Here is a 108,065-nt window from a genome sequence, read left to right as displayed (position 1 = left end):
AACAATGAACACAGGTACAGTGGAACTGGCTTCAAGATCCAGAGTTGAGTTTGAGGGGCCTGTAGTATCCCAACCTACTCGAGTATAGCTTACACAAGTGCGAATTTCTTATAGCCTAATTTTTGAGACATCAATGTACAGAAACACGTTTAGACGTCACTGCAGAACACGGGCCATATGCATATGAACACATACTCTGCTGTGGACCAAGAAATCAATGTAACAGTAGAACAAATATCACAATATCGGAATATAACTTCAAATAAAATAAATCAATGTAGGCTACAGCAGAACACACATATGAGGATATAAAGGCCTCCATATGTTATAATATGAAGCACATTCACCTTAACTTCACAGTACAGAATTGTGTTCCTGTCTTAGTTTTCTAAACCTCCACAATGACTTCCCCCATGTCAAGTCCATTTAACTCCTGACAGTCAATTTATTGTGGCTGTGACATTTATCCTCTTTGTAAGTCTGTTCGAAAGACTTCATTTTGAGTGTTGACTATAAGCTGGATGTACTCTTTAGCTTTGTCTACAATGCTTGCTGCCACTAAATGCACCTTGGTTAGGGCATGCTCAATTTCTTGCTCAAAGCCATGAGAAGGTCTGTGACTGTGACGTTTAGCCTCTTGTAAGGCTGTCAGGAAGACTGTATGTTTTTCTCTCTGTCAGGTCTAATCAACTTCCTGCTCTGCAGTTTCACTTCCTCTGTTTAGCTCCCCAGCGACCGGACGAACATGACCGTTACCATGGAGACACCGTGAACTTAATTGATCAGGGAATATGAGAATATATTAATAGAATGTGCTTTTCAGGGTTTCAGAGAGAGAAGCACCAATGATACTTTCATTCTGGTTTTGATTGATTAAAGTAACACCTCTAACCTAAACAACACTTGATTATAGACTACTGTCCTTATTTGTCTCTCTCTCTGTGTTATCTATCTCTCAGATAGGTTGGGCACCAGTGTCAATGATAGAATGATGTGTATGACAATGCAGATGTTGGTTGACTGGTTGATATATCTGGCCTCCCGCCTATAGCCTCTTCCTCTCCACCCCCGCTCTCTATCTTCTCCTATTGTCCCATGCAATCTATACTCTTATTTATGCTTTGGGCGAGTGCACTGCAGTTCTCCCTCGAGTTCGTGACCCCGACTATGAATACCACTGCTGTAGATAATAGAAGACAGAGAGAGAGAGGAGGAAGAGGAGGGGTCGTTGGGGTGTTTTCCAGTAAAGAATACTTTCACGTTCAACGGTCTTCTGAAAAACAGAAGTGCAAGCGCATTTCTTCTTCAACTCGTCTGACAGAATAGCGGAATACTTCCCCGAGGGACGTTCGTTGATAGTTAGATGGAAAATGGAGATTGTAATTGGTCTACTTCTTTCATCATTGTCTCTGTATTGTGACTTCATCGGTAAGTTAGACTTCGGTCTAATTCCACAACTCTGTGACAAGTGCGGAATTAAGTTGAGTTTGATAGTTTAGGTATTTTTCTGTTTTGTTACCTTAAATATATTTTAGTACTGTGCATTTGACTTCAAGTATTTTAGATAACTAATGACTGACAGTGAATGGTTGAATTCTTCCCACCCTTGTTCAATGACGTACTAAATTCCATGCGTGTGTACGTGTGAGTGGTGCGCGGGTCAGGTGTTTGTTCACCCGCACCCGCCCGCAATAGCTAATAACCCGGCCACAGCAACCCGACTATATGTGATAAAGTGAGAGTCTGAGGGCCGCAACCAACCCTAACCCGCAAATATAGAAAATATACTATAGGCTACAGTCAAAGACGCGGAACGATGTTTGACAGGGGGAGTAGGATTTTTTAAAACCTGATTTAGATATACATTATAATTTCCGACATTTTGGTAGGCTATTTGTTAGTCAACTAATCTATAATTACATTAATGTAGCTTCTCTTTTGTCATTATATGTTGACCTAGAATACTAAATAAACCCTTGATCAACATAATGTAATAGATCGATAGAATGAACGCTTCAATCTAGTTGACAACTGTAAAGTTCTCTGTCTTCTTTCGTAGAGCGAAGACGTTTAGAGACCGGCGAGAAAATACAATAACGCAACTGTCACGGGTGTCATAGGGTAAAGACCAAGACGCAGCGGGAAAATATATACTCATCTTCTTTTTATTTGGTGAAGAAGGAAACACAATAAACGTATACAAAAACGAACTGGACAGTCTTGTCAGGCACACAGCTAAACAAGCACAATCTCCCACAAAAACCCATGAAAAACAAGCTCCTAATTATAGGACCATCAATCAGAGGCAACAATAACCAGCTGCCTCCAAATGAAGGTCCAACCCCAATTAACTACACATAGAAATACAAAAGACTAGATAGAACATAGAAAATATACTAACATAGAACAGACTAACAAACCCCGAACCACATAAACCAAACACCCCTCTACCTAAATACATAGCCCAAACCCCATGAAACAAACACGTCCTGCCACGTCCTGACCAAACTATAATAACAAATAACCCCTTTACTGGTCAGGACGTGACAGCAACAAAAAAAAAACGGGAAAGATTTTGTCTACATTTGGTGTATCATTTTACTGCAAGAAATGTTTAGTTCTGCAAGAGTTAATAGTAAGGCTAAGTGAGAAGTTATAGACCTACCTACAGATTTCCGTTTCCATGTAACCCATCTAAACAGTAGGCTACAGTTCCTTAACATGCCATAGCCCTATTTGAAGTCCCGTCTTGTGACTGTCGAATTTATACAGCGTCTCCTAATCATCAATCTCTTTTACCACTTTACCACTTCTTTTCCAAACATTACTTTTCTGGCCCTCCCTTCTCTTTATTTTCATCTTGCAGATACATGAACGTTAGACAATAATATCGTCCTGTTTTGTATGAAAAGCAATAAAGTTTTAACTTGACCTTGGTCTTCCAGATGCTGAGTGCCTGGTGATCAGTCCTGCCAGGCTGGTGGTGAAGTATGGAGACCCAGCCTCCTCTAACTGCAGCTCAGATACCCCTGTAGAGATGGGCTGGGAAGCCACCCAGGGAGGGACGGGTCTAACAGACAAGGAGGTGAAGTTCCTACGCTGGAGGGTGGACAGGTAAGACAGACAAACACAGCTGAGACTTTTTAAACACATTTTTAGTTTGAATTTACTGTTCAATGGCCTTTAATAAGGATCCGCCCCTTTTTTTCAATTTACACCTAAAATGACCCAAATCTAACTGCCTGTAGCTCAGGACCTGAAGCAGGGATATGCATATTCTTGATATTATTTGAAAAGGAAACACTTTGAAGTTTGTTGAAATGTGAAAGTAATGTAGGAGAATATAACACAATAGATTATCACAAAAGATAATAGAAAGAAAAAAAACAACCATTCTTTTGTATTATTTTTGTACCCTCATTGTTGAAATGGAAGAGAAAGATCATAATGTAATATTCTAGCCCAGGTGCAATTTTGATTTTGGCCACTAGATTGCAGCAGTGTATGTGCAACGTTTTAGACTGATCCAATGAACAATTGTATTTCTGTTCAAAATGTATCAAGACTACCCAAATGTGCCTAATTTGTTTATTAATAACTTTCATGTTCAAAATTGGGCACTCTCCTCAAACAATAGCATGGTATTCTTTCACTGTAATAGCTACTGTAAATTGGACAGTGCAGTTAGATTAACAAGAATTTAAGCTTTCTGCCAATATCAGATATGTCTGTGTCCTGGGAAACGTTCTTGTTACTTACAACCTCATGCTAATCACACTAGCCTACGTTAGCTCAACCGTCCCGTGGACGGGACACCGATCCCGAAGAAGTCAATGGATGGTTTTACTGTTATTTAGCATCAATGGCCTTTAATGAATGGTTTTACTGTTATTTAGCATCAATGGCCTTTAATGAATGGTTTTATTGTTATTTAGCATCAATGGCCTTTAATGAATGGTTTTATTGTTATTTAGCATCAATGGCCTTTAATGAATGGTTTTATTGTTATTTAGCATCAATGGCCTTTAATGGATGGTTTTACTGTTATTTAGCATCAATGGCCTTTAATGAATGGTTTTACTGTTATTTAGCATCAATGGCCTTTAATGAATGGTTTTATTGTTATTTTAGATATTTATTAATCTCTTGTATTGCCTTCTGTTTTTTATTTTCATTGATTTATTTTAAATGCACTTTAAATATTTAATTTGATTTAACAGTGTGACTGACTGGAATATCAAACCTATATGCTACACAGAAGGAGGCCAGTGTCAGAAACAGCTGAACATCACAGTTTATAGTGAGTGACGTCTCTCTCTTATCTTCTCTGGTGTTTCTGAATGTATTCTTAGTATGGCTCTGCACTGTTAAATCACTGTGTGTTTCCATTCCTCCACAGAGCTTCCAGACAGTGTTTCCATCAGCTATAGGAAGTACCCTGATCCGATGGTTGAGAAGCATCAGTACCAGCTACAGTGTCTTGTCCAGAACATCGCTCCTATTGAGAGACTCAGGGTGACCTTCTACAAAGTCAATACCACTGGTGAACAGACAGAATTAGACACACAACAGAAATCCAAGGACAACATCAAGACACCAGAGAATGGGATCTATACTCTGGACTTCACCCCTAGTAGAGATGATGACAGGGCCCAGTTGTGGTGTTCAGCCATGTTGGATCTGGGACCAGAGGGACCCCAACCTCCTCCTGTAATGGAATCAGACCGCCTCAACATCAACGTGCTCTGTGAGTCCATCTGGTTCTGTCTCCACACATTTAGTACAACCGTTAGTTAGATACCAGACAAGTCATGACGTTCACTGATGTTGTTTTCACTTCATATTCTCTCATTAATCAACTTCTTTATCATCTCTTACTCTATCTCCTATGAATCTTTCTCCCTCATTCTCGCTCTCTCTCTCGTTCTCTCTCCCTCCCCCTCTCAACCTCTCATTCTCTTTCTCACTCTCATTCCCTCTCCCTTCCTCTCCTTCTCTCTCCATCTCTCTCTCTCTATCTCTCTCTCTCTCTCCCGCCCTCTCCCTCCTCTCCCCCCTCTCTTCTAGACAAGCCTCTGATCAATATGAATCCTGGACGTTTCTCCATGAACATCACAGAGGGCGAAACCCTATCACTGGCATGTAGTGCAAAGGGTAACCCCGCCCCCTCCTACGATTGGTTGCGCCCCCAATCCGCCCCTGCCCCCAACACCACAGAAGGTAGATCTGTAGTGACCATCACCAACATGGCCAAGTCTCACTCTGGAGAGTACACCTGCATTGCCAGAAATCCCCTGGGACACAGTACCTGGACTGTTAACGTGAAGGTCACAGGTGAGATGGATGGATGGATGGATGATTGGTTGGATGTTTGGTTGGCAGGTAGGTTGACAGATTCGTCCGTCGGTCTCAGTCGGGGTTGGTTCAGGGTCATTCGGGGGTCGTTCAGGGTCATTCAGGGGTAGTTCAGGGTCGTTTGGGGGTCGTTGGGCGAGAAGATCAATTTTTTTTTAAATTCAACAATAGAATTCACACCTCGTATAATGAAAACCTCTCCCCTGTGTGACCATGCTCTCCTCGTCATGAAAACCTCCCCTGTGTGACCATGCTCTCCTCGTCATGAAAACCCCCCCTGTGTGACCTTGCTCTCCTCGTACAATGGAAACATCTCCCCTGTGTGACCGTGCTCTCCTCGTCATGAAAACCTCTCCCGTGTGACCTTGCTCTCCTCGTACAATGGAAACATCTCCCCTATGTGACCGCGCTCTCCTTGTATCATTAAAAATTGTCCCCTGTGTGACTGTGCTCTCCTCGTCATGAAAAGTTCATCTCTGGAATTGAAGAGGAGCATCCCAACATGGAAACACTAACGCCGAATAAAAGCCCCATAGCTCCAATGTGATATCAACTTTCATGTAATCATTGGTGTTACTCAATACAAGCGTTGTGATTTTGACATTTCAGGTGTGTTTATGTTATTTGAAACCCGACACAGCTCATTACTATACGATGTGTCTATTCTATAGTTGAATTGTGAATAATTCTCCCCCCCACATACTGCTAACATAGAGCAGGGCTCTCCAACCCTGTTCCTGGAGAGCTACCGTCCTGTAGGTTTATACTCCAACCCTGTTCCTGGAGAGCTACCGTCCTGTAGGTTTATACTCCAACCCTGTTCCTGGAGAGATACCGTCCTGTAGGTTTTATCTCCAACCCTGTTCCTGGAGAGATACCGTCCTGTAGGTTTTATCTCCAACCCTGTTCCTGGAGAGCTACCGTCCTGCAGGTTTTATATCCAACCCTGTTCCTGGAGAGCTACCATCCTGTAGGTTTTATCTCCAACCCTGTTCCTTGAAAGCTACCATCCTGTAGGTTTTATCTCCAACTCTGTTGCTGGAGAGCTACCATCTAGCCTCTGAAAGGGCAGCATTAACACTGATGTAGTCTCTGAAAGGGCAGCATTAACACTGATGTAGTCTCTGATAGGGCAGCATTAACACTGATGTAGCCTCAAAGGGCAACACTAACACTGATGTAGCCTCTGATAGGGCAGCACTAACACTGATGTAGTCTCTGAAAGGGCAGCATTAACACTGATGTAGTCTCTGAAAGGGCAGTACTAAACACTGATGTAGCCTCTGAAAGGGCAGCACTAAACACTGATGTAGTCTCTGAAAGGGCAGCATTAGCACTGATGTAGTCTCTGAAAGGGCAGTACTAAACACTGATGTAGCCTCTGAAGGATGCAATGCTCATTTCCTCTCTCTATTCCTTTAAACTTTGGGGTGGTTGTCTTGGTAATGGTAGGTAATGTGCAAAAATACTTCAGAGTAAAACAAATCTAATCTGAGTGTCCATGTATATGGAGGATGGGAATTGTATCATTACTGAGATCCACATATGAATGTGGTATAAATCAAAACTCTAAAGGTAGGACTCGTGTCGTTTTTTTTATGTTTACACATTGGGGGAAAATATCAGATATATATCAGACCTGCCAAATTATTGGCATAAGATCAGAATTGGGCTGCCTGTGTAAACGCAGCCTAAACGTATGTTTCCCTCCTCAGGAGCTTCCTGTCAGGCTGCTGGAAGTGCCATGGTGGCTGTGCTGCTCCTCCAGTTGATTCATTGGCTGTAAGACCACTTCCTGAACCCACTGATTGGCTGAATACATGTGATAATTTTTTTACAACTTTGAGTGGGGGCTGTCTGTCCACTTTCTTCTAACTATTGATTCATTATTTTATTGATTGATTGATCGATAACCATGCCTACAATACTTTGATAATATTACCTTGTAACTTTATGATTTTGCCTTATATATTTTGCCTTTATTTGTACTATTTTGTACTATTTTCTACATTGTAGATAGTGTGCACAGCTCTCATCAAGACAAAGGGTGGCTACTTTGAAGAATCTAAAATATATTTTCATTTGTTTAACACTTTTTTGGTTACTACATGATTCCATATGTGTTATTTCATAGTTTTAATGTCTTCACTATTATTCTACAATGTAGAAAATAGTAAAAATAAAGAAATACCCTTGAATAGTAGGTGTGTCGAAACTTTCGATTGATACTGTATATGTGTGTGTATGTGTGTGTGTATATATATATATATATATATATATATATATATATATATATATATATATATACATGGATTTAATTCATTTTACAAATTGTATTGCCTGCATTTTATTTCACTATCTCTGACCATTTGTGATCTTAGTCAGCTATGACACATAATACTTAATTTCACATTTCCTTATTAAGTTATGGTGTCAGATAAAATACAATGAACTAGACTTTGTTAATATACAAATGGCGTTGGTCCAGGTGAGGATTTTTTCTGCACTAGTGTGTCAATAGCAGGACATCTTTGACTCTAGATTACACCGACTTAACGTACTTTACATTGTTTGCGAGATCAGACATGATATCATTCTAATCCGAGTGTTCATTTTAGGCAGTTGTTTTCATTTCAGCGCATCTAATTTGTAAACATTTAAACTGTATTAAATTATAACTTTTCTCTGTTTGTCCCGTCTCTGTCTGTCCCGTCTCTGTCTGTCCCGTCTCTGTCTGTCCCGTCTCTGTCTGTCCCGTCTCTGTCTGTCCCGTCTCTGTCTGTCCCGTCTCTGTTTGTCCCGTCTCTGTTTGTCCCGTCTCTGTTTGTCACGTCTCTGTTTGTCCCGTCTCTGTGTGTCCCGTCTCTGTTTGTCACGTCTCTGTTTGTCACGTCTCTGTTTGTCCCGTCTCTGTTTGTCACGTCTCTGTGTCAAGCATGTAAAACCTGTCAATGTTTTAGCATGCAACTATTAAAACAAAGTAGGCCAACTAACTGTTTTCAAGTGGTGTGTCATATTCGTTGTCAATCTATGATAAGCAGGCCGCTGTTTGAAGAGTTTCCATTCCACTTTTTTGGCGTCATCCTTTACAATAAAATGCTGTCACACTGCACCCTTTTTCGACATTTTGAATCGTATCATCAACTATGTACTGGTAGGTAAGTCTTAGGCTACAATTATGCTCATTTGTGTGTTCCGTCCGCAAAATAAATGAGGGAGATTCACAGTTAAAAGGGGATGCTTGGCATTATATGTTAACTGTAGTAAACCATACAATTCGGAAAACACATTTGTTATGAAATAATATTTTTATTAGTGTTGCGATGTTATTGTATATAAAGCATTATAAACTGGGTGGTTCAAGCCCTGATTGCTGATTGGCTGACAGCCGTGGTATATCAGACCGTATACCACAGGTATGACAAAACATTTATTTTTACTGTGCTAATTATGTTGGTAACCAGTTTATAATAGTAATAAAGCACCTCAGGGTTTGTGATATATGGCCAATACACCACGGCTACGGGCTGTGTTCTATTTCCTTCTTTTATTTATTTAAATGTTTTAAAAAACATTTTACTTCAGTTTATTTTAGTAAATATTTTCTTAGCACTTATTTTTCTTAAAAAGGCATTGTTGGTTAAGGGCTTGTAAGTAAGCATTTCACTGTAAGTCTATATACCTGTTGTATTCGGCGCATGTGACAAATAACATTTGATTTTATCCAGGCACTCTGCGTTGGGTCATGCTTAAGAACAGCCCTTAGCAGTGGTATATTGTCCATATACCACACACCCTCGTGCCTTATTGCTTAATCATAAAATGTGTGTTTTGCATCACTTAACACCTGGTGTTAAATATAAGCGACATGAATTTTGAGTGGCTATGCTTCGCCAAAAGTGTATATTTTTCTTAGAAAATTTAACCAGGTATCTCTGGACATCTAATGAGCATTTTGCATGCATTGAATTTCAAAACACCTTTTTGACCACGTACGAGGCTGTTTCGGAGAAGCAGAACTGCCTTGTTGACAACCTGCAAAGGCGTTCAATTTAGACGGACGATTTCTGGTCTGGTAATTACAAAGATCGGCCACTAAATGGTGGCAAAACTGTTTATTTCTAGTATCTCGTCTAAGAGAACGGTGTTTTTTAATGTTTTGATCGGCTACAGGCACGTTACCAGGTGTTTAAAGATACTAACGTCCGGCGTTAAAGGGTTTTAATTACTTGCATTTGATTTCACTATCTCAGAGCATTCTTGATCTTAGTCAGCTAACACTTATAATAATACATTTCCTTATTATCTTATGGAGTCAGATACAATGAACTAGACTTTGTCAATATGTAAATGACAGTCTAATTATGGGTCCAGGTGAGTTTTTGTCCCGCACCACATTCATGAACACATTCCCTGGTAAACACCGTTGACTTTTTATTCTCTTTATTGGATCTGAATAACTAATGTATCCTACTAAGGGATTTCGTACTTCTGCCTTCTATTTAGGGGGGCAGGTAGCCTAGTGGTTAAAGCGTCGGACCAGTAATTGAAATGTTCCTATTTCGAATACTCGAGTCGACAAGATGAAAAATCGACGTGTCCTTGAGCAAGGCACTTAACACTAATTGCTCCAGGATTGCCTGTTGATAATGGCAGACCCTGGTCATGACCTCACTCTCAGAGGGTGTGTCAGGGAGAGTTGGGATATGCAATTTTCAACACGACAAATATAAGCTTTTTTTTTTTTAAATCTATGTAAAAACGTTTTTTTTTTTTTTAAATAATGTAGTTTACCCTATTGTCCTGTAGTTGGTGATATTGTGTCACATTCACAATGCAGTTAGTGGAGTTTAGTGTGTTATTAGCCCATAGTGCTCTGGTGGAAGGTATGGCACTATAGAGAGAAAAGGAGCCAGTCAAGAGGATTTGGACACAGCCAAGGGTGGTCAGTACCAAAGCCAAGGGTGCTCAGTACTAAAGCCAAGGGTGCTCAGTACCAAAGCCAAGGGTGCTCAGTACCAAAGCCAAGGGTGGTCAGTACCAAAGCCAAGGGTGCTCAGTACCAAAGCCAAGGGTGCTCAGTACTAAAGCCAAGGGTGCTCAGTACTAAAGCCAAGGGTGCTCATTAAAACGGCCAAGGGTGCTCAGTAAAACGGCCAAGGGTAGTCAGTAACTCTCCCCTCCTCTGAGTTATCACTTTATTTAACTAGGCAAGTCAGTTAAGAACATATTCTTAGTTACAATGACGGCCTACCGGGGAACAGTGAGTTAACTGCCTTGTTCAGGGGCAGAACGACAGATTTTTACCTTGTCCGCTCGAGGATTCGATCCAGCAACCTTTCGGTTACTGGCCCAACGTTAACCCCCAATGTAATTATTAATCACCAGAGGGCCATAAACAAGGGTGCTCAGTAAATGTAAAAAAAATTAATACAAATTATATATATATATATATATATATATATATATATATATATATATATATATATATATATATATAAAAATATTTGCCATGTGCAACCTTACAGTGAAATTCTTACTTACAGGCTCTAACCAACAGTGCAAAAAAGGTGTTAGTTGAACAATAGGTAGGAAAAGAAATAAAACAACAGTAAAAAGACAGGCTATATACAGTAGAGAGGCTATAACTGTAGCAAGGCTACATACAGGCACCGGTTAGTCAGGCTGATTGAGGTAGTATGTACATGTAGATATGGTTAAAGTGACTATGCATATATGATGAACAGAGAGTAACAGTAGCGTAAAAGAGGGGTTGGCAGGTGGTGGGTGGGACACAAAACAGATACCCCGGTTAGCCAATGTGCGGGGGCACTGGTTTGTCGGGCCAATTGAGGTAGTATGTACATGAATGTATAGTTAAAGTGACTATGCATATATGATAAACAGAGAGTAGCAGCAGCGTAAAAGAGGGGTTGGGGGGGGGGCACACAATGCAAATCGTCCGGGTAGCCATTTGATTACCTGTTCAGGAGTCTTATGGCTTGGGGGTAAAAACTGTTGAGAAGCCTTTTTGTCCTAGACTTGGCACTCCAGTACTGCTTGCCATGCGGTAGTAGAGAGAGCAGTCTATGACTGGGGTGGCTGGGGTCCTTGACAATTTTTAGGGCCTTCCTCTGACACCGCCTGGTGTAGAGGTCCTGGCAGGCAGCTTAGCCCCAGTGATGTACTGGACCGTACGCACTACCCTCTGTAGTGCCTTGCAGTCGGAGGCCGAGCTATTGCCATACCAGGCAGTGATGCAACCAGTCAGGATGCTCTCGATGGTGCTGCTGTAGAACCTTTTGAGGATCTGAGGACCCATGCCAAATCTTTTTAGTTTCCTGAGGGGGAATAGGCTTTGTTGTTCCCTCTTCACGACTGTCTTGGTGTGTTTGGACCATTCTAGTTTGTTGGTGATGTGGACACCAAGGAACCTGAAGCTCTCAACCTGCTCCACTACAGCCCCGTCGATGAGAATGGGGGCGTGCTCGGTCCTCCTTTTCCTGTAGTCCACAATCATCTCCTTAGTCTTGGTTATGTTGAGGGAGAGGTTGTTGTCCTGGCACCACCTGGTCAGGTCTCTGACCTCCTCCCTATAGGCTGTCTCGTCTTTGTCGGTGATCAGGCCTACCACTGTTGTGTCGTCTGCAAACTTAATGATGGTGTTGGAGTCGTGCCTGGCCATGCAGTCGTGGATGAACAGGGAGTACGGGGGGGACGGTGCACGCACCCCTGGGTGGCTCCAGTGTTGAGGATCAGCATGGCAGACGTGTTGCTACCTACCCTCACCACCTGGGCGCGGCCCGTCAGGAAGACCAGAATCCAGTTGCAGAGGGAGGTGTTTAGTCCCAGGGTCCTTAGCTTAGTGATGAGCTTTGAGGGCACTATGGTGTTGAACGCTGAGCTGTAGTCAATGAACAGCATTCTCACATAGGTGTACCTTTTGTCCAGGTGGGAAAGGGCAGTGTGGAGTGCAATAGAGATTGCATCATCTGTGGATCTGTTTGGGCTGTATGCAAATTGGAGTGGGTCTAGGGTTTCTGGTATAATGGTGTTGATGTGAGCCATTACCAGCCTTTCAAAGCACTTCATGGCTGCGGACGTGAGTGCTACGGGTCTATAGTCATTTAGGCAGGTTGCCTTTGTGTTCTTGGGCACAGGGACTATGGTGGTCTGCTTGAAACATGTTGGTATTACAGATTCAATCAGGGACATTGTCAGTGAAGAAAAAATGTCAGTGAAGACACCTACCAGTTGGTCAGCACATGCCCGGAGCACACATCCTGGTAATCCATCTGGCCCCGCAGCCTTGTGTATGTTGACCTGTTTAAAGATCTTACTCACGTCGGCTAGGGAGAGCATGATCACACAGTCGTTTGGAACAGCTGATGCTCTCATGCATGCCTCGGTGTTGCTTGCCTCGAAGTGAGCATAGAAGTAATTTAGCTCGTCTGGTAGGCTCGTGTCACTGGGCAGCTCGCGTCTGTGCTTCCCTTTGTAGTCTGTAATAGTTTGTAAGCCCTGCCACATAAGACAAGCATCGGAGCTGGTGTAGTACGATTCAATCTTAGCCCTGTATTGACGCTTTGCCTGTTTGATGGTTCGTCGCAGGGCATAGCAGGATTTCTTATAAGCTTCCGGGTTAGAGTCCTGCACCTTGAAAGCGGCGGCTCTACCCTTTAGCTCAGTGTGAATGTTGCCTGTAATCCATGGCTTCTGGTTGGGGTATGTATGTACCTACAGTGACTGTGGGGACGGCATCCTCAATGCACTTATTGATAAAGCTAGTGACTGATGTGGTGTATTCCTCAATGCCATCGGAAGAATCCCGGGACATGTTCCAGTCCGTGATAGCAAAACAGTCCTGTAGTTTAGCATTTTTATTTCACCTTTATTTAACCAGGTAGGCAAGTTGAGAACAAGTTCTCATTTACAATTGCGACCTGGCCAAGATAAAGCAAAGCAGTTCGATACATACAACAACACAGAGTTACACATGGAGTAAAACAAACATACAGTCAAACATACAGCATCTGCTTCATCTGACCACTTTTTTACAGACCGAGTCACTGGTGCTTCTTACTTAAATTTTTGCTTGTAAGCAGGGATCAGGAGGATAGAGTTGTGGTCGGATTTACCAAATGGAGGGCGAGGGAGAGCTTTGTACGTGTCTCTCTGTGTGGAGTACAGGTGATCTAGAATTTTTTTACATATATCACAAACCCCGGAGGTGCCTTATTGCTATTATAAACTAGTTACCAACGTAATTAGAGAAATAAATATAAATGTTTTGTTATACACTGGTATATGGTCTGATATACTACGGCTGTCAACCAATCAGCATTCAGGGCTCGAACCACCCTGATTATTATATGTCAGCTGACATAATGGGTGTGTTTCGTAAATTGTTTCCAGTGTTGCCTCAGACTGCGTTCTGGGCAGTTCTTAAAATTCAGAGCAGATTGTAATTTCATCAATTCTGAGAGTTTCGCTCTCAGAGTGCACACTGGCAGAGGAGTAGGGTTGATCCGAGCATTCTGACCTCACAACCGCGGTCAAGTACACAAGCTAACTGGCTAACGTTGGCTAGCTACTTCCAGACACAAATGAGGGAACACCTCACTGCCCATTTTACTCGCCTTAGCAGAGCTGGTTAGGCTGTTTTCATGTTATCTAAAGCGTTAGTGACTGTAACTGTGCTGCTAACAACAATTTAATTACGCTTTTTTTTGCCGAGGTTTACTGACACCGGTCATATTCAACCGGTGTTGAGCGTTAGTAAATTCATCAGTTATTTTGCGCTCTGGCACACTCAGATGAGAGCTCAGAAATCGGAGTTTGTGGTAAGGTCAAAATAACAATTAGTGGGCTCGTTTTTTTAATGATCAGACAGTGAAACTAAAATTGATGTGTAGCTAGCTGTTGAGGATTTTATTTATTTCCCAATTAATTTGGTGATCAAGCTGAATCTGTGTTTCCCAAGTCGTTGCTCATGCCGCGTTCAAAACACCTGGGGGCTCGCAACTGGGAACTCGGAAATCTCCAACTTCTGTATTAAAAACAACTGGGAACTCGGAAGAAAAAAAACGAGCTCAGGCTGGGAAAAATCGATTTGAAAGGTCATCCAACTCGGAATTCTAACTCGGGAACTCTGGCCTCTTTCAGATCGTATTTTCCCAGTTGTTTTGAACGCTGCATAACTGCTCAAACCAGCGGAATCGAAAATGTGCTTTGTCAGTAGCTGTGACGTAGGGTTCCGCCAGGACTTGATGGACAGTCGGAAGAGCGAATGAAATGGTAGGAGGGACAACACAGCTTCAAGTGGTTTCAGATTTCACATCCTGCTTCACAGAGGCAGAGAAGAGGTACTTGTGTCCGTGCGAATCAGGGCTACCGCTCAATGCAAGCCGTTTAGATGTACCGCATGTTCAGAGTAATAAAAACATGTTAGTCAAGCTCAGATGCAAGCTTGGGTGCATTGTCCAATCTATTAGGTGCATAATCCTAACAGGGTGGAAATTTGGAGCCAAAATGAGACACTTGAACTGGATTTTAACTTCTCTATCAAACATATTTTAACATTAAAACATTTGGTTAATTTTGCATAACCGGGTGGAAGTTTGTGAGTAACAACATGGAAAATAGATCAAACAGTGTTTATATGTATGTGGCGTTGCACCGTTGTTTTCCCACCACAGAAATGATGACACTTCCTGAATGTGGTGTCATTGTAAGAAGGGGTTGTTTTCTTAAATAGAGAATAACAACAAACTAACAGAGTGGGAAGTGATATCAGGGACACGGAAAATGTTAAAATAAATAATAAATACAATAATCATGAAAATAAAACGTCATTGATGAGAGAAAATTTAACGAGAAATATAAAATGAAGAGAGACTTTAAATATATTATTATTTTAAGGCTTATATTTCTCGTGGAAGTTGATGAATAACACCCGGCGATATAAAACTCCTACATCCACAAAAACATATTTTTTAAATGCATATCATTTCCCTTTCAAGATCCATATTTTTGCGTTTAAGATAATGGACACCTGACCTTGTATTTAAAGCCTTTTGAAATACACATTTTATACTAAATAAAATGTGATATTTCCTGGGCACAGAGAACGCACCGCATCTCATCAACGACATGACTAGCTGGTAGCTCAGCTGTTAAGAGCGTTGGGACAGTAACGGAAAGGTGGTTGGTTCGAATTCCTGAGCCGACAAGGTGAAAAATATCTACTGTTCTACCCTTGAGCTAGGCATTTTGTCCCCCAACAGCACCTACTCCCCGGGCGCCGATGAAATGAAATGGATAAAGGCAGCCCCTGATTCAGAGGAAAAACACATTTCGGTTGAATGGGTATCCACTTACTGCCTTTCCCCAAAGGTACGTAATGACCTGACTAGACCACGAAGGAACAATTGTCCAGACAGAGGATGGAGTTAACGAAATGGACGGTTTATTAACACAACTTAACACAGGCTACTGTTTGGCCGTAGCCCACGCCAAATAAATGAAAGGTACACTACAAACCAACCGTGACCTTCACTTGTGAAGCCCAGACGTAAGAGAGAGAACAATGGCTAAAACCCGGTCTTAAGGTCTTAACTTCCAATGCTCCATCCCCCTGCCCAACCCCCTCCACGCCACTCCGCCAACCACCAGGCTGCCCGGTATCTGAACATTCCAGGCATTCCCGTGATTGGCAGATAGCAGGTTGATTGGCATGACCCCGCGAACACTGGTAAGTAAGACACAACCCACTAATAGCCTAACACATAACCCACAACTGTCTGTGCGGGTCGCTACAGTATGTAATGGCTACTCAGGCTGACCACTAGAAACACGGCTACTATGGTAAACCTTGCTTGATCAGCAGAGTAAACTTTCTCCAGCTAGCAGCTTTGTGTTAGCTTGTTTGAACGAATGACCATTGCGGTAGCTGGTTGGTGATGGGACTGTTGTAAGCAATCAGCATGTATCTGATTCTGACAGCCGGTGACGTTGTAACAGTCGGCCGACGTGATGACGTCGCAGCTAGAAACAGTCAGCTGTGCTGCAGAACTCACCGCGCTTATCACGACAGAACAGAAACTGCCTTATCATGAAAACGTATTCGTGCTGTTAGCTAGAATTTCACTAGACTAGCTACAACTGGCGTTGTTTGCATCCCTTTCGTTTCATATATGGATTGATTTAAGACCAGTTCAGCCAGTATGCAGCAAACAGATACTGACTAGGTTGCTCATTTTCGTGCACATTTCGATTTTCATAAATACTGAGTGTTTTGCGAGTTATCACACAGATCAGTGCAGACGTGAGACAATGGGGTTTACAGAGGGAGTTCTGTTTCTGTTAGAAAGAAAAAAACAGAATCCCGTTGTAACCCCCAAACCTAAACACACTAATAAAGCCTACTGTCATGTCCTTATTTGGAACCAGAACTCCTCCCCGACCCCTCCCTCCATCCTTTCCCCATCATCCTCTCACTGCCCCTAGAGAAGGAGAAGAGGGAGTGATAGAACACTGTGTGTGAGAGAGAGAGAGATAAGAGGAGAAGGAAGGGTCGTTAATGGTTTTCCAGTAAATAATACTTCCACTTTCAACGGTCACCGGAGAAGAAACAGCGTCTGCCGCTCGCCTAACAGAATACAGTGTCCTTCACTGAGGGACTCTCAGGAATTATTACAGGGAATGGAGATTGTAATACTTGTTTCATTATTGTCTCTGTATTGTGACAAAACCGGTAAATTATACTTCTGGTCTAGTACAATGTTGTGATACATGTGCTTGGTAAATTAGACTTCTGGTCTAGTACAATGTTGTGATACAGGTGCTTGGTAAATTAGACTTCTGGTCTAGTACAATGTTGTGATACAGGTGCTTGGTAAATTAGACTTCTGTTCTAGTACAACGTTGTGATACAGGTGCTTGGTAAATTAGACTTCTGTTCTAGTACAATGTTGTGATACAGGTGCTTGGTAAATTAGACTTCTGGTCTAGTACAATGTTGTGATACAGGTGCTTGGTAAATTAGACTTCTGGTCTAGTACAACGTTGTGATACAGGTGCTTGGTAAATTAGACTTCTGGTCTAGTACAATGTTGTGATACAGGTGCTTGGTAAATTAGACTTCTGGTCTAGTACAATGTTGTGATACAGGTGCTTGGTAAATTAGACTTCTGTTCTAGTACAACGTTGTGATACAGGTGCTTGGTAAATTAGACTTCTGGTCTAGTACAATGTTGTGATACAGGTGCTTGGTAAATTAGACTTCTGGTCTAGTACAATGTTGTGATACAGGTGCTTGGTAAATTAGACTTCTGGTCTAGTACAATGTTGTGATACAGGTGCTTGGTAAATTAGACTTCTGGTCTAGTACAATGTTGTGATACAGGTGCTTGGTAAATTAGACTTCTGTTCTAGTACAATGTTGTGATAAATGTGCCTAAGTATTTTTTTTCTGTTTCGATCTAATATTTTAGTACTTTATGTATTTACTATTTTAAATGAAAAAATTGGAAAGCCTGTGTGTTACGTGGTACAGAGTGAAATAGAATATAATTTGGAGTCAAAAGGTTCTGAGTTGATCTGGCCTCTACGCCCTTCTCCCTCCTTTCAAATTCTGTAGGAATGCATCTTCCTTCCTTCCTTCCTTCCTTCCTTCCTTCCTTCCTTCCTTCCTTCCTTCCTTCCTTCCTTCCTTCCTTCCTTCCTTCCTAGAGTTAAACTAGTCACTCATTTGACATGGTATAATTGGTGAATACTAGGGAGGGGTTGCTTCAACAGGTTCTGTCTGTGTGTGTGTGTGTGTGTGTGTGTGTGTGTGTGTGTGTGTGTGTATGTTCTTCCTCCTTGTGTGTGTGGATATTTCTGGGTTATGGAGTGTAACATGTAGTTGATTAACATTCAGATAGATAAACATTAGACAATAATATTGTCCTGTTTGGTTTGAACAATAAAATCAACAATAACAGAACAATAAAGTTTTAACTTGACCTTGGTCTTCCAGATGCTGAGTGCCTGGTGATCAGTCCTGCCAGGCTGGTGGTGAAGTATGGAGACCCAGCCTCCTCTAATTGCAGCTCAGATACCCCTGTACAAATGGGCTGGGAAGCCACCCAGGGAGGGACGGATCTAACAGACAAGGAGGTGAAGTCCCTAAACTGGAGGGTGGACAGGTAAGAGGGGCAGACACAGCTGAGACTTTTAAAACCCACCTTTTTAGCCTTTAAAGTGGCAAACAGTGGCAGCTGGCTACTTTGTTGATGTTTGAACTTAAACTGTGATATTGCCTTTATTTGCTATTTTAAATGCAATTTAAATAAAGTTGGTTATTGTTTCAACTAAGGATTGCTGCTTTAAATAAAATGTAATGTGATTTGACAGTGTGACTGACTGGAATATCAAACCAACATGCTACACAGAAGGAGGCCAGTGTCTGAAACAGCTGAACATCACAGTTTATAGTGAGTGACGTCTCTCTCTTATCTTCTCTGGAGTTTCTGAATGTATTCTTAGTATGGCTCTGCACTGTTAAATCACTTTGTGTGTGTGTGTGTTTCCATTCCTCCACAGAGCTTCCAGACAGTGTGTCCATGACAGGCCCCTCAGGTCCGATGGTTGAGGGGAAAGAGTACGAGTTTAAGTGTCTCATCCAGAAGGTCGCTCCAGTTAACAGTCTCAATGTGTTCTTCTACAAAGCCTCTGCCATCGGTAGAAAGACAAAGACATTGTTATATGCACCAGATGTACCAAGGCAGACCACCAAGAAACCTATTAGTGGGGAATATCCCCTGCTGTGGTCCCCCAGTAGAGGTGATGATGGGGCCCAGCTCTGGTGTTCAGCCCTGTTAGGACTGGGAGAACTGGGACCCCAACCTCCTCCTGAAGTGGTATCAGAGCCCTTCAACCTCGCCGTGCACTGTGAGTCCATCTGTTTCTCTGTGACTCGACTGGTGATGTCTGTCTGCACTGTTCTCCTTTACTCTCGGTCTCTGCTCTCTTGGTCTTTCTGCTCTCTCTGCTCTCTCGGTCTCTCCCTGCTCTCTCTGTGTGTGTGTGTGTGTGTGTGTGTGTGTGTGTGTGTGTGTGTGTGTGTGTGTGTGTGTGTGTGTGTGTGTGTGTGTGTGTGTGTGTGTGAGAAAAGACTGGGGGTGAGAGGCCAGAGTGGGCTGGTGTGAAATATTGGGGGGAGGAAAACAGAACGATTGGACGGAGGGGAGAGAGGGCAGAGGGAGGGAGAGAGGGCAGAGGGAGGGAGAGAGGGCAGAGGGAGGGAGAGAGGGCAGAGGGAGGGAGAGAGGGCAGAGGGAGGGAGAGAGGGCAGGGGGATGGAGAGAGGGCAGAGGGAGGGAGGGAGAGAGGGCAGGGGGAGGGTGAGAGGGCAGGGGGAGGGAGAGAGGGCAGGGGGAGGGATAGACATCTGAGAATCTGACTGAACACTACTTGAATGTAACATTACCAGAGACATTATAAACTCCTGGAAGGATGCATCCCAAATGGCACCCTATTCCCTACATAGTGCACTACTTTACCCTGAGATACATCCCTAATGGCACCCTATTCCCCATATGGTCAAACGTAGTGCACTATATAGGGCAGGGGTAGGCAACCCAGTAACACTTTATCCATCTGTAGATGCTCTACAGACTATCTACTAACCCTAACCCTCACCTTAACCCTCACCTTAACCCTTATCTTGACCCTAAACTTAACCCTAAACATAACCTTAACCGTAAATGTAGTAAGCTTCTGCTTATCAATGGATAGTTTGTTGATATTATGACCAACTGGATTATCCAAATAAAGTGTAACTGGCAACCCTGGTTCTGGAGGGCCACAGGCACTTCATGTTTTTGATTTAAACCCACCTGGAAGACCAGGTGTGTTGAATTTAGGCTGAACTGAGCTGATCAATTTAATGTTGTCTGTACGTATACTAAATAATATACAGTGCATTCGGAAAGTATTCAGACGCCTTCACTTTTTCAACATTTTGTTACTTAACAGACTTATTCTAAAATGGATTAAATCATTTTTTCCCCCTCATCAATCTCAACACAATACCCCATAATGACAAAGCAAAACAGGTTTTGGTATTCTTTTGCAAAAACATTTCTAATAAAAAACTGATCACATTTTCATAAGTATTCAGACCCTTTACTCAGGACTTTGTTAAAGCACCTTTGGCAGTGATTACAGCCTCGAGTCTTCTTTGGTATGACGGTACAAACTTGGCTCACGTGTATTTGGGGAGTTTCTCCCATTCTTCTCTGCAGATCCTGTCAAGTTCTATCAGGTTGGATGGGGAGCGTAGCTGCACAGCTATTTTCAGATCTCTCCAGAGATGTTTAATCTGGTTCAAGCCCGGGCTGTGGCTGGGCCATTCAAGGATATTCAGAAACTTTTTCCAAATCCACTCCTGCGTTGTCTTGGCCTTGTGCTTAGTGTCGTAGTCCTGTTGGAAGGCGAACCTTTGCCCCAGTCTGAGGTCCTGAGCGTCCTGGAGCAGGCTTTCATCAAGGATCTCTCTGTACTTTGCTCCGTTCATCTTTACCTCGATCCTGACTAGACTCCCAGTTCCTGCTGCTGAAAAACATTCCTGCCACCACCATACTTCACCTTAGGGATGGTGCAAGGTTTCCTCCAGACGTGACGCTTGGCATTCAGGCCAAAGAGTTCAATCTTGGTTTCTTCAGATCAGAGAATCTTTTTTCTCATGGTCTGAGATTCATTTGGGTGCCGTTTGGCAAACACCAAGTGGGATGTCATGTGACTTTTACTGAGGAGTAAAAGTCCATCTGGCACTACCATAAAGGCCTGATTGGTGGAGCGCTGCAGAGATGGTTGACCTTTGGACAGAGGAACTCTGGAGCTCTGTCAGAGTGACCATCAGCTTCTTGGTCACCTCCCTGACCAATGCCCTTCTTCTCCGATTGGAACAGCTCTAGGTTGAGTCTTGGTGGTTCCAATCTTCTTCCATTTAAGAATGATGGGAGGCCACTGTGTTCTTGGGGACCTTCAATGCTGCAGAAATGTTTTGGTACCCTTCCCCAGATCTGTGCCTCGACACAATCACGTCTCGGAGATCTATGGACAATTCGTTCGACCTCAGCTTGGTTTTTGCTCTGACATTCACTATCAACTGTGGGACCTTATGTAGAAAGGTGTGTGCCTTTCCAAATCATGTCCAATCAATTGAATTTACCACAGGTGGACTCCAATCAAGTTGCAGAAACATCTGAAGGATGATCAATGGAAACAGGATGCACCTGAGCTCAATTTTGAGTCTCTTAGCAAAGGGTCTGAATGCTTTAAAAAAAAAAAATTGCAAGCATTTCTAAAAGCCAGTTTTCGCTTTGTCATTATGGGGTATTGTGTGTAGATTGATGAGGATTTAAAAAAAATGTAATCCATTTTAGAATAAGCCTGTAACATAACAAAATGTGGAAATGTGAAGGGGTCTGAATATTTTCCGAATGCACTGTATCAAACATGCCAAATATTGGCAAAAGATCATAATTGTGCTGCCTGTGTAATCACAGCCTAAACATCTGTTTCCCTCCTCAGCATGTTCCTGTCAGGCTGCTGGAAGTGCCATGGTGGCGGTGTTTCTCCTCCAGCTCATTCATTGGCTGTAAGACCACTTCCTGAACCCACTGATTGGCTGAATACATGTGATTATTTTCCAACCCCCTCCCACTGTGGCTGTCTGTCCACTTTCTGCTAACTATTGATTTATAATTGTCAGGCATATGTAGAGAGTCAGGAAGCAGGTGCAGAAGGACAGTTTGATAACGATGATGCTAGTTAAATGAACAAAACAGGGGATGAGTACTGAACATGAAAACAAACCTCTACTGCCTGATGACTGAAGCTACTGAGGGCTACATGAAGGGAAGGTAGTCAAGATGATGATGAAGTCCAGGTGTGGGTAATGATGGGGAGCGGGTGTGGGTAATGATGGGGAGAAGGTGTGGGTAATGGTGGTGAGCAGGTGTGGGTAATGATGGGGAGATGGTGTAATGATGGTTGACAGGGCTGATGGTTATTAGACCGGCAATGTCGAGTGCTGGAGAGAGGCAGCGAGTTGGCGACCTGACCATATCCACATAGAAATGTGAGTTATAGATATGTCATTCTCATTGAAAGCAAGTCTAAGAAGCGGTAGATCTGTTCTACATGCGGTATTTCTATGCTCCCCTTTCTTAAGTTTCGTTTTTTTGCTGAGTGATTTCTGCATAGTGCAGCTTTGATTGATTACCATGACAACAATACTTTGATCGTATTACCTTGTACCTTTATAATTTTGCCTTATACATATAATGGAGTTCATTCATTTGACAACGTTATTACTTGCATTTGATTTCACGATCTCAGACCATTCTTGATGCCCATTCATTACTTCATTCTACATTTCCTTATTATCTTATGGAGTCAGATCAAATACAATTTACAATTTACTTTGTTCATATACAAATTACAATGTCTGATTATGGTGAGGACTTTTTGTTTAGTTTTTTGTCTCTTTTTTATTATCTGAGTATTGTATCAGTTTGAATAAATAACAACGTTTTTAATACTTTGCAAATATTTTGATTTTAAACGATGACTCATACTGTATATAAAAAAATACATACACAAATACTGTATATGTGTATAAACACCTACTGTCACGCCTGCTCCCGCTCTCCCTCTCTGCTCGAGGCTCCAGACTGCCTTCATCATGCACACCTGTCGCCATCATTACGCGCACCTGCGCTTCATCACCGGTCACCATCACGCGCAGCAGCGCATCATTGGACTCACCTGGACACCTTTCATTTCTGACTTCCGACTTCAGTCGGACAACTGGGAACTATGAAAGAAACGCGCTCATCCCATCTCGGAATCAACGGCATCGTTCTCCGACCTGAATATTACTGATGTCATGATTTGACCTCGTTCCCCCCCACTTCCCAGTTTACCGGATTAACAGACACAATCCTTCGTCTATACATTTCTGTGATGTGTTTTTGTTAAAAGCAGGGTTCGAATTGAGGGGGTATGTGAGGATATAGGCCTTGTTATAGAGATGTCCAAAAAGCATATGCTACCACTTGTTTGCTTAGCTATAGGAAAAGCAACGGTCCAGATTTTATAAGCGATCTATCTCCACGATTATTTCCGCAGTCTACTAGCCTATCGAAGGTCTTGCGCATCCTAAACATCACAGGAAATGTGGTTGGTTTATTAAATGCTCTGCAATGTAGAGCTATGCCTAATGCAAAATAATAAAAAGTTAGAATAGGTATGGATCTATGCATCAACCAAACAGTTTAACAGATAAAAACATGTATTATTCAGCAGAATCCCATTGAATCAGGCTATGCATTTCAGTGCAGTTGCGTTGTCACTCACTAAACGGAACCGAAAACACCCCAGCCTGTTTTGATCACAGACCATGATGAAGCCTGAACATTTAAGCTGCTTGTCATTGATTTAGCCCACAATTGCCAACAGATTTGATACACATGAATTGACAAACAAAAGCCTGACTAGGATCCCGATTTTCCCCCCACGTCATATGTTTTTACCAATTAGGCTAAATGTATTCCTATTCATTTGCATAGGCTAACCATTGCGATTGATGTTATTTACCATCTTCTGCTTTTTATGAATAAAACAGGCAGTGTAAACAATATAATTTCAATGCCCTCCACACACACATTGCTACTTACCTTACAGACCAGGAAGTGATCTAATTTCCACTCCATTCATATGCAAATACATTTGATTCATACACTGGCTTGTCTGGCTGTCATGTTTTCATTTTAAACAGGCATTCCCTTAATCTACACAGTATTTTAGTCCTCAATTATGATAAAAAAAAATCATAGCTCATTAGTACACCCTTGTGGTTGAATATATATATATATATATATATATATATATATATATAGTCTTATGATGCAATGAATAATGTTGAACTAACAAATACCATCAAGGGATAGTTACAATTTACAATAACGAACACCTTATGAAACAGCTGTGAAAACAATCTAGCAATATTTTAGACTTAAATACATAACCATTGATATTTATTTGGTACATGTGTGTCAATTTACTTTCATATTGTTTGTACACTCACATGGCAGTCAGACTGAAATACAAAATTCTGGTGTGTGGAATAGAGAAGAGGTGGGTATTGTGTGGATGGGAGGTTCTGCCTGTCACTTGTTTTTCAGCAGGTAGTGGATTCGAAGAGGGAAACTGCAAAGTCCAGGCGCTGCTGCCCTCTTTGTTCTGAGTGTTTGCAGTGCTGGTGTTTTTAGCTAATCTGTGCAGCTCACATGATGTGCCCAGTATGATAGTTGTCCTGCTCTTAGTTAGCAGATAATGACAACTTGACAATAACAGTAGCTGATGTAATGAAAAGTTGGAGGGTGGTTGGTAAAGGAGGACGTCAGATGGATCTGGGTGTTGAGCAGAACCCCTAGGTCCTGGAGAACAGGAGCAGAGTAAAGGGAACAGGGTAGGAGACAGACGTAAACAAGAAAACAATCTCGAGGTGAAATAAAGGCACACCTATTTAGACGAGGTGCTGGCTATAAAGGAGAGCCGCACACTCTAGGAGCTCAGATGCAAAAATATTTATGTCCAACGTTTCGACAGACAAGCTGTCTTCATCGGGGTATAATGACAAACACTGTGGGGTGACTCGTTTACAGTGGGGCAAAAAAGTATTTAGTCAGCCACCAATTGTGCAAGTTCTCCCACTTAAAAAGATGAGAGGCCTGTAATTTTCATCATAGGTACACTTCAACTATGACAGACAAAATGCGAAAACAAATCCTGAAAATCACATTGTAGGATTTTTAATGAATTTATTTGCAAATTATGGTTCAAAATAAGTATTTGGTCAATAACAAAAGTTTATCTCAATACTTTGTTATATACCCTTTGTTGGCAATGACACAGGTCAAACGTTTTCTGTAAGTCTTCGCAAGGTTTTCACACACCGTTGCTGGTATTTTGGCCCATTCCTCCATGCAGATCTCCTCTAGAGCAGTGATGTTTTGGGGCTGTCGCTGGGCAACACGGACTTTCAACTCCCTCCAAAGATTTTCTATGGGGTTGAGATCTGGAGACTGGCTAGGCCACTCCAGGACCTTGAAATGCTTCTTACGAAGCCACTCCTTCGTTGCCCGGTCGGTGTTTGGGATCATTGTCATGCTGAAAGACCCAGCCATGTTTCATCTTCAATGCCCTTGCTGATGGAAGGAGGTTTTCACTCAAAATCTCACGATACATGGCCCCATTCATTCTTTCCTTTACACGGCTCAGTCGTCCTGGTCCCTTTGCAGAAAAACAGCCCAAAAGCATGATGTTTCCACCCCCATGCTTCACAGTAGGTATGGTGTTCTTTGGATGCAACTCAGCATTCTTTGTCCTCCAAACACGACAAGTTGAGTTTTTACCAAAAAGTTATTTTTGGTTTCATCTGACCATATGACATTCTCCCAATCCTCTTCTGGATCATCCAAATGCTCTCTAGAAAACTTCAGACGGGCCTGGACATGTACTGGCTTTAGCAGGGGGACACGTCTGGCACTGCAGGATTTGAGTCCCTGGCGGCATAGTGTGTTACTGATGGTAGGCTTTGCTACTTTGGTCCCAGCTCTCTGCAGGTCATTCACTAGGTCCCCCCGTGTGGTTCTGGGATTTTTGCTCACCGTTCTTGTGATCATTTTGACCCCACGGGGTGAGATCTTGCGTGGAGCCCCAGATCGAGGGAGATTATCAGTGGTCTTGTATGTCTTCCATTTCCTAATAATTGCTCCCACAGTTGATTTCTTCAAACCAAGCTGCTTACCTATTGCAGATTCAGTATTACCAGCCTGGTGCAGGTCTACAATTTTGTTTCTGGTGTTCTTTGACAGCTCTTTGATCTTGGCTATAGTGGAGTTTGGAGTGTGACTGTTTGAGGTTGTGGACAGGTGTCTTTTATACTGATAACAAGTTCAAACAGGTGCCATTAATACAGGTAATGAGTGGAGGACAGAGGATCTCTTAAAGAAGTTGTTACAGGTCTGTGAGAGCCAGAAATCTTGCTTGTTTGTAGGTGACCAAATACTTATTTCCCACCATAATTTGCAAATAAATTCATAAAAAATCCTACAATGTGATTTTCTGGATTTTTTTTCTCAATTTGTCTGTCATAGTTGACGTGTACATATGATGAAAATTACAGGCCTCTCTCATCTTTTTAAGTGGGAGAACTTGCACAATTGGTGGCTGACTAAATACTTTTTTGCCCCACTGTATATAGTGTCAAAAGACACACACACAGGTGCTGTAATCATGGCCGGGTTTTGCCTGATATCATTGGTTAATTCTCAAATATTAAAATAGCATACAAAAAACATAAATGATAGCATATATATATATATATATATATATATATATATATATATATATATATATATATATAGATATACACACACACACACACACACGCTGTCATCAAGGCAAAGGGTGGCTACTTTGAAGAATCTAGAATATATTTTGATTTGTTTCATGCTTTTTAGTTATTTTGGTTAAGTTTGGTTTTGATGTCTTCACTATTATTCTACAATGTAGAATTATTATTATTTTTTAAATAAAGAAAAACCCTTGAATGAGTAGGCGTGTCCAAACTTTTGACTGGTACTGTATATATTCCATGCAACAAAACATATTTTCGGAAATACTTTTCAGAGCAATAAATGCAATAGATTTGGTTTTATCTGAGTACATTTAGCATGATGAAAATACATATCCATATTATGTTTTGTATGAGAGGTGATTGATATGTTATTAAAATATATGATCATGTGTTCACATTTATATATGGGTTTTAAATATATTATAATATATTTTAACATATGTCACGTTCGTTTATATGTATAAGCCCAGCTATGACTATTCCATATGGGTGCTCTGTACCAATGCCAAGGGTAGTCAGTACCAAGGCCAAGGGTAGTCAGTACCAAGGCCAAGGGTAGTAAATACCAAGGCCAAGGGTAGTAAGTGCCAAGGCCAAGGGTAGTAAATACCAAGGCCAAGGGTAGTAAGTGCCAAGGCCAAGGGTAGTCAGTACCAAGGGTAGTCAGTACCAAGGCCAAGGGAAGTAAGTGCCAAGGCCAAAGGTAGTCAGTACCAAGCGTAGTCAGTACCAAGGCCAAGGGTAGTAAATACCAAGGCCAAGGGTAGTAAGGGCCAAGGCCAAGGGTAGTAAATACCAAGGGTTTTCGGTACCAAGGCCAAGGGTAGTCAGTACCAAGGGTTTTCAGTACCAAGGCCAAGGGTAGTCAGTACCAAGGCCAAGGGTAGTCTGTACCAAGGGTAGTCAGTACCATGGCTAATGGTAGTCTGTACCAAGCGTAGTCAGTACCAAAGCCAATGGTAGTCAGTACCAAGGGTAGTCAGTACCAAGGCCAATGGTAGTCTGTACCAAGGGTAGTCAGTACCAAGGCCAAGGGTGTTCTCATCCCAAATGGCACACTATTCCCTACATACTACTTTTAACCAGAGCTTTAACTTTTTTTGTTTCATGCCTCACCCTGCCTCTCCACTCCCAGAAGCAGTAGTCCTGCTGTTTCTGATGGATAGAAACTTGATGTGTGTGTGTTTGTATTTCCCTTCTGATAAGAAACTCTCTCTTCCTCTGAGTAAACACGTACCACTCAGAGAAGGCGGGTGCTGGATGAGTGAAAAAGAAGGAAGGGGTAGTGAGTGAGGTTGGAGGGAGAGAGGGCGGAGGGAGAGAGGGAGGGAGAGAGGGCGGAGGGAGAGAGGGAGGTAGAGAGGGAGGTAGAGAGAGGATGGAGGGAGAGAGGATGGAGGGAGAGGATGGAGGGAGAGAGGATGGAGGGAGAGAGGATGGAGGGAGAGAGGATGGAGGGAGAGAGGGAGGGAGAGAGGATGGAGGGAGAGAGAGCAGAGGGAGAGAGGATGGAGGGAGAGAGGGCGGAGGGAGATAGGGAGGGAGAGGGCAGAGGGATGGAGATAGAGAGGGATGGAGATAGAGAAGGCAGAGGGAGAGAAGGCAGAGGGAGGGAGGGAGATAGAGAGGGCAGAGGGAGGGAGAGAGGGCAGAGGGAGGGAGAGGTACATCTGAGAATCTGACTGAACACTACTTGAATGCAACATTAACAGAGACATTATAAACTCCTGGAAGATGAGTCCCAAACAGCACCCTATTCCCTATGTGGTGCAAGGCCACTGGTCAAACGTAGTGAACTATATAGGGAATAGGGTGCCATTTGGGACAAGTATTGAAGGAGGAGGAGGAGGGCTGACATTACAGAGAGGTAGTTCAGGAATGTTGTGTGTGTTCGTGTGATTTGATTTGACAGTGTGACAGAATGGAATATCAAACCAACATGCTACACAGAGGGAGGCCAGTGTCAGAAACAGCTGAACATCACAGTTTATAGTGAGGGACGTCTCTCGTCTTCACTGGTGTTTCTTTATCATTTTGTCTCTCCTTTTTTCTCCCCAATTTTGTGATATCTAATTGGTAGTTACAGTCTGTCCCATCGCTGTAACTCCCGTACTGACTCGGGAGAGGCGAAGGTTGAGAGCCGTGCGTCCTCCGAAACACGACCCTGCCAAGCCGCACTGCTTCTTGACACAATGCCCACTTAACCCGGAAGCCAGCCGCACCAACGTGTCGGAGGAAACACCGTGCACCTGACTGTGTTAGCGTGCACTGGGCCCGGCCCACCACAGGAGTTGCTAGTGCATGATGGGACAAGAACATCCCTGCCAGCCAAACCCTCCCCTAACCTGGACGACGCTGAGCCAATTGTGCGCCGCACCATGGGTCTCCCAGTCGCGGCCGGCTGCGACAGAGCCTGGACTCGAACCCAGGATCTTTAGTGGCACTGCTAGCACTGCAATGCAGTGCCTTAGACCACTGTGCCACTCGGGAGGCCCCTTCACTGGTGTTTCTGAATGTACAGTATACTGCAGTATGACTCTGCACTGTTTAATCACTGTGTGTGTGTTTCCATTCCTCCACAGAGCTTCCAGACAGTGTGTCCATCAGCTATTGGCTGCAGCCTCCACCCTCTGGTCTAATGGATGAGGGGGATCAGGACCAGCTACAGTGTGTCCATCAGCTATTGGCTGCAGCCTCCACCCTCTGGTCTAATGGATGAGGGGGATCAGGACCAGCTACAGTGTGTCCATCAGCTATTGGCTGCAGCCTCCACCCTCTGGTCTAATGGATGAGGGGGATCAGGACCAGCTACAGTGTGTCCATCAGCTATTGGCTGCAGCCTCCACCCTCTGGTCTAATGGATGAGGGGGATCAGGACCAGCTACAGTGTGTCCATCAGCTATTGGCTGCAGCCTCCACCCTCTGGTCTAATGGATGAGGGGGATCAGGACCAGCTACAGTGTGTCCATCAGCTATTGGCTGCAGCCTCCACTCTCTGGTCTAATGGATGAGGGGGATCAGGACCAGCTACAGTGTGTCCATCAGCTATTGGCTGCAGCCTCCACTCTCTGGTCTAATGGATGAGGGGGATCAGGACCAGCTACAGTGTGTCCATCAGCTATTGGCTGCAGCCTCCACCCTCTGGTCTAATGGATGAGGGGGATCAGGACCAGCTACAGTGTGTCCATCAGCTATTGGCTGCAGCCTCCACCCTCTGGTCTAATGGATGAGGGGGATCAGGACCAGCTACAGTGTGTCCATCAGCTATTGGCTGCAGCCTCCACCCTCTGGTCTAATGGATGAGGGGGATCAGGACCAGCTACAGTGTGTCCATCAGCTATTGGCTGCAGCCTCCACCCTCTGGTCTAATGGATGAGGGGGATCATGACCAGCTACAGTGTGGTGAACATGGTACTGCTCCCATTGACAGCCTCACTGTGACCTTCTACAGGCTCCATGAGTGTTGAACAGACAACTATTCACACAACAGCCATTTTATTTGGGGGGGTGACAGCTTTTTCTGAGGACTTCTTCCCTAGTTGTGGTGAGGATTTGATTGTGACTGACAGGAAGATCAAACCTTCGTGCTTCGCAGAGGGAGGCCAGTGTCAGAAACAGCTGGACATTACAGTTTATAGTGATGTCAGCTGTTTCTGGAAGACTTCTTCCTTAGTAGTGCTGATGATGAGCCCAGTTCTGGTGTTCAAACTCAATTAAAAAAAGCTATTATGCATCGAAACCACTTCACACTCAAACGTTACAACGTTTGGTTTATGACAAATCAAAGATAATATTTGGTTATGATCAGTTTATTGGCTACTTCCCTAAGTCAAATTCAGCATTTAATTCCTATTGGAATCCAGCCAGAGTGAGGATTTAATTCCTATTGGAATCCAGCCAGAGTGGGGATTTAAATCCTATTGGAATCCAGCCAGAGTGGGGATTTAAATCCTATTGGAATCCAGCCAGAGTGGGGATTTAAATCCTATTGGAATTCAGCCAGAGTGGGGATTTAAATCCTATTGGAATCCAGCCAGAGTGAGGATTTAAATCCTATTGGAATCCAGCCAGAGTGGGGATTTAAATCCTATTGGAATCCAGCCAGAGTGAGGATTTAATTCCTATTAGAATCCAGCCAGAGTGAGGATTTAAATCCTATTGGAATCCAGCCAGAGTGGGGATTTAAATCCTATTGGAATCCAGCCAGAGTGAGGATTTAATTCCTATTAGAATCCAGCCAGAGTGGGGGTCTACAATACTTCTACACTGTTCGAGTATTGGTACAAAGCAAAAAAAACGCTCTGGTCCTGCCTGTTACCAACATGCTCCTCTTAAGAATAAAGCAACACAGTTTATAAAGTTACCATCATGCTTCATCTATTGTATAGTTCCAGTTCCATGGGGTATAACAGTCTGACATCAAACATTAATAACAAGCCAGGTCGTATAGCTTCCTCAAAACACATGTTATCCACTGCTTCCATCCACCACCAACCACAGCTGAATCTACTTTTCCAGCTTGCTTTATTTCAACGGATGGCCTCATTTCATTGTTTAGTGGTTGATGAGCACCCTGGGACGTTATATCCCTACATTTCCTTCATACAGCTGAGTTTGAATGTAACTATGTAACTATGGCAGCACCCAAGGGCGCAGAAGTCACCTGTTTTTGTTTGCTAACTGATATGATATAATGTTTGGAGGTGTGACTTGTTGGAGGCGTGGCCTTAAAATCGCTCTGTGTGGACACCAGTGGGAGGAAGTGTCATGCCAGATCGTCTGGTATGTTGAGCATGTTGACAATAAAGATTAAACGCTGCCAGTTCTGTAGTCTTAATGAGACTGACATAAAATCATGTGATACCAAATAGATTGTTAGGGTTCTATTTTCAAGACAGTGAGCATTTCATCACGATATTGTGACACGAATGAATGGCAGAATTAGATGTACTTACTCTCTATGCTTTATCTCTCTTGCTCTTTATCTCTCTTACTCTGTATCTCTCTTACAATAGCTTACAGGGAGGATATCCGGGGAGGCTTGAGGTACCGGAACGCATGAGAAAAAAAGTGTAAATCATACCGTAGCAGCTCAGCAGAGTAAACACCCAAGCAGCATACTATATATGGTGGTGAAACGGACAGCGCTCTTCAAGGTGCTCATTCCTTCAAACCATTATAGACGTCACTGCTGAACGCCCGTCATACGCATAGCCAATACCAGGGGTAGTCAACTCTGACCCCACGAGGTCCGGAGCCTGCTGGTTTTCTGTTCTATCTAATTATTGATTGCACACACCAGGTGTAAAACAGTCCCTGATTAGAGGGAAACAATGAAAACAAGTACAGTGGAACTGGCTTCAAGATCCAGAGTTGAGTTTGAGGGGCCTGTAGTATCCCAACCTACTCGAGTATAGCTTACACAAGTCCGAATTTCTTATAGCCTAATTTTTGAGACATCAATGTACAGAAACACGTTTAGACGTCACTGCAGAACACGGGCCATATGCATATGAACACATACTCTGCTGTGGACCAAGAAATCAATGTAACAGTAGAACAAATATCACAATAACAGAATATAACTTCAAATAAAATACATCAATGTAACACACATTCTGCTGTGGGGCTTTACAACACATCAATGTAACAGTAGAACAAATATCACAATCTAACTTCAAATGAAATACATCAATGTAGGCTACAGCAGAACACACATATGAGGATATATAGGCCTCCATATGTTATAATATGAAGCACATTCACCTTAACTTCACAGTACAGAATTGTGTTCCTGTCTTAGTTTTCTAAACCTCCACAATGACTTCCCCCATGTCAAGTCCATTTAACTCCTGACAGTCAATTTGTTGTGGCTGTGACATTTATCCTCTTTGTAAGTCTGTTCGAAAGACTTCATTTTGAGTGTTAACTATAAACTGGATGTACTCTTTAGCTTTGTCTACAATGCTTGCTGCCACTAAATGCACCTTGGTTAGGGCATGTTCAATTTCTCGCTCAAAGCCATGAGAGGGCCTGACTGTGACGTTTAGCCTCTTGTAAGGCTGTCAGGAAGACTGTATGTTTCTCTCTCTGTGTCAAATCTAATCAACTTCCTGCCCTGCAGATTCACTTCCTCTGTTTAGCTCCCCAGCGACCGGACGAACATGCCCGTTACCATGTAGACACCGTGAACTTAATTGATCAGGGAATATGAGAATATATCAATAGAATGTGCTTTTCAGGGTTTCAGAGTGAGAAGCACCAATGATACTTTCATTCTGGTTTTGATTGATTAAAGTAACACCTCTAACCTAAACAACACTTGATTATAGACTACTGTCCTTATTTGTCTCTCTCTCTCTGTGTTATCTATCTCTCAGATAGGTTGGGCACCAGTGTCAATGATAGAATGATGTGTATGACAATGCAGATGTTGGTTGACTGGTTGATATATCTGGCCTCCCGCCTATAGCCTCTTCCTCTCCACCCCCGCTCTCTATCTTCTCCTATTGTCCCATGCAATCTATACTCTTATTTATGCTTTGGGCGAGTGCACTGCAGTTCTCCCTCGAGTTCGTGACCCCGACTATGAATACCACTGCTGTAGATAATAGAAGACAGAGAGGAGGAAGAGGAGGGGTCGTTGGGGTGTTTTCCAGTAAAGAATACTTTCACTTTCAACGGTCTTCTGAAAAACAGAAGTGCAAGCGCATTTCTTCTTCAACTCGTCTGACAGAATAGCGGAATACTTCACCGAGGGACGTTCGTTGATAGTTAGATGGAAAATGGAGATTGTAATTGGTCTACTTCTTTCATCATTGTCTCTGTATTGTGACTTCACCGGTAAGTTAGACTTCGGTCTAATTCCACAACTCTGTTTATGTATTTATTTTTATTTCACCTTTATTTAACCAGGTAGGCAAGTTGAGAACAAGTTCTCATTTACAACTGCGACCTGGCCAAGATAAAGCAAAGCAGTTTGACACATACAACAACACAGAGTTACACATGGAGTAAAACAAACATACAGTCAATAATACAGTAAAAGAATAAGTCTATATACAATATGAGCAAATGAGGTGAGATACGGGAGGTAAAGGCAATAAATAGGCCATGGTGGCGAAGTAAATACAATATAGCAATTAAAACACTGGAATGGAAGATTTGACAGTAGATGAGTTTGCAAAGTAGAAATACTGGGGTGCAAAGGACAAGTGCGGAATTAAGTTGAGTTTAATAGTTTAGGTATTTTTCTGTTTTGTTACCTTAAATATATTTTAGTACTGTGCATTTGATTTCAAGTTGTTGGTGCTGACATCTTCAGGACAGGAATACCGGTTTACTTAACGGAGGAATAAACACACATGTTCATCATTGGTGTTTTAACCAGAACGGGGGAAAATGCACTTTATTTATTTTCGCACATGCGCAGTCATACATCTCTCATAGGGCATGACTGTACCAGTGTAAGAACACAACTCAACAACATATTAGTCCACATGCCAACACAAGTATTTTAGATAACTAATGACTGACAGTGAATGGTTGAATTCTTCCCGCCATTGTTCAATGACGTACTAAATTCCATGCGTGTGTACGTGTGAGTGGTGCGCGGGTCAGGTGTTTGTTCACCCGCACCCGCCCGCAATAGCTAATAACCCGGCCACAGCAACCCGACTATATGTGATAAAGTGAGAGTCTGAGGGCCGCAACCAACCCTAACCCGCAAATATAGAAAATATGCTATAGGCTACAGTCAAAGACGCGGAACGATGTTTTGACAGGGGGAGTAGGATTTTTTTAAACCCGATTTTGATATAAATGATCATTTCCGACATTTTGGTAGGCTATTTGTTAGTCAACTAATCTATAATTAGATTAATGTAGCTTCTCTTTTGTCATTATATGTTGACCTAGAATACTAAATAAACCTTTGATCAACATAATAATGTAATCGATCGATAAAATGAACGCTTCAATCCATCTAGTTGACATCTGTAAAGTTTTCTCTGTCATCTTTTGCAGAGCAAAGACGTTTAGGGACCGGGGAGAAAATACAATAACGTAATAAAACGGGAAAGATTTTCTGTGCAAAATGTCCAAATGACAACAATTTGACCGGTTGTATACTGTGAAATAAAGCTGTGAAAATGTTTTTTTATTTTTATTTTTATTTTACCTTCATTTAACTAGGCAAGTCAGTTAAGAACAAATTCTTATTTTCAATGACAGCCTAGGGACAGTGGGTTAACTGACTTGATCCAATATGTTTCTAATAAGACTGTTGTTCGGGATCGATGCCACATATTTTATGTGGTTGAAATACTATCAGGTTTGATTATGCTTAATGATAAAGATATCATCTCTCCAGATGGTATCTAACTGAGCATTGCATTCTCTCAAGATGCAGAACTAAATAAATCATATTTCTCCACACCTGTTCCCAAGTCCACATTTTGTCTGCATTTGGTGTATCATTTTACTGCAAGAAATGCTTAGTTCTGCAAGAGTTAATATTATGGCTATGTGAGAAGTTATAGACCTACCAACAGATTTCCGTTTCCATGTAACCCATCTAAACAGTAGGCTACAGTTCCTTAACATGCCATAGCCCTATTTGAAGTCCCGTCTTGTGACTGTCGAATTTATACAGCGTCTCCTAATCATCAATCTTTTACCACTTTACCACTTCTTTTCCAAACATTACTTTTCTGGCCCTCCCTTCCCTTTATTTTCAACTTGCCATTCTCAGCTTTTGTCTTATTGAATTAAACTTCGACAATGTCCTTTTTGCCTCCATGGATTGACGTTAACATTTGCTGCCAGTTCCCAAAAGCATTATTTGTCGATTGTCAGTGTAGGCTACTTGGCGCGCGTGCAGTGAAATTCTACAGTTTAGATTTATACACTAATACCAGATAGCCCAAAATAATGTTAGAAAAACCTCATTGTAGCCTATATAAATTGAATTCAAGAATTACATACACATTTATAGATTTTTTAAGCTGTTGTTTGTCTTTATTCAACTCACCCGCCCTTCAGCCACACAACATTTAAAGGACCCTAAACCCGTCCACCCTGCCGTGCGGATTATGAGTCAACCCGCGCATCACCTGTGTGCATATGCATTTGTGTGTGTGCGGTATGCGTGTGCATGTTCTTCTTCTTGTGTGTGGCTATTTCTGGGTTATGGAGTGTAACATGCTGTGGATAAACATGCAGATACATAAACATTAGACAATAATATTGTCCTGTTTTGTTTGAAAAACAATAAAATAACAATAAAGCTTTAACTTGACCTTGGTCTTCCAGATGCTGAGTGCCTGGTGATCAGTCCTGCCAGGCTGGTGGTGAAGTATGGAGACCCAGTTTCAGCCAAATGCACCTTCGATCAGCCTAAGCAATTGGGCTGGGAGGCGACCGAGGGAGGGGTGGGTCTAACAGACATGGAGGGGACGTTCCTCAACTGGAGCGTGGACAGGTAAGAGAGGCAGACATCGCTGAGACTTTTAAAACTAGTAAAAAAAAAAAAATGTAACGTTATTTTCATTGATTTATTTTAAATGCACTTTAAATATTTAATTTGATTTAACAGTGTGACTGACTGGAACAACAAACCAACATGCTACACAGAAGGAGGCCAGTGTCAGAAACAGCTGGACATCACAGTTTATAGTGAGTGACGTCTCTCTCTTATCTTCTCTGGTGTTTCTGAATGTATTCTTAGTATGGCTCTGCACTGTTAAATCACTTTGTGTGTGTGTGTGTGTGTGTTTCCATTCCTCCACAGAGCTTCCAGACAGTGTGTCCATGACAGGCCCCTCAGGTCCGATGGTTGAGGGGAAAGAGTACGAGTTTAAGTGTCTCATCCAGAAGGTCGCTCCAGTTAACAGTCTCATTGTGTCCTTCTACAAAGCCTCTGCCATCGGTAGAAAGACAAAGACATTGTTATATGCACCAGATGTACCAAGGCAGACCACCAAGGAACCTATTAGTGGGGAATATCCCCTGCTGTGGTCCCCCAGTAGAGGTGATGATGGGGCCCAGCTCTGGTGTTCAGCCCTGTTAGGACTGGGAGAACTGGGACCCCAACCTCCTCCTGAAGTGGTATCAGAGCCCTTCAACCTCGCCGTGCACTGTGAGTCCATCTGTTTCTCTGTGACTCAACTGGTGTCTGTCTAGGTGGTCTCTCTGTCTCTCTGCTCTCTCCTTCGTGTCTCTGCTCTCTCTGTGTCTCTGCTCTCTCTGTGTCTCTGCTCTCTCTGTGTCTCTGCTCTCTCTGCGTCTCTGTGTCTCTGCACTCTCTGTGTCTCTGCTCTCTCTGCGTCTCTGCTCTCTCTGCGTCTCTGCTCTCTCTGTCTATGATCGCTGCTCTCTCTGTGTCTCTGCTCTCTCTTTGTCTCTGCTCTCTCTGTGTCTGCTCTCTCTGTGTCTCTGCTCTCTCTGCTCTCTCTGTCTATGATCGCTGCTCTCTCGGTCTCTGCTCTCTCGGTCTCTCTGTCGCTCTACTCTCTCTGTCGCTCTACTCTCTCTCTACTCTCTCTCTACTCTCTTTCTCTGCTCTCTCTGTCTACTCTCTGCTGTCTCTGCTCTCTCTGTCTCTCTGCTGGGGGAGGAAGACAAAGCGATTGGACAGAGGGGGAGAGGGGGCAGAAGGAGGGATAGGTAGAGGGAGGGAGACAGGGCAGAGGGAGGGAGAGATAAAGGGCAGAGGTAGGGAGAGATAAAGGGCAGAGGTAGGGAGAGATAAAGGGCAGCGGTAGGGAGAGATAAAGGGCAGAGGGAGGGAGAGATAAAGGGCAGAGGGAGGGAGAGAGGGCAGAGTGAGGAGAGACATCTGAGAATCTGACTGAACACTACTTGAATGCAACATTACCAGATACATTATAAACTCCTGGAAGGGTGCGTCCCAAATGGCACCCTATTCCCTAAATCGTGCACTACTTTATCCTAAAATACATCCCTAATGGCTCCCTATTCCCTACGTAGTGCACTACTTTACCCTAAGATACATCCCTAATAGCACCCTATATGGTCAAACGTAGTGCACTATATAGGGCAGGAGCAGGAGCAGGCAACCCGGTAACACTTTATCCATCTGTAGATGCTCTACAGACTATCCACTAACCCTCACCTTAACCCTTATCTTAACCCTAAACTTAACCCTAGACATAACCCTAACCCTGATCTTAACCCTTATCTTAACCCTGAACTTAACCCTAGACATAACCTTAACCCTAACCCTTACTTTAAACCTAACCTTAACCGTAAATGTAGTAAGCTTCTGCTTATCAATGGATAGTTTGTTGATATTATGACCAACTGGATTATCCAAATAAAGTGTAACTGGCAACCCTGGTTCTGGAGGGCCACAGGCACTTCATGTTTTTGATTTAAACCCACCTGGAAGACCAGGTGTGTTGAATTTAGGCTGAACTGAGCTGATCAATTTAATGTTGTCTGTACGTATACTAAATAATATACAGTGCATTCGGAAAGTATTCAGACGCCTTCACTTTTTCAACATTTTGTTACGTAACAGCCGTATTCTAAAATGAATTAAATCATTTAGGGATTTTTTTGCGAAAACCTTTCTAATAAAAACTAAAATATTACATTTCCATAAGTATTCAGACCCTTTACTCAGTACTTTGTTAAAGCACCTTTTGCAGCGATTAGAGCCTCAAGTCTTCTTTGGTATGACACTACAAGCTTGGCTCACCAGTATTTGGGGAGTTTCTCCCATTCTTCTCTGCAGATCCTCTCAAGCTCTGTCAGGTTGGATGGGGAGCGTAGCTGCACAGCTATTTTCAGGTCTCTCCAGAGATGTTAAATCAGGTTCAAGTCCGGGCTCTGGCTGGGCCACTCAAGGATATTCAGAAACTTTTTCCAAAGCCGCTCCTGCATTGTCTTGGCTGTGTGCTTAGGGTCGTTGTCCTGTTGGAAGGTGAACCTTCGCCCCCAGTCTGAGGTCCCAAGTGCTCTGGAGCAAGTTTTCATCAAGGATATTGCTGTACTTTGCACCATTCATCACCTGGATCCTGACTAGACTCCTAGTTCCTGCCGCTGAAAAACATTCCCACAGCATGATGCTGCCACCATCATGCTTCACCGCAGGGATTGGGCCAGGTTTCCTCCAGACGTGATGCTTGGCTTTCAGGCCAAAGAGTTCAATCTTGGTTTCTTCAGATCAGAGAATATTGTTTCTCGTGGTCTGAGAGTCCTTTAGGTGCCTTTTGGCAAACTCCAAGCGGGATGTCATGTGCCTTTTACTGAGGAGTGGCTTCCATCTGGCACTCTACCATAAAGGCCTGATTGGTGGAGAGCTGCAGAGATGGTTGACCTTCTGGACAGAGGAACTCTGGAGCGCTGTCAGAGTGACCATCGGCATCTTGGACCCCTCACTGACCAAGACCCTTCTTCCCCGATTGCTCAGTTTGGCTGGGAGGACAGCTCTAGGAAGAGTCTTGGTGGTTCCAAACTTCTTCCATTTAAGAATGATGGAGGCCACTGTGTTCTTGGGGACCTTCAATGCAGTAGACATTTTTTGGTACCCTTCCCCTGATCTGTGCCTCGACACAATCCTGTCTCGGAGCTCTACAGACAATTTGTTCGACCTCATGACTTGGTTTTTGCTCTGACATGCACTATCAACTGTGTAGACAGGTGTATGCCTTTCCAAATCATGTCCAATCAATTGAATGTACCACAAGTGGACTCCAATCAAGTTGTAGAAACATTTCAAGGATGATCAATGGAAACAGGATACACCTGAGCTCAATTTTGAGTCTCTTAGCAAAGGGTCTGAATACTATATGTTAATGTATACTGCTCAAAAAAATAAAGGGAACACTTAAACAACACAATGTAACTCCAAGTCAATCACACTTCTGTGAAATCAAACTGTCCACTTAGGAAGCAACACTGATTGACAATAAATGTCATATGCTGCTGTGCAAATGGAATAGACAACAGGTGGAAATTATAGGCAATTAGCAAGACACCCCCAATAAAGGAGTGGTTCTGCAGGTGGTGACCAAAGACCACTTCTCAGTTCTTATGCTTCCTGGCTGATGTTTTGGTCACTTTTGAATGCTGGCGGTGCTTTCACTCTAGTGGTAGCATGAGACGGAGTCTACAACCCACACAAGTGGCTCAGGTAGTGCAGCTCATCCAGGATGGCACATCAATGCGAGCTGTGGCAAGAAGGTTTGCTGTGTCTGTCAGCGTAGTGTCCAGAGCATGGAGGCGCTACCAGGAGACAGGCCAGTACATCAGGAGACGTGGAGGAGGCCATAGGAGGGCAACAACCCAGCAGGAGGACCGCTACCTCCGCCTTTGTGCAAGGAGGAGCAGGGGGAGCACTGCCAGAGCCCTGCAAAATGACCTCCAGCAGGCCACAAATGTGCATGTGTCTGCTCAAACGGTCAGAAACAGACTCCATGAGGGTGGTATGAGGGCCCGACGTCCACAGGTGGGGGTTGGGCTTACAGCCCAACACCGTGCAGGACGTTTGGCATTTGCCAGAGAACACCAAGATTGGCAAATTTGCCACTGGCGCCCTGTGCTCTTCACAGATGAAAGCAGGTTCACACTGAGCACGTGACAGATGTGACAGAGTCTGGAGACGCCGTGGAGAACGTTCTGCTGCCTGCAACATCCTCCAGCATGACCGGTTTGGCGGTGGGTCAGTCATGGTGTAGGGTGGCATTTCTTTGGGGGGCCGCACAGCCCTCCATGTGCTCGCCAGAGGTAGCCTGACTGCCATTAGGTACCGAGATGAGATCCTCAGAGCCCTTGTGAGACCATATGCTGGTGCAGTTGGCCCTGGGTTCCTCCTAATGCAAGACAATGCTAGACCTCATGTGGCTGGAGTGTGTCAGCAGTTCCTGCAAGAGGAAGGCATCGATGCTCTGGACTGGCCCGCCCGTTCCCCAGACCTGAATCCAATTGAGCACATCTGGGACATCATGTCTCGCTCCATCCACCAACGCCACGTTGCACCACAGACTGTCCAGGAATTGGCGGATGCTTTAGTCCAGGTCTGGGAGGAGATCCCTCAGGAGACCATCCGCCACCTCATCAGGAGCATGCCCAGGCGTTGTAGGGAGGTCATACAGGCACGTGGAGGCCACACACACTACTGAGCCTCATTTTGACTTGTTTTAAGGACATTACATCAAAGTTGGATCAGCCTGTAGTGTGGTTTTCCACTTTAATTTTGAGTGTGACTCCAAATCCAGACCTCCATGGGTTGATAAATTGGATTTCCATTGATTAGTTTTGTGTGATTTTGTTGTCAGCACATTCAACTATGTAAAGAAAAAAGTATTTAATAAGATTATTTCATTCATTCAGATCTAGGATGTGTTATTTTAGTGTTCCCTTTATTTTTTTGAGCAGTGTATTACCGTTTTTTTTTTTTTGTAAAATAGCAAACATTTCTAAAAGCCAGTTTTCACTTTGTCATTATGGGCTATTGTGTGTAGATTGATGAGGAATTTATTTAATTTAATCCATTTTAGATTAAGCCTGTAACATAACAAAATGTGGAAATGTGAAGGGGTCTGAATATTTTCCGAATGCACTGTATCAAACATGCCAAATATTGGCAAAAGATCATAATTGTGCGGCCTGTGTAATCAAAGCCTAAACATCTGTTTCCCTCCTCAGCATGTTCCTGTCAGGCTGCTGGAAGTGCCATGGTGGCGGTGTTGCTCCTCCAGCTCATTCATTGGCTGTAAGACCACTTCCTGAACCCACTGATTGGCTGAATACATGTGATTATTTTCCAACCCCCTCCCACTGTGGCTCTCTGTCCACTTTCTGCTAACTATTGATTTATAATTGTCAGGTATATGTAGAGAGTCAGGAAGCAGGTGCAGAAGGACAATTTGATAACGATGATGCTAGTTAAATGAACAAAACATGGGATGAGTACTGAACATGAAAACAAACCTCTACTGCCTGATGACTGAAGCTACTGAGGGCTACATGAAGGGAAGGTAGTCAAGATGATGATGAAGTCCAGGTGTGGGTAATGATGGGGAGCAGGTGTGGGTAATGATGGGGAGCAGGTGTGGGTAATGAGGGTGAGCAGGTGTGGGTAATGATGGAGAGAAGGTGTGGGTAATGATGGGGAGCGGGTGTGGGTAATGATGGGGAGCGGGTGTGGGTTATGATGGGGAGTAGGTGTGGGTAATGATGGGGAGAAGGTGTGGGTAATGATGGGGAGCGGGTGTGGGTTATGATGGGGAGATTAGGTGTGGGTTATGATGGGGAGAAGGTGTGGGTAATGATGGGGTGTGGGTAATGATGGGGAGCAGGTGTGGGTAATGATGGGGAGATGGTGTGGGTAATGATGGGGGCAGGTGGGGGTAATGATGGGGCGATAGTGTGGGTAATGATGGGGAGCGGGTGTGGGTAATGATGGGGAGCGGGTGTGGGTAATGATGGGGAAAGGTGTGGGTAAGGATGGGGAGAAGGTGTGGGTAATGGTGGTGAGCAGGTGTGGGTAATGATGGAGAGCAGGTGTGGGTAATGATGGGGAGATGGTGTAATGATGGTTGACAGGGCTGATGGTTATTAGACCGGCAATGTCGAGTGCTGGAGAGAGGGAGCGAGTTGGCGACCTGACCATATCCACATAGACATGTGAGTTATAGATATGTCATTCTCATTGAAAGCAAGTCTAAGAAGCGGTAGATCTGTTCTACATGCGGTATTTCTATGCTCCCCTTTCTTAAGTTTCGTTTTTTTGCTGAGTGATTTCTGCATAGTGCAGCTTTGATTGATTACCATGACAACAATACTTTGATCGTATTACCTTGTACCTTTATAATTTTGCCTTCTACACATAATGGAGTTCATTCATTTGACAACGTTATTACTTGCATTTGATTTCACGATCTCAGACCATTCTTGATGCCCATTCATTACTTCATTCTACATTTCCTTATTATCTTATGGAGTCAGATCAAATACAATTTACTATTTACTTTGTTCATATACAAATTACAATGTCTGATTATGGTGAGGACTTTTTGTTTAGTTTTTTGTCTCTTTTTTATTATCTGAGTATTGTATCAGTTTGAATAAATAACAACGTTTTTACTACTTTACAAAAATGTTGATTTTAAACGATGACACATACTGTATATAAAAAAATACATACACAAATTGTTGGCATGTGGACTAATATGTTGTTGAGTTGTGTTCTTACACTGGTACAGTCATGCCCTATGAGAGATGTATGACTGCGCATGTGCAAAAATAAATAAAGTGCATTTTCCCCCGTTCTGGTTAAAACACCAATGATGAACATGTGTGTTTATTCCTCCGTTAACTAAACCGGTATTCCTGTCCTGAAGATGTCAGCACCAACAGGTTATGGGCCCAGGAGGGAACATGGAAGCCGATGGAATAGATTATATTTCGACGGAGATGAAAAAAACTACGAGTTATGGGAGACAAAGTTTTTGGGGCACTTGCGTTTGCTTGGGCTAAAGGCCGCCATATTGAGCGTGGATGAAGATGAAGAAGACAGAGAGAAAAATGAAGAAGCCTACGCCGAATTGATACAGGTTTTGGATGATAAAAGTCTTTCCCTGATAATGAGAGAAGCAGCAGATGATGGGAGAAAAGCGTTGAAGATATTGAGGGAACATTATGCAGGTAAAGGGAAGCCACGTGTGATTAGCCTCTACACTGAACTAACTTCTCTTCAGAAAGCCGCTGACGAAAGTGTTACGGACTATATCATTCGTGCTGAGACGGCTATTACAGCACTGAGAAATGCTGAAGAGACTTTAAGTGACGGGCTGTTGATTGCAATGATTCTGAAAGGTTTGCCCGAATCATTTAAGCCGTTTGCCATCCACATAACGCAGAGTGACGAGCCGACAACTTTTGGCGAGTTCAAAACCAAGTTGAGGAGCTATGAAAGCACCGAGAAGTTTAGCGCCATTTCCACTGACGACAACGTGATGAAGGCAAGTAACATTAAAGTTAGCTGGTCAAGAGGGAGAGATAAAGGGACCGAGATAACCTGCTTCAACTGTGGCCAGAAAGGGCACAAGGCCCGGGAATGTACCGTTACTGGAGAGCGCAAAGAACGGAGAAAGTGGTGTAGTTTTTGCAAGAGCTCCACTCATACTGACGCAAATTGCAGACGAAAAAGAAGAGACAATGTGAAACAAGCAACAGATGCTGAAAGCCACACATTTGCATTCAGAATAAGTGACTGTCAGGTTAGTGGACTGAAACAGAAAGGGCTGATGGTTGATACGGGAGCAACGTCACATATAGTCACGGACATCGGGAAGTTTAAGGAGTTTGACGAGACTTTCAAACCGGAAAAACATTCCGTGGAGCTGGCTGACGGAACAAGAACGAATGGTGTCGCGGAGGTTTACCTGAGAGACAACACGGGTCGTCGGGTAAAAACAACGCTGACGAAGGCGCTGTACGTGCCGTCGTTTCCACAGGACATTTTCTCTGTTAAAGCAGCGACAGCCAACGGAGCTTCAGTCAACTTTCGACAAGGGTGTAACAAGCTCATCCACAAGAACGGTACCACTTTTGACATCGAGGAGTACGATAGACTTTACTATCTTAACACTGTAAGTGATGAATATGATGATGGATGTCATGGGTGCTATGATATTCACACATGGCACAAAATTCTTGGCCACTGTCATTTTGAGGATGTGTCAAAGTTAGAAAATGTGACAGAGGGAATGAAAATCACAGGTAAGATTGACAAATCTACCCTCAACTGTGAAATCTGCACTCAGGGAAAATTTGTTCAGAGCAGAAACAGAGAGCCTGATGAAAAGGCAAAAGCGGCTCTTGAGCTTGTGCACACTGATTTGGCTGGCCCTATTGAGCCAGAGGCGAAAGATGGGTTCAGATATACTCTAGCATTTACGGATGATTATTCAGGGGCAGTTTTTGTGTATTTCCTAAAAGCAAAGAGTGATACTGTAAAAGCTACTGAGAAGTTTATTGCTGATGTGGCCCCTTATGGGAAAATAAAGTGTGTCAGGTCAGATAATGGCACAGAGTTCACAGCCAAAGAGTTCCAGTCACTGCTCAGTAAGAACGCCATAAGACATGAAACTTCAGCCCCTTACTCACCCCATCAAAATGGGACGGCTGAGAGAAATTGGAGAACACTGTTCGAAATGGCAAGATGCATGCTACTTGAAAGCAACCTACCAAAGAACTTGTGGACATATGCTGTAATGACTGCTGCAGTAATTCGCAATAGGTGTTACAATAAGCGTGTAGGACAGACTCCACACTACATGTTTACTGGGAGAAAGCCTGATCTTTCAAAGATGAAAGAATTTGGATCTGTTTGCTATGCATATAGACAGAACAAGAACAAGTTAGACTCAAGATGTGAAAAGGGTATTTTTGTCGGGTATGATAAAAATTGTCCAGCATACCTAGTCTACTACCCAGACACTGGGAAAGTTCTTAAAAACAGATTAGTCAAGTTTGTTACAAAAGGTGTAGTCGAACACCAAACTCAGACAGATTTGGAAATCAGTGATGATCTTCATGGGGAGAGATTTGAAAACCCCATGCCGAAAGCCAAGATGGCAGATCAAAACTCAGAAGAGACACAAGATGTGCAAATCGAGACTTCAGATGGTCAGAGTCCACGCTATCCAGACAGAGCGAGGAAGAAACCCCAGTACTTAAAAGACTATGAGTGTAAAGTGAAATGTGATGACCAGATACCACCTAGTGTTGACTACTGCTACAGAGTAATGTGCAATGCACCACAAACCTTCAAAGAAGCAATGATTTCACCAAAATCAGAGATTTGGGCTACTGCTATGAAGGAGGAGATGGATTCCCTTAGGGAAAATGATACATTCACATTAACCACACTGCCAGAGGGTAAAAATGCAGTGGGGGGCAGGTGGGTCTATGCGGTCAAAAACAATTCAGATGAGACTGAGACATACAAGGCAAGATATGTTGCAAAGGGGTATAGTCAAGTGGCAGGAATAGACTATAAGGAGACTTTTTCTCCAACTGCAAATATGACATCAGTACGCTGTTTGATGCGGCTAGCAGCTCAGTATGACTTAGAGTTACATCAGATGGATGTCAAAACAGCATATCTACATGCTCCTATTGACTGTGAAGTGTACATGGAGCAACCAGAGGGTTCTGAAGTCAGGTCAGATACAGGTGAGCAACTAGTCTGCAAACTGAACAAGTCACTGTACGGTCTGAAACAGTCAGGAAGGAACTGGAACAAAATGTTGCATGATCACCTTAGTGAAAATGGTTTTACACAGAACCCAGCTGATCACTGTGTTTATAACAAACAAACTGCAACAGAAAGGATCATTTTGATAATTTGGGTCGATGATCTAATTATCGCTGCTAGTGACAGTGACTCACTCACAAGTGTAAAAGAAATGTTACGTGAAAAATTTAAGATGAAAGATCTTGGGAGGCTTGGACATTTCCTAGGCATTGATTTTACACAAAGTGAAGGGAAAATAAGGATGAGCCAAACAAGGTACATAACCAAGATACTGGAAAGGTTTGGTATGTCAGACTGTAAAACAAGGTCAACACCATGTGAACAAAAACCAAACTTTGATGGTGATGGTGAACTTATTGATTCAAAAAGGTATCGTGAAGTGATAGGCAGCTTGATATATGTGATGACATGTACAAGACCGGATATCAGTTGGATTGTCAGCAAGCTGTCACAATACCTATCAGAACCAAAAGAGCAACACTGGATAGCAGCTAAACATGTGTTGAGGTACTTGAAGGGAACAATGAATCAGGAGTTGTGTTACAAAAAGGGGGTGGAAAAACTCAACCTCATAGCATATAGTGATGCTGATTGGGCAGCAGATCAAAGTGACAGACGAAGCATAACAGGGTATTGTTTTAGTTTAACTAAATGTGGACCTGTCATTTCATGGAGGTCTAAGAAGCAGCCAACAGTAGCTTTGTCTACATGTGAAGCAGGGTACATGGCACTGGCTGCTACTACACAAGAAAGTTTGTACCTTGTACAGTTATTGGGTGAGATGGATAGTGAGTGTCAATATACACCAGTAACAATCTTTGAAGATAACCAAGGTGCAATTGCTCTGTCAAAGAACCCAGTGTGTCGTCAGAGATGTAAACATGTCAACATCAGATATCATTTCATTCGATCTGCACTCAGTGATGGTAAAATAAGTATTGAATATTGTCCAACGGCAGACATGGCTGCAGATGTTTTGACTAAACCTGTAACGAAGTTCAAAAATGAAAAATTCTTGGGTTACATGTTTGGAATATAAACTGACATTTGTGAGATGAATAACTGTAAGCTAAATGTGTTGATAAAGTTAGGTTGAATACGACTTGTACAGTATAAGAGCAAGTGGGGGTGTTGGCATGTGGACTAATATGTTGTTGAGTTGTGTTCTTACACTGGTAGAGTCAGGTGAAGAGAGAGTGGAATTGTCATGGTCTCAGATTTCGGTTTTCATGAATATATTTATTCATGACATTTCACATTGTCGATACTGTTGTGTTTTTATTTTTCACTTTCCAAGTCTTATGCTTAGGAACCAGAAGGAGAGGGGTCGCCAGCTTCAGCTGGAATGTTAGTTGGTGTATGATGAGTGATGGAAATAAGTGGATGTATGGTGTAATCATAAAACAGAGGCCATAAGTCTCTAAGTTTGAATGCCTCACAGAAAGAAGGCAGAAACCTGAACCAGGACCAGAGGTTCCACGTCTGGTGATCCAAGAGACCAGGTCCGAGTGTTCAGGAAGAAAGGAATGAGCCAAGGAGGGAGGGTCCCTACAAGGTGGCTTGAACAATGTTAACTGCTGTCCAGGTGAAAGGAAGCAACACCTGGTACCATCTAAACCACTGTACCAAAGTCCCGTCGGAAAGGAGGGGACAACCACCAGGCCATGAAGGAGCAGAGGAAATCAAGGAGCCAGGCAGGAGCCAGGCAGGAGCCAGGCAGGAGCCAGGCAGGAGCCAGGCAGGAGCCAGGCAGGAGCCAGGCAGGAGCCAGGCAGGAGCCAGGCAGGAGCCAGGCAGGAGCCAGGCAGGAGCCAGGCAGGAGCCAGGCAGGAGCCAGGCAGGAGCCAGGCAGGAGCCAGGCAGGAGCCAGGCAGGAGCCAGGCAGGAGCCAGGCAGGAGCCGAAGAAGAGGTAGATCAAGGAGCAACTTCCAACAGAAACTCTCTCCTGACTATCCAGAGAGTCCAGGGATGGGGAGGAGTGACATGCCTGTTGCTCCTGATGACATACCTACTCTGGCAGATACCCCTGACAGAGGTGCTGTCCAAGGGGACAAAGAATCAATGACAGGAGAATGGAGAGGAGACTTTATCAACTTATCTGTCCTCACATGGTCTTTCTAACAGACAGTGAAACAGGACAGATGAAGAACGGTAGAATGGCCTTGACAGCAACAGCGACAAACCTAGAAGAAATTGTAAAATCACCACCCACTAGAGACTAGTACACCAACTAAGACAATAGCAAAACCACAGGAAAGTGGGTTGATGCAGAACATCTGGACATCTGTCACCAACTGGGGTAGCTACAATGAAGAAACTACCCCAGAATCAAACATTGATCAACAATTTAGAAAAGCAGTAACAAATGGCGTGTATAAGTGGGCTCAGTAAGCAGCAACTAAACATAGGATGGACAATTGTATTTTGTCTAGCAAATCACATTTGTCTGATATTTTAATAGTACCTGAACTTGCATCTGATGAAGAATGTGTTAAATGGAAAATGTTCAATGCATTCAGAGTCAATACTACATACCTTTGTGTACCATATAATGCAGCTTGGCATTAGGTAGCACTAAAGGTAGAAGTGAATTAAACCAAAATATGTTGGGAGAACATGAATGTGCAACATATGACATGAGAACTGAATTAGATGGTCCTCATAATGATAGGTTTACTATGGTAAAAAGTAGATATGAATGTTTCTACAGCTATGGGGATAATGGGATAGATGTGAGAAACACTACAGTTAATTGTTAAACTATTTGGGTGTTAAACTGCAGGAGTTTGTAAATTTGATAAAGGAATGATTGTGAATCACAAAGGTAAATGTGGTACATGTGGTAATATAACTCAAGTAGCATTATCTCTTGAAATGTTAAAGAATCAGGAAAAAGGTATAGCTGATAGTTTCAGGATGTGTGGGCAGAACAAACTCTTGAAGGTCTTCCTAAAAGACTGAACAGGTATTTTAGTTAGAGCGATAAACAGGTGTTTTCATTTGTGATTTCACTGTTGTTACAGAGGTGTCTGTAAGGAAGGATCTTGTTTAAATGTCGTATTTAGAATGACATTATAAGGGTTTTCTTATTCTCTGTATATTGTACATAACTGAGATAGCCTGAGGTTATGTACTACATGCTCATGCCTCTTGTAACGGCTGTCTTCGTCGTCCTCAGATGAAGGGGAAGAGAAATCAGACCAAAATGCAGCGTGGTAAGTGTCCGTCATTTTAATGAGAAAACTGAACACTAAAATACGACAAGCAACATAATAGAACAACCAAACAATTCCATAAGGCACAGAAGCTATACGGAAAACAATCACCCACAAAACCCCAAAGGAAAAACAGGCTACTTATGTGTGACTCCCAATCAGCAACAGCGAACTGCAGCTGTGCCTGATTGGGAGCCACACACGGCCCAAAACAAAGAAATACAAAAACAGAAAAATGAACAGAACGCCCACCCAATGTAACACCCTGGCCTAACCAAAATAAAGAACAAAAACCCCTCTCTATGGCCAGGGCGTTACAGTACCCCCCCCCTTAAAGGTGCGGACTCCTGCCGCAAAACCTGACTCTGAAGGGGAGGGGTTTTTGGGGTGGGCCTTCCTACGGCGGCGGCTCAGGTGCGGGACGTGGTCTCCGCTCCACCCTCGGCGTCGCCCACTTAGGTGGCGCCCCTGCGCCCGGCTGGCGGGCGACCCTGGCTGCGCCCGGCTGTGCCGGGCTGGCGGGCGGCTCCGGGCTGGCGGGCGGCTCTGGCGGCTCTGACCCAGGATTCACCAGGCTGGGGAGACATGAAGGAGGCCTGGCCCTGGGCGCAGGCACAGGACTCACCAGGCTGGGGAGACATGAAGGAGGCCTGGCCCTGGGCGCAGGCACAGGACTCACCAGGCTGGCGGGCGGCTCTGGCGGTTCCGGACAGGCGGGCGGCTCTGGCGGCTCCGGACAGGCGGGCGGCTCTGGCGGCTCCGGACAGGCGGGCGGCTCTGGCGGCTCCGGACTGGCGGGCGGCTCTGGCGGCTCCGGACTGGCGGGCGGCTCTGGCGGCTCCGGACTGGCGGGCGGCTCTGGCCCAGGATTCACCAGGCTGGGGAGACATGAAGGAGGCCTGGCTCTAGGCGCAGGCACTGGACTTACCAGGCTGGGGAGACCCACTGGAGGCCTGGTCCGTGGAGGAGGCACAGGACTGACCAGGATGGGGAGACCCACTGGAGGCCTGGTCCTGGGAGGAGGCACAGGATAGACCAGGCTGGGGAGACCCACTGGAGGCCTGGTCCGAGGAGGAGGCACAGGATAAACCGAGCTGTGGGGGAGCACTGGAGTTCTGGTCCTTAGCCTTGACACCCTTACTCCAGGCTGAATGCCCACTTTGGCCAGGCACGGGCGGAGAGCAGGCATTGGGCGAACTGAGCCCTCCCAGCGCCCTGGAGACACAGTGCGCAGAGCCGGTGCAGGATAACCTGGACCGAAACGGCGCACCGGAGACCAGATACGCTGAGCTGGAACACTCCGACCTGGCGGGGGGCTGGCATGTAGCGCTCTGGGCTATCAACGCGTACTGGGGACACCGTGCGCTTTACCGCATAACACGGTGTCTGACCAGTACTGCGCTGCCTCCTGTAAGCACGGGGAGTTGGCTCAGGTCTCCAACCTGACTCTGCCACACTCCCCGTGTGCCCCCCCAACATTTTTTGGGGGCTGCCTCTCGTGCCTGTTGCGCTCCCTTGCCTCATACCAGCGCCTCTCTGCTCTCGCTGCCTCGATCTCCCACTGCGGGCGGCGATACTCCCCAGCTTGAGCCCATGGTCCTTTACCGTCCAGTATCTCCTCCCATGTCCACGAGTCCTGAACGCTCTTCTCCTGGTGCTGCTCCTTCCTCCACTGCTTGGTCCTTTTCTGGTGGGTGATTCTGTAACGGCTGTCTTCGTCGTCCTCAGATGAAGGGGAAGAGAAATCAGACCAAAATGCAGCGTGGTAAGTGTCCGTCATTTTAATGAGAAAACTGAACACTAAAATACGACAAGCAACATAAAAGAACAACCGAACCATTCCATAAGGCACAGAAGCTATACAGAAAACAATCACCCACAAAACCCCAAAGGAAAAACAGGCTACTTATGTGTGACTCCCAATCAGCAACAACGAACTACAGCTGTGCCTGATTGGGAGCCACACACACACACACGGCCCAAAACAAAGAAATACAAAAACATAGAAAAATGAACAGAACGCCCACCCAATGTAACACCCTGGCCTAACCAAAATAAAGAACAAAAACCCCTCTCTATGGCCAGGGCGTTACACCTCTTCACAGTACATTGGTTCATTGATAGTGTTTTTATTTCGATTTTTACTGGATCTTTTACTCCTATCTGTGTTATTGATTGTATATGTTTGGTCCAGTTTATTTTGTGTGTATATGGTTGATATCTTTTTGCTTCCATCCTTTAACTGTTACTTTGGTTTGTGGGACTAATTAGTCCCAGAGGAGGGATTTATGTGGGAGTTAATGTAAAGAAACTAGATGCAGCTGCTATGCTGAAAAAACATAATTGAATAGCAGGAAGTAGCAAGGACAATGAGTACAATGACCGGATAGAGAGCTAGGGGGCTGAGTGAGTCTGCCTGGGGTCCGGAGCCGAGTGAGCCTGCCTGCGGTCCGGAGCCGAGTGAGTCTGCCTGCGGTCCGGGGGCTGAGTGAGTCTGCCTGTGGTCCGGGGGCTGAGTGAGTCTGCCTGTGGTCCGGGGGCTGAGTGAGTCTGCCTGGGGTCCGGAGCCGAGTGAGTCTGCCTGCGGTCCGGAGCCGAGTGAGTCTGCCTGCGGTCCGGAGCCGAGTGAGTCTGCCTGGGGTCCGGAGCCGAGTGAGTCTGCCTGCGGTCCGGAGCCGAGTGAGCCTGCCTGCGGTTCGGAACTGAGTGAGTCTGCCTATAACTCCGAACTGTGTGAGTCTGCCTATAACTCCGAACTGTGTCAGTTTGCCTACAGCTCGGAACCGAATGGGTCTGCCTACGGTCCAAAACCAAGCGAGTCTGCCTACAGTCTGGATCTTCCAGAGTTGGTCCAAAGTCCGGAGCCCCCAGAGACGCTCTCCTGCCCTGAGTATGCTGCAGGGGTGGACAGGTTGGGTGGGGGTTGTAGACCGGAACCTGAGCCACCTCCAGTATAGGTGGGTTGGGGAGGGGGGGGGGGTGTTGCACAGCCACCCTCCCTTCCCGTTGACGGCAGCCACCCTCCCTCCCTTCCCTCCCTTTAGTTTAGGGGATTTGTTTGTTTTTGGGGTAATTTTGTTTTTTTTGTGTGAGGTGCATCCGGGGTCTGCACCTTTGGGGTGAGGGGGGGTACTGTCACGTCTTGACCAGTAATAGGGGTTATTTGTTATTGTAGTTTGGTCAGGACGTGGCAGAGGGTATTTGTTTTATGTGGTTCGGGGTGGTGGTTTGTTTAGTAGGGTATTTGATTTATGTATTCCGGGGGTTTTTGGGCACTGTTCTTTGTTAGTGTATTTCTATGTTCTGTCTAGTCTTCTGTATTTCTATGTTTTGTTAATTGGGGTGGGACTCTCAATTGGAGGCAGGTGTTTTCTAGTTGCCTCTGATTGAGAGTCCTATATATAGGTATGTGTTTGTTGAGTACTTTGTGGGAGATTGTTCTGTGTATAGCCTTGTGCCTTACCAGCTTGTGATTAGTTGTTGTGTTTTCTTTGTGTACGTGTTTGTTTTGGTTCTCCTTCTTGTCCGTTTTTATAATAAAGAAGATGAGTGCACATTTCCCCGCTGCATTTTGGTCTAAATCCGACGACAAACGTTAGTTACTTTGTATTAAAGCCTATATTGAATTCAAAAGTTCTTGTAAGAGTGTTGTTATATTTTTGAAGCAATATTCCACGACAGTAGTGGACTCGAAGAGGGAAACTGCAAAGTCCAGGTGCTGCTGCCCTCTTTGTTCTGAGTGTTTGCAGTGCTAGTGTTTTTAGCTAATCTGTGCAGCTCACATGATGTGCCCAGTATGATAGTTGTCTTGCTCTTTCTTAGCAGATAATGACAACTTGACAATAACAGTAGCTGATGTAAAGAAAAGTTGGAGGGTGGTTGGTAAAGGAGGACGTCAGATGGATCTGGGTGTTGAGCAGAACCCCTAGGTCCTGGAGAACAGGAGCAGAGTAAAGGGAACAGGGTAGGAGACAGACGTAAACAAGAAAACAATCTCGAGGTGAAATAAAGGCACACCTATTTAGACGAGGTGCTGGCTATAAAGGAGAGCCGCACACTCTAGGAGCTCAGATGCAAAAATATTTATGTCCAACGTTTCGACAGACAAGCTGTCTTCATCGGGGTATAATGACAAACACTGTGGGGTGACTCGTTTATATAGTGTCAAAAGACACACACACACAGGTGCTGTAATCATGGCCGGGTTTTGCCTGATATCATTGGTTAATTCTCAAATATTAAAATAGCATACAAAAAACAAATAATAGCGTATATACAGTTGTCCTGTTTTTTTCTAATGGATAGAAACTCGGTGGGTGTGTGTTTATTTCCCTTCTGATAAGAAACTTTCCCTTCCTCTGAGTAAACACGTACCACTCAGAGAAGGGTGGAGTTGGATGAGTGAACACGTACCACTCAGAGAAGGGTGGAGTTGGATGAGTGAACACGTACCACTCAGAGAAGGGTGGAGTTGGATGAGTGAACACGTACCACTCAGAGAAGGGTGGAGTTGGATGAGTGAACACGTACCACTCAGAGAAGGGTGGAGTTGGATGAGTGAAAAAGAAGGAAGAGGTAGAGTGGGCGTGAAAAAGTTAGAGGAGAGAAGCCAGAGGGAGGGAGGGAGAGGGGAGGGGGAGGGGAGAGGGAGAGAGAGAGAGGGGAGGGAGAGGCAGAGGGAGAGAGAGAGGGAGGGAGAGGGGGAGGGGGAGGGGAGGGAGAGGGGAGGGGGAGGGGAGAGGGAGGGAGGGAGGGAGAGGGGAGGGAGAGGGAGGGCAGAGGGAGAGAGGGAGGGAGAGGGGAGGGAGGGAGGGCAGAGGGAGAGAGGGAGGGAGAGAGAGGGGAGGGAGGGAGGGAGAGGGGAGGGAGAGAGGGAGAGAGAGGGGAGGGAGGGAGGGAGGGAGAGGGAGACAGGGCAGAGGGAGGGAGGGAGGGAGGGAGGGAGGGAGGGAGGGAGGGAGGGAGGGAGGGAGGGAGAGAAGGCAGAGGGAGGGAGAGGGAGGGAGAGGGGAGGGAGAGAGGGCAGAGGGAGGGAGGGAGAGGGGAGGGAGAGAGGGAGGGCAGAGGGAGGGAGAGGGGAGGGAGGGAGGGCAGAGGGAGAGAGGGAGGGAGGGAGGGCAGAGGGAGAGAGGGACGGAGAGAGGGCAGAGGGAGGGAGGGAGAGAAGGCAGAGGGAGGGAGGGAGGGATGGAGAGAGGGCAGAGGGAGGGAGGGAGAGGGGAGGGAGAGAGGGAGGGCAGAGGGAGGGAGAGGGGAGGGAGAGAGGGCAGAGGGAGGGAGGGAGGGCAGAGGGAGAGAGGGACGGAGAGAGGGCAGAGGGAGGGAGGGAGAGGGGAGGGAGGGAGGGCAGAGGGAGAGAGGGAGGGAGGGAGGGCAGAGGGAGAGAGGGACGGAGAGAGGGCAGAGGGAGGGAGGGAGAGAAGGCAGAGGGAGGGAGGGAGGGATGGAGAGAGGGCAGAGGGAGGGAGGGAGAGAGGGAGATAGGGAGGGAGAGAGGGAGATAGGGAGGGAGAGGTACATCTGAGAATCTGACTGAACACTACTTGAATGCAACATTAACAGAGACATTATTAACTCCTGGAATATAAGTCCGAAACAGCACCCTATTCCCTATGTGGTGCAAGGCGACTGGTCAAACGTAGTGCACTATATAGGGAATAGGGTGCCATTTGGGACAAGTATGGGAGGAGGAGGAGGGCTGACATTACAGAGAGGTAGTTCAGGAATGTTGTGTGTGTTCAGATCTAATCAACTTCCTCAGTTCTGTTTAGCTCTCTGGCGCACAGATATCATACCGCCCAATAATGCTAACCTCCCCTGTCTTGTAATGGGGGTTAGCATGTCTTGGGGGTATGATAAACAATGCTAACCTCCCCTGTTATTGTAATGGTGAGAGATTAGCATGTCTTGGGGGTATGATATATAATGCTAAACCTCCAATGTTATTGTAATGGTGAGAGATTAGCATGTCTTGGGGGTATGATATATAATGCTAAACCTCCAATGTTATTGTAATGGTGAGAGATTAGCATGTCTTGGGGGTATGATATATAATGCTAACCTCCCCTGTTATTGTAATGGTGAGAGGTTAGCATGTCTTGGGGGTATGATATATAATGCTAACCTCCCCTGTTATTGTAATTGTGAGAGATTAGCATGTCTTGGAGGTATGATATATAATGCTAACCTCCCGTGTCTTGTAATGGTGAGAGATAAGCATGTCTTGGGGGTATGATATTTGTGGGTCTGTAACTTTCTCACTCATTAGTATTCATAATTCAGGACTATCCACAATCATGGTAGCATCCATATAAATGTAGAAGTGTTTAGAAACATATTATATTGTTATTTACAATAAAAGAGACTAAAATGTCACAACACATCATTTACCACTGATTTCTATTGGACACATTATCTGAAACACAACCAAAACAAACAGCAGATGTATCCAACAAGTTTGTAGAGTGATAAGCTTTATGTGATCATTTGGTACTAAGAATATGGGACCAAATACTTCACTTTTTACTGCTTTAATACACATAAGTGAATTTGTCCCAATACTTTTGGTCCCATAAAATGGGGGGACTTTGTACAAAAAGTGCTGTAATTTCTAAACGGTTCACCAAATTAAAGCTGACAGTTTGCAGTGTAACCTCGTAGTCAATGTATCATTTAAAATCCAAAGTGCTGAAGTACAGAGCCAAAACAACAAAACATATGTCACTGTCCCAATACTTTTGTACACAAACACTGAGTGTACAAAACATTATGAACACCTGCTCTTTCCATGACATTGACTGACCAGGTGAAATCTATGATCCCTTATTGGTGTCACTTGTTAAATCCACTTCAATTAGTGTAGATGAAGGGGAGGAGACAGGTTAAAGAAGGATTTTTAAGCCTTGAGACAATTGAGACATGGATTGTGTATTTGTGCCATTCAGAGGGTGAATGGGAAAATATATTTAAGTGGCTTTTGAACAGGGTATGGTAGTAGGTGCCAGACGCACCGGTTTGTGTCAAGAACTGCAACGCTGCTTGGTTTTGGTATACTCAGTGTAGAATTATGGTAAAAAAAACACAGAAACTAAAGTAATGTGGGTGTACCTGCTACATTTCAATAGAATGGGCTCACCAGATGAGACAGTGTGTGTTTGTGGTGAGACTGAGAGACACCTGGTGGCACAGAGAATAAATTAGACAGTTCTCTATTTCCAATACTCCATTATACACTACTGTCCTTATTTGGGTCTCTCTCTCTGCCCATCTCCCTCTCTCTCCCCCATCTCCCCATCCCTTTCTCTCTCTGTCTCTCACTCACCTCTCTTTAGCCTGTACTGTCACACAGAATTATTACTATGTTTCTGGTCTCGGGGAGTAACAGAACAATGTTTTTCTCTAGCTTTCTGGGAAATTCCAAACCAGTGACACCGACAGGAACCTACTACACTTCCCCCCCATCCTCTCCCCCCTCACTGCCCATAGAGAAGCAGGACAGAGAGAGAGAGAGAGAGAGAGAGAGAGAGGAGGAGGGTTGATTGTTGGAGAGTTTCCAGTAAAAATGATTCAGCTCCCTAACAGAATAAAGTGTCCTTCACTGAGGGAAGCTCAGGGATTATTACGGGGAAATGGAGATTGTAATACTTGTTTCATTATTGTCTCTGTATTGTGACTTCACCGGTAAGTTTGACTTCTGGTCTAGTACAATGTTGTGATACAGGTGCTTGGTAAATTAGACTTCTGGTCTAGTACAATGTTGTGATACAGGTGCTTTGTAAATTAGACTTCTGTTCTAGTACAATGTTGTGATACAGGTGCTTGGTAAATTAGACTTCTGGTCTAGTACAATGTTGTGATACAGGTGCTTGGTAAATTAGACTTCTGGTCTAGTACAATGTTGTGATACAGGTGCTTGGTAAATTAGACTTCTGTTCTAGTACAATGTTGTGATACAGGTGCTTGGTAAATTAGACTTCTGGTCTAGTACAATGTTGTGATACAGGTGCTTGGTAAATTAGACTTCTGGTCTAGTACAATGTTGTGATACAGGTGCTTGGTAAATTAGACTTCTGGTCTAGTACAATGTTGTGATACAGGTGCTTGGTAAATTAGACTTCTGGTCTAGTACAATGTTGTGATACAGGTGCTTGGTAAATTAGACTTCTGGTCTAGTACAATGTTGTGATACAGGTGCTTGGTAAATTAGACTTCTGGTCTAGTACAATGTTGTGATACAGGTGCTTGGTAAATTAGACTTCTGTTCTAGTACAATGTTGTGATACAGGTGCTTGGTAAATTAGACTTCTGGTCTAGTACAATGTTGTGATACAGGTGCTTGGTAAATTAGACTTCTGTTCTAGTACAATGTTGTGATACAGGTGCTTGGTAAATTACATTCTACTAAGATAACATCTGTAATTGTTTTAAGATGGTCATACCATTGATCATTTAGCCATTTGATTTTAGGATTTCTGTAAGTATCCCCCAAAAATATTTAAAATTAAATATATATATTTTGCTTTTGACACATATTTAACCCCTTTTCCATGTATTACTTTTTACCTGTGAGTTTCCCCTTCAGACGTATTTTGATGGGGATTTTATTACTATATCAATTAGATTGACGCAATCGACTCCTAATAGCTTGTAGGTGTTTTTATGTTTCGTTTTAATATTTTAGTACTTTATGTATTTAATATGAAGTATTTTTTTCTTAATAGATTGGAAAGCCTGTGTGTTTCGTGGTACTTATAATGGCAGAGTGAAATAGAATTTGGAGTCCAAATATTCTGAGTGGATCTGGCTGTAGGCCAGTGTGTGTGTGTGTTTGGCATCACAGAGCACAATGGCAGGAAGAGGAGGGTCCAGATGTTGTCTGTGTTGCCATAGTGATAACAAGAGGTCATTAGAAGCATGGGGTCTGCTAGTACGGGAGATGTACTGTAGCATGTTGTGTGTGTGGCAACTTCTGGGTTATGGAGTGTAACATGTAGTTGATTAACATACAGATAGATAAACATTAGACAATAATATTTTCCTGTTTGGTTTGAACAATAAAATCAACAATAACAGAACAATAAAGTTTTAACTTGACCTTGGTCTTCCAGATGCTGAGTGCCTGGTGATCAGTCCTGCCAGGCTGGTGGTGAAGTATGGAGACCCAGCCTCCTCTAACTGCAGCTCAGATACCCCTGTACAAATGGGCTGGGAAGCCACCCAGGGAGGGACGGTTGTAACAGACAAGGAGGTGAAGTTCCTACGCTGGAGGGTGGACAGGTAAGAGAGGCAGACACAGCTGAGACCTTTAAAACTCGTTAAAAAAGGCTTCAATAGCCTTTAATTAATGGTTTTACTGGTATTTTAGACCATTCTGGCTTCTATTTTTCATTGATTTATTTTAAATGCACTTTAAATATTTCATTTGATTTAACAGTGTGACTGACTGGAATATCAAACCTATATGCTACACAGAAGGAGGCCAGTGTCAGAAACAGCTGAACATCACAGTTTATAGTGAGTGACGTCTCTCTCTTATCTTCTCTGGTGTTTCTGAATGTATTCTTAGTATGGCTCTGCACTGTTAAATCACTTTGTGTTTCCATTCCTCCACAGAGCTTCCAGACAGTGTTTCCATCAGCTATAGGAAGTACCCTGATCCGATGGTTGAGAAGCATCACTACCAGCTACAGTGTCTTGTCCAGAACATCGCTCCTATTGAGAGACTCAGGGTGACCTTCTACAAAGTCAATACCACTGGTGAACAGACAGAATTAGACACACAACAGAAATCCAAGGACAACATCAAGACACCAGAGAATGGGATCTATACTCTGGACTTCACCCCTAGTAGAGATGATGACAGGGCCCAGTTGTGGTGTTCAGCCATGTTGGATCTGGGACCAGAGGGACCCCAACCTCCTCCTGTAATGGAATCAGACAGCCTCAACATCAACGTGCTCTGTGAGTCCATCTGGTTCTGTCTCCACACATTTAGTACAACCGTTAGTTAGATACCAGACGAGTCATGATGTTGACTGATGTTGTTTTCACTTCATATTCTCATATTCTCTCATTAATCAACTTGTTTCTCATACCCCCCCCCCCCCCCCCAGACAAGCCTCAGATCACTATGAGTCCTGGATGTTTCTCCATGAGCATCACAGAGGGCGACACCTTATCACTTAACTGTAGTGCAAATGGTAACCCTGCCCCCTCGTACGATTGGTTGCTCCCCCAAGCCGCCCCCAACGCCACAGAAGAGAGATCTGTAGTGACCATCACCAACATGGCCAAGTCTCACTCTGGAGAGTACACCTGCATTGCCAGAAACCCCCTGGGAAACAGCACCTGTACTGTTAACGTGGAGGTCACAGGTGAGATGGATGGTTGATTGGTTGGATGGATGGATGATTGGTTGGATGGTTCATTGAATGATTGGTTGGTTGCGATTGGAAAGTATTCAGACCCCTTGACTTTTTCCAAATTGTGTCACGTTACAGCCATATTCTAAAATTGATTAAATTGTTTCCCCCCTCATCAATCTACACATAATACCCCATAATGACAAAGCAAAAACAGGTTTTTAGAATTTTTTGCAAATTTATAATAAATACAAAACTTTATCACATTTACATAAGTATTCAGACCCTTTACTCAGTACTTTGTTGAAGCACCTTTGGCAGCGATTACAGCCTCGAGTCTTCTTGGGTATGATGCTACAAGCTTGGCACACCTGTATTTGGGCTCCCGAGTGGTGCAGCGGTCCAAGGCACAGCATCTCAGTGCAAGAGGTGTCACTACAGTCCCTGGTTCGAATTGTTAGGTTCTAATTCTCAGAGTGAAAAACTAAACAAACTATTATGAAATTTCAACCAAGTTTATTCTGCCCAGAGGGTCAATACAGCTGCATTCAGACAACACACGTTTACAACACCACAAGTATACAGTATATACTCCAATATGGCCACTCCTCCTTCTCTCCAATCCAAACATCTGTTATGGCCTGACAGGAAGACGAGGTGATAGGATAATAAACCATTGTTTCTCCCTTAAGGGAAACTGACCTGACCTCAACCCCCTTGATGTCTAATCCAATGATCTCCACCCGTCTACCACAACACATTCCACAACCATCTGTCTCCGACAGATAACCATTAACTTCTGATGTAAAAACCAGTCTCCTTCACTCTTCAGATACTATCCTTCTGAGTATATCAATGTTCCACGTTTAACCCAGAATCCAGGCTGTATCACATCCGGCCGTGATTTGGATTCCCTTTGGGCGGCGCACAATTGGACCAGCGTCGTCCGGGTTTGGCCGGGGTAGGTCGTCATTGTAAATAAGAATTTGTTCTTAACTGGACTTGCCTATTTAAATAAAGGTTACATTTAAAATGTAAAATTTGGGGAGTTTCTCCCATTCTTCTCTGCAGATCCTGTCAAGCTCTCTCAGGTTGTATGGGGAGCATCGCTACACTGCTATTTTCAGGTCTCTCCAGGATCGCTCTGTACTTTGCTCCGTTCATCTTTCCCTCGATCCTGACTAGTCTCCCTGTCCCTGTCGCTGAAAAATATCCATACAGCATGATGCTGCCGCCACCATGCTTCACCGCAGGGATGGTGCCGGGTTTCCTCCACACGTGACGCTTGGCATTCAGGTCAAAGAGTTCAATCTTGGTTTCATCAGAGCAGAGAATCTTGTTTCTGATGGTCTGAGAGTCCTTTAGGTGCCTTTTAGCAAACTCCAAGCGGGCTGTCATGTTTCTTTTACTGAGGAGTGGCTTCCATCTGGCCACGACCATAAAGGCCTGATTGGTGGAGTGCTGCAGAGATGGGAGAACCTTCCAGAAGGACAACCATCTCCACAGAGGAATTCTGGAGCTTTTTCAGAGTGACCATCTGGTTCTTGGTTACCTCCCCAACCAAGGCCCTTCTCCCCTGATTGCTCAGTTTGGCAGGGCTACCAGCTCTAGGAAGAGTCTTGGTGGTTCCAAACTTCTTCCATTTAGGAATGATGGAGGTCACTGTGTTCTTGGGGACCTTCAATGCTGCAGACATTTCTTGGTACCCTTCTCCAGATCTGTGTCTTGGAGCTCAATGGACAATTCCTTCGACTCATAACTTGGTTTTTGCTCTGACATGCACTGTCAACTGTGGAACCTTATGTAGACAGGTGTGTGCCTTTACAAATCATGTCCAATCAATTGAATTTACCACAGGTGGACTCCAATCAAGTTGCAGAAACATCTGAAGGATGATCAATGGAAACAGGATGCACCTGAGCTCAATTTCGAGTCTCATAGCAAAGTGTCCAAATACTTATTAAAAAATGAACAGCAGAAACACCTTATTTACATAAGTATTTAAAAAACTTTTCACTTTGTCATTATGGGGTATTGTGTGTAGATTGCTGAGGATTTTTTTTATTGAATCCATTTTAGAATAAGGCTGTAACATAACAACATGTGGAAAAAAAATCAAGGGATCTGAATACTTTCCAAATTCACTGTATCTCCCTTCCTCTCTCTCTCCCTCTCCTCCTCCCATCTGCCTCTCTCTCCTCTCTTTCTACTCTCCTGCCCTGTAGTGGACTACCTGCCCATCATTGCAGGGCTGGCTGCAGCTGCGGTGGTGATCCTCTTGGTAGTCTCCTGTTTCATCTACTCCTCTTACTATAAACACACACGCATTGGCCACTACCAGCTGAAAGACATGTTGCCACGACGACACAAGAACAAACAGGTGGTGCACCACAACAGAATGGACCAGTCCTTTATGTAGAGGAGGGGTTGGGGTCAGAGCATGTGAGCAGAGGTGAATGGTTGGAAATGCCGAGGAGTGGGTGTGGCTCTCCACGTCCTTTCCTACTGCTACCTCACAGAAAAAAAACACTGCTCCAAATTCACTCCATTCATTAAAATCACAATTTAACAAACACCCATCTATTTATGTGACTACCTGGACCTACCAATTGTTTTTAAGTATTGAAAACCAAACAATATGGATTTGAATGAAAAGTATTTGAATAAACATGAAATTATGAACATAGGATGTTTTTTTGTAATTGTAAACGTAACCTTTATTTAACTAGTCAAGTCAGTTAAGAACAAATTCTTACTACAAACCCGGATGACGCTGGGCCAATTGTGCGCCGCCCTATGGGACTCCCAACCACTGCCGGTTGTGATACGGCCTGGATTCGAACCAGATCTGTAGTGACGCTTCTAGCACTGAGATGCAGTGCCTTAGACCAAACATAATTTCAAATAGGCTACATGTCATATTAAACAGCATATAAACACTAAGTTGGTCAGGGGCCTGAGAAGGAACCAAAATGAATGATTTAGGCCATATTATTTAAATTATTTCCAGGCTATAGCCTACAAAGAAAAACATTGTGAAGCATTTACCAGTGCAACACAGTAGCCTGGTAGGGACCAGAGTACCTGAACGGAGCAGAGCAGAGCGTGCCCAATTTGAATGGATCGTGGAGCAAGATTCCCAAAGGCTGGAGCGTCGGTCTTCTCGCCGGCTCCAATTTCGCGCCAGTAGCGCTCACTTCAGCTCAGGGCATGCCCGGCCCAGCATGTATTTGTAGTCTATGTGTGTGCTGGTACATATAATAGCCCCTTGCTTTAGCTACTGTCATGGAGTTCGCTAAATATTTTCATAAAGAAGCTGATAAAGCACACAGGGTCTAAATCAAGGTGACTTACAAAGATGAGGACCAAGAGCAAGAGAGGGAGTGCGGTAACGTAGCATGTGTTATGTGTTAGGCTGCCACCTGCTGGTATGGCGTTAAACTGCTCGGTTATAGACCGGATGTCATTGTTTTACGCTTGGGATATAGCAGTTGTTACACGCTGGCTACATGAAACATCCACAACTAAAGAATCATTGTGGAATTTTCCTTCCGTCGAAGAAGGCAGCTGTCAATGATTACGTTAGGCTGCTTTTCATTTAATTTTTTTCATGGCGGTTTGATCGCGGGGGAGGCGCTAGTAATGTATGCAGTTGTCGGTTTGGCTATTTGTTTCAAGTTTATAAATCTATAAATACATATCTTTGCCAAAACTTTGTCATCTCGCCCATGTCTTATTCGACTAGTAGTTGTTCTGAAATGTTTGCTTGCCTACATTTTACTCCCTCCTCTATGTTTAATATAACACACAAACATTCATTATTCATTTCGGTTGCCTATCCTGACGTGAAGTTTGTTCTATTGAAAGTATTTGACTCTAGTGACAGAATTAAGGAAATAGGGGGGGGGGCAGATTTCAGCAAGGCCATTTTCTTGCCTGCCGAAATCCCCCCCCCTTTCTAAATTTCTTAATTTTGTGTCTAGAGTCAAATACTTTCTGTGGCACACACTACTGGTCAACATGAGCTACCAAAATGATTCTGAAGTGTGCCGGTCCTTGCAGCACTGGGCCAATTGTGCTCCACCCTATGGGACTCCCAATCATGGTCAGATGTGATGTAGCCTGGATTTGAACCAGGGACTGTAGTGACACCTCTTGCACTGAGATGCAGTGCCTTAGACCGCTGCGCCACTCGGGAGTCAATAGCAATGTTTTTTAATAACATTGGAATTTAACATTTCATAACAATAACTTGACTAATTAATTCAGTGTAACATTGATGTGGCAACTCTCTTATGCTCTGCTATTGCACAATTCTAATTTGTACATGGGTCAGAAATAAAGCATTCCCAAGTAAAATTGGAGCACAACTCATGAGCACACCTCTTGCACTGCTCACACCTAATCCAGTCCCCACCTGTGACTGAAAACAGGGGGAAGAGATGCCAATTGAAAAGTTCTCTCTTAAAAATGTAGCTAGCTATCTAGCTATATGACATCACAATGCTGTGTAAAATACCTACAAGGTTATAAAACAACATTAACTGTAAAGCTATGTTAAAGTTGCATCAATTCAATTCTGGTATCAGAACAAAATAGTCAGCACATAGTAACTTCTGATTTATTTGTACTTTAATTAATGCAAACACGTGTATGGTAAATGTGTTGTACGTATATATACGGTCTCTCGGTGACACCTCGCAGGGCAGACAGAGAAGAGAGCGTCCCATCCTATTGTTCTCTCTTATATACTCTGACAGTGATAGTTCCCTCTCAATGCTGGCCTGTCAGAGGGAGGAGGAGCGTGGTTTAAACTTGCTCCTCCTATCGTCGGCGTGCAGGCTGGTCCCATCCTCGTGACGCACTTCCTGTCGCCGGGTGTAGTTCTTGTCTTCAGCAGTTGACTTATCCATAGTTTATATACTTAATATTGTAGCATAGCTTCCCCGGTATGTTATATAAGTTATGCAAACAAATAGCCAGTTCAACCCTAACAGCTATCAGTCATAATGTTTCACAAGAAACATTTACAACTGCAGTTAAGTTACGCTATCTTTTTAATGTATTTTACCTCAGACATCTGGTAGTAAGGTTGCTAGCTAGCACTCCTAGCAGCTTGTGCTAACTAGCTAGCTGGCTAGCAATTACTGCTATTAAAGTTGCTAGCTAGCACTTCTAGCAGCTTATGCTAACGTAGCTAGCTGGCTAGCATTTACTGCTAGTAAAGTTGCTAGCTAGCACTCTTAGCAGCTTATGCTAACTAGCAAGCTGGCTAGCATTTACTGCTAGGGAAGTTGCTAGCTAGCCAGTCAATGTTAGCGCACTTGTTTGTATTTGAATGTAGGATACACTATGTGGATTGCCTGTGTATGTTGGCCTATGTAAAATTTGTGTATTCGGCTATTTCAGCCACACCCGTTACTGACAGGTGTATAAAATTGAGCACAGAGCCATGCAATCTCCACAGACAAACATTGCAGGTAGAATGGCCTTGCTGAAGAGCTCAGTGACTTTCAACGTGGCACTGTCATAGGATGCCACCTTTCCAACAAGTCAGTTTGTCAAATCTCTGCCCTGCTAGAGCTTCCCTGGTCAACTGTAAGTGCTGTTATTGTGAAGTGGAAACATCTAGGAGCAACAACGGCTCAGCCGCGAAGTGGTAGGCCACACAAGATCACAGAACAGGACCGCCGAGTTCTGAAGCTCGTAGCACGCAAAAATCATGTCCTCAGTTGCAACACCCATTACCGAGTTCCAAACTGCCTCTGGAAGCAACGCCAGCACAATAACTGTTTGTCGGAAGCTTCATGAAATGGGTTTCCGTGGCCGAGCAGCCGTACACAAGCCTAAGATCACCATGCACAATGCCAAGCGTCGGCTGAAGTAGTGTAAAGCTCGCCTCCATTGGACTCTGGAGCAGTGGAAGCGCATTCTCTGGAGTGATGAATCACTCTTCACCATCTGGCAGTCCGATGGACGAATCTGGATTTGGCGGACGCCAGGCAAACGCTACCTGCCCCAATGCATAGTGCCAACTGCACTACTGTAAGTCGCTCTGGATAAGAGCGTCTGCTAAATGACTAAAATGTAATTGTAAATGTAAAGTTTGAGGAGGAATAATGGTCTGGGGCTGTTTTTCATGGTTCGGGCTAGGCCCCTTAGTTCCAGTGAAGGGAAATCAACACTACGGCATACAATGACATTCTAGATAATTCTGTGCTTCCAACATTTTGGCAACAGTTTGGGGAAGGCCCTTTCCTGTTTCACCATGACAATACCCCTGTGCACAAAGCGAGGTCCATACAGAAAGGGTTTGTCGAGATCGCTGTGGAGTATTGGAGGCTGCTGAGGGAGAACAGCTCATAATAATGTCTGGAACGGAGCGAATGGAACGGCATCAAACACATGTGTTTGACAGATTTGATACCATTCCACTGATTCCTCTCCAGCCATTACCACGAGCCCGTCCTTCCCAATTAAGGTGCCACCAATCTCCTGTGGTGTGGAAGAAGTTGACCGGCCTGCACAAAGCCCTAAACCTCAACTCCATTGAAGACCTTTGGGATGAATTGGAACTCTGACTGCGAGCCAGGCCTAATCGTCCAACTAATGCTCTTGTGGCTGAATGGAAGCAAGTCCCCGCAGCAATGTTCCAACATCTAGTGGAAAGCCTTCCCAGAAGACTGGAGGCTGTTATAGCAGCAAAGTGGGCACCAACTCCATATTAATGCCCATGATTTTGGAATGAGATGTTCGTGTCCATATACTTTTGGTCATGTAGTGTATCTGGTTACACTTGCAGACCGGTGAAAAATGAAATACTACACTTTTCAATGCAGATCATGTTAATTTCAGTATTTATTACTTGCATTGCATTGTCTAATTCACTCAGTCATCCTAAAGTACCAAATACCAGGATATGTGTGCAAAGAAAGCACTTATATATGTATGCACATGGGTGTGTAGATTAATGCATGTATTTTGTATATATTTTCCCAATAAAGAACCATTTGGAAGTACTCAGGTGTAACTTGATGTGATTTCAACAACAAAAAATCTGCGTTTTGCTCCTTGTGCGCCTTCCTGTGGCTGAAGCTATAGATTACATATGTGATTATAAATAGAATGTACCTTAACGTTTTGCTCTAGAAATAAAGAAACATTCCACAGAGATTAAAATGAACTAAGTCTAAAAATATAAAGTTTACTTTCACAGTGAATTATCAGCTCAGGACCCTCTGCTTCTCGAAGACTCCAAACCCATCTCTGTCGCACGATTTCTACGTCACACTACCTCGCAGATCGGAAGCAACAGAGCTTTCCAGAAAATACTTTTGAGCTGAAGCAACGAGTAGAGGGCGGCGGGTTCTCTGCAAGCTTACCTCGCATGTTCTCTCTTTCAACAGGACCAAAGTTGACATTTTCTTTACACATCATTCCATTTAGTGTGCTGTTGTAGCGTGGACTTCCCACGGAAAGAGAAGGAGGAGAGAGAGCTAGAAGATGACCTCTAGGACTATTGATTACAGTGTGTGGGACCACATCGAAGTGTCGGATGACGAGGATGAGACTCACCCCAATATCGACACCCCGAGCCTCTTCCGATGGAGGCATCAGGTAGCTATGACAACAGGCGATATGTCTTCACTAAAATAATACTAATACAGAAATAGCTCACGTACGTGACTAGTTAGGCAGCTAGCGACAGTAGCTATGTCAGCAAACACTAGCTAGCTAAGTTCTTAGCCATATAAATCAGTACTCAACCGGCTAATCTAGTTAGCTGGTCAACTAACGTGACTAACGTTAATCCAACTGGCTAAAGTGCTAGCTAGCTAGGCTTAGCTCTGGTCCAGGGTGTTTACTAGGCAAGGCTTTCAACATTCGGGCTTTATTTACAGTAGTAGCCTAGTTGCTCAATAGGAGTTTGTCCACAGCTCTGTCTCTCTGTGTCTGCCTTTCCTTCCTGTCTCTTGCTCAATAAGAGTTTCTCCACACAGCCTGTGATTCACCTTAACCTTGGCTAGCAACATCAACTAATCCAGCAGAATTGTGTTAGGTACAATATCTTGCTTTGAACATAATTATTATTTTTCTTCTTTGGGATTTGGTTGGCGGCTTTCATCCAACTTTGTTGCATACGCCGCCACCTACTGTACTGGAGTGTGAGGCCAGTCACAGCCTACCTGCATTAAATTCTCTTCATTAGTCCTGTTCCTCTAAGATGGTTGGTTAGCTAGCGAATAGATAACATTTTAAAGAACAACAATGTTACTATCCCCCACCGCTTTCTTCTCCCTCCTACACCCCTCCACCCTTCCTCTCCTCGCTCCTCCACCCTTCCTCTCCTCGCTCCTCCACCCTTCCTCTCCTCGCTCCTCCACCCTTCCTCTCCTCGCTCCTCCACCCTTCCTCTCCTCGCTCCTCCACCCATCTTCCCCTCCCTCCTTCATCCTTCCATGTCCCTCCTATCTTTCATCTCTCCTCCACCCTCTCTCCGCTGCTCTAATCTTCCACTACACCCCCTCCACCCTTCCTCTCCTTCCTCCTCCACCCTCCCTCTCATCACCCCTCTTCTCACCCTCCTAGGCGCGTGTGGAGAAACAGGTGGCCTTCGAGGAGAAAGGAGAGGAGCTGGAGAGGAACATGGCAGAGTGTAAGAGACGTCTGGAAGAGGTGCAGTACAGAGTGAAGGCGTTAGAGGAGGAAGGAAAGAAGGAGGGAGAGGAGGAGAGGAAGACGGCGCTGAGCAAGGCCCAGGCCGAGGAGAAGAAATACAGAAAGGATCAACGCTTGTGGGAGAAGAAGATGGAAGAACATCGGAGAGAGGAGAAAAAGATGCCTTGGAACGTTGACACGCTCAGCAAAGAGGGATTCAGCAAGGTGAGATATTGAGGCTGTAGCATTTCGCTACACCTGCAATAGCATCTGCTAAATATGTGTATGTGACAAGTCAATTAGATTTGATTTTAGATACACCACTCCCTCAACAAAGAGGGCTTCAGCCAGGTGAGCAAGAGATACACCACTCTCTCAACAAGGAGGGCTTCAGCCAGGTGAGATAGAGATTACACCACTCCCTCAACAAGGAGGGCTTCAGCCAGGTGAGATAGAGATTACACCACTCCCTCAACAAGGAGGGCTTCAGCCAGGTGAGATAGAGATTACACCACTCCCTCAACAAGGAGGGCTTCAGCCAGGTGAGATAGAGATTACACCACTCCCTCAACAAGGAGGGCTTCAGCCAGGTGAGCAAGAGATACACCACTCTCTCAACAAGGAGGGCTTCAGCCAGGTGAGCAAGAGATACACCACACCCTCAACAAAGAGGGCTTCAGCCAGGTGTTATAGAGATACACCACTCCCTCAACAAGGAGGGCTTCAGCCAGGTGAGATAGAGATTACACCACTCCCTCAACAAGGAGGGCTTCAGCCAGGTGAGATAGAGATTACACCACTCCCTCAACAAGGAGGGCTTCAGCCAGGTGAGATAGAGATTACACCACTCCCTCAACAATAAGGGCTTCAGCCAGGTGAGATAGAGATTACACCACTCCCTCAACAAGGAGGGCTTCAGCCAGGTGAGATAGAGATTACAACACTCCCTCAACAAGGAGGGCTTCAGCCAGGTGAGATAGAGATTACAACACTCCCTCAACAAGGAGGGCTTCAGCCAGGTGAGATAGAGATTACACCACTCCCTCAACAAGGAGGGCTTCTGCCAGGTGAGATAGAGATTACACCACTCCCTCAACAAGGAGGGCTTCTGCCAGGTGAGATAGAGATTACACCACTCCCTCAACAAGGAGGGCTTCAGCCAGGTGAGATAGAGATTACACCACTCCCTCAACAAGGAGGGCTTCAGCCAGGTGAGATAGAGATTACACCCCTCCCTCAACAAGGAGGGCTTCAGCCAGGTGTTATAGAGATACACCCCTCCCTCAACAAGGAGGGCTTCAGCCAGGTGAGATAGGAAGACAATACATTACTTTGTTGAAGGATAAATCATGAAGATATGGGCTATCATCACAACTATTGATGTCACGTTATTCCTCTACTGTCAACTGTCCAGTCCACTGAAAATATGTTTCTCTCTCTCCCCTCCTCTCCATCCCTTCTTCCCCCAGAGTATGTTGAACATCAAGCCGGAAGCGACAGAAGAGACGGAGGAACAGAAGGAGGAGAAACACCAGACTTTTGTGGATAAACACAAGAAAGAGATCAAACACTTTGGTGACTTTCAACACCTCACAACTAAACCATTTAATGTCTGTATTCTACACTCGTTTCTCTCTGTCTGTTTCAACACCTCACAACTAAACCATTTAATGTCTGTATTCTACACTCGTTTCTCTCTGTCTGTTTCAACACCTCACAACTAAACCATTTAATGTCTGTATTCTACACTCTTCTCCCTCTCTTTCTCTCTTCCTCTCTTTCTAACCCGTGTGTGGTGTGTAGGGATGCTTCGGCGTTGGGAGGACAGTCAGAAGTACCTGTCTGACCACCCTTACCTGGTGTGTGAAGAGACGGCTAACTTCCTGGTTATCATGTGTATCGACCTGGAGGTGGAGGAGGTAAGGGGGGGTGTGTTTCACAGATATTGTGTGTGTGTGTTTACATCTTTCTGTGTCTTTGTGTATGTTAACCTGTGTGTGTGTTTGTGTATGTTAACCTGTGTGTGTGTGTGTGTGTGTGTGTGTGTGTGTGTGTGTGTGTGTGTGTGTGTGTGTGTGTGTGTAGAAACATGGTTTGATGGATCAGGTAGCCCATCAGACCATAGTGATGCAGTTCATCTTAGAGTTGGCTAAGAGCCTAAAGATCGACCCACGAGGATGCTTCAGAGAGTTCTTCCAAAAGATCAAGGTGTGTGTGTGTGTGTGTGTGTGTTGCCTTTGTTCATTAAAAGGCCGGTATTCAATCAGAGGTGCGTTATTGCATACAGACAGAAACGCTGCAGATATCGGCTCAAGTGGAAATGACCTTTCAATGAAAAGCCTTGTTTTCTTGGCGATAACGCCCCTTTGATTGAATCCCGGCTTTATGAGTTGATGTTTTAACTTCACGTGTGTATGTACTGTGCACACATATATCGGTATGTCACACCTCTGTCTCTCTGTCAGACTGCAGACCAGCCCTACCAGGAGGCCTTTACTGATGAGCTGGAGTCATTTAAAGAGAGAGTTCGAGGCAGAGCTAAGATCAGGATACAAAAGGTCATTTTCCCTCCATTTTTTTTTCTTCCTTCAGGTGTTTAAAAGTATTTTTATGGAAGTGGGAGAAGTTCAAAGCGATATTTAATCCAAAAACATTCTGACATTCACACTTTTCTGGGACTGTATCAAAACTGTGGACTGATGAACAAAATACTAAAATACATACATACAGTTGAAGTCGGGAAGTTTACATACACTTAGGTTGGAGTCATTAAAACTCGTTTTTCAACCACTCCACAAATTTCTTGTTAACAAACTATAGTTTTGGCAAGTCGGTTAGGACATGTACTTTGTGCATGACACACAAGTAATTTTTCCAACAATTTTTTACAGACGGATTATTTCACTTATAATTCACTGGATCATAATTCTAGTGGGTCAGTAGTTAACATACACAAAGTTGACTGTGCCTTGGGAAATGATGTCATGGCTTTAGAAGCTTCTGATGTCAATTGGAGGTGTACGTGTGGATGTATTTCAAGGCCTACCTTCAAACTCAGTGCCTCTTTGCTTGACATCATGGGGAAATCAAAAGAAATCAGCCAAGACCTCAGAAAAAAAATTGTAGACCTCCACAAGTCTGGTTCATCCTTGGGAGCAATTTCCAAACACCTGAAGGTACCACGTTCATCTGTACAAACAATAGTATGCAAGTATAAACACCATGGGACCACGCAGCCGTCATACCGCTCAGGAAGGAGACGCGTTCTGTCTCCTAGAGATGAACGTGATTTGGTGTGAAAAGTGCAAATCAATCTCAGAACAACAGCAAAGGACCTTGTGAAGATTCTGGAGGAAATGGGTACAAAATAATCTATATCCAGAGTAAAATGAGGCCTATATCGACATAACCTGAAAGGCCACTCAGCAAGGAAGAAGCCACTGCTCCAAAACCACCATAAAAAAGCCAGACTACGGTTTGAAACTGCACATGGTGACAAAGATTGTACTTTTTGGAGAAATGTCCTCTGGTCTGATGAAACAAAAATTGTTCGGTCATAATGACCATCGTTATGTTTGGAGGAAAAAGGGGGAAGCTTGCAAGCCGAAGAACACCATCCCAACCGTGAAGAACAGGGGTGGCAGCATCATGTTGTGGGGATGCTTTGCTGCAGGAGGGACTGGTGCACTTCACAAAATAGATGGCATCACGTGGAAGGAAAATTATGTGGCTATATTGAAGCAACATCTCAAGACATCAGTCAGGAAGTTTAAGCTTGGTCGCAAATGGGTCTTCCAAATGGACAATGACCCCAAGCATACTTCCAAAGTTGTGGCAAAATGGCTTAAGGACAACAAAGCCAAGGTATTGGAGTGGTCATTACAAAGCCCTGACCTCAATCCTGTAGAAAATGTGTGGGCATAACTGAAAAAGTGTGTGCGAGCAAGGAGGCCTACAAACCTGACTCAGTTACACCAGCTCTGTCAGGAGGAATGGGCCAAAATTCACCCAACTTATTGTGGGAAGCTTGTGGAAGGCTACCCAAAATCGTTTGACCCAAGTTAAACAATTTCAAGGCAATGCTACCGAACATTCAATTAGTATATGTAAACTTCTAACCCACTGGGAATGTGATGAAAGAAATAAAAGCTAAAATAAATAATTCTCTCTACTATTGTTCTGACATTTTAACATTCTTTAAATAAAGTGGTAATCCTAACTGACCTAAAACAGGGAATTTTTACTAGGATTAAATGTCAAGAATTGTGAAAAACTGAGTTTAAATGTATTTGGTTAAGGTGTATGTAAACTTCCGACTTCAACTGTACATAGAGTTAAATATGAGGCATTGGTGAGGTTCAAAATGAAAATAATAAACTAATTGTTAAAGGCTATGGAGGAGTATGAGGAGGAGGAGAGACAGAACAGACTGGGGCCTGGTGGACTGGACCCTGTGGAAGTCTACGACACTCTGCCAGAGGTAACACACACACACACACAGACAGTCAGTCAGTCATACCCAGAGAGAGACAGACACACGCAGAGTCACACACAGTGAGACACACACACAGTCAGTCAGTCAGTCATACCCAGAGAGACACACACACACACAGACAGACATGCAGTGACATGCAGGCAGAGAGACATGCAGGCAGACACGCAGAGAGACAGACAGACACGCAGAGAGACAGACAGACATCTTCATAATAGTCAGCAACCTATGGTCACATATTCAGAGGAAGTGGTCGCCAACCTCAGCCTCCTTTTTTGACCTCTGACTTGTGATGTCACATCCTGTTTCACAGGAAATGAAGAAGTGTTTTGATGATAAAGACATCTCAATGCTGCAGGAAGCTATAAGTAAGATGGACCCCATGGTGAGTGTCTCCTGTCTCTCTCTAACTCTCTCTCTAACTCTAACTCTCTAACTCTCTCTCTAACTCTCTAACTCTAACTCTCTAACTCTCTCTCTAACTCTCTCTCTCTAACTCTAACTCTCTAACTCTCTCTCTAACTCTCTCTCTAACTCTAACTAACTCTCTCTAACTCTAACCTGTGTGTGTTCTGGGGTTCCGCAGGAGGCAAAGGGCCACATGAAGAGGTGTATTGACTCAGGACTCTGGGTTCCCAACGCCAATACCGACAACGAAGAGGACAAAGAAGAAGACGAGGAAGAGGAGGACGAGGAAGAACCAGAGAAGGCGGGAGAGGCGGAGGAGGAGAAATGACTCTGTCATGAATTGAACCCTTCCGTTAGACTTTTGACCTTTTCAGACCTAGCTACACTCTTTACTAACATTAGCTTGTCTTATTGAAAACATGCTGTGAAGATGCTAACTTCCCTAGCGTTAATTGGGCTAGTATCGCTAGCATTAGCCTGACCCATTGAAGATCTGCACCGGCCCAGTATTTACAAAGAGTCTCAGAGTAGGACTGCTGATTTTGGATCTGATCTGAACAACATGTACAAGGGGACCTGATCCTAGATCACTCCTATTGGATCTGACCTGAACAACATCACATGCACAAGTGGACCTGATCCTAGATCAGCACTCCTATTGGATCTGATCTGAACAACATCACATGTACAAGGGGACCTGATCCTAGATCAGCACTCCTATTCTGAGACGCTTTATGAAAATGTGGGGTGAAATTTCCCCTAGGTACTGGTCTAGGATCAGATTCCCCTCCCCCAATCCTGACGTTAACCATTTGGGGAAAATGCTAAACTTCACCCTGCTTCCGTTTCTACCCATAGTCCCTTTCTCCATGACCCCATCTTTATATTTACCCCCCCACCTCACTTCTTATCCCTGCTGTCTCTTCTACCCATAGTCCCATCTTTATATTACCCCCCCCACTTCTTATCCCTGCTGTCTCTTCTACCCATAGTCCCATCTTTATATACTGCTCAAAAAAATAAAGGGAACACTTAAACAACACATCCTAGATCTGAATGAAAGAAATAATCTTATTAAATACTTTTTTCTTTACATAGTTGAATGTGCTGACAACAAAATCACACAAAAATAATCAATGGAAATCCAATTTATCAACCCATGGAGGTCTGGATTTGGAGTCACACTCAAAATTAAAGTGGAAAACCACACTACAGGCTGATCCAACTTTGATGTAATGTCTTTAAAACAAGTCAAAATGAGGCTCAGTAGTGTGTGTGTGGCCTCCACGTGCCTGTATGACCTCCCTACAACGCCTGGGCATGCTCCTGATGAGGTGGCGGATGGTCTCCTGAGGGATCTCCTCCCAGACCTGGACTAAAGCATCCGCCAACTCCTGGACAGTCTGTGGTGCAACGTGGCGTTGGTGGATGGAGCGAGACATGATGTCCCAGATATGCTCAATTGGATTCAGGTCTGGGGAACGGGCGGGCCAGTCCATAGCATCAATGCCTTCCTCTTGCAGGAACTGCTGACACACTCCAGCCACATGAGGTCTAGCATTGTCTTGCATTAGGAGGAACCCAGGGCCAACCGCACCAGCATATGGTCTCACAAGGGGTCTGAGGATCTCATCTCGGTACCTAATGGCAGTCAGGCTACCTCTGGCGAGCACATGGAGGGCTGTGCGGCCCCCCAAAGAAATGCCACCCCACACCATGACTGACCCACCGCCAAACCGGTCATGCTGGAGGATGTTGCAGGCAGCAGAACGTTCTCCACGGCGTCTCCAGACTCTGTCACGTCTGTCACATGTGCTCAGTGTGAACCTGCTTTCATCTGTGAAGAGCACAGGGCGCCAGTGGCGAATTTGCCAATCTTGGTGTTCTCTGGCAAATGCCAAACATCCTGCACGGTGTTGGGCTGTAAGCACAACCCCCACCTGTGGACGTCGGGCCCTCATACCACCCTCATGGAGTCTGTTTCTGACCGTTTGAGCAGACACATGCACATTTTTGGCCTGCTGGAGGTCATTTTGCAGGGCTCTGGCAGTGCTTCTCCTGCTCCTCCTTGCACAAAGGCGGAGGCAGCGGTCCTGCTGCTGGGTTGTTGCCCTCCTACGGCCTCCTCCACGTCTCCTGATGTACTGGCCTGTCTCCTGGTAGCGCCTCCATGCTCTGGACACTACGCTGACAGACACAGCAAACCTTCTTGCCACAGCTGGATGAGCTGCACTACCTGAGCCACTTGTGTGGGTTGTAGACTCCGTCTCATGCTACCACTAGAGTGAAAGCACCGCCAGCATTCAAAAGTGACCAAAACATCAGCCAGGAAGCATAGGAACTGAGAAGTGGTCTGTGGTCCCCACCTGCTGAACCACTCCTTTATTGGGGGTGTCTTGCTAATTGCCTATAATTTCCACCTGTTGTCTATTCCATTTGCACAACAGCATGTGCAATTTATTGTCAATCAGTGTTGCTTCCTAAGTGGACAGTTTGATTTCACAGAAGTGTGATTGACTTGGAGTTACATTGTGTTGTTTAAGTGTTCCCTTTATTTTTTTGAGCAGTGTATTTACCCCCCCCCACCTCACTTCTTATCCCTGCTGTCTCTTCTACCCATAGTCCCATCTTTATATTACCCCCCCACCTCACTTCTTATCCCTGCTGTCTCTTCTACCCATAGTCCCATCTTTATATTACCCCCCCCCTCCCCCACCTCACTTCTTATCCCTGCTGTCTCTTCTACCCATAGTCCCATCTTTATATTACCCCCCCCCCCCACCTCACTTCTTATCCCTGCTGTCTCTTCTACCCATAGTCCCATCTTTATATTACCCCCCCCCCCACCTCACTTCTTATCCCTGCTGTCTCTTCTACCCATAGTCCCATCTTTATATTACCCCCCCACCTCACTTCCGGTTTAATAGCACGTGATCTGTTTGATTTTGTTATTCATAATTGTTTGTTTTGTTTTATAGGTGTAGTTCCACTCTCCACTCCCTCCCCTTCTAGTCACCTAGAACTCAGACCAGTCTTTTGAAATGTTACCTTGATCTTAGAACCGCTACCCAACAGAAACTCATTCAGAACTGCTCAACCCCGGTTTTAAACCCTCCAATCTCACCTCCATCCCCTCTGAACCAAACCATCTCTCAGGCCTGTCTCTGTCTCTCCGCATGGGCCAAACCACTTTAAACCAGATGAAACAGGTTAAAACCAGTGCAATTCTGATCGGAGCTCCTCGCTGCAGCTGGGACAGAGCGGGTGTGGTCTGTCAGTTGACTCCACCCCTTTCGTTATTACAGTTGTGTGTCTCTTGCTTAGTAAAGTTGATCTGCAAAAACAGTATCTTTCTCCTCGTCTGTTGTACATTGTTCTTTTATTCAGTCTCTCTCGCTCTCTCTGTCTGCCTCTACTCTTTCGATGAACATGGTGAAAATATAACCCTGCAAATGGTATTTTGTATTGTTTCATCAATGCCATTGGATACTGCCAGATACCTGCTATGTGGTGACATCACTCTCCCGGTGTATCAGCCAATCAGAAGCCAGACTTTGATACAGTAGAAAGATGACAGAATCCGTTCCCTGTTTGATTTATGCAACGACAATTACTGGTAAGCAGGTGTTTGAGGCTGACCAATAGATTTATGAACACATGTTGTACTGGCCAATAAAACACTTTCAATGGTAAAGACACCAGATAATATGACAACCTGACAATGGAAACACACTCATGAAATGACCACTGATAAGTAAGAGAAAAAAAGAGGGAGACAGTTACTTTCTACAGGAAATCAGAGGAATCCTGCATCCAGCAGGTACAGTAGAATGGGGGGAACGGAGTTGAGCTATTCTGTAGATAGTGAGGGATAATATACTGTAGGAATGTACCTACGTAACAGAGGTCCGTCCAGTGATGACCAGGAGACTGGTGTCATCACCGGTAGGAACAGGCGTCCAGGAGACTGGTGTCATCACCGGTAGGAACAGGCGTTCCAGGAGACTGGTGTCATCACCGGTAGGAACAGGCGTCCAGGAGACTGGTGTCATCACCGGTAGGAACAGACGTCCAGGAGACTGGTGTCATCACCGGTAGGAACAGGCGTCCAGGAGACTGGTGTCATCACCGGTAGGAACAGGCGTCCAGGAGACTGGTGTCATCACCGGTAGGAACAGGCGTCCAGGAGACTGGTGTCATCACCGGTAGGAACAGGCGTCCAGGAGACTGGTGTCATCACCGGTAGGAACAGGCGTCCAGGAGACTGGTGTCATCACCGGTAGGAACAGGCGTCCAGGAGACTGGTGTCATCACCGGTAGGAACAGACGTCCAGGAGACTGGTGTCATCACCGGTAGGAACAGGCGTCCAGGAGACTGGTGTCATCACCGGTAGGAACAGGCGTCCAGGAGACTGGTGTCATCACCGGTAGGAACAGGCGTCCAGGAGACTGGCGTCATCACCGGTAGGAACAGGCGTCCAGGAGACTGGTGTCATCAGAGTTCCTCTGTCCAGTGTCTGTGTTCTTTTGCCCTTCTTAATCTTTTATTTTTATTGGCCAGTCTGAGATATGGCTTTTTCTTTGCAACTCTTCCTAGAAGACCAGCATCCCGAGTCGCCTCTTCACTGTTGATGTTGAGGCTGGTGTTTTGCAGGTACTATTTAATGAATCTGCCAGTTGAGGACTTGTGAGGTGTCTGTTTCTCAAACAAGACACTAATGTACTTGTCCTCTTGCTCAGTTGTGCACCGGGGCCTCCCACTCCACTTTCTATTCTGGTTAGAGCCAGTTTGCGCTGTTCTGTGAAGGGAGTAGTACACAGCGTTGTACGAGATCTTCAGTTTCTTGGCAATTTCTCGCATGGAATAGCCTTCATTTCTCAGAACAAGAATAGACTGACGAGTTTCAGAAGAAAGTGCTTTGTTTCTGGACATTTTGAGTCTGTAATCGAACCCACAAATGCTGATGCTACAGATACTCAACTAGTCTAAAGAAGGCCAGTTTTATTGCTTCTTTAATCAGAACGACAGTTTTCAGCTGTGCTAAGATCATTGCAAAAGGGTTTTCTAATGATCAATTAGCCTTATAAAATGCTAAACTTGGATTAGCTAACACAACATGCAATTGGAACACAGGAGTGATGGTTGCTGATAATGGGCCTCTGTTCACCTATGTAGATATTCCATTCAAAATCAGCCGTTTCCAGGTACAATAGTCATTTACAACATTAACAATGTCTACACTGTATTTCTGTACTATAATGGACAAAAAAGTGCTTTTCTTTCAAAAACAAGGACATTTCTAAGTGACCTCAAACTTTTGAACGGTAGTGTAAGTGAACATTAAGTGACTAAGCTACAGTAGAATAGTATAGAATACAGTATATACATATCAAATCAAATTGATTTATATAGCCCTTTGTATATCAGCTGAAATCTCAAAGTGCTGTACAGAAACCCAGCCTAAAACCCCAAACAGCAAGCAATGCATGTGAAAGAAGCACGGTGGCTAGGAAAAACTCCCTAGGAAAAACTCCCTAGAAAGGCCAAAAACCTAGGAAGAAACCTAGAGAGGAACCAGGCTATGAGGGGTGGCCAGTCCTCTTCTGGCTGTGCCGGGTGGATATTATAACAGAACATGGTCAAGATGTTAAAATGTTCATAAATGACCAGCATGGTCAAATAATAATAATCATTGTAGTTGTCGAGGGTGCAACAAGCACGTCCGGTGAACAGGTCAGGGTTCCGTAGCCGCAGGCAGAACAGTTGAAACTGGAGCAGCAGCATGGCCAGGTGGACTGGGGACAGCAAGGAGTCATCATGCCAGGTAGTCCCGAGGCATGGTCCTAGGGCTCAGGTCCTCCGAGAGAAAGAAAGAAAGAGAGAATTAGAGAGAGCATATTTAAATTCACACAGGACACCGGATAAGACAAGAGAATACTCCAGATGTAACAGACTGACCCTAGCCCCCCGGCACATAAACTACTGCAGCATAAATACTGGAGGCTGAGACAGGAGGGATCAGAAGACACTGTGGCCCCATCCGATGATACCCCCGGACAGGGCCAAACAGGCAGGATATAACCCCACCCACTTTGCCAAAGCATAGCCCCCACACCACTAGAGGGATGTCTACAACCACCAACTTACCGTCCGAAGACAAGGCCGAGTATAGCCCACAAAAATCTCCGCCATGGCACAACCCAAGGGGGGGGCGCCAACCCAGACAGGAAGACCACGTCAGTGACTCAACCCACTCAAGTGACGCACCCGTCCCATGGACAGCATGGAAGAACAACAGTAAGTCAGTGACTCAGCCCCTGTAATATGGTTAGAGGCAGAGAATCCCAGTGGAAAGAGGGGAACCGGCAAGGCAGAGACAGCAAGGGCGGTTCGTTGCTCCAGCCTTTCCGTTCACCTTCACACTCCTGGGCCAGACTACACTTAATCATAAGACCTACTGAAGAGATAAGTCTTCAGTAAAGACTTAAAGGTTGAGACTGAGTCTGCGTCTCTCACATGGGTAGGCAGACCATTCCATAAAAATTGAGCTCTATAAGAGAAAGCCCTACCTCCAGCCGTTTGCTTAGAAATTCTAGGGACAATTAGGAGGCCTGCGTCTTGTGACCGTAGCGTACGTGTAGGTATGTACGGCAGGACCAAATCGGAAAGATAGGTAGGAGCAAGCCCATGTAATGCTTTGTAGGTTAGCAGTAAAACCTTGAAATCAGCCCTTGCCTTAACAGGAAGCCAGTGTAGGGAGGCTAGCACTGGAGTAATATGAGCAAATATTTTGGTTCTAGTCAGGATTCTAGCAGCCGTATTTAGCACTAACTGAAGTTTGTTTAGTGCTTTATCTGGGTAGCCGGAAAGTAGAGCATTGCAGTAGTCCAGCCTAGAAGTAACAAAAAACATGGATTAATTTTTCTGCGTCATTTTTGGACAGAAAGTTTCTGATTTTTGCAATGTTACGTAGATGGAAAAAAGCTGTCCTTGAAACAGTCTTGATATGTTCTTCAAAAGAGAGATCAGGGTCCAGAGTAACACCGAGGTCCTTCACAGTTTTATTTGAGACGACTGTACAACCATCCAGATTAATTGTCAGATTGAACAGAAGATCTCTTTGTTTCTTGGGACCTAGAACAAGCATCTCTGTTTTGTCCGAGTTTAAAAGTAGAAAGTTTGCAGCCATCCACTTCCTTATGTCTGAAACACAGGCTTCTAGCGAGGGCAATTTTGGAGCTTCACCATGTTTCATTGAAATGTACAGCTGTGTGTCGTCCGCATAGCAGTGAAATTTAACATTATGTTTTCGAATGACATCCCCAAGAGGTAAAATATATAGTGAAAACAATAGTGGTCCTAAAACGGAACCTTGAGGAACACCGAAATTTACAATTGATTTGTCAGAGGACAAACCATTCACAGAGACAAACTGATATCTTTCCGACAGATAAGATCTAAACCAGGCCAGAACTTGTCCATGTAGACCAATTTGGGTTTCCAATCTCTCCAAAAGAATGTGGTGATCGATGGTATCAAAAGCGGCACTAAGATCTAGGAGCACGAGGACAGATGCAGAGCCTCGGTCTGACGTCATTAAAAGGTCATTTACCACCTTCACAAGTGCAGTCTCAGTGCTATGATGGGGTCTAAAACCAGACTGAAGCATTTCGTATACATTGTTTGTCTTCAGGAAGGCAGTGAGTTGCTGTGCAACAGCTTTTTCAAAAATTTTTGAGAGGAATGGAAGATTCGATATAGGCCGATAGTTTTTTATAATTTCTGGGTCAAGATTCGGCTTTTTCAAGAGAGGCTTTATTACTGCCACTTTTAGTGAGCTTGGTACACATCCGGTGGATAGAGAGCCGTTTATTATGTTCAACATAGGAGGGCCAAGCACAGGAAGCAGCTCTTTCAGTAGTTTAGTTGGAATAGGGTCCAGTATGCAGCTTGAGGGTTTGGAGGCCATGATTATTTTCATCATTGTGTCAAGAGATATAGTACTAAAACACTTTAGTATCTCCCTTGATCCTAGGTCCTGGCAGAGTTGTGCAGACTCAGGACAATGGAGCTTTGGAGGAATACCCAGATTTAAAGAGGAGTCCGTAATTTGCTTTCTAATGATCATGATCTTTTCCTCAAAGAAGTTCATAAATGTATTACTGCTGAAGTGAAAGCCATCCTCCATTTGCGAATGCTGCTTTTTAGTTAGCTTTGCGACAGTATCAAAAAGAAATTTCAGATTGTTCTTATTTTCCTCAATTAAGTTGGAAAAATAGGATGATCGAGCAGCAGTGAGGGCTCTTCGATACTGCACGGTACTGTCTTTCCAAGCTAGTCGGAAGACTTCCAGTTTGGTGTGGCGCCATTTCCGTTCCAATTTTCTGGAAGCTTGCTTCAGAGCTCGTGTATTTTCTGTATACCAGGGAGCTAGTTTCTTATGACAGATGTTTTTAATTTTTAGGGGTGCAACTGCATCTAGGGTATTGCGCAAGGTTAAATTGAGTTCCTCGGTTAGGTGGTTAACTGATTTTTGTACTCTGACGTCCTTGGGTAGGCAGAGGGAGTCTGGAAGGGCATCAAGGAATCTTTGGGTTGTCTGAGAATTTATAGCACGACTTTTAATGCTCCTTGGTTGGGGTCTGAGCAGATTATTTGTTGCAATTGCAAACGCAATAAAATGGTGGTCCGATAATCCAGGATTATGAGGAAAAACATTAAGATCCACAACATTTATTCCATGGGACAAAACTAGGTCCAGAGTATGACTGTGGCAGTGAGTAGGTCCAGAGACATGTTGGACAAAACCCACTGAGTCGATGATGGCTCCTAAAGCCTTTTGGAGTGGGTCTGTGGACTTTTCCATGTGAATGTTAAAGTCACCAAAAATTAGAATATTATCTGCTATGACTACAAGATCCGATAGGAATTCAGGGAACTCAGTGAGGAACACTGCATATGGCCCAGTAGGCCTGTAAACAGTAGCTATAAAAAGTGAGTGAGTAGGCTGCATAGATTTCATGACTAGAAGCTCAAAAGACGAAAACGTCATTGTTTTTTTTTTTTGTAAATTGAAATTTGCTATCGTAGATGTTAGCAACACCTCCGCCTTTGCCTGATGCACGGGGGGTATGGTCACTAGTGTAACCAGGGGGTGAGGCCTCATTTAACACAGTAAATTCATCAGGCTTAAGCCATGTTTCAGTCAGGCCAATCACATGATGATCAGTGATTAGTTCATTGACTATAACTGCCTTGGAAGTGAGGGATCTAACATTAAGTAACCCAATTTTGAGATGTGAAGTATCACAATCTCTTTCAATAATTTGCAGGAATGGAGGAGGTCTTTATACTAGTGAGATTACTAAAGCGAACACCGGCATTTTTAATTTTGCCCAACCTAGATCGAGGCACAGACACGGTCTCAATGGGGAAAGCTGAGCTGACTACGCTGACTGTGCTAAGACTGACTGTGCTGCATTACTCATATGAGATGAGTAATGCAGGATATGTAAACATTAAGTGACTAGGATACTGTAGACTAGTATGGAATACAGTATATACATAAGAGATGAGTAATGCCAGATAAGTAAACATTATTAAAGTGACTAGTGTTCCATTCCTTAAAGTGGCCAGTGATTTCTAGTCTATGCCTATAGGCAGCAGCCTCTAATCAGTCCCTCCAGGATTTCGCGCCATTTATTTGTGATTTCTGCAGCCAAAAATGCTTGATTTTGCGGAAGCTTTTCTGAAATCCTGCGATACATTTTGCAATGGGTTTTTTTCACGTTAATTTCATATAAAGCAATAAGTCATATGTGCTCAGTTTTAGGATAATTTTAAGCATAATACATAATCCAAAAAACAATTAGAAACATCTAAAGTGCTCAATTTAGTTTATTTTCCTGAACAAACAGCCCTGTCATAATCCACTCACACTCACTCACACACACACCTCTCCTCTCCATCAGGCTTGATGGGCTTTGTTGTCAACACGAGATGCCCCTACTATTCCCACTCACACTCTCTCTCAAACAAAACAAATAGATTCAAAGCTGATCAATCGTTTTCCATTTGAGGACCGATATTTCTTTCACATAAGTTATCTTCAAAATTCTTGTGTGATTTTTTTCTGAAAGGGTCGTAAGGGAGATGAAGAACAGAAAACGTAAAAATAGACTATTGTGGTTGATATGTAGTTTTAAACGGTATTACCATTTTCTTTTTAAATCCAGAAAGATTGTGCTTTCGTCATACGTATTAAGTTTAATACGGCAAAACTGACAAATTGCACTCAGCGCTTTGAGCAGCGCTCTCCATAGACAGACTGGGGAGAGCAGAGTGCCGACCACCCTACTAAAGCCAAGGTTAACGGAGTAAAAGTTTGAGTGAAGCCACTCACCTTGATTCTTTCAGCGCTTGCCAGTCTTCCCTGCTACCACCTCAGTCATGGTGATCTGCCGCTGCTGTGGGAACTGTTCTGACATTCTCACATACTTTGCTGATTCGAAGTGACTGTTGATTGTCGACTTTCTCTTGTCGACTTTCTCTTGTGGTTGGATTGGGCCATTTTCCACGGTAACAGTGCAGTAATTGGTCAAAATTACAAACCTTTCGCTTAGGAACTGAGTACACCCCAGATCAATATCACGGATCAGACGTTGACATGCCTCATCCATGCAGAAGCACAAAGCACCATGTCAGAAAGAAGGCTGAGTGGAGCTGTTCATTCATTCATTCATTCCTCAAAGAGGGCTGAGTGGAGCTGTTCATTCATTCATTCATTCCTCAAAGAGAGCTGAGGGGAGCTGTTCATTCATTCATCCTCAAAGAGGGCTGAGTGGAGCTGTTCATTCATTCATTCTTCCTCAAAGAGAGCTGAGTGGAGCTGTTCATTCATTCATTCATTCCTCAAAGAGGGCTGAGTGGAGCTGTTCATTCATTCATTCATCCTCAAAGAGAGCTGAGTGGAGCTGTTCATTCATTCATTCTTCCTCAAAGAGAGCTGAGTGGAGCTGTTCATTCATTCATTCATTCCTCAAAGAGGGCTGAGTGGAGCTGTTCATTCATTCATTCATTCATTCCTCAAAGAGGGCTGAGTGGAGCTGTTCATTCATTCATTCATTCTTCCTCAAAGAGGGCTGAGTGGAGCTGTTCATTCATTCATTCATTCATTCCTCAAAGAGGGCTGAGTGGAGCTGTTCATTCATTCATTCATTCTTCCTCAAAGAGGGCTGAGTGGAGCTGTTCATTCATTCATTCATTCTTCCTCAAAGAGGGCTGAGTGGAGCTGTTCATTCATTCTTCTGAGCAGTCACATTTGAGTGGAGGGTTCCAGACCAGGTTTGTGTGTATATATTGTGGCAGACCAGGTTTGTGTGTATATATTGTGGCAGACCAGGGGGTTTGGTCAAGACGTTTACACAGATCAGACACGGACAGAGTATGATTAGCTCGGTTTCAAGGGTGTTTATTTAAATAATAAATCAAAAAGAAAAGGATAGGTCTCCCCCATGAGACCTTCTCCGGGATACCGCCTTCTGGGCTCCGGGTCTTGCTGTATCCTGTCGGGCACAAAAACTGAACTCCCTCCTCATACCTCTGCCACCGTCCTCAACTATACGGGAGTCGTCGTCGTCGTCGTCGTCGTCGTCGTCGTCGTCGTCGTCGTCTTCTTCTTCTTCTTCTTCTTCTTCTTCTTCTTCTTCTTCCTCCCCACTCTTCCCTGTGTGCTGCCCTTCTGGCAGCTTTATGGGCCTTGCACAGCTGGTGAGCAATCAGCCCTTGATTACTCACAAACTCCCAATCAGCCCCAATTAGTCCTGGCCGAGAGACCGTCGAGACCTGGCACGACCAGCAGATGGAGCCAGCGCCTCGTGATGTATACTCCGTCTGTCACCAGGCCTCGATGAGTCTCCCCCTGGTGGCTGACCTGCTGTACGCCACAATATACTGAATCAAAATATAATGCAACATGTAAAGTGTTGGTCCCATGTTTCATGAGCTGAAATAAAAGATCCCAGAATTGTTTTGTACGCACAAAAAAGCTTACTTCTCTCAAATTTTGTGCACAAATATGTTTACATCCCTGTTAATGACAATTTCTCCTTTGCCAAGAAAATCTATCCACCTGACAGCTGTGGCATATCAAGAAGCTGATTAAACAGCATGATCATTACACAGGTGCACCTTGTGCTGGGGACAATAAAGGCCCCTCCAAAATGTGCAGTTTTGTCACACAACACAATGCCACAAGTTTTGAGGGAGTGTGCAATTGGCATGCTGACTGCAGGAATGTCCACCAGAGCTGTTGCCAGAAAATTGAATGTTAATTTCTCTACCATGAGCCGCCTCCAACGTCATTTTAGAGAATTTGGCAATATGTCCAACCTGCCTCACAACTGCAGACCACGTGTAACCACGCCAGCCCAGGACCACATCCGGGTTCTTCACTTGCGGGATCGTCTGAGACCAGCCACCTGGACAGCTGATGAAATTGTGGGTTTGCACTGAAGAATTTCTGCACAAACTGTCAGAAACCGCCTCAGGTAAGATCATGTGCGTGCTCGTCGTCCTCACCAGGGTCTTGACCTGACTGCAGTTTGGCGTCGTAACCGACTTTAGTGGGCAAATGTTCACCTTCGATGGCCACTGGCACGCTGGAGAAGTGTTCTCTTCACGGATGAATCCCGGTTTAAACTGTACCGGGCAGATGGCAGACAGTGTGTATGGCGTTGTGAGGGTGAGTGGTTTACTGATGTCAACATTGTGAACAGAGTGCCCCATGGTGGTGGTGGGGTTATGGTATGGGCAGGCATAAGCTACAGACAACGAACACAATCGCATCTTATCGATGGCAATTTGAATGCACAAAGATACTGTGAGAAGATCCTGAGGTCCATTGTCGTGCCATTCATCCGCCGCCATCACCTCATGTTTCAGCATGATTATGCACAGCCCCATGTCGCAAGGATCTGTACACAATTGCTGGAAGTTGAAAATGTCCTTCAGTTCTTCCGTGGCCAGCATACTCACCAGATATGTCACCCATGTTTGGGATGCTCTGGATCGACGTGTACAGCTTCACACAGCCATTGAAGAGGAGTGGGAAAACATTCCACAGGCCACAATCAACAGTCTGATCAATTATATGTGAAGGAGGTGTGTTGCACTCCAGGAGGAAAATGATGGTCACACCAGATAATGACTGGTTTTCTGGTCCATGCCGCTACATATTTTCAAAGTATCTGTGATCAACAGATGCATATCTGTATCTCCAGTCATGTGAAATCTATAGACTAGGGCCTAACACATGTTGAATTTATATAAATTGACTGATTTCCTTATATGAACTGTAACTCAGTCAATTCAATTAGTTGCATTTAGCTTTTTTTTGTTTGTTTGTTCAGTTTAGTATATATGTCCACTCTGTATGTAAGAGAGAAAGAGACTAAGCTGTGTGAGAAAGAGTGAGAGTGTGTGAGTGAGAATGAGAGAGAGAATGTATGAGTGAGTGTCAGTGAGTGAGAGAGAGTCAGTGAGAGTGAGTGAGGAATGTATGAGTGAGAGTGTGAGTGAGTGAGAGTGAGTGAGTGAGTGAATGTATGATTGTGAGTGAGAGTGATTGAGAGAGAATGTATGAGTGAGAGTGTGAGTGAGTGAGAGAGAGTGAATGAGTGTGAGTGAGTGAATGAGAGAGTGAATGAGTGAGAGTGTGAGTAAGTGAGAGTGAGTGAGAGAGAGTGAATGAGTGTGAGTGAGAGAGAGTGAGAGAGAGAGAGAATGTGAGAAGGGGCTGGTTTGGGTTGAACTTTTCCTTTCCCCATCCAATTAGGCAGTACTGCATCGAGCTCAAGTGTGTGTGCATGTCTGTGTGTGTGTATCACTATAATAGGGGAGGGATGCGTCTCATCAGGGGGGTGTAGGGGGGAATCTGTGTTGTGGGGGAGGCTGGGGGTGAGGGGGTATTGGGGGAGACCACTGTAGAAGGGGGGGGTGAGGGGGTATTGGGGAGACCACTGTAGAAAGTGGGAGGGGGTAGCTGGTGGAGCTGCGGGTATTATTCATGAGTCTGCCAGGCATTTCTCTTTCTTCACTGTGACACACTGGGACTCTGCAGAGAGAGAGAGAGAGAGAGAGAGAGAGAGAGGACAGAGAGATATAGAGCAAGGGAGAGAGACAGAGAGAGGAAGGGAGAGAGACAGAGAGAGGAAGGGAGAGAGAGGAGGACAGAGAGATATAGAGCAAGGGAGAGAGAGAGGAAGACAGAGAGATATAGAGCAAGGGAGAGAGAGAGAGAGAGAGAGAGAGAGAGGGAGAGAGAGGGGAAGACAGAGAGATATAGAGCAAGGGAGAGAAAGCGTCAGAGAGACGAGGGAAACCGAGACAGAGAGTGGAGGCTGAGCGCATCTCTCCATTGATCTTGAACCGATCAAGGTGAGTGGTGTTTTCTCCCCCTGCAGTGTGTGTGTGTGTGTGTGTGTGTGTGTGTGTGTGTGCGTGTGTGTCTGACAGATGTCGTTAGCAATGCGTGTGTAGAATGACATGTGACGTTAAAAGGGAAGACCACGTAAAATCAACGTGCCAGTCTGGTGTGTGTGTGTGTGTATGTGGTGTGTGTGTGTTGTGTCTATGTTGTGTGTAGGAGGGACTATAATAGCAGAATGGATGGAGGCTAGCTAGCTACCTGCTGATGCTGTATCGTGGAGGCTAGCTACATGGTGATGCTGTATTGTGGAGGCTGGCTAGCTACATGGCGATGCTGTATTGTGGAGGCTAGCTACATGGTGATGCTGTATGTGGAGGCTGGCTAGCTACATGGTGATGCTGTATTGTGGAGGCTAGCTAGCTACATGGTGATGCTGTATTGTGAAGGATAGCTACATGGTGATGCTGTATTGTGGAGGTGAGCTAGCTACATGGTGATGCTGTATTGTGGAGGCTAGCTACATGATGATGCTGTATTGTGGAGGCTAGCTAGCTACATGGTGATGCTGTATTGTGGAGGCTAGCTAGCTACATGGTGATGCTGTATTGTGGAGGCTAGCTAGCTACATGGTGATGCTGTATTGTGGAGGATAGCTACATGGTGATGCTGTATTGTGGAGGCGAGCTAGCTACATGGTGATGCTGTATTGTGGAGGCTAGCTAGCTACATGGTGATGCTGTATTGTGGAGGCGAGCTAGCTACATGGTGATGCTGTATTGTGGAGGCTAGCTAGCTACATGGTGATGCTGTATTGTGGAGGTGAGCTAGCTACATGGTGATGCTGTATTGTGGAGGCTAACTACATGGTGATGCTGTATTGTGGAGGCTAGCTAGCTACATGGTGATGCTGTATTGTGGAGGCTAGCCACATGGTGATGCTGAGGTCCTGTGTGGCTCGCTTGGTAGAGCATGGCACTTGCAATGCCAGGGTTGTGGGTTCGATTCCCATGGTGGACCAGTATGAAAAATGTATGCACTCACTACTGTAAGTCGCTCTGGATAAGAGCGTCTGCTAAATTACTAAAATGTAAATGTAAAAAAATGTAAATGTGTTGTGGAGGCTGGCTAGCTACATGGTGATGCTGTATTGTGGAGGCTAGCTACATGGTGATGCTGTATTGTGGAGGCTAGCTACATGGGGATGCTGTATTGTGGAGGCTAGCTACATGGGGATGCTGTATTGTGGAGGCTAGCTAGCTACATGGTGATGCTGTATTGTGGAGGCTAGCTACATGGGGATGCTGTATTGTGGAGGATAGCTACATGGGGATGCTGTATTGTGGAGGCTAGCTACATGGGGATGCTGTATTGTGGAGGCTAGCTAGCTACATGGTGATGCTGTATTGTGGAGGCTAGCTACATGGGGATGCTGTATTGTGGAGGATAGCTACATGGGGATGCTGTGTTGTGGAGGCTAGCTACATGGGGATGCTGTATTGTGGAGGATAGCTACATGGGGATGCTGTATTGTGGAGGCTAGCTACATGGGGATGCTGTATTGTGGAGGATAGCTACATGGTGATGCTGTATTGTGGAGGCGAGCTAGCTACATGGTGATGCTGTATTGTGGAGGCTAGCTAGCTACATGGTGATGCTGTATTGTGGAGGCTAGCTAGCTACATGGGGATGCTGTATTGTGGAGTCTAGCTACATGGTGATGTTGTATTGTGGAGGCTAGCTACATGGGGATGCTGTATTGTGGAGGCTAGCTACATGGGGATGCTGTATTGTGGAGGCGAGCTACATGGGGATGTTGTACTGTGTGTAGTTAGCTGCCTCAGGATGGTGTGGGCATGTCCCTGCCTGCCTTCTCTGGATTCATGTCCTTGTGTCTGTGTGAGTGAGTGAGTTTCTTTTCTGATGAGAAGACTGAGTTGTCTTTTTTGACATCCTCTTGAAGAGGTTTCAGACGTTTTTGGAAGATGGCCAGGGACTCCGCTGCCTTGGCCTTAGGGAGAAGCTTGTTCCATTATTATGGCGCCAGGACAGAGAGGAGCTTTGACTAGGCTGAGTGGGTGTTGCCCTCTCGTAGGCATGGGAGGGCCAAAAGACCAGAGGTGGTAGAACGGTGTGCTTGGGATGGGGTGAGGGGTTTGGGCATAGCCTGAAGGTAGGGCATCGTAGCAGTGGAGGCTGCTGAGGGGAGGAGGGCTCATAATAATGGCTGGAACGGAGCAAATGGAATGGCATCAAACACATGGAAACCATGTGATTGATGTATTTGATACCATTCTACTTATTCCGCTCCAGCCGTTACCACGAGCCCGTCCTCCCCAATTAATTAAGATGCCACCAACTTCCTGTGATCTGTAGTGTTACAGTAGTTTAGTATGAGTCCTGGTCAAAAGGAGTGCTCTAGCATCCTGGTCAAAAGGAGTACTCTAGCATCCTGGCCAAAAGGAGTACTCTAGCATCCTGGTCAGAATGAGTACTCTAGCATCCTGGTCAAAATGAGTACTCTAGCATCCTGGTCAAAATGAGTACTCTAGCATCCTGGTCAGAATGAGTACTCTAGCATCCTGGTCAAAATGAGTACTCTAGCATCCTGGTCAAAAGGAGTACTCTAGCATCCTGGTCAAAAGGAGTACTCTGGCATCCTGGTCAAAAGGAGTACTCTAGCATCCTGGTCAAAAGGAGTACTCTGGCATCCTGGTCAAAAGGAGTGCTCTAGCATCCTGGTCAAAAGGAGTACTCTGGCATCCTGGTCAAAAGGAGTACTCTAGCATCCTGGTCAAAAGGAGAACTCTAGCATCCTGGTCAAAAGGAGTACTCTAGCATCCTGGTCAAAAGGAGGATAAGGTGTAATTTGGGATTCAGACTGTGTTTTTAATATTGATGTTTTTACCAATGTCATGCTCTGCTCTCTGTCTACAGTGTTCCTCTTTGTCCAGGACACTGACCTGTTGTCTGATACACCGGCCAATCAAAACCAGGGTTACAGTGGCAGTCATGTCAGGGATGCACCGTTCCACCAATCAGAGCTGGGATTCTACACATTTTGGTGTTCCGTTGCACAGATGAACCAATCACACGCAGGTGTCTCACTTTGCATCCCACAGAACCCACAGAACCCGAATCCAACGAACCAATCAGATACAGGATTGCTGGTCCCAGAACAAATTCGGAGGATGGCGAGGGTTCATCGCTGTTTCCAAGCAACCAATCGGACTGCGGATTACTAACCTCACCACCTCACTGGAATACACATTTGGGAATTTTAGAGGAACCAGTGATTGGCTGCTGAGTCCGATGGGGGCGTGACTCGTGGTTGTGGCCCGGTCTGACCCCTAACCTCTAAGCCCTGACCTGTAACCCCAGACCCCTCTGGTCCTGGCTTTCCAGCTGCTGTGCTGCTTGGGTTCTGGTCCCGTCCGCACCGGGGGAGGGGCCAAAAAGAACAATCAGCCAATCACTATGAAGAAGAGTCGCAGCGTGCAGCGTCTGTCGCTGGCCGGAGAGGAGGAGGTAACACACACACACACACACACACACACACACACACACACACACACACACACACACACACACACACACACACACACACACACACACACACACACACACACACAGGGACACAGGAACACACACACACACACACAGGGACACACACACACACACATACACACACAGACACACACAGACACACACAGACACACACACAGGGACACAGGAACACACACACACACACACAGACACACACACACAGACACACACAGACACACACACAGACACACACACACACAGACGTATGTAGGGTAAACACACAGGGTGTCCCTGGACTACAGTCTCAGGAGTTTCTCTTCTTAATGGATGGATTCCCTTCCATCCACTGACCTCAAGGCTGCAGTCTGTGGTAGTAGACAGTGTGTGTGTGTGTGTGTGTGTGTGTGTGTGTGTGTGTGTGTGTGTGTGTGTGTGTGTGTGTGTGTGTGTGTGTTCTGTGTAGCCTCTACAATAACAACAGTGAAGCATCTCTTTACATCTGGAGCTTTGGACAACTAGAGACTAGGCATAGAACATGGAACACTGTTGCCTAGCAACTAGCAGCCTGCCTTCCATTCCCCCTGTGTTCTGTTGCTACCCTGCTGCAGTGCAGATCACACTCTCTCTGTAGAGGGCTTATACACAACACACACACAGACACACACAGATATGGGGTGCCATAGACCAGCATGCAGCCTCTCTAAATCTCCATTTAGTGAGCTCACATAATAATATTACCCTCTATGCTTCCTGTCATTCACATAACATTCCATTCTATGTTTCCTGTCATTCACATAATAATATTACCCTCTATGCTTCCTGTCATTCACATAACATTCCATTCTATGTTTCCTGTCATTCACATAACATTCCATTCTTTCCTGTCATTCACATAACATTCCATTCTATGTTTCCTGTCATTCACATAACATTCCATTCTATGCTTCCTGTCATTCACATAACATTCCATTCTATGCTTCCTGTCATTCACATAACATAACATTTTATGTTTCCTGTCATTCACATAACATTCCATTCTATGCTTCCTGTCATTCAGTAATATTACCCTCTATGCTTCCTGTCATTCAGTAATATTACCCTCTTTGCTTCCTGTCATTCAGTAATATTACCCTCTATGCTTCCTGTCATTCAGTAACATTACCCTCTATGCTTCCTGTCATTCAGTAATATTACCCTCTATGCTTCCTGTCATTCAGTAATATTACCCTCTATGCTTCCTGTCATTCAGTAATATTACTCTCTATGCTTCCTGTCATTCAGTAATATTACCCTCTATGCTTCCTGTCATTCAGTAATATTACCCTCTATGCTTCCTGTCATTCAGTAATATTACCCTCGATGCTTCCTGTCATTCAGTAACATTACCCTCTATGCTTCCTGTCATTCAGTAGATTACCCTCTTTGCTTCCTGTCCATCAGTAAATTGACTTCTGGATGTGTGCCACCCAAATATGGTGAAAACCTGTGAAAAATATATAATATCTCATCCTCTTTCTCTTTCCTGCTCTCTCTCTTTCTTTCCCCAGGATAATGACACTGATTCGTCAGGCTGTGCTGGGAAGGCGGAGTCAGGGCTCTACAGCAGCTCCTATACGTCAGGAGCCACTCTGGGGGCGGAGCTACGCATGGGGAGGAGCAGGAGGCTGGCCTCCAGTTTGCAGGTAGAACAGTAGGAAGAATATTATGTTTTTACAGCAGAAATGTGCTTTGGATTTCATCAGCAGTGTGATACACAACAGTTACTTGTGATACAACTGAGAGTTTTCTGCACAAAGATATTTACACAAGTGTTTTGGAGAGATGGCACAATAGTGGTGTGAACGTTTTTGTGCAGACAAACTTATATTAGTTGTATCACAACCACTGTGTCAAATGTGAGTGTATCGTAGAGAGACTTTTGTTATTGTGGTTCCTGTCAGGCTATTATTGCAAAAGAGACTTACCTGGTTTAATAAAATCTATCCTATTGGTTACCTGGTTAATCAATCAATCCTATCGTCCATTCAGGTTCCGTGTTGGCTCCGCCCCCGAGACAGGACACGCTCACCTGAGATCCTGAGTAACATGCCACGCCCCACGTCCCTGCCCCTCTGCATCCCACCACGCATTGCCATCACACCTGCAGACGCAGACAGGTAACACACACACACACACACACACACACACACACACACACACACACACACGCACCCCCACCCGGATATACAAACATACTTCCATGTAGTGTTGTTGACCTGAGTAGCATTGTAAACCATCCTCTCTCTCTTCCCTTACCACTCCCCCACATGTCCCTGGATTTTGTCCCTTTGTCTCTAAAAGCTGTGGATTTTGTCCATCCTTCCCCCGGTTCAGAATATATCATTATCATAGTGGGCGTGTTTTTGTGTAAGAGCTATTGAAGATTGAAATCCAAAATGGTATTTTATTTTAAAAGGTGTGATTTGTTCTCCATCCAACCCAAATTCAGAACATACCTTCTTCATAGTCATGGCGTGCTTGGTTCAATAGCTATTGAGGAGAGAGAACCCAAATATCCACAGACTATTAATCAAATGTATTTATAAAGCCCTTCTTACATCAGCCGATGTCACAAAGTGCTGTACAGAAACCCAGCCTAAAACCCCAAACAGCAAGCAATGCAGGTGTAGAAGCACGGTGGCTATGAAAAACTCCCTAGAAAGGCCAGAACCTAGGAAGAAACCTAGAGAGGAACCAGGCTATGAGGGGTGGCCAGTCCTCTTTTGGCTGTGCCGGGTGGAGATTATAACAGAACATGGCCAAGATGTTCAAATGTTCATAGATGACCAGCAGGGTCAAATAATAATAATCACAGTGGTTGTCGAGGGTGCAACAAGTCAGCACCTCAGGAGTAAATGTCCGTTGGCTTTTCATAGCCGATCATTCAGAGTTCTCTACCGCTCCTGCTGTCTGTAGAGAGTGGAAAACAGCAGGTCTGGGACAGGTAGCACGTCTGGTGAACAGGTCAGGGTTCCAAAGCCGCAGGCAGAACAGTTGAAACTGGAGCAGCAGCACGGCCAGGTGGACTGGGGACAGCAAGGAGTCATCAGGCCAGGTAGTCCTGAGGCATGGTCCTAGGGCTTAGGTCCTCCGAGAGTGAGAAAGAAAGAGAGAAAGAAAGAAAGAAAAAGAGAGAAAGAGAGAGAGAATTAGAGAGAGCATACTTAAATTCACACAGGACACCGGATAAGACAGGAGAAATACTCCAGATATAACAGACTGATCCTAGCCCCCCGACACATAAACTACTGCAGCATAAATACTGGAGGCTGAGACAGGAGGGGTCAGGAGACACTGTGGCCCCATTCGACGATACCCCCGGACAGGGCCAACCAGGCAGGATATAACCCCACCCACTTTGCCAAAGCACAGCCCCCACACCCCTAGAGGGATATCTTCAACCACCAACTTACCATCCTGAGACAAGGCCGAGTATAGCCCACAAAAATCTCCCTCACGGCACGAACCCGAGGGGGGCGCCAACCCGGACAGGAAGACCTCGTCAGTGACTCAACCCACTCAAGTGATGCACCCCTCCTAAGGACGGCATGGAAGAGCACCAGTAAGCTAGTGACTCAGCCCCTGTAATAGGGTTAGAGGCAGAGAATCCTAGTGGAGAGAGGGGAACCTATCCAATGTAAAACTAATTTTACCTCGGTAGCTGAGTCATTGTCTTGGAAGTGGTGATTCATTAGTATTCTACAATAACAGAACCAAGTATAATAGCATAGTACAACGTTACTGTTACATCAAAAACACCACTTAAGTAATTTCTTATGAGGTTTTAGGATGGTTAGCTGAATCGTTCAATAAAAAAATTATCAATGGCCAAACCTCAACAGCGCCACTAACCAGAATGTGCTTTGATTGACACATAACACAGGAAGGCTCTATAGCAGGGCTGCCCAACCCTCTTCCTGGAGATCTACTGTCCTGTAGGTTTTCAGTCCAACCCTCTTCCTGGAGATCAGGACAGTAGATCTCCAGGAAGAGGGTTGGACTGAAAACCTACAGGACAGTAGATCTCCAGGAAGAGGGTTGGACTGAACCTACAGGACAGTAGATCTCCAGGAAGAGGGTTGGACTGAACCTACAGGACAGTAGATCTCCAGGAAGAGGGTTGGACTGAACCTACAGGACAGTAGATCTCCAGGAAGAGGGTTGGACTGAACCTACAGGACAGTAGATCTCCAGGAAGAGGGTTGGACTGAAAACCTACAGGACATAAAATCATCCTGTTGTATTTATGTTGGCGACACTGTCCCATAAAATCATCCTGTTGTATTTATGTTGGCGACACTGTCCCATAAAATCATCCTGTTGTATTTATGTTGGCGACACTGTCCCATAAAATCATCCTGTTGTATTTATGTTGGTGACACTGTCCCATAAAATCATCCTGTTGTATTTATGTTGGCGACACTGTCCCATAAAATCATCCTGTTGTATTTATGTTGGCGACACTGTCCCATAAAATCATCCTGTTGTATTTATGTTGGCGACCCTGTCCCATAAAATCATCCTGTTGTCCCACTTTTGGGTATTTTAAATGTGGTCACCCTTTCTCTGCCCCCCCTTCAGTAGTTTCCAGGTGGAGAATGGTTTGTCATAATATAATAATCATAGTGTCTGTCTCTCTCTTCCCCAACCTCTCAGTGAGCTGGAGAACGGGGTGTCTCCGGGCCATACCCCTCTTGGCTCCCAGAGTCCCAGCCTGACCCTGCACCCATCCTTCCCCCAGGGGGGTCGACGAGAGTCCTTCCTCTACCGGTCAGACTCTGACTACGACATGTCCCCCAAAAACTCAGTCTCACGCAATTCTATCGCCAGCGAAGGGTGAGAGGTGTCAGTGTGTGTATGAGTCAAACCATTGGCCAATTGACATTATCATGACTACATATCCTAATACACTCTGTCTTTATTAATCTCTCTCTCTGTCTCTAACACTCTCTGTCTCTAACACTCTCTCTCTCTCTCTCTCTCTCTCTTTCTCTTTCAGGCATGCAGGAGAAGACTTCATTGTTACCCCCTTTGCTCAGGTGTTGGCCAGCCTGCGCTCGGTACGGAGCAACTTCACCCTCCTCGCCAACGTCTCCATGCCAACTGTCAAGTCAGTGCTCACCTGTCAATCAAATCATCTAACAGCTGGTTTGCGTCCCAAATCAAATGCTATATAGTCCACTACTTTGGACCAGGGCCTCATAGGGCTGCTATATAGTGATCTACTTTAAACCAGGACCCCAAAGGCCTGCTATATAGTGATCTACTTTAGGCCAGGACCCCATAGGCCTGCTATATAGTGATCTACTTTAAACCAGGACCCCAAAGGCCTGCTATATAGTGATCTACTTTAGACCAGGACCCCATAGGCCTGCTATATAGTGATCTACTTTAGACCAGGACCCCATAGGGCTGCTATATAGTGATCTACTTTAGACCAGGACCCCATAGGCCTGCTATATAGTGATCTACTTTAGGCCAGGACCCCATAGGGCTGCTATATAGTGATCTACTTTAGACCAGGACTCCATAGGCCTGCTATATAGTGATCTACTTTAGGCCAGGACCCCATAGGGCTGCTATATAGTGATCTACTTTAGGCCAGGACCCCATAGGCCTGCTATATAGTGATCTACTTTAGACCAGGACCCCAAAGGCCTGCTATATAGTGATCTACTTTAGGCCAGGACCCCATAGGCCTGCTATATAGTGATCTACTTTAGACCAGGACCCCATAGGGCTTCCATTTGGTTATTGAGAGTTTCCTACCTCATTTACCCAGATAGCTAGCCAATTAAAATGTGTGTTTTGCATGTAACTGGTTTGTAACTGATAACTGATGTGACATGTAGCTCGTCGATGTAATTGGCTGTCTGTCTACCTCGACTAGCCAATAACAATAATGATAGTTATGGGTCACATTTACTCACCACTTTTCAATGGGCCTTTCAATGGGCCTCGAACAACACTGATGTTTAATATTTCCCCCCCCCTCTCTCTCCCGCCTCCCTCAGTCTGAACTTCACTCCCAGACAATGTTAAGCTACTGTAACCCCTTGAGTTCTAACTGGTTGGTGTAATTCCCTGTATTGTCCACAGGAGGTCTCCACTGGGCGGTGTAGCGCCCCACAACCCCAGAGCAGCTCTATCAGATCAACAGTATGAGCAGCTGGCTACAGACACTCTGGAGGAGCTGGACTGGTGTCTGGACCAGCTAGAGACCATCCAGACTCACCGCTCTGTCAGCGATATGGCCTCCAACAAGGTACTACCATGATATAACCACAACACAACCATGATATACCACAACACAACCATGATATAACCACAACCATGATATAACCACAACACAACCATGATATAACCACAACACAACCATGAAATAACCACAACACAGCCATGATATAACCACAACCATGATATAACCACAACACAACCATGATATAACCACAACACAACCATGATGTAACCACAACACAACCATGATATAACCACAGCACAACCATGATATAACCACAACACAACCATGATATAACCACAACACAACCATGATATAACCACAACCATGATATAACCACAACACAACCATGATATAACCACAACCATGATATAACCACAACACAACCATGAAATAACCACGACACAACCATGATATAACCACAACACAACCATGATATAACCACAACACAACAATATAATCTCACCACAGCTTCAACACTTATGAGCAGTAGAACTGACTAACCATACAGTAAAACATCCTCAAACTGCTCCCCCTTTTTCTCCCTCCCTCCCTCCCTCCCTCCCTCCCTCCCCTCAGTTTAAGAGGATGTTAAACAGGGAGCTGTCTCACCTATCAGAGATGAGTCGTTCAGGTAACCAGGTGTCTGAGTACATCTCCAGCACCTTCATGGGTGAGTACACCTACCTGGATATGCCTGTAGTTACCTGTACGTACCTGAATTAACCTGTCTGTTCATACCTGTATGTCTGTTCATACCTGTCTGTGTATTTACCTGTCTGTTCATACCTGTCTGTCTGTTCATACCTGTCTGTCTGTTAATACCTGTCTATCCGTTCATACCTGTCTGTCTGTTAATACCTGTCTATCTGTTCATACCTGTCTGTCTGTTAATACCTGTCTATCTGTTCATACCTGTCTGTCTGTTCATACCTGCCTGTCTGTTCATACCTGTCTGTCTGTTCATACCTGTCTATCTGTTCATACCTGTCTGTCTGTTCATACCTGTCTGTCTGTTCATACCTGTCTATACCGTTCTACATCACTATACCTGTCTACCTGTACTTGGCCGCCCGTACATTTCTGTGTCCTGGGTATATCAATCTGCCTGCGCTAGTGTGTGTGTTTGTTTGTTTTTGTGTGTGTGTTTCTGTGTATAACATGTGTGTCTCTAACCCCTAGACCAGCCCAACGAGGTGGAGCTGCCGTCCCCTAGTCTAAAGGAGAAGTCTATGTGTGTCTCTAACCCCTAGACCAGCCCAACGAGGTGGAGCTGCCGTCCCCTAGTCTAAAGGAGAAGTCTATGTGTGTCTCTAACCCCTAGACCAGCCCAACGAGGTGGAGCTGCCGTCCCCTAGTCTAAAGGAGAAGTCTATGTGTGTCTCTAACCCCTAGACCAGCCCAACGAGGTGGAGCTGCCGTCCCCTAGTCTAAAGGAGAAGTCTATGTGTGTCTCTAACCCCTAGACCAGCCCAACGAGGTGGAGCTGCCGTCCCCTAGTCTAAAGGAGAAGTCTATGTGTGTCTCTAACCCCTAGACCAGCCCAACGAGGTGGAGCTGCCGTCCCCTAGTCTAAAGGAGAAGTCTATGAGTCAGATTAGCGGAGTGAGGAATCTGTCCCACAGCTCCACTCTGTCCTCCTCTTCTGTCCCGCGCTTTGGAGTCAACACTGAACAGGAGGACCAGCTAGCCAGGGTAAAGTATGCAAGGCTCGCTCATATGCATACACACGCATGCACACACACATGCGCGCACACGCTAAGGCACGCACCATAACACGTACGTACACACATATAAAGTCGTGACCAAAAGTTTTGAGAATGACACAAATATTAATTTCCACAAAGTTTGCTGCTTCAGTGTCTTTAGATATTTTTGTCAGATGTTACTATGGAATACTGAAGTATAATTACAAGCATTTCATAAGTGTCAAAGGCTTTTATTGACAATTACATGAAGTTGATGCAAAGAGTCAATATTTGCAGTGTTGACCCTTCTTTTTCAAGACCTCTGCAATCCGCCCTGGCATGCTGTCAATTAACTTCTGGGCCACATCCTGACTGATGGCAGCCCATTCTTCCATAATCAATGCTTGGAGTTTGTCAGAATTTGTGGGGTTTTGTTTGTCCACCCGCCTCTTGAGGATTGACCACAAGGTCTCAATGGGATTAAGGTCTGGGGAGTTTCCTGGCCATGGACCCAAAATATCTATGTTTTGTTCCCCGAGCCACTTAGTTATCACTTTTGCCTTATGGCAAGGTGCTCCATCATGCTGGAAAAGGCATTGTTCGTCACCAAACTGTTCCTGGATGGTTGGGAGAAGTTGCTCTCGGAGGATGTTCTTAGGCAAAATTGTGAGTGAGCCCACTCCCTTGGCTGAGAAGCAACCCCACACATAAATGGTCTCAGGATGCTTTACTGTTGGCATGACACAGGACTGATGGTAGCGCTCACCTTGCCTTCGCCGGACAAGCTTTTTTCCGGATGTCCCAAACAATCGGAAAGGGGATACATCAGAGAAAATGACTTTACCCCAGTCCTCTGCAGTCCAATCCCTGAACCTTTTGCAGAATATCAGTCTGTCCCTGATGTTTTTCATGGAGAGAAGTCGCTTCTTTGCTGCCCTTCTTGACACTAGGCCATCCTCCAAAAGTCTTCGCCTCACTGTGCGTGCAGATGCACTCACACCTGCCTGCTGCCATTCCTGAGCAAGCTCTGTATTGGTGGTGCCCCGATCCCGCAGCTGAATCAACTTTAGGAGACGGTCCTGGCGCTTGCTGGACTTTCTTGGGCACCTTGAAGCCTTCTTCAATTGAACTGCTCTCCTTGAAGTTCTTGATGATCCGATAAATGGTTGATTTAGGTGCAATCTTACTGGCAGCAATATCCTTGCCTGTGAAGCCCTTTTTGTGCAAAGCAATGATGACGGCACGTGTTTCCTTGCAGGTAACCATGGTTGACAGAGGAAGAACAATGATTCCAAGCACCACCCTCCTTTTGAAGCTTCCAGTCTGTTATTTGAACTCAATCAGCATGACAGAGTGATCTCCAGCCTTGTCCTCGTCAACACTCACACTTGTGTTAACGAAAGAATCACTGACATGATGTCAGCTGGTCCTTTTGTGGCAGGGCTGAAATGCAGTGGAAATGTTTTTGGGGGATTCAGTTCATTTGCATGGCAAAAAGGGACTTTGCAATTAATTGCAATTCATCTGATCACGCTTCATAACATTCTGGAGTGTTTGCAAATTGCCATCATACAAACTGAGGCAGCAGACTTTGTGAAAATGTATATTTGTGTCATTCTCAAAACTTTTGGCCACGACTGTACATACACAAATACCTTCTCAGTCAATCAGTCAAGGTTACTAGACTCAGCTCATTACCTCACTCAAGGCTTCACACTCTCTCTTTGTGTGTGTGTGTGTGTGTGTGTGTGTGTGTGTGTGTGTGTGTGTGTGTGTGTGTGTGTGTGTGTGTAGGAGCTAGAGGACCTGGACAAGTGGAGTTTCAACATCTTCAGAGTGTCAGAGTTCTCCAACAGCAGACCTCTCAGCTGCATCATGTACGCCATCTTCCAGGTAAATGGAGTTAGACAAGCTGTGTGTGTGTGCTTTGGTTTACTATCCTTCTGAGGACCAGATAGGGAAACAAGTACAATTCTGAGAAGTGGGGACATTTTGCCGGTCCGCACAAGGAAAAAGGCTATTTTAGGTTTAGTTTTAGGGTTAGGTTTAGTTTTAGGGTTAGGTTTGGGGTTAAGGTTGAGGTTAGGTTATTTTGATCCCCACAAGGCTAGTCAAACAGACATGTGTGTGTGATAGACAAATGATGTATTCACCTTATTTGTTGGATATGTAAGAATTATTTACTAAACAAACAGTAAGATATTTCTGTCCTGCTATCGCTGAGTTTTATGGTGTCCTCTCTAGCTTCCTGCAGCTAGTCTGGGTGTCCACTCAGCTCCCTGCAGCTAGTCTGGGTGTCCACTCTAGCTCCCTGCAGCTAGTCTGGGTGTCCAATCTAGCTCCCTGCAGGTAGTCTGGGTGTCCACTCTAGCTCCCTGCAGCTAGTCTGGGTGTCCACTCAGCTCCCTGCAGCTAGTCTGGGTGTCCACTCTAGCTCCCTGCAGCTAGTCTGGGTGTCCAATCTAGCTCCCTGCAGGTAGTCTGGGTGTCCACTCTAGCTCCCTGCAGCTAGTCTGGGTGTCCACTCTAGCTCCCTGCAGCTAGTCTGGGTGTCCACTCTAGCTCCCTGCAGCTAGTCTGGGTGTCCACTCAGCTCCCTGCAGCTAGTCTGGGTGTCCACTCTAGCTTCCTGCAGCTAGTCTGGGTGTCCACTCTAGCTCCCTGCAGCTAGTCTGGGTGTCCACTCTAGCTCCCTGCAGCTAGTCTGGGTGTCGAGGACAGGGGTTTTACCAGAGATGGCTTGAAGCTGGTAATTGACTGATGTCACGGTGATAAACCAAACAGCCACATTCCAGGCTATGATTAGTGGTGCAGGTGAGACATATGTCTCCGGTCTGATTGAGCCTGCATTCCATAGACAAGATATGGTGATATGGTGTATGTTTTAGCTGGGATAGAGAAGAGTAGAACAAAGTGGGGGTGTGTTCATGCAAGTGTGTGTGTGTGTGTGTGTGTGTGTGTGTTCGTGCATGTGTGTGTCAGTGTGTATTAACCCCTCATGTCCCCCTGTAGGAACGTGATCTCCTCAAGACGTTCCGTATCCCCGTCGACACCTTCGTGACCTACGTGATGACCCTGGAAGACCATTACCATGGCAACGTGGCCTACCACAACAGCCTGCACGCCGCCGACGTCTGCCAGTCCACACATGTCCTCCTCTCCACACCCGCACTAGACGTGAGCCACCTGTAGTGATATATACAGTGATATATACAGCGATATATATACAGTGATATTTACAGTGATATATATACAGTGATATATATACAGTGATATATATACAGTAATATATACAGTAATATATACAGTAATATATACAGTACCTCCAGAAAGTATTCAGACCCCTTCACTTTTGAATTTTTTTTTTACATTACAGCCTCATTCTAAAATTGATTAAACTTTTCCACATCAATCTACACACAATACCCCATAATGACAAAGCAAAACCTGTTTTTTTTACATTTTTGCTAATTTATAAAAAAAAATACTTAACTATTCAGACCCTTTACTCAGTTCTTTGTTGAAGCACTTTTGGCATCGATCACAGCATCCAGTCTTCTTGGGTATGACGCTACAAGTTTGGCACACCTGTATTTGGGGAGTTTCTCCCATTCTTCTCTGTAGATCCTCTCGAGCTCTGTCAGGTTGGATGGGGAGCGTCACTGCACAGCTATTTCACATTTACATTTACATTTAAGTCATTTAGCAGACGCTCTTATCCAGAGCGACTTATAAATTGGTGCATTCACCTTATGACATCCAGTAGAACAACCACTTTACAATAGTGCATCTAAATCCTTTAAGGGGGGGGGTTAGAAAGATTACTTTATGCTATCCTAGGTATTCCTTGAAGAGGTGGGGTTTCAGGTGTCTCCGGAAGGTGGTGATTGACTCCGCCGTCCTGGCGTCGTGAGGAAGCTTGTTCCACCATTGGGGTGCCAGAGCAGCGAACAGTTTTGACTGGGCTGAGCGGGAACTGTGCTTCCTCAGAGGTAGGGAGGCGAGCAAGCCAGAGGTGGATGAACGCAGTGCCCTTGTTTGGGTGTAGGGCCTGATCAGAGCCTGAAGGTATGGAGGTGACGTTCCCCTCACAGCTCCGTAGGCAAGCACCATGGACTTGTAGCAGATGCGAGCTTCAACTGGAAGCCAGTGGAGAGAGCGGAGGAGCGGGGTGACGTGAGAGAACTTGGGAAGGTTGAACACCAGACGGGCTGCGGCGTTCTGGATGAGTTGTAGGGGTTTAATGGCACAGGCAGTGCGCCCAGCCAACAGCGAGTTGCAGTAATCCAGACGGGAGATGACAAGTGCCTGGATTAGGACCTGCGCCGCTTCCTGTGTGAGGCAGGTTCGTACTCTGCGAATGTTGTAGAGCATGAACCTACAGGATCGGGTCACCGCCTTGATGTTAGTGGAGAACGACAGGGTGTTGTCCAGGGTCACGCCAAGGTTCTGAGCACTCTGGGAGGAGGACACAATGGAGTTGTCAACCGTGATGGCGAGATCATGGAACGGGCAGTCCTTCCCCGGGAGGAAGAGCAGCTCCGTCTTGCTGAGGTTCAGCTTGAGGTGGTGATCCGTCATCCAAACTGATATGTCTGCCAGACATGCAGAGATGTGATTCGCAACCTGGTTATCAGAAGGGGGAAAGGAGAAGATTAATTGTGTGTCATCTGCATAGCAATGATAGGAGAGACCATGTGAGGATATGACAGAGCCAAGTGACTTGGTGTATAGCGAGAATAGGAGAGGGCCTAGAACAGAGCCCTGGGGGACACCAGTGGTGAGAGCACGTGGTGCGGAGACAGATTCTCGCCACGCCACCTGGTAGGAGCAACCTGTCAGGTAGGACGCAATCCAAGCGTGGGCCGCGCCGGAGATGCCCAACTCGGAGAGGGTGGAGAGGAGGATCTGATGGTTCACAGTATTAAAGGCAGCAGATAGGTCTAGAAGGATGAAAGCAGAGGAGAGAGAGTTAGCTTTAGCAGTGCGGAGAGCCTCCGTGACACAGAGAAGAGCAGTCTCAGTTGAATGACCAGTCTTGAAGCCTGACTGATTTGGATCAAGAAGGTCATTCTGAGAGCGATAGCAGGAGAGCTGGCCAAGGACGGCACGTTCAAGAGTTTTGGAGAGAAAAGAAAGAAGGGATACTGGTCTGTAGTTGTTGACATCGGAGGGATCGAGTGTAGGTTTTTTCAGAAGGGGTGCAACTCTCGCTCTCTTGAAGACGGAAGGGACGTAGCCAGCGGTCAAGGATGAGTTGATGAGCGAGGTGAGGTAGGGGAGAAGGTCTCCGGAAATGGTCTGGAGAAGAGAGGAGGGGATAGGGTCAAGCGGGCAGGTTGTTGGGCGGCCGGCCGTCACAAGACGCAAGATTTCATCTGGAGAGAGAGGGGAGAAAGAGGTCAAAGCACAGGGTAGGGCAGTGTGAGCAGGACCAGCGGTGTCGTTTGACTTAGCAAACGAGGATCGGATGTCGTCGACCTTCTTTTCAAAATGGTTGACGAAGTCATCCGCAGAGAGGGAGGGGGGGGGAGGATTCAAGAGGGAGGAGAAGGTGGCAAAGAGCTTCCTAGGGTTAGAGGCAGATGCTTGGAATTTAGAGTGGTAGAAAGTGGCTTTTGCAGCAGAGACACAAGAGGAAAATGTAGAGAGGAGGGAGTGAAAGGATCCCAGGTCCGCAGGGAGGCGAGTTTTCCTCCATTTCCGCTCGGCTGCCCGGAGCCCTGTTCTGTGAGCTCGCAATGAGTCGTCGAGCCACGAAGCAGGAGGGGAAGACCGAGCCGGCCTGGAGGATAGGGGACATAGAGAGTCAAAGGATGCAGAAAGGGAGGAGAGGAGGGTTGAGGAGGCAGAATCAGGAGATAGGTTGGAGAAGGTTTGAGCAGAGGGAAGAGATGATAGGATGGAAGAGGAGAGAGTAGCGGGAGAGAGAGAGCGAAGGTTGCGACGGCGCAATACCATCCGAGTAGGGGCAGAGTGAGAAGTGTTGGATGAGAGTGAGAGGGAAAAGGATACAAGGTAGTGGTCGGAGACTTGGAGGGGAGTTGCAATGAGATTAGTGGAAGAACAGCATCTAGTAAAGATGAGGTCAAGCGTATTGCCTGCCTTGTGAGTAGGGGGGGAAGGTGAGAGGGTGAGGTCAAAAGAGGAGAGGAGTGGAAAGAAGGAGGCAGAGAGGAATGAGTCAAAGGTAGACATGGGGAGGTTAAAGTCACCCAGAACTGTGAGAGGTGAGCCATCCTCAGGAAAGGAACTTATCAAGGCGTCAAGCTCATTGATGAACTCTCCAAGGGAACCTGGAGGTCGATAAATGATAAGGATGTTAAGCTTGAAAGGGCTGGTAACTGTGACAGCATGGAATTCAAAGGAGGCGATAGACAGATGGGTCAGGGGAGAAAGAGAGAATGTCCACTTGGGAGAGATGAGGATTCCAGTGCCACCACCCCACTGGCCAGATGCTCTCGGGGTATGCGAGAACACGTGGGCAGACGAGGAGAGAGCAGTAGGAGTAGCAGTGTTATCTGTGGTAATCCATGTTTCCGTCAGCGCCAAGAAGTCGAGGGACTGGAGGGTAGCATAGGCTGAGATGAACTCTGCCTTGTTGGCCGCAGACCTGCAGTTCCAGAGGCTGCCGGAGACCTGGAACTCCACGTGGGCCGTGCGCGCTGGGACCACCAGGTTAGAGTGGCAGCGGCCACGCGGTGTGGAGCGTTTGTATGGCCTGTGCAGAGGGGAGAGAACAGGGATAGCCAGACACATAGTTGACAGGCTACAGAAGAGGCTACGCTAATGCAAAGGAGATTGGAATGACAAGTGGACTACACGTCTCGAATGTTCAGAAAGTTAAGCTTACGTTGCAAAAATCTTATTGACGAAAATAGCTGGCTAGCTAACCTCGATAATTACTCTAAACTACACAATTATCAAACTATGACAAAGACAACTTATTGACTAAAATGACTAAAATGATACAGTACTGCTGGCTTGTGAAGTAGGCTAGCTAGCAGTGGCTGCGTTGTTGACTTTGTTTGAAAGTGTAGCTGGCTAGGTAACCTCGATAGTTTCAGTGCTACACCTTATCATGATACAAAGGCAACTTTGTAGCTAGCTAACACTAGCTAACCTGGCTAGCTAACCTCAATAATTACTCTAAACTACACAATTATCTTAGATACAAAGACAGCAAAGACAACTATGTAGCTAGCTAACACTACACTAATCAAATCGTTCCGTTGTAATGTATTAGTTTCTACAGTGCTGCTAGTCGGTAGAAGTTGGCTAGCTAGCAGTGTTGACTAAGTAGGAGAACGGTGGCGCGGCGCGGCGGACGAAAATAGCCGGCTAGCTAACCTCGATAATTACTCTAAACTACACAATTATCTTTGATACAAAGACAGCTAAGTAGCTAGCTAAAAAATTGCTCAGATCAAACAAATCAAACCGTTGTAATGTAATGAGATGTAATATTACCTGCGGAGCGAAGTGCAGCACGCCTATTGTCGGTGTATAATGAGATGATGTGATCCATAGAGTTGAGAGATATTGGTGTAATAGTTTAACAAACCGGCTTTGGCCGGGCTCTGGCTGGGCCACTCAAGGACATTCAGAGACTTGTCCCGTAGCCACTCCAGCGTTATCTTGGCTGTGTGCTTAAGGTTGTTGTCCTGTTGGAAGGTGAACCTTCACCCCAGTCTGAGGTCCTGAGCGCTCTGGAGCAAGTTTTCATCAAGGATCTCTCTGTACTTTGCTCCGTTCATCTTTGCCTTGATCCTGACTAGTCTCCCAGTCCCTGCCGCTGAAAAACATCCCCACAGCATGATGCTGCCACCACCATGCTTCACCGTAGGGATGGTGCCAGGTTTCCTCCAGACGTGACGCTTGGCATTCAGGCCAAAGAGTTTAATCTTGGTTTCATCAGACCAGAGAATCTTGTTTCTCTTTTGGCAAACTCCAAGTGGGCTGTCATGACCCTTTTACTGAGGAGTGGCTTCCGTCTGGCCACTTTACCATAAAGGCCTGATCGGTGGAGTGCTGCAGAGATGGTTTTCCTTCTGGAAGGTTCTCCCATCTCCACAGAGGAACTCTGGACGCACTGTCAGTGACCATCGGGTTCTTAGTCACTTCCCTGACCAAGGCCCTTTTCCCCCGATTTCTCAGATTGGCCAGGGGGTCAGCACTAGAAAGAATGATGAATGATGGAGGCCACTGTGTTCTTGGGGACCTTCAATGCTGCAGACATTTTTTGGTACCCTTCCCCTAATCTGTGCATCGACACAATCATGTCTCGAAGCTCAATGGACAATTCCTTCGACCTCATGACTTGGTTTTTGCTCTGACATGCACTGTCTACTGGAACCTTATACAGATAGGTGTGTGCCTTTCCAAATCATGTCCAATCAATTGCATTTACCACAGGTGGACTCCAATCAAGTTGTAGAAACATTTCAAGGATGATCAATGGATAAATGGACAGGATGCACCTGAGCTCAGTGTCGAGTCTCATAGCAAAGGGACTGAATACTTATGTAAATAAGTTATTTCTGTTTTTATTTTTAATACATTTGCAAAAATTTCAAAAAAACAGTTTTTGCTTTGTCGTTATGGGGTTTTGTGTGTATATTGCTGAGGATTATTATTTTTTAATCCATTTTAGAGTAAGGCTGTAACGTAACAAAATGTGGAAAAGTCAAGGTCTGAATACTTTCTGAAGGCACTTTTATGCCTGTTAAAAGAAGGCCAAATCATCACTCCCATTAGTGGTTAGCTAGTGGCCCCTCATAATACCATCACTCACATTAGTGGTTAGCTAGTGGCCCCTCATAATACCATCACTCACATTAGTGGTTAGCTAGTGGCCCCTCATAATACC

General features: G+C 44.9%; 5 protein-coding genes across 8 annotated transcripts in view; all 5 read left to right on the top strand.

The window, feature by feature from the left end:
* Positions 1–1,095: 1,095 nt before the first annotated feature.
* On the top strand, positions 1,096–22,946 carry LOC115177683 (vascular cell adhesion protein 1-like). Its single transcript, XM_029738632.1, has 7 exons — positions 1,096–1,428; positions 2,946–3,114; positions 4,221–4,300; positions 4,400–4,747; positions 5,068–5,334; positions 7,071–7,175; positions 22,042–22,946. The coding sequence occupies exons 1-6, from the start codon at positions 1,371–1,373 to the stop codon at positions 7,139–7,141; spliced, it is 993 nt and encodes a 330-aa protein (XP_029594492.1). The 5' UTR covers positions 1,096–1,370; the 3' UTR covers positions 7,142–7,175; positions 22,042–22,946.
* Positions 16,902–62,385, top strand: LOC115177671 (vascular cell adhesion protein 1-like). 4 transcript variants are annotated; one of them, XM_029738619.1, is made up of 6 exons: positions 16,902–17,110; positions 18,377–18,545; positions 58,774–58,853; positions 58,953–59,300; positions 59,453–59,713; positions 61,927–62,385. In XM_029738619.1, the coding sequence occupies exons 1-6, from the start codon at positions 17,059–17,061 to the stop codon at positions 62,118–62,120; spliced, it is 1,104 nt and encodes a 367-aa protein (XP_029594479.1). In that variant the 5' UTR covers positions 16,902–17,058; the 3' UTR covers positions 62,121–62,385. The 4 variants fall into 4 exon arrangements, with proteins under 4 accessions (XP_029594479.1, XP_029594480.1, XP_029594478.1 ...); XM_029738620.1 differs by lacking the exon at positions 58,774–58,853 and adding an exon at positions 18,754–18,833 and having other exon boundaries at positions 16,904–17,067; XM_029738618.1 differs by lacking the exon at positions 58,774–58,853 and adding an exon at positions 18,754–18,833 and having other exon boundaries at positions 16,904–17,110.
* LOC115177697 (uncharacterized) lies at positions 33,484–41,760 on the top strand. The gene is made up of 5 exons (XM_029738647.1): positions 33,484–33,676; positions 36,146–36,314; positions 36,429–36,508; positions 36,624–36,971; positions 41,507–41,760. The coding sequence occupies exons 1-5, from the start codon at positions 33,619–33,621 to the stop codon at positions 41,575–41,577; spliced, it is 726 nt and encodes a 241-aa protein (XP_029594507.1). The 5' UTR covers positions 33,484–33,618; the 3' UTR covers positions 41,578–41,760.
* Positions 62,386–67,006: 4,621 nt separating the features above from the next.
* LOC115177663 (hsp90 co-chaperone Cdc37) lies at positions 67,007–74,303 on the top strand. Its single transcript, XM_029738604.1, has 9 exons — positions 67,007–67,318; positions 68,291–68,584; positions 69,829–69,934; positions 70,163–70,278; positions 70,445–70,567; positions 70,825–70,917; positions 72,750–72,839; positions 73,165–73,236; positions 73,438–74,303. Exons 1-9 carry the CDS (start codon positions 67,205–67,207, stop codon positions 73,585–73,587), a joined length of 1,158 nt encoding a protein of 385 aa, XP_029594464.1. The 5' UTR covers positions 67,007–67,204; the 3' UTR covers positions 73,588–74,303.
* Positions 74,304–87,625: 13,322 nt separating this feature from the next.
* Positions 87,626–108,065, top strand: part of LOC115178581 (cAMP-specific 3',5'-cyclic phosphodiesterase 4C-like) — a 30,786-nt gene continuing 10,346 nt past the window's right edge. The window contains exons 1-11 of the mRNA XM_029739837.1: positions 87,626–87,696; positions 90,623–91,213; positions 92,779–92,913; positions 93,260–93,387; positions 95,927–96,106; positions 96,270–96,380; positions 97,370–97,535; positions 98,088–98,181; positions 99,046–99,203; positions 100,991–101,089; positions 102,209–102,373. Of these exons, the coding sequence (XP_029595697.1) occupies positions 91,163–91,213; positions 92,779–92,913; positions 93,260–93,387; positions 95,927–96,106; positions 96,270–96,380; positions 97,370–97,535; positions 98,088–98,181; positions 99,046–99,203; positions 100,991–101,089; positions 102,209–102,373 (1,287 nt within the window). The 5' untranslated portion in view covers positions 87,626–87,696; positions 90,623–91,162. The remainder of the gene's footprint in view (positions 87,697–90,622; positions 91,214–92,778; positions 92,914–93,259; positions 93,388–95,926; positions 96,107–96,269; positions 96,381–97,369; positions 97,536–98,087; positions 98,182–99,045; positions 99,204–100,990; positions 101,090–102,208; positions 102,374–108,065) is intronic.

The sequence above is a fragment of the Salmo trutta genome, chromosome 38 (assembly GCF_901001165.1).
Source record: "Salmo trutta chromosome 38, fSalTru1.1, whole genome shotgun sequence".
Classification (NCBI taxonomy): domain Eukaryota; kingdom Metazoa; phylum Chordata; class Actinopteri; order Salmoniformes; family Salmonidae; genus Salmo; species Salmo trutta.
The sequence above is the reverse complement of the archived record's forward strand: the minus strand, read 5'-3'. Positions and strand labels throughout refer to the sequence as shown.

Coding starts and splice junctions, on each gene's coding strand:
- LOC115177683 (XM_029738632.1), top strand. CDS start 1,371: ATGGAGATTGTAATTGGTCTACTTCTTTCATCATTGTCTCTGTATTGT. Junction 4,748..5,067: donor CCTCAACATCAACGTGCTCT/GTGAGTCCATCT, acceptor CCTCTCTTCTAG/ACAAGCCTCTGATCAATATG. Junction 5,335..7,070: donor TGTTAACGTGAAGGTCACAG/GTGAGATGGATG, acceptor TTCCCTCCTCAG/GAGCTTCCTGTCAGGCTGCT.
- LOC115177671 (XM_029738619.1), top strand. CDS start 17,059: ATGGAGATTGTAATACTTGTTTCATTATTGTCTCTGTATTGTGACAAA. Junction 18,546..58,773: donor CTAAACTGGAGGGTGGACAG/GTAAGAGGGGCA, acceptor TTGATTTAACAG/TGTGACTGACTGGAATATCA. Junction 59,301..59,452: donor CCTCAACATCAACGTGCTCT/GTGAGTCCATCT, acceptor CCCCCCCCCCAG/ACAAGCCTCAGATCACTATG.
- LOC115177697 (XM_029738647.1), top strand. CDS start 33,619: ATGGAGATTGTAATTGGTCTACTTCTTTCATCATTGTCTCTGTATTGT. Junction 36,509..36,623: donor GCTGGACATCACAGTTTATA/GTGAGTGACGTC, acceptor ATTCCTCCACAG/AGCTTCCAGACAGTGTGTCC. Junction 36,972..41,506: donor CTTCAACCTCGCCGTGCACT/GTGAGTCCATCT, acceptor TTCCCTCCTCAG/CATGTTCCTGTCAGGCTGCT.
- LOC115177663 (XM_029738604.1), top strand. CDS start 67,205: ATGACCTCTAGGACTATTGATTACAGTGTGTGGGACCACATCGAAGTG. Junction 69,935..70,162: donor GAAAGAGATCAAACACTTTG/GTGACTTTCAAC, acceptor TGTGGTGTGTAG/GGATGCTTCGGCGTTGGGAG. Junction 72,840..73,164: donor TCTACGACACTCTGCCAGAG/GTAACACACACA, acceptor CCTGTTTCACAG/GAAATGAAGAAGTGTTTTGA.